General features: G+C 42.3%; 10 protein-coding genes across 27 annotated transcripts; 8 read left to right on the top strand and 2 right to left on the bottom strand.

Moving 5' to 3' along the window:
- Positions 1 to 23,701: 23,701 nt before the first annotated feature.
- Positions 23,702 to 27,527, top strand: tmpob (thymopoietin b). 2 transcript variants are annotated; one of them, XM_053885641.1, is made up of 6 exons: positions 23,702 to 24,279; positions 24,428 to 24,545; positions 24,716 to 24,865; positions 25,105 to 25,211; positions 25,300 to 25,400; positions 25,570 to 27,527. In XM_053885641.1, exons 1-6 carry the CDS (start codon positions 24,046 to 24,048, stop codon positions 25,952 to 25,954), a joined length of 1,095 nt encoding a protein of 364 aa, XP_053741616.1. In that variant the 5' UTR covers positions 23,702 to 24,045; the 3' UTR covers positions 25,955 to 27,527. The 2 variants fall into 2 exon arrangements, with proteins under 2 accessions (XP_053741616.1, XP_053741615.1); XM_053885640.1 differs by having other exon boundaries at positions 25,102 to 25,211.
- Positions 27,528 to 28,180: 653 nt separating this feature from the next.
- On the top strand, positions 28,181 to 33,452 carry ldhbb (lactate dehydrogenase Bb). Of its 3 annotated transcripts, none has more exons than XM_053885645.1 (8): positions 28,181 to 28,305; positions 29,322 to 29,458; positions 30,717 to 30,834; positions 30,940 to 31,113; positions 31,178 to 31,351; positions 31,420 to 31,537; positions 31,602 to 31,725; positions 33,096 to 33,452. In XM_053885645.1, the coding sequence occupies exons 2-8, from the start codon at positions 29,330 to 29,332 to the stop codon at positions 33,261 to 33,263; spliced, it is 1,005 nt and encodes a 334-aa protein (XP_053741620.1). In that variant the 5' UTR covers positions 28,181 to 28,305; positions 29,322 to 29,329; the 3' UTR covers positions 33,264 to 33,452. The 3 variants fall into 3 exon arrangements, with proteins under 3 accessions (XP_053741620.1, XP_053741619.1, XP_053741617.1); XM_053885644.1 differs by lacking the exon at positions 28,181 to 28,305 and adding an exon at positions 28,982 to 29,171; XM_053885642.1 differs by lacking the exon at positions 28,181 to 28,305 and adding an exon at positions 28,987 to 29,206.
- A 2,333-nt stretch (positions 33,453 to 35,785) lies between these two features.
- Positions 35,786 to 37,310, bottom strand: golt1bb (golgi transport 1Bb). 2 transcript variants are annotated; one of them, XM_053886004.1, is made up of 5 exons: positions 37,187 to 37,310; positions 36,648 to 36,739; positions 36,403 to 36,581; positions 36,179 to 36,325; positions 35,786 to 36,072 (listed from the first exon to the last, which is right to left on the bottom strand). In XM_053886004.1, exons 1-5 carry the CDS (start codon positions 37,209 to 37,211, stop codon positions 36,042 to 36,044), a joined length of 474 nt encoding a protein of 157 aa, XP_053741979.1. In that variant the 5' UTR covers positions 37,212 to 37,310; the 3' UTR covers positions 35,786 to 36,041. The 2 variants fall into 2 exon arrangements, with proteins under 2 accessions (XP_053741979.1, XP_053741980.1); XM_053886005.1 differs by having other exon boundaries at positions 36,244 to 36,325.
- Positions 37,311 to 37,755: 445 nt separating this feature from the next.
- Positions 37,756 to 41,899, top strand: slc35b4 (solute carrier family 35 member B4). The gene is made up of 10 exons (XM_053886348.1): positions 37,756 to 37,979; positions 38,483 to 38,596; positions 38,847 to 38,949; positions 39,015 to 39,064; positions 39,131 to 39,212; positions 39,639 to 39,699; positions 39,761 to 39,870; positions 40,280 to 40,355; positions 40,991 to 41,066; positions 41,314 to 41,899. The coding sequence occupies exons 1-10, from the start codon at positions 37,903 to 37,905 to the stop codon at positions 41,561 to 41,563; spliced, it is 999 nt and encodes a 332-aa protein (XP_053742323.1). The 5' UTR covers positions 37,756 to 37,902; the 3' UTR covers positions 41,564 to 41,899.
- A 699-nt stretch (positions 41,900 to 42,598) lies between these two features.
- On the top strand, positions 42,599 to 51,077 carry LOC128771163 (uncharacterized). The gene is made up of 9 exons (XM_053886347.1): positions 42,599 to 42,835; positions 43,526 to 45,068; positions 45,792 to 45,897; positions 46,156 to 46,336; positions 46,429 to 46,443; positions 50,081 to 50,164; positions 50,229 to 50,299; positions 50,542 to 50,676; positions 50,761 to 51,077. Exons 1-9 carry the CDS (start codon positions 42,761 to 42,763, stop codon positions 50,768 to 50,770), a joined length of 2,220 nt encoding a protein of 739 aa, XP_053742322.1. The 5' UTR covers positions 42,599 to 42,760; the 3' UTR covers positions 50,771 to 51,077.
- Positions 51,078 to 62,080: 11,003 nt separating this feature from the next.
- LOC128771283 (neuroepithelial cell-transforming gene 1 protein-like) lies at positions 62,081 to 69,463 on the top strand. 3 transcript variants are annotated; one of them, XM_053886622.1, is made up of 12 exons: positions 62,081 to 63,141; positions 63,908 to 63,974; positions 64,250 to 64,309; positions 65,124 to 65,231; positions 66,788 to 66,955; positions 67,027 to 67,089; positions 67,164 to 67,260; positions 67,346 to 67,422; positions 67,904 to 68,161; positions 68,246 to 68,416; positions 68,495 to 68,681; positions 68,761 to 69,463. In XM_053886622.1, the coding sequence occupies exons 1-12, from the start codon at positions 62,996 to 62,998 to the stop codon at positions 69,084 to 69,086; spliced, it is 1,728 nt and encodes a 575-aa protein (XP_053742597.1). In that variant the 5' UTR covers positions 62,081 to 62,995; the 3' UTR covers positions 69,087 to 69,463. The 3 variants fall into 3 exon arrangements, with proteins under 3 accessions (XP_053742597.1, XP_053742598.1, XP_053742600.1); XM_053886623.1 differs by lacking the exon at positions 62,081 to 63,141 and adding an exon at positions 63,253 to 63,395 and having other exon boundaries at positions 68,761 to 69,462; XM_053886625.1 differs by lacking the exon at positions 62,081 to 63,141 and adding an exon at positions 63,413 to 63,550.
- Positions 69,464 to 69,945: 482 nt separating this feature from the next.
- asb13b (ankyrin repeat and SOCS box containing 13b) lies at positions 69,946 to 73,545 on the bottom strand. The gene is made up of 6 exons (XM_053885728.1): positions 72,841 to 73,545; positions 72,121 to 72,320; positions 71,909 to 72,059; positions 71,544 to 71,678; positions 70,509 to 70,700; positions 69,946 to 70,441 (listed from the first exon to the last, which is right to left on the bottom strand). Exons 1-6 carry the CDS (start codon positions 72,881 to 72,883, stop codon positions 70,293 to 70,295), a joined length of 870 nt encoding a protein of 289 aa, XP_053741703.1. The 5' UTR covers positions 72,884 to 73,545; the 3' UTR covers positions 69,946 to 70,292.
- Positions 73,546 to 75,015: 1,470 nt separating this feature from the next.
- On the top strand, positions 75,016 to 93,097 carry tasor2 (transcription activation suppressor family member 2). Of its 2 annotated transcripts, XM_053885900.1 has the most exons (23): positions 75,016 to 75,734; positions 75,948 to 76,096; positions 76,167 to 76,262; positions 76,345 to 76,417; positions 79,274 to 79,365; positions 79,438 to 79,575; positions 80,221 to 80,354; positions 80,437 to 80,453; positions 80,544 to 80,643; positions 80,720 to 80,814; positions 80,885 to 80,985; positions 81,383 to 81,455; positions 81,530 to 81,601; positions 81,696 to 83,525; positions 84,321 to 84,509; positions 84,720 to 85,017; positions 85,094 to 85,523; positions 86,529 to 88,616; positions 88,688 to 88,810; positions 88,890 to 89,043; positions 89,125 to 89,230; positions 90,858 to 91,039; positions 91,764 to 93,097. In XM_053885900.1, exons 1-23 carry the CDS (start codon positions 75,704 to 75,706, stop codon positions 91,856 to 91,858), a joined length of 6,666 nt encoding a protein of 2,221 aa, XP_053741875.1. In that variant the 5' UTR covers positions 75,016 to 75,703; the 3' UTR covers positions 91,859 to 93,097. The 2 variants fall into 2 exon arrangements, with proteins under 2 accessions (XP_053741875.1, XP_053741874.1); XM_053885899.1 differs by having other exon boundaries at positions 84,321 to 85,017.
- A 3,135-nt stretch (positions 93,098 to 96,232) lies between these two features.
- taf3 (TAF3 RNA polymerase II, TATA box binding protein (TBP)-associated facto) lies at positions 96,233 to 105,238 on the top strand. 6 transcript variants are annotated; one of them, XM_053886235.1, is made up of 9 exons: positions 96,233 to 96,822; positions 97,176 to 97,418; positions 97,996 to 99,824; positions 99,980 to 100,062; positions 100,809 to 100,827; positions 102,096 to 102,366; positions 102,937 to 103,010; positions 103,104 to 103,210; positions 104,333 to 105,238. In XM_053886235.1, the coding sequence occupies exons 1-9, from the start codon at positions 96,657 to 96,659 to the stop codon at positions 104,445 to 104,447; spliced, it is 2,907 nt and encodes a 968-aa protein (XP_053742210.1). In that variant the 5' UTR covers positions 96,233 to 96,656; the 3' UTR covers positions 104,448 to 105,238. The 6 variants fall into 6 exon arrangements, 4 of the variants coding, with proteins under 4 accessions (XP_053742210.1, XP_053742212.1, XP_053742213.1 ...); XR_008416582.1 differs by lacking the exon at positions 102,937 to 103,010 and having other exon boundaries at positions 104,333 to 104,383; XR_008416581.1 differs by lacking the exon at positions 100,809 to 100,827 and having other exon boundaries at positions 104,333 to 104,375.
- A 6,963-nt stretch (positions 105,239 to 112,201) lies between these two features.
- Positions 112,202 to 139,754, top strand: LOC128770341 (CUGBP Elav-like family member 2). 6 transcript variants are annotated; one of them, XM_053884653.1, is made up of 13 exons: positions 112,202 to 112,404; positions 124,893 to 125,083; positions 128,741 to 128,823; positions 131,866 to 131,914; positions 132,760 to 132,894; positions 133,679 to 133,758; positions 134,738 to 134,899; positions 135,154 to 135,214; positions 135,586 to 135,720; positions 135,951 to 136,070; positions 136,209 to 136,385; positions 136,716 to 136,859; positions 137,088 to 139,754. In XM_053884653.1, exons 1-13 carry the CDS (start codon positions 112,292 to 112,294, stop codon positions 137,213 to 137,215), a joined length of 1,578 nt encoding a protein of 525 aa, XP_053740628.1. In that variant the 5' UTR covers positions 112,202 to 112,291; the 3' UTR covers positions 137,216 to 139,754. The 6 variants fall into 6 exon arrangements, with proteins under 6 accessions (XP_053740628.1, XP_053740627.1, XP_053740632.1 ...); XM_053884652.1 differs by having other exon boundaries at positions 112,204 to 112,404; positions 136,713 to 136,859; XM_053884657.1 differs by lacking the exon at positions 112,202 to 112,404 and adding an exon at positions 114,861 to 115,137.
- The last annotated feature ends 200 nt before the right edge of the window (positions 139,755 to 139,954 follow it).

Below are 139,954 nucleotides of genomic sequence, written 5' to 3'. Positions count from 1 at the left end.
CTATGAAATAGCCCAACTTAAAGAAAAATAAATGTAACACCATCTCAGTTAAACATGGCACACGACAAATGACTGGCAATACATGTGTCCGCTGAACTTCAGAGAGTATTTATGATGGACCTTCTTAGGATGAAAAATGATTTGTTGTTGCATGGGAACTCCACGTTTGTTATCTATAATTTGAGTTTCATATTCAAATATTCTTTTTTTTACCACATCACTTGTAGCAATATATAGTATATAGTGTCATAGTGGGCATTTGAGAGAGTTTATGTAAATCATGCACACCTACCATTTGCTTCTTCCATCCTCTTGTGCACTTTATTCCTCCTTATTGTCATCTGTTTCAGCTATTTTCCCCAGCCTCGCAGCAGACACTGGAGTAATAAATAAAATAAAGGAGCACAATATTGAATTCCCTTTTATGTGATTTCTGGCAGTCACTTTTCCTGACTAACCAGATTTCAGCTTTCAAGTCGCCTTTTTAATGTGCTTTGTCGAACGATAATCCATATAACTGGTGCTTGTAGTTTGGTGTATAATATAGGGATGTGTGCTGTAATCTGATCTCAAAGCACAGAACTGTTTCCAGGTCAGAGGGGTCATGATTTCATTAATCTGTGGCCTACTGAACCATTAAATAATTGAGAGAATATTCCAATTATATGACACTGGAGCCTTTCCTACTTCATCTGAACAAATTATAGCATACCTAAACATACTGACGACACCGTAGTGCAGTGATTTAAACTGTTAAACTCAGATAAGTTTGACATAGCATAGCATGATGGATACCCCAACAGTAAATCCAAAGAGTTGGCCAGGACCAGATCATAAAATGTTTCATGTGCGCCAATGAAATGAAACAAAAGACAAAGACAGTTACACCATATTCCTACAGCTCCCACAGACTCTTCTTGTCAAATGACCTTCCAATCCATTAAAACATGTTGACTTCAGCTCCCCTTCAGAATGCTTGCAAAAGCAAGTGGGTAAAAAGTCAACACGGAGCCCCGGGGGCGGCGATTCGGACAACAGCTAAGTGCATTGTACAGTACATCCTTAACAGTCCACCGTAATGGTTTACCTTAGAAGGGAGTGAAGTAGCACTGACATCACAAGTCACTCCTCACCCATCCTCACTTCCATGGCGTTATATATTGACGTTGGAAAAGTGGACTTTTGCGTCCTATACTGAGGACAAAGAGAGTCCTCAGCATTTCATCTAGACACATATGTGTTTCAATGGATAAAAAATATTTTCCTGTCTGTGTGACATTCCAGGTGGGTGGTGTGGATGGCGAACGCCGAAGCTGCACACACAGACGGGAATGCACAAGGGGAGGTTCGGGGAGACTCACGGAAGCGCTCTTGAATTGAATCATGTTGGATGTCAGTTGCTACTTACAGCCCCTTGTGTCAAATGAAAGGAGTGCTATCCCATGGCTTACCTAACCTCCAGCTCCGTCTTTTTTTGTGGGTGTGTGTCACATCAATACATGTAGGTCTCCCACTTCGCCAGGTTGAAAATAGTTGATATTGGACAGACCTTTGCTCCAGTATGAAATGGTCATTTATTTATTCACAATTTTTAATATTTCTTCAATAGCTACTAGGAAATGTGTCCAGACTGGTCCAGTCAACTGTGAAGAGACAGGACAGCAGACACACGGCTCAATTTAACCTCTACATAAAACTGACAGCACAGTATGTCAGACATGACTGGGTTCTACAAGAGATGTGAAACATTGAATTTCTCATCTCTACACTTAGTTAACTATTATATTTAAACATAAACAAATAATGATGTTGGAGACAAACTCCACTAATAATTGTCATAAAACGGTTTCAAGAAAGACTCTAGTGTCCAACATATGTAATAGATTGAAAATGTATTTATTGATAGTTATCGCAGAAATTACATTTATCTTGATATTTTTATTGCCCATATCGCCAATCATTAAAATTCCTAAAATTAGAATTAGCAAGTGAATTAGAACCACAAGGTCCTCACACACTTAAAGAGAAGTTATGAGTATGATAGTTTGTATGATGATTGTGGCTCATTGAAGTTTTATATATTTTAACTTTAACCTTTTACCGTCAAAAGAAAACTAAAAAACAACAAAGAAATAAAACTCCACAATGATAAAAGGGAAAATCCTTAACTTAGCTGAACTCTAGCTAGACATACAGAACTTGGCCATCAAGGCTTAAGATGCTGTGTGTGTCGATTCGCCCACTTCATTACCTGCAGCATGATGTATTGCCACCATTCTCAGGCATCCAGACAAGACTTTTAAATTTACAGCTCAACATTGCTCCACATGTCCAGCTCCTGGAGACAGTCAGTCGGGAAGGTCCTTGCAGGACAAAGGCAGTTTGTCCAGACTTGATGTAGACCACAGAGACACTAAATCTTGCATTTTCAGACAGGAAGTCTGTGCCATTGGTCATTTTGCCTGTAAAATATATTCAAGAAATTGAATGATTTCTACTTGGCAGAGATCAGTGTGAGGCCATGTTAGAAGTTTAAATGAAAGCGCTTACCCCACTTTTTAAAACAGCCAACAAAAGAGGTGGTTGATCATGATTATTAGATCTGCGATTCATAAAACATATTTGTCTTTGCTTTCTGCTGTGCCGGTGCAAAGAGTCGGTGAGTATATCCAGGGTTAAGTGGCTTTTAAAGACTCCACAAAACACCAGTGTCCTGTGGTTTGTGGTGATGCTGTGGCGTTGCCTGTGGAACAGACCTGTTACCCACTTCTTAAGAGAAATGTGTCCGGCGGTGAGGGGGTCTGCGTGTCTTTCTCCCTTCCTGACAAATCTTGCATTGCCTCAGCTTCTGTGAGAAGCGTAGAATCAATAGAGGCCTGATTGAGAAGACCACACACACATGCTGTTATGGTAATGACTGGCTCGCTCTGTTTGTTTTCATAAGTGAAGAGCAGGCTCCAATCGGTAATGAGCGCTTTGCGTCCGGCATGTGACCACAGCTAAGCCAGTGGGTCAACAAGGTTAGCCAGACTAACCACGACATGTCGTGTGTGTAAACTTGTGAAGTGAAGCGGCGTGGAGAAACTTAAAGCAATATTCGAATTCGTCAGACTTCCCTTGTTTTCCTACGTGTCTTCATTAAACACGTCACACATGAAACACGGGTTGTGTTTCTATATTTAACAGCAACCTGTACAGTTCGCTGCTGTGACGCACACAGGGCTGTTGTTTGCTTAAGAAAAAAAACACACAGGATATCTCAGTGAGTGAATATTTCGAAATAGGACCTCACTTGAAATTTCCAAATCGTTTTAATGCGCGTCACGAGCCAAGTGCACTTCACCGACTCAAAACTGATCCATTTAGTTTAAATGAGCTTGTCTCTGTTGGTTTCCTGACCAATTACTGCACAGTGAACTTCGCCGTTGTGTTTATTTACCATACGTTATTTTAAATGGCTTGCAGTCAATACAGAGACCTTGTTTCACGCTCTTATCCTCCCTGCTTTTGCAGAGACATGCTGGCAGTGCTTGGCAGAATAGCCAGGATGCTGAAGGCAGACTCTGGAGAGCTTTGTCCTGCATTAAGCAAGGCCACCCGCTTTGAGCTCACCATGGCACGGCGACTGGCACGGCACTCTGCAGCCTCAGTTTTCACCTTTCAGTTTGTGACTTCACAGAAACGTAACGCTTTCCAAATCTTACCTTCAAGAAATAAAGCAGAGAATGTAGTAACATGAACCAGCCTATAAATGTGAGTAGCTGTGAACATCCTGACAGGATGTGATAGTTACTAGTGTGTTGTAATAATAATAACATCAAATGTAGGTCAAACTCCTCTGAGAAGCTTCTATGATCATTGGTAGAACTGTATTAGTATAGTGGGAGAGGTGGAGGCTGGATCAGTTGGAACAGTTGAAGTGAAATTACAGAAGCCAGTTTAAAGATCCGTAGGTGTATGATGTTAAGAATTTAATCAGGATTGTTTTTTATGAAATTATTTATTGTTGACAATCACAATTATTATTCCAAATATGATTCTATGTTGTGACTCACTACAATACTGAAAAAAAGTATGTAGTATTCTACTACAGTATTTACTGCAAATCCAACTAGCATTACTATAGCATTATTATTTTATACTGGGATAAGGATATTTTATCATATGAACTTGTGTTATACAACCCCGATAGGCTGTGGCATGACAGCAGTTTCCACTTTCGTCACTGCTGACCAAGTGTCCACACATTCACAACATAGTCAGTGAGCACACGAGAATTTTCTTTTGTTTTGGATTCATTATTCACTTCATCGCACCTCAGATGGAGTGAGTGAGGGATGGTATCGAGGGGAGGGGACAGGCAAGTAGCATATCAGTTGGCGGTAACTTTCCGCATTTCCTTGCAGTTTGAAAGCACATGCCGTGTTAAAAATGCTTGGATTTGTAGTCTAACTGTAGTAAAGGTCATGTGATTTCACATATGAAGCATTTTTAATCATTCTTCATCATCAGAGAAGAAATGGCACCTCTAATTTTAGTGTGAACTGCAGCGTTATAAATGACACACAATGAGCGTGAGGAATTCTTTGTTTGGACAGTTGTTTACACACACAATGTCCACTTTTATATTCTAATTCATTTTCTAAACATCTCCATGTAGAAGCGCAATTCCGACTGCTCCTGTGACCTTGTGATGCAGATCGTGTGTGAGCGAGCTGAGGGTGCTTACATCTAACTGCTCTTTTCGTTACACCTCCAAAACTTCCAACTCTGCCCCCCATTTTCAGAACTGGAGAAGCTGTAGTAATGCACAAGAAGACGTGAAATAATTCTAAATAGTTATCCAATTAGTTGCAGAGAGAATAAAGACCATTCAAAACTACTGTTAGTTTAATTGTACGGATGTTCTGTGAATCAATCCAGCATTGTGTTCAGCATGCTTTCTCTGTTATCCCCATGTTCCACACTTCATGTTTTTAGAATGGTTACGGAAACATACCTCCACCCTACGAACATTAAAATAACTTTCAGCCGTACAGTAAATCGAAAGCACATGCTGAGCAGTGATGATGTAAATGTCCATGTGTGTTAATTCATTAATGAACAGTGAGTCCACTCTGCGTTTGATTTCACACGCTGGTTTTTAGATAAATCAACATTGGATGTTATTGAAACAGGCTCCTTGTTTTCTAACCGCCTGTGGTTGTCCAACAGCATAAATTCAAGTGAGTTTGGTTAGAGAGTTTCTCCATTCTGCATCCCCTTGTAAAGTAAAGGAAGGAAGGAAGGTAGACTTCTCAGTGTTGGTTTTGTACAGCCCGTAACATAACGCTGGCTTTTCATTAACAGTCCATGGCAGGAGCAAAGGAATTTGCACTTGAAGCGAATTCGGTAAGAATTGTAAATAGATGTTTAGGATGTGCATTGCCAAAATGGAGTTTAGTGCTGTTGTGCGACTGGACCGCAGTTTGGGAAGGACCAGGCGTAGACATGTAAGTTAGGTGTGGGTTTGAGCCAACATGTTGCATGGTGCCGTCGGTCTCAAACTGATCCACAACTGAGCCACAGTTGGTGCAGTGTTTTGTTCCCGTGAAACAAACACACATTGGTTAACCAATCACGTGTTAGCTGAAACAAGCATCACCTGACTGACAATTAACTGATAACAGTCTTCGGAAAAGGTGTCTTCTTACGTGGTTGCAACAAACACCTGAACCATATATCAAAGACCACCACAACAAAGCTCAACAATAAGCCAGTATCTTTCTGTGAGAGCAGAGGTGGTGAAGTCACAGCCTTTTCAGCAATCTCTCAGTGTCTGTCAAGCTGGACTCAACCTTTTAAGGTAGACTGTTATGGAGGACCAGACAGCGCGCTCTGTTGACTGTAGATCAGCCACCACGAACTATGACACACCATTTCTGTCATCAACCACCTAAGGGGCTGTGACTCATAACCGACGTTTATATATATATATATATATATATATATATATATATATATATATATATATATATGTTTCCTCTTGACAAGATGATAAAAGTTGGATGCAGCAGTTTGTATCAAATTGTCACTCCGGCAAAGAGCTTTCTCTGAGCGTCTCGAAAATTTTTGACATTGAGTGGAAGCATAAAAGTGGCATGTGCCACTGCTATAGCTATATATTGCAAGGCATTGATATTGTGGATTTGACAATATTAATATCTAGAATGTCCATACCTTGATAAAGATACATCAGTAATGTATCCTTCTTCCCTAGTTGTAATGTTGTCCAGATAGGGTTTACTTGCTTTTTTGATGGCTATAAAGGTTTTTCATCATAGAGGTTTGTCTATTTTGAGGGTTGTAAACGCATAGCCATAATCCCAGCAGATGAAGAAGAAACCCCCCTGGAGAGAAGCTGCAAGCTACATTTGGGCATAACTGAGCAACTGTTATCTATGGGCTATAAAGAGCTATTTGAGAACTCATCTCAGCACATCACATAGGCATCTCAAATGTCAAATTGCGATGTCGATGGCCATATATGTAAAGCAACCTTCCAGATGTCATGTGTCTGTGGTGCTAGAGCCTCTGGCTGGGGCTACATGAGGACCGCAGTGCCAGCAGGTGTCTGAGAGTGTTTAACTCTCTGAACTGTTAAAGTGCTTTTGTGTAACTGTAACTCAGAACCCACATTGGCAGAGGCAGTGGCAAAGGTGGGCACTTGTTAAAGAGAGTCAACAGACGCCTTTTAACACCCTCACTGATGTAGGGCTCTGTAACTGCCACCTCTTAAGTGTTAAAGTAAAGCAGCAAGAGCAGGACCGTCCTTTTTGGAAGTGTGTGTACATGCATGAGTGTGTGTGTGTGTGTGTGTGTGTGTGTGTGTGTGTGTGTGTGTGTGTGTGTGTGTGTGTGTGTGTGTGTGTGTGTGTGTGTGTGTGTGTGTGTGTGGGCAGGCATGCCTGAGGTTGCTGAGTCCCAGCCTTCTTAACATTAATAAGAACTTCCTTCCTACCAGACAGTCAAACACCTGATCACTTACCAAAAGGACATGCCCACGCATCCCTCAGAGCTGGCAGCACATGCCGTCTCATAAGGATCTGCCTGTGTTCCTCAGCTGCCCATCAATCAAAGCGTCCACATGCCGGCCATCTATACACCAATCCTGTTTTCTCTCGGCGCTCCACGCCTCAATGGGTGAGTGTGTGTTTGTGTGTTAGAGTAAGATATCTTGGGTGGCAACTACATTCATGGAGACAGACAAGCAGTACACAGACCACTTAAAATGTTTCCCCGTGCCGATATATATCGTTTGGTTTCTTTCTGAAATGTCGAGCCAATATACACATGGCGAATGGCGCATGTTTAAAGTTTGTATAACCTCTTATTTTTCCTATTAAAACATCAAGTTTGGGAAGTCATGCTTCTGAAATTAAATTGAGGTGGTTAGTCACAACTGACTCAACAGGATCTCCATCTCAAAGCCTCTCAAAAGAAGTTTTTGTTTAAGGTAAAGAAGTGACAGAAAGTAAGATTGGGAACATCTAATCTATAATGCATTATTTGTACACCCATAAGATGTTATATCACATTTACAAAAGACTTCATTGAGTATGGTCATAATAATCTAACTTATGGCATTAGTTATAACGACTCATGAACCCCCAGAACCCTAATAATACTTGAGAAACATTATTATAAACATTGTAAAATTGTTTAAAATGCCTTTAAGATTGTTCACCATCGATCCTCATGAACTAGTTGTTGTTACCCTGCTTGCAATAGTGCTATTACATTAGTTTCCCCTCAGCATCCTATTCTGGAGTCAGAAATGTAGGAGGCGGAGTCCGACTCAAGGGGTCATCAATCAATAGCTGAGGGATTACACAGAGAAAAATATAGACCATTGTATTGGCTCCAATTAAACTTCAAGCTTGTTTGTTTTCTATGAAAATTACCCAAAGTACCACGAAGAAGTGAACACACAAGGGTAGCAAGAGCACGCAGACTCGCAACAGAACATGTCCCCAGTGGGATTACAACTGGCAAGGCCCGTTTTGATTCGCTTCACTGCAACACTGCGGCAAATTACGATACTCCAAAAACATGTTATCTTGAATCGTACTCGTGAGGTCATCCTAGGTTACACTTGAACACACAGACAGCCCTCAAGAGCTGCAGTTGTAGCTACTGTAAACTGCTGTTAGGTGAGCGACTCACCAGACTTCAGCACTGTTGAATACATTTTAGGCTACTATTTATTTTATAGTCCTTTTTATTTGTAATGTTCAGCTGCACCGTAAAGCACGGGAGTGCTTTTACTCTTTCGTTTGTTTCGGCTCTCTTTCATCCAGGTCATCATAATAATGGGATTTTGAGTAGCCTTATTTGAGTTGTTTTCTTTAGTTCCACGAAGCAAAAACAAATCAAACATATCAGGTTAGTCAATATACATCTTTTTTTTCTGTCCACATGCACACGTATATACAAATCCAGGCTACAGCACTTAGGTTGAGATGTGTTTGATTTGAGCTCACACAGGCGGTCCACTGCCATGGTGTTTTCTTTACCTGGGCCCATAACTCTTAAAAACACACCAACACTTGGGTTGTAAATGACCTGTTCATCACACAGTGACAGCAGAGGTGATTCTGGACTCTTGGTGGGCCAGGTGTGCAGATCAGGGACAGCCACTCTATGCCAGGACCTGTTGGCATGGCGACACAGGACCATGGAAAGTTCTGGAATCTGTCGCTGCTGGCAGTTCAGGCTGCTAAGCAGGACTGGTGTTGGCTTTGCCTCCAGCTGTTTCTTTGCAGACATGCTGAACGCCAGCAGCTGCCAGATGCCAAAGTCAGCCTCCAGAGCCTGGCCACACGCAGACCACTTACACACACCTTAAGTTACACACATACGCAGTCAAAGCCATGCAAACACTTTCTGTAACCATATTCTGTGAATCATGTTTTTGTTTTCATTCGCGATAACCAAACCCAACCACCTATCTATATTCAGGTGTGTCAAATGTGCAGTCACCGATGTTTTACAAGGTTCCAAGGATTTCCTTTTCTAATATATGCATTAAGGGTTTAGCGGTCTTATTGGTGGTGTACCATTTAACACGTTTACCCTGTGGTTACGATGGTTTCCTCAAGAGACATATAACAACTTAAAGAGTACTTTCAATGGGTTTGTGTTGCTAATGCTATTATTCTGCTCAGCGACAGCTAACTTTGGCTCCAAACCAAAGTTAAGCTCCAAGCTCAAGTTTTTGTAGGCATGTCCTCTTAATCTTTGCCTGGACTTCCCATCCTGGAACTTTTCTGGATCATCACCTGTTGATAAAGGTAAACCCATTTGATTGAAACGATGGAAATGCCAACCTGAGGTGACCTGAGCTTGTAGTTTTTGGAGCTCCAGGATGGGTCCATTGCATGGTGGAATCGTCACTACCAAACTTAATTTTAGGTAACATTGTAAGAAGACTATTCTAGAAGTAAACATGGGGTAATTCCAGTGCAAGGGTTGGATGGACCTTGAACCTCATTGGTTCTCTTCCTCCTCTTTGACCTCCATTTATGGCATTCCTCATCCAAAATGTCCTCCCTCTGTCCTCTCTAGTCATTTATCATTCAGATGAGTGATTTTTCCTGTGAAAGTTAATAAGCGGAAAACCTTTTTTACTTCTTAAAATTCTCAAAATAAATGGCACCAGCTCTTGAAGGATTGAAGTCAGACTGCTCACAAATGGCTACACATCAGTCTGCAGTATCAGCCCTGCTTGATTGAGGAACCTTTGAAGGTGATGTCAGTGAAAAATTGTGCCGTTGAAATGGCTCCACCACAGAAAAATAAACCGTCCATCTTTTGTTTTCCTTGTGTGGTCCACAGTAATTCATTGAGTAAAAGGGAGGGAACTCGTTTGAGGTTTTTGTTTGCTAATTCATTGCCTTCTCAAAATTGGGGAAAGTGGCTGCGGAAATTAAAATTTATTGAAATCTCTTCCAATGGTATATTTGGCTGTGTTTTTTGGAAGAGTGAGACTTCGTTTTCAAGCCTTGCACAGCAGGTTTCAGGTCAACAAAGTGCTGAGCGTCTTTGAGGAATGTGTACATTTGTGGCTGGTGAAATCCAGCAGCCATAGGAGAACCAGTTGTAATGGCTCGCTGGAAACACGGTAAAGGCTCCAAAGCAGTGTTTCAGGTTGGAAACCAAAACAGTGTTATTACTGTAACTGCAGCAACATGGCCAAAACAGCAGTCCGTCAGACCGTCACAGTGCAAGTGTGACAACATAATTGAAGGTGACAGCGCAAGATGTGTCAATCAACAGACTACATGATACATATTTCTCTGGCAGGGCTTTGGGTTTAGGGAGCAAGTGTTTAATTTGATATTCGCCGTTTTGCATCAACTTTAATTATTGTCACAGAGAGAAGTGCTTTGCTTAAAAGAAAAGGCATCAATTTCCCGACTCTCCACCACCTCGGTAGTTTTGGACCTCAGCCACCACACACGTTGGGTTTTCAGAATGGCTTCCCTGTGTTCTCTACCTGCATAGAATCTATTTTATTACTCCATTTATTCCAAAGCCGGAAATTAAACACAAAGGAAAATGCTTTTACTGAATTTTACAAGTAGAAGAGGTAGGATTTATGCCAAACCAGAAGGAATAGATCAACATGATAAATATGGTGAGGGTGTGCATTACACTGTCTGATTGCCCCCTCATAGGATTTTTCTCTATCAAACCGTATTATTTATCCCTATTTAACATAAAGCCTTGCAGTTTATTTGCTGAGTCTGCATCTTATTTATCAGGGCTTTTACTTCTTCCAGCATTTCTCGGCAGGGGTTGGCACAGCAAGTCACCCTCATCCATCTTTACCTTCATCATCCTCCCTTGTCATGCCTATTCTCTTCATGTTCTGATCTATCGCCTCCACGAACTTCATTGGTCACCTTCCTTGACTTATGCCGGGCGCCTCCACTTCTATCGTTCTTCTTCTCTGTGTAGTCATGGACAGAATTGTGTGACCCGATGTGCAGGGAGTGCTGGAGCCTATTACACCAGTCATTGGGACAGGTCTAAGCGGTGGTTTACTGAAGATGCATGTATGTATGTACAGGGGTTGGACAAAATAATGGAAACACCTTAAAGCTTTTTTAGCTTTATTTGAAAATACTGCAATACTTTTTTATTTTTTTTTGTTTTCATTGAAAGCTAAATAGCAATGTTCTGTACAAGTCACTACTAAAAGCATGTTTACCACTGCAGGGTTTCCACGAACATTTCATAATTTACTGAATTGGTGACAAAAAAAAATGCCAGTTTTTAATCATGGGAAGTAAGTCTGTCTCCAATCCGAGCGGTCCATCACTTCATATATCCAGCCGGAATGACTTGAGTTCTCTGGATTTTTCCGCAAGTAGCGGCGAAATCCAACAAGTTCAAGATCACCTCCATGATGTGTTATGCGTTATCCCTTTGCTTCGATGTTTCCACTTCATTTATATCCGTTTGCTCACGTTACATTTCGGTGCTCTACCCTAGTTTGTATGAAGCAGAAACCCTGCACTGCTACATGTGCAATAATGATGGCAGTGAGCACGTGATCCACTGCTGTTTTAATGTAGAAGAGTTACATATGAACGTATTCTTTTAAATTGTTCAAAAGTTGACTGGTGTGCGATATGATGATCGTGAAGGACTCAAACGTGTCTGTCATAGTGATAAGATCACCTCAGTAACATTCTACAAATTGCAGTTATATGCACCACCGATCTGGAGCTGAGTGAAATATTTGTCTGAATATGTCCCCCAAAAACTAAAATGAAATGATGCTCATTAAAACTCATTAAAACGTGTTGAAGAAGGCAAACAATCAAGTCTTTTTATTTATGATTTATATTTCACCAAGTGTCATGGTTATTGGAAGCTACCTTTCAAGTTGCAAGAGATCTCTTTATCAGAGTGTTGTTTACCTTGTATGTTTACGTGCTTTCCATGTGTTGGCAAAACAGCTTTTATTATATTAAAATAGGTTGATAGGTTCTTTGTGTTTTGGTCAGGACTGTTTTACATACAGAAATAGTTTCATAATATACAAAAAAGAATCATGATGTGATATCTTTTGCCTCAAAAAGGAATTGTGGTGAACTCAAATTTAAGCCTAAGCAAAAGGCCGAAGGACTGATGGCCTGTTTTTACGGTCATAATGTCTCTATTGGAAGAAGCCAGTGAAGTCAGGAAGGTAAAAATGATGCAGAATGCATAAGAGACATGATTCTGCTGCACACAGAATAGTTGCCTGTCTGGTTTCACTTTACCCAATCTTTTTTGTCGTTCAATGTCATCCTGAAATTATTCCAAAGCCTCCTGGGTTGGAGCTTGACCTGCCTGACTCAAAGACTTCCTCCTCTCTGTCCCCTCTCACTGGGCACTGTGTTGGTGGACACGGTTAGCAGCAGTCATAACAAGCATTTGTCAAATGAACTTCATCTGATGACAAGTGCAGACACTTTGAATGGCTGACAGTGTTTTCAAATCCAAGTCTCTGATGGTGCTGCCCAACAAATATTGCTTGACTGTTAGGGGAAATGAAATATAAAGGAAATCTCCGAGACAGAGCGATCTTTATTCATGAAAGCAATGTTTTCAGCAGGTCGCACACCGCAGCTTCCTAAAGTCTTTCTCTGAATTCTTAAATCATTATGCTGTCACTTCTATTTCACTCGTTTACACAGTATAATGTATTGTAATGTATGTGGTTGCAAAGACTTATTACTTAACCGAAGTCTGCCCCTTGACTTGCAGTAAACTGATTTCCATTCAGTGTCCACCGCTGGTGGTATAAATACAACACAGCAGAACTCAACCGCCTAGCTGGTGTCATTTTAACACCTTAGATCGACATCTTGGAAAAAAAAGTCGGATTTATGCGAAGGTGACAACAGTTTTCCATGGTAGTTTACCTCACTGCACCACACTGAGACTGACAAGCTGCTGAAAAATAGGATTGGTTCGTGTTTCAGCCTCAAAAAAAACCCTTCACCGCCTGTGGTCTACTTCGGCATGTTTGCTCTGGCACCTTACAATGCCATGGAGTTTGCCATTGAGCACGGAGGGCATGAACACCTAAGTGCATAGGGCGTTCCCTCCTTGGCCCGAAAAGCATCCCCAAAAAAGGAACAGCGCTGTAATCAGTTCAAAGCTAATATTAGCAGCGTGGTGTTCCCCCCCACCAATGAGCCACTGTGCCGTGAGCAGCACTCCGTCTGACCCTATCATTCACTCCTGTGGTTTAATAAAGCACCGCTTGGCTTCAAGAAGGCTCCGAACATCAATAAAAGCAGCGTTTCAATGGGATGTGATGTTTTTACCTGAATCTTTGGCTGAAAATAATAATGCCGTTGATTTGAAAAACATCCTCATTTTAGTGACTAATCCGTCTTGAAACAGAAAGAATTACGGAATTGATCCGTTAGGTTAGTCTTCTTGTCAGATGTATTCGCATTTAAAGCTGTTTTCGCCATATGGTTTTATCATCCAAGTTCACTCGGGAAATCTCACGGTTCGCTTTTCTCTTTTATCAAAACCAGAAGTTCTGTTAGCGCTGCGCTCAGACCAGATTGAGTTTCACCTCCAACTATGTTCCCAGCGGCTCGGACCTGAACTTAAAGATGACTTGGCCCACATAGATCATAGATGGTATTTATCTTCACCCCTACTGGCAACTGTTGCCCCTTTGAATCGGCAATATTGCTTCATGCTTTGGCACCTGTGCTGAATTTGCAGTGGAGACGATCATGTCAATCATACTTAGAGGCAGATTTCTGGTCAAACTACCCATGAACTCTCACAACAAATTAAATTTAAAGTTGATATGCCCCGCAAGCAAAGCTTTTCTTTTTTTTTTTTTTTTTTTTTTGCTGCGCCACTAAATGTCAGCGATTTATCATTTAAACATCCTAGGGTTTTGTGTAGGTACTTTTGGACCTCAGGTTCAGTGGGTTTGATGCCTGGCCAGGGACAATATCGAATTCATGCCAGGAGTCCAAGCTGTGAACGCTTGTCTGAGAGTTACCGTAAATCCTTCTCCTTGAACCACTAAGACGCTCAGAAAGCCACAGCCCTGCTTTTCGCCACCCCTGTGGTCCTTGCCGGTAGCCGCGGAGCCTCTCCAAATTATGATTTCAATATATATAGGCAACACAAGAAGAAGGAGCTGTGAATAAAGACTTACCTGTTGCCGCTTATATTCCATCAGAGGATGACAAGTGTCGGTTTTCCCTCCACGCTGATTAATCTGGCTCTTTATTGGATGTGATCCTGATGATTGATGACATATTATCTTGGAAAGTTTGACCCTCTGATAAAACATGGAGATTTCCGGGTTGAACCTGATCTCGCTTCATGTTATTCCTTAACATGCTTAAGTTTGAATCTTATAAATGTTCCTGTTGAACCATTTACTGACTTGAGGTTGCAGTTTCAATTCCTGTGTACGTGATGCTGTTCTTAATTTAGATTTTTTTTTTTTTTTTCAGCCGTAAAAAACAAGTCCGACAGGTCTCGGCTGGGGTCCCAGCAGGGTACTGAGATCACACATCAAGGTCTGGCCCTCGGCCCCTGCCCAGGCCTCTGCAAGTGCAAAGATTGAGTGGGCCAGGAGAGACAACACACCGAAGCAGTGTGCGACTGCACAGAGAGTCCTTTCGATCAGTGCCATGTTGTAGCTGACCGCAGGATTGCAGTGTTTATTTAAGAGCCGGTGCATAAGAGAAAAGCAGACCACCAGCAGTCACCACCCGCCAGGACTTGGGTCCCAATCTGCAGCTCATCTTTGTTGTGAATAGCTGTGAAACTTGCAACCTCCCACAGGTATTACCTATATTTAGCAACAACCTGAAACTCCTCGTCCTTATAAAAAGGAGCTTTAGGTTTACATGGAGAACGAAGTGATGACCTGTTATGTAAGTGGTCATCGTAACGCCATGCTCACAACTTTCCTTAACAAGCAGGGTAATTATACAAGAATTCCAGGAGACTTTTAACCCCATATGAAAATATAGGTGGACATTTAAAAACTGCCGTTTGCAGAACCTTTTCTCACACATCTGACAGGATAATCAGAAACCATAGTTGAGTTCATTTTATGACATGTCTCCATCATTTACTCCAAAATACATACATATATTACATTTATGTGTTTACCCAAACATGGAAATTGATTTCACTTGAAATCGTCTGAAGTGGGACCAGAAAGTGAAGAAATGCAGAGCTCTGTCAACGCATCGCATCTCAGCTGCAGAACAAGCTGCTCCTTATTGTGTCCTTACTGTCACATACTGCGTCAGTCGCAGTGATGGGGGGTGCAGCCGCGAAGAGCTAATTTACTTATTTGGGCGTCTTTTAAAATGACATTGGACCCTGTTGAACACAACACTGTGTGTCTGTTTGCTCAAAACTCTCTATGATTTGACGCTAGAAAATGTGCATAAGCCGCGCCCATCGGAACCGCTGAGCTGGTCTGGAGGAAACCTTACGCCTGCCTCTGCTCACACCTGATATGAGGATCACATGCAACAGGAGTTTGTCACTGCACTGTTAAACTCCATAGAAGGGCTCTCATAGCCAAAGCCCCACTTCCTCGATGTGATCTAGTGTGTGCATGGATGGCGACCAGATCAGCATAATTTCAATCTGAATGAAATTTCATTCTGAATGAGGTCGTTTCAGAACTCTGCATTTCTTGCTTTCTCTTCCTATTTCACGCGCTTTCAGATTTTTGGTTAATCATTGAATAATAATATACAGTGGTAGAGAAGGTCTTCGGACATGCATTCTACTGTGCTAATGGTCGGACTACTGAATATTCATTTGATGTTCAGTTTCGATGACCTTGAATGAATTTCTTCCAGACAACGTTGAGAACTGAAATATTCAAACTGTTAAGGATTCATTTTTGTTAGTTTATCTTGTAAATGATAAACAAATACAAATTATATATTTTTTGTTTGTGTCTCAATAATACAGTTTTTACAAAATGTTTCGTCGTCAAACCATTTTTCCGCCACTGAATAAATAATGGCCTTTTATCAGTCGTTTTTTGTTTTGCAATCTTTTATCAGCCTAAGACACAAGCTTTTTCCCCTGGTGATTTTGTTTTAACCAATCAGGAATTGGCTTCCATATTAAATCACTTCAAACTAAAAAAGAGAACAAAATACAATCAGGCGTAGCTTCATAACATAAGCATTAACGTCCAAAGTGAGCTATCTTTTTAATACGCGTTTTTCTTTACATTGGGGAAAAGAGGAAGCTGAGACATTGTGAAAACAAAGTCATAAAGATTAAAATAAGAAAATGAAAGAGTGTTTAAATGAGAATTGACAGTAGAATGGTTGGTTGGTGTGATGTGTTGTGACGTGTCTTACTCAATCCTTGAATACTTGAAAACTGTCTTATTTGGCTTGTTTATGTATGTAATGCCTTAATGTTATGCATATCCTTTCCTTTTTCAAAGTCATTTTAGTGCTTACTATTTTAGCACATTCCTGAAGAAATGGAGTTTGCTTGTCTCTATCCTAATGACATTTTGCTGACTCTGTCTTTTTCTGTTTATAAGCTGCTCTCCTCTTCCCACTTCTCTTAAGGCAGAACATGCGTGTAACATGTTTTCATTCGCCCTCATATATGCCTGAATAGTGAAACAATCCCTCTTTTCATGCCCATGGAATCATTCAGTGGGTGGCGAGAGCACCACTGTGATTGGGGATGAAGGAGCTGGGTGATATTTTTTCCAAGGTGAGCACCTCATGGGAGATGACTGTTCGCTGCCATTAGTTTAAGTGCAGGAGTGTCAGTTAACCCGACACTGGCACGGGCAATACTTAATGCCAGATGGAGGGAGCTGTCCTTGAAGTCTTAACAAGCAGGCGAAGAGAAACAAGCCTTTATTCAGCGTGAGAACCAAGAAAAAATTGATAACTTTGCAAGGTTACCACAAAGTGTATGTTAAATCCCACATAAGGCAGGGTAGAGGGAGGTTGAACTGAGGGGCGAAAGTGGATGAGAACACAGTTCACAGATTGTTGCTGACTGTATTTTTGTATTGCGTTCGATATATGCGGGAATGTAAAACAAAGCACCGGTTGTCACGCTAAAGGGTCCAGCTGCTTAAGAGGTGTCAAATTATTGTACCTCAGCTGGATACATTGGTGTTGGAAGCCAGGGGGCGAGAAAAGAGCCAAACCCTGCAGACTTTGGCGCATTTGTCCTTTACCGCTGGCACAGATCAGCTTCAGCGTGAGGCTCGGGGCCATCGATAGCCTCCAGTGTTTTAGCACCCAAGTCTATGCACTGTGCCGTCATGAATGACAGGGCTTTCCCCAATGTAGTATCAACACTTTTGTTTTCCTTGAGTTTCAGGGAAAGCGTTTTAATATACCTTGCTGTGAAAATAAGATAAAATCAGAAATGTTGGGGTTGTTGGAATGTTTCTTGGCTCCAGATGGTACAAGGTAGTAGCACTTACATTTATTTGATGCCTCAAGACTCTAAGTTGAAAGGAAATTACAAGCTAGTTTGATCTGGGAGGAGATGAACCTCACACAGTTGTCCTGAAACTGATATCTTTATGTCATTCTGGTGCAATCTATCATATTTTTATAGACATATTTGATGCTTAATTGTACGTAAAGCTGAAGCAGTGCCAACAATAGCAATAAAAGGCTGAATGCTTTGAGGTGTTGGCGTGCGCCCTTAGATCCTTTGGCACATTTATATAGGTGGGTTTTATGGTCCACACTCGTTGTTCGCCATTCATTTATTTTGTGAAGGTAATGCTGCCTGTCCAGAATAGTGATTTGCCTGACTGAACGTCTTGTGAGCTCAGTCCTCAGGCATCTGGGGGAGACAGGAAGCCGTCTAGGGGCACGCCAGTGTCACCACCAAGACATCACAGGAGGCTTTTGAGAAGCGTTTGGCTCTTCTCAGGCTGGTCCTCCACCAGTGTTCGGCCATGTGAACAGGAAAGCTTCGAGCAGGCAGGTCTACTGAGAACATGGGCCAACCCAAGCACGGAAATATTTCTTTCCTGTTAATTTAAGAATCTGGCAGACGTCGGTGTGAGGTCGCCCTCACTGTTCCCCATCACCATTAGGTTGAGTGTACATTAAGCACTTAAAATAAGTTAAGTCGGGTTAGCGCATGGCCAAACTGATTGGATCTGATTGATGGTGTTTTGAGTGAGGACGATAAACAAACCCATTTTTTTTCCATGGGTGTTTTGCAACGCTCTGCTTTGGTGTAGTAAATTGCAGTGAGCCAGTTGGTGCCCTGAGACGGTGAGTGGAACTGTGCTCACTCTTGCTGTCGTAAGAAAACGTCTGTTGCAAAAGATCTACTCAAAAATACTTTTGCACACCAGTTTCTAACCACTTAGTTGATTCATGTGTTTGTGATGGGAGTTGTATTTAAAGAGGTTTTTGTTTGTTTGTTTTTTGATTTTTTTTTTTTTTATGATATGACAGGTATTTCTGCCTTTTTGCAAAGAAAAATCGTAGAAACTGTGTCACCATAAAAAAACCTGTAGGAAAAAGCTGGCATATTGTTGTTACGTGCTCCAACTTTTATGGGATTAACAAAATACAGAAATTGACAGAAAAAAACAGAAATTGGACAGGAAAGCAGTAACAAAACTACCCTAGTGAAGAAATGCAGAATTCTGGGAAGCCAAGGAAGTCAACATTCAACAAGAAAATGACTGAACAGAAAAAGCATGCAAGACATGGCAACATTGCAGTGACACTAGTGAGACCTGCTATTAGTCACCGATCATGATTGGCCGATCTCAGCGCGACCGGTGAATCCTGCCTGTCATTGGCGGTCACAACAAGTGATCACGTGATCAAGCCCCGCAGGTTGTGATGCATCTGCTCCTCCCTACTCGCTGGGCAGCAGCATGTCTGCTGTGAAGCTACTTTCAGTATGTCATGTAAAGTTTGCATCCTGCACCACATGCACGGGAAAATGATGTGCAGGGAAGTGTTTTAAAATTAAATATGCCATTTAAAGCGCCAGAACTTGACGATGAACAGAGAGTTTTCTGGGCTCATGAAAGTGAGACTGCCGGCACAGCTGACGCTTAGCGATACCCGCCAGTCCGAGGGTGAAGAACTATAGAAATAACTATAACAAGAAATAACTATAAATAGCTAGCTTGATGACCAGCCTTTCTCTGGTGTTGTTTACGCATAAACGGAAACGACCAGATCTGTTGGCGTTTTGGAGTCGGGTGCAGCGTTTGTTAGCCACCTGAATCTGAAACGTTTGAAAACGTCCGGAGTGGAAACTGTCATAAATGTAGTACTCTCTGTCTCGGAGTCCCACTACAACTGCCAGTATGTAAATATTTCTATTAAATAAATATTAAATATTTCTATATTAAAAGCCTCTAAGGATTCACCAAACGTTTCACATCAAACTAAATGTTTTTCAATTGTACTTTTGACAGAATAGTTGCTATTTCTATTTTTTGAATAAAATGATTTAATGGTTAATTTTCTTCCACATCATGTACACGGAAGGTCTCTTACATTTTGATTACAAATTTATTGTCAAGCCATGAGATCTGATCGGTATCACAAGCCTTGTAGCGGCCTCCGCTGCTTACACACTTTTTTATCCAAAGTGAGATGTTTAGAAAACATTGTGTAAGTGAATTTGAATGGGTGACATTTAGGCTTTCATTACCATTATTACAGTGCAAAACCACCAGATCACTGAAAAAATAAAATAAAATAATAAATAAAAAGCTGATATTATTACCACATCTGATTTTGACAATACAACCAGATGACACCGGTGCAGAAGAATTGAAAATTGTCCAAAAAAATGGCTAGTGAGACCTGTCAGTCCTGCAATGCATGAGGGGTCGCCACAAGACTACACTAGACATTTGACTTTTTTAAAGAAGCTTGTTCTTAAGATCTTGAAGGGGCTCACATTGGAATTAACAGGAAAACAAGGATTATTTTGATGCAAATAAATAACATCAACGGAAGCAAAATAGCCAATGACAAGCGGCAAAACCACGAGACAGCTCATTCTGCCGGCCATCAGCCGAGCCTCACCAAGTCTTTGAGACGCCTGCTCTAGCAGGTCTCTGTGAGGCCTTTCATACTGGTGAACCAGCCAGAGGAACTGCAATATATGAAGTGTAACTCAGGTGGAACTAAACAATGGCATTGATATTCAGAAAGCTTTGTTTGTTGCTTTACTGAAGTTATTTTCACCTTACAATCAAGCTTGCAAGGACTTGTGATGATTAGATGACAATCTCTCAATCTCTCAGATCAAGTTGATGAAGAAAGAGTTGTTGTATGCATGTTTAATGTGGGATTGAAATGAATATTCATTCATTCATTTTCCAAATATGATTTTTTTTATTATCTGGCAGAGACCCCACACGTGAAAGCAAAAAGTCTTCTTTTTTTTTTTCAATGGAAAAAAAGTATTGCAACGAAATAACAGGCACTAAAATTCACTGCCTGGACATCTGAAGGAACGAGAGGACGACTGCAGATTGGAGTTAGATTTACTTCTAGAGATTAAAAACAAGCATTTTTATTACAGTCAATTCAATACAGTACATGTCAAAACATCCTCCTTTGCTTCCTTGTTTCTCTGTCAGATCGCTTCTTGCTTGACTACATTCTGTTCCACGTCACGATTCAACAACAATCAGCTCCTCCCTCCATTTTTGGCAGAAAATGTTTTCAGACATGATTATCTGGACGAATTCCCTCTTAACACGCTCCAAACATGAGGATTGTCTCATAACAGTAACAATAAGCTCATGTATATCATGCTTGGTTGGGAAGAAGAAAAATCGGGACCAGAACAGGCTGATTATGTTTGTGGCGCCCGACAGAAGCAGATTACATTGAGAGTGTCTGGTATGTAACTGGTGTGTATCGGCCGATATGTGACTGTCATCTGAGCGCTAGTAGCTGGTTCACACTGGCGCCAACAAAACATTACATTTCCACTACTTCCTCGACTTCCTGCTCATTTTGTAAACGCAGAAAACGACATCCCATTCAAACCACTTTTTTGTTCCATCTGACAAGCCAGTTCAAAATTTCATTGGGGAATTAGTGTGAATGGCCTCACTGTGTCGTGAAGTCTGGGCCTCTTTGGTGAGATTGCTGCCCTCATGACCACATATGAATACCAGAGAGGATAAACAACTCTTGAAGCTCAGATGATTGTTTAATAATGAATTGACCAATACATTTTGCTTACACATTTCCCTCCTCTGGACAATGTCTTACAATATCTTGACTATTTGAAAAACATGAAATTCCCCACTCACCAGACAAAAGTGGAAAATTAAGAGACCATCCATCAAGTCTGAGCAAGGTGTTGCTCCAAGGTCCACTCGGTGACATGTGTCTAATAGAGGTCCAGCTTTGAGAATGAATGCTGCAGGTCAAACCGCAGTCAAAAACATTGTGTTGAGATACTTAACAACCGCAACCGTACAGCTGTAAAGCTCTTTTATTTGAAGCTGCGAAAGCCGGTAACAGCCACTGTGGAAGAGACCGTCGGTTACTCAAACAGATCAAATTTGTGTTTATCTTTCCACGTCAATGCACGACATTCTGACAAGATGAATGACCAGCATTAAGTTTTCCCTTCAATTGATCCAGCATGGCCTCCTGTGGGCTTCTCGATGGAGACTGAATAGAAAATTCTTTACTCGCTTCTTGACAGTCGACAAAAGGTAATATTCGCTTGAAGTGCACTAAGGACACCAGAAGCCAAATGATAGTATTGTGAATACTTGCAGGAGTGCTCATGAATTAACAGGCAGAAAGCCAAAAGGGCATCAAACTAGAAGCAGAGGGAATCTCATTTTTCTTTTAAACAGAAACGTCTACAACTTGGTGTGTGTCCTCCTAATAGAGTTTGGATGATCAACAGATGAAAATGTTCTGTGTGAGTGGGACTGCAAGCCAGAACACACATGCCAACTCCTAACCTACTTTGGTACAGGAAACTCCTCTGGACTTGATCTTAATTGGTTTGGCAGCAAGGCACACACTTCTTTGAACAGTTGAATGGAGATACAGATCAGTGCAGGGACGTATACCTGGAGTCCAATATAAAAGCTATGAATCAAGCCTGCAATGTCTGGTTTAGTTGATCGAAGTTTACAGACTTGTACAGACATGTATGTCAGTGCAATTGGATTGGACACTCTTGGTGCAGGGGCAGTTGGCTTCTCCTGAGCGACTCCTGTGGTTTGCTCAAAAGTTTGAACCTCAACATAAATTGAACCATCACTTTGGTCCAGAACTCAATACTTACAAGCGAGCATGTGTAAACTGATGCTCGCTCTGCAGCTCCCTCACAATGACATCTCATTTAAGTGCGTGCTGTAATTCACTTGTCAATTCTACAGCCTGGCAGACATCAGTTCAGGCACCTCAATTATAAATGAACTCATTCTGAAAACACGAGCGTTGACAATTAAAGAGTGGTCTTTGATCATTTTTCAGAGGCCACGAATGTTATGCTTAAAGAGGCGCGCTGTGTGATTCTTGGCTCAGGCATTATTTTCTGAGTAAATTACGCACAAAGAAAGCTTAAGAGGTGTTTCTCAAGGGCTCTATAGTTTTTTGGGGCTTACGCTATACTGACAAATCCACTGTGGAAAAGCTGAACAGCAGTTCTGAAGCTGGGACCTGGGAGGTGAAGTCGAGCATCAATTGTTCAGTAGCAGAATCAGATTTTGTTTTCTAGAAAATTAGAATAGATTCCGTAGACTCTACTGAATTTTGAGAAGTGATAAATCATTGTATAGAATTTACACAACGTTATCTTTTGGGGTTTTAAATAGGTCTACTATTATGGGTTAAACTGTGTGCTTGATTGGTTGAAAGACAAACCCATTGCGGCCCTTTCTGGAACAGTGTGGTGATCCCTGGTCTATACAGATACACACATTTTTTCCCCCAAATAAATCAAGAACTGATTTGTCACTTGTAGTTTGTTTTGCATTGAGCTTGGCAACTGTTTTCATAAGGTCACATGGACTGAGGGTTCCCAAAACGTTCTCTAGGCTGAATATAAGTGATGTTTATCCAACTTCCGGATGTTGTGAGAAAATAAAAACAAAACATTTTTCACTGAATAGAAACGTCTGGACTTCATTTGAAGAAATCGTTTTCCTGGGGTCAATGATTTTGGTTTTATTTACGTTCTTATGACAGTTATAGCTACAGTAATACTGCCATCTTCTGGTCTAGATACCGGCTTCGTATGGTCCTGTTTTCTCCGTTATGTAATACACATTGAAGTCTGCGAAGTGGATCTCAAATTATTTTTACAAGTCACCAATTGCGCCATAATGATGATCTGCTTACGGAAGCATAAATAAGGCATTTGACTGAGGACCATCTAACACAGTGTTTTCGTGCCTAGGTGCCACCGTGATCAACCTTAGCATGTATTAAATATCCCAGTCGAAGACTAGAGAAGGTGATCATTATGAGGAAACACTGTTCTCGTCGAGCCGTTATCCTGTTTCTTTGTGGCGGCGGTCTGCGAGTGTTTATTCATAACGAGCCAATCAGAGTGGATCTTACTAGTGGTCTCCGACCAATGACGTCCCTGGATCTTTCTCCCCCCTTCGTGACCGCGGACAGACAGAGGCAAGTGGGCCGGTTTGAAGCTAAGCTAATTCGCACATTTCGAGCCAATTTTTAATACCATACAAATTCGTCTTTCCAGTAGTGCATGCGCGTGACCGTTTGGAAAAAATATAATTTCGCTTTTTGCATAAAAGTTGCGCGGCTAAACTCCGAAAACGAGTGCGTATTTTCAAACCCGCTCTCGTGCTAGCGGAGTCGGCAGCGGCTCGGCGCCAGTCTTGTTTGACAACAGCGCTTTCTTTCTGTCACGTTTTCGCTTACAGCGGATCAACGCCTGTTGCCGCGAGCGCCCGGTATCAAAACACTCGCTACCATTGTCCAGTACCAATAAACGATGGCAGAGTTTTTGGAAGATCCGTCTGTTCTCACAAAAGACAAGTTAAAGAATGAGCTAACGGCGAACAACGTGCCGCTTCCGAGCGGGGAGCACAAGAAAGAGGTGTATGTGCAGCTCTATCTGAAGAACCTGACCGTCCTGAACAACAAGAAGAACCCCCCCACTGATACTTTCTCCAGCGACGAAGAGCTTCCTGCGCCGGTGGTGTCCAACAGAAGCAGATCTGGAAGAGTAAGTTGAACTGTTGGGGAGCGCTAATTGCTGAGTAATCATTCTGCCAATGCAACTTCACTCTTGATTTTTTTTTTTTTATCATCTCTAATTCTCGTCTTGGTTTATTGCTACGGTCTAAAATAAGTTGCGTTTTTTATTTTTGCAGAAAGCCACCAGAAAGACTGACAAGCCACGCAGTGAGGAGGTGGACGTGACAGATCTGACCGATGATGATCTAAAGCAGCAGCTGGCCAAACATGGTGTGGAGTCAGGACCCATTGTAGGTACGTGTTGCAACACCAGTGCAGACCAAGGTTCAGCACTTTTTCTTAGACTATTCTGTGTATCATGGTAAATGGTTGATCGGAAAAATACTGTTTGAGTTAAACTGTGATAACAATGTATTATTAATTATACAATAAATATATATACTTTTTTGTTCCTTTAAATCTAGCGTCAACAAGAAAAGTGTATGAGAAGAAGCTGCAGAAGCTCATCGAGCAGACGGCTGCTGAAGCCGCTGCTGAAGTCACCACTCTCCCAAAAGTCGACAGCAACCAGAATGGGAACACAAACTCCGACCAGTACAGTGACAAGGAAGACGGTAAGAATTTCTTCAAATAAACTTGTGACCTTAATGGTACTTAAACAACCATACACTGTGTGTGTGTCTGTGTCTATATATATATGTGTGTGTGTATGTATATATATATATATATATATATATATATATATATATATATATATATATATATATATATATATATATATATAATTATTATTTTTATTTTTTATGTTTTTTTTTTTTTTTTTTACTAAAATGCATTTCACGTGTGTTAGAAGAAATTGTTGCAGCCGATCCAGAGCCAGTTCCTGTGCCTGACAGACCGGTCCGGAGCCGAAGCAAAACCCCTGTGACCCTGAGGACAAGCAGCAAACGGCAAACTAAGGTGAGAGGGTTTTGTCTGTGTTTTTTTGGTTTGTATGTTTTTTCTCTGGAGTGTGGTTTAGTTGAATAAGCTGTCTGTCCTGGCACAGGTGGTTGAAGAAATGATAACTGAAGAGACCCCCAAGAAAAGCAGTGACAGTGTTGTTGAAGATATCCTTGCCAACGAAATCAGCACACCGACAGGCATCAGGTAACATTTATTTAAATGACAATAATTAACATTAACAACTAAACTAAGTGTGACAGAAAACGATGAGTAAGATTCAGGGTCAAATCAGTGATTAGAAAAAAGCACAGGCGCTTGTGACGTTTGGAATGAAACATTTTCATGTGACGCCTGTTTTCTGTGTTGTCTCTAGTGCGACCTGCAGACGTCCCATCCGGGGAGCAGCGGGTCGGCCGCTCAAACCCAGCGAGTACTGGTTGGACGAGTCCCGTCTGCTGCACAGCATCCACACCGAGACTCGCTCATACTCCGAGTCCATCTCCAGAGGAGCCTCATCGGGCCTGTCCAGCAAAGCCCCGGCCAGACGAGGCTTCCTGTCTCTGCTCCTGAAGCTCCTGCTCCTCGTGGCAGTCGCCGTGTCTCTGTACTTCGCCTACCAGAACCTGAACGCAGAGCAGATCAACACTCTTAAAGGCCATGCTGACAGAGTCATCATCCCACTTCAAGATTTGGTGGACAAGGCCGCCGCATACCTGCGCGCTGCTGGTGGGGAAGCCGTGAAGGATGCTGGCAAGTAAAGTCCCTCGCCAGGTCCTGACCCCTGCTCCCTGTCGCCTGCCAAAAGTACCACAACCGCAACAACAACAAACTCTGTCTGGACCGTCTTTTTTCCGTCTCATTCCTGGTTTGACAAAGAACTTGCTTGATTTGGAACTTCTACACTTTTTGAGCAGTCTGTCTATCCTTCTACCACTGGAGGGAGCTCTATTCAAACTGTAGCTTCTGGACTTTCGTCGTCTTGGTCGACAGAAGAGACTTGTTGTCGTTTTTAATCTGTGACTTGTCTTCATGTGTATCTAACCTCGTCAGTAGAGCCAAATGGCGAGGCCAGTGTATCCCTGCATGTTTGTAGTTCTTACTGATGTTTTTAACACCGTGTGCCAGGTGTTTCTGACGTGAAGTGCCTGCACACTTTTAGCTCCAAGTACTTTGAGTTTTGAAGGTTCATTCTGGGTTTTTGTCGGACCTCTGTTACCTCCACTTAACTTTTTGGAGCCTGTCTAGTCTGAGGAGAATTAACTTTGACCCAAAACAGCTGCATTCTGCTGAAGTCCAACTGTTTCAGCGAGAAGGGCTGGTTTGACTTAGAAGGAACGTCCAGGTTGGGTTTTTAAATTCTTCAGCTTTCATCAGGAAAGATTTCTGGAATTATTTGAACAGTCTGATGTGTTTTTTACTCTCCTGCAACAGCTGTACTTATTGGCTTTAGTTAAGTTTTGTAGAGAAATACAACCCATGAAAGGTTCTTAATACATTGAACAAGATTGTGAGGGGTTTTTTTAACTGTACAATGAGGCGAATGTTCCTCACAATCTTTTTTGAAACTAGCGGCAAGTGACATGAGGAGAATTCCTTCAAGACGTCAACAGTTAAAAGCAGAATTTCCTCAGTAGCTTTAGAGGTAGGAGAGATTTTTACGGTGCTCAGGTCGATTGAAGTGGAAGGATCTGTGTCATGTAATCTGGTGACATCACTGATGGAATAAAAACCTTGTCCACCTTTTACTTTTTCATCATGAAGAACATTTACTGTATTTTAACATCCTGTTTCCACATTATTATCCAGGTGAATCATCAGCATTTAGCACTGACTGTCTTTGCTTTCTACGGTTGTTATGATCCGATCATAGATGGTGGGTTTTGCCGGCATCCATGAGTTTTATGTTCTTTGGCTTTCTTTGTGCTCGTCGTTTTTATTAGACTTGTAACCCCCGGTCCGTCTGGCAGGACTGTCTTTTGCAGTGCACCCACATAACTGACCTCACTGAACTACTGTGGGCCCTTTGAGCCAGCATCTAGTGTGAAAATTACCACTTAAAAACATGACCCGTGGCCCACAGGGAGGGAGGATGTTCACTGGAGGTGATGACTTTTTATTTTTTTTAACTCTTGTGTCACACCCCAATCGGAAGGTTCCTAGCAATATGAAATAACACAGCAGTCATATGAGATTTGGCCCTTTAAACATGTGAATGATGAACCGGCAGCTTTTCGTCATTGGACAGAATCGACACCAGTTATGTGGGGGAGGATTTGTACTGTTTATTTATGATGTAAGTGGTGTATCATAAAATAAACTTGGTTGTCAGCAGCTTTTTGTTTGGTTGTGAATCCTTTGTGTGATGGAAGAAAAAAAAACTGCGTTACTCAGTAGCACCATCTAGTGTACAATGCTTGTACAGCGTGGTTCTTTGTCTTTCGACATTTCCGGTCAGACAGGATGTTCATCTTCTCCATGCACACCTGTCGTGCATCACTGCAACATGTTCGTGTATGTGGTAGAATCTAAGATTGATGTTATTCTTTGACGTCTGGTGTCTATCAAGCTATTTCAATACACGGTATATTATGAAGTATGTAGAACACTGAGGGTTTTTTTTTTAAATACACTAGCTAGAGTTTATTAATGTTAAAGCTACATTTGAGTGTGGGAGAAGATATAAATGTGAGGCGGATATGAAAAATATCTTTTACTAGAAAACACTTTTATGATAAGATTATGTTTGTTCTATGACAGCGCAAACATGTTTTTAACTATATTTGGCCAAAAAATAGATTGGATTTGGCAAAAGAAAAACACTAAATGGACATTAACAACAGACAACAAAATAAGTGAATGTGGTGCATGAATGGACCGCTTGAATCGTCCTGTGAGCTCAGATATATAATGAAACTTACTTGCTTTGGTTCCTCTGAGCATCTGCCAGTGTTGTTTTGAAGAAGGGAGCAGCTGAGCATAGTCACCTCTGTGCCAATGTGGTACTTTGTGAGGGTTGGATCTGCTTAGACTATTAAATCCACCGGGCTGCAGACTGCAGTACACAGACAACACACACGAGGAAAACTGACCGCGCAGCAACCTCAGAAAGGTGATGATTTTATTTTCTATTTTTCTTTATGTCAGCACATTTTCTGTGTAGAAAATAGTGTAAACACAACTGACAATGACCACGTGTGTGATGATAATGTTGTAAGTTGGTTTCAGGTTTGCTATATACAGGAATATTTTGCGCCATAAACTTAAATATAAAGTAAGAGAGAAGCAATGGATAGTAGTTGCATGTCATTTTGGGATCTTAAACATGCTTTTCAACCTGCTCTGTATTTATTTTGAGCGATCTAATTAAAGTAGCTATTACTACATATTTTATCAAAATGCAAGAAAGCGTGCTTCATTTAAATATGGATTGAAATATAAAGCATAAATGTTTACTCACAACATGCTTAACCTGTAATCCAATAATAAAATAAACCTATCCATTTGTGTCTATAAACTATTTGTAATTTAAAAAAATACATTAGATAAAAATTTGTTTTGCAATTTAATATAAAATGTGGACAAACTTCAGTGTTATTTATGGTGTTGGAGTAGGTTTAGTGACACACAAAAATTATTTCAGAGATATGATTTGTAGTACCTGAGCTGGATCCAGAGAGAAACAGCAGATGGAGGCGTTAATGGATTAGTGTAACTCCTTCACTAGTCTGCAGCGACTCGGTCAGGTCTGATTATGTTCATCATCTATTTGGGCTGAGGGAGGGAGCAGGGAAGGAGGGAGGGGAGCCGCTTCAGTCATGTGCTCGGCCGGTACCTTCCTCTGCTGGGTTGCATAAGCAGCGACTGCAGGAGAGAGCGTGGATGCTGCAGAGACCCGGTGGTAGACATCAGCTGCGTCTGTCATGCTGGTCACATGGTGGTGGCTGTACCTCACAGCTCGGGACGTTGTGCTACAGTGCAAGTATCTCTCATCCTGTGTATGTCTGCTCAAGGTGAACCCTGCGAGAACGGATGCTGCTGGATGTAGAGGCGACGACTAGTGGGCCGTTGATGTTTGTGCCTCACTTCATGTGTCTGAAATCTCTTTCACCCTCTTCGTCCTCGCAGCCCTGAGAATGGCCTCCGTCCTGCAGAAGCTGATCACTCCTCTGTTGACGGGACCGCCGGAGCCCCCCAGGAACAAAGTGACGGTGGTGGGTGTGGGGCAGGTGGGGATGGCCTGCGCTCTCAGCATCCTGCTCAGGGTAAGAGTCCCACCAGGTCCAAGATTAGAGCATGACCCGCCGGAGTGATGGCGGGGTCACAGACTGGAGGAGGATTACAGGTCTCCTGGTGTCTGATGTCCGCTTATCCCTGCACGGTTTTGCTCTGCTTGTTGTGGTGGCAGTGAGAGGTCGGATCTCGCCTTTCACTCCTGCTGCTGTCTTATTGGTGGTCCACTGACTCTGACAATGCTAGAAACCAAAAGTTGAGCTCTTTCACATCAACTCTTTGTCTGATGCAGACTTAGGCAACGTGCAAACTGGGCACATGAGGCCCTTTGCCTGTATTTATGTGGCCCTCATGAAGTCAGAATGCAACAATGTCATTGATCATCTAAAAATGTTTTTGACAAACAACCATAAGTCTCCCTTTTATTAGTCATTGCTATCTCTATTCTAAATATTAATATATTTTTTTATTTAAAAATTTTTTTTTTCATTTTATGTCTAAATATGGATTAGATTGTCATTTAAAAACCAATGGCTTTTTATACAAATGCATTATCCTTCAAAAACAATAAAAAATAAATATGAAATAATTTTGTAATTATGTGTCTTGCATACACAATTCTACGTTTTGACCAAATAATCTTCAAATATTAATGCGTCATAGTGAGAATCTTTAAATGAAGCGTACATAAAATGAAGTATTAAATAGTCATATAACCAATTTTCCATTGTGTGACCTTCTGTGTTCATTATTATTCTGTTTCATGATTGTTATTATTTATTTAATGTTACATTAATGCCTATTACACTTTTTAATTGCTTTTTCCTTTTGACCTCTCTTGTTTCTACTTTTCATTATTTCTTGTCTTGTGTAAAGATTTCTCTGTGACATGAGCCTTACAGATGCTTGACTTTTCAAGTAACTGATCTTTTAAATTACATTTTAACTTACTAAAACTTTTTTAATTTAATAAAACTGCTACTTTTTTTTATACTCATATTATTAGTACTTATATATTTTTTATTTTTCATATATTATATTATATTATATTATATTATATTATATTATATTATATTATATTATATTATATTATATTATATTATATTATATTATATTATATTATATTATATGAAACTTCTGTTCTTGGTACAGTTTTTTCTGTTTGCAGAAAACATGTACAACTTCTCTCTAACATTTTCTGGCATTTCCTAGCTATCTCTTTTATGGAAGGCAAATTAGATTTTGCTCTGTGGGATTAAACTGGAGCGTCCATGGTCTTTGACGTTGCAGGAACTGGCTGATGAGCTGGCTCTGGTGGACGTGATGGAGGACAAGCTGAAGGGAGAGATGATGGACCTGCAACATGGAAGCCTCTTCCTCAAGACCCCCAAAATCGTGGCGGACAAAGGTCTCAGTGACCATCTTAGAGCACTTGTGGATGCCAAAACTTGTTATATCTTAACAGCTGTTTCAGAGAGACATTTTGACTGTTGCTCTTCGCTGTCCCTCGCAGACTACTCTGTGACGGCAAACTCCCGGATCGTGGTGGTGACGGCCGGCGTCCGTCAGCAGGAGGGAGAGAGTCGGCTCAACCTGGTGCAAAGAAACGTCAACATCTTCAAACACATCATCCCTCAGATAGTCAGATACAGTCCGGACTGCATCATCGTGGTGGTGTCCAACCCTGGTATCTCTCTTTGACCTTTGACCTCCCAGGAGAAGTCATTAATGCTCACACATCGCTCTCGCAGTTGACGTGCTCACCTATGTCACCTGGAAGCTGAGCGGCCTCCCCCAACACAGAGTCATCGGCAGCGGCACCAACTTGGATTCCGCTCGCTTCCGGTTCCTGATCGCAGACAAGCTGGGCATTCATCCCAGCAGCTTCAACGGCTGGATCCTGGGGGAGCACGGAGACACCAGTGGTGAGCGCCACGCCACACCTCAGGTGACACTTGACCCCACACTCTGACAGAGTCTCTCACCCACCCAGTTCCTGTGTGGAGCGGCACCAATGTGGCAGGAGTCAGTCTCCAGACCCTCAACCCAGAGATCGGCACCGACTCTGATGCAGAGAACTGGAAGGAGACCCACAGGATGGTGGTGGACAGGTAGATACACAACTCTTTCTTTCACCACTCGTCGCCTCAATCTTTTGGTGTATGTGTTTCACAGCGCCTACGAGGTGATCAGACTGAAGGGCTACACCAACTGGGCCATCGGTCTCAGTGTCGCTGATCTGACCGAGAGTCTCATGAAGAACATGAACAGGATTCACCCAGTCTCCACCATGGTGCAGGTACACACACACAAACACATGCACACATGCTTGTTTTGCCATTTATGTGTGGACCTCTCATTGCCATCACCCTTCCCCCAGCCTCTCCCCCTAAACCTAACCATCCAAAACAAATGACTAACCTTAACCAGGACTCTGAACCAAAGTTAAACCTAATTATAGTAAACTTCTTCTGCTGTTTTAACCCTTTAAACCTTGTGAGGACAGGCCAAGATGCCCCCTCAAGACTTGGCTCTATCTTAGTGAGGACTGTCATTGACATAACCCTTTCCCCAGCCTCTGGGGTTAACCATCTAAAACAAATGGCTAAACTTAACCTTTACTCTGAACCTAACTAAAACCCAATTATAATAACCCTGCTATTTTGTAGTTTTAACCCGCAAAATGAGAGTGAGGACCGGCCAAAATGTCCCCACTAATCAGAAATGTCCTCGCTCTGTGGATTGAAAAATCTTACAGGTTCAAGTACAAGAATATAATGGTCCAGTTATTTTGATGTCTTCATTCTCAACTTGAGGCTTAGGTTCGAGGCAAATGGTCCCCATGTTGGCATAAGGTCCTCACAAGGACAGTGTTTTCTCAAGAATTGGTCCCCATAAGTGAGGATCAGCCACACACACACACTCACACATGCACATACCTGTACACACACGCGTTGGTATTGCTATCCCTGTGGGGACATTGTGAGGTTTCTCATTGCCATAATGCTTTCCCCAGCCTTAACCTAACCCTCCAAAACACGTGGCTCACCTGAACCAGGACTCTGAACCAAAAGTGAAACTCATTTATAATGACCCAGTTATTTTGAAGTCTTCATCCTCAAAATCATGTCTGGACCTGTGGGGACTGGCAAAAGGTCCCCACAAAGATAGTGTGTTGTCAAGAATTGGCAGTATAAACAAGCCCACACTCACATACACGCACACTTGGACCGTCATGGTCATCACCCTTTCCCCGGCCTTTCACCCTAAACCTAAACGATCTATAACAAATGGTTAAACTTAAAAAAATGATAATAACCTAGGTATTTTGTATTTTAGTTTTAGCCCTCAAAATGAGGCTTCACTTTGCAAAAATGTTCTATGATAGAAGTACAAGAACACATACAAAAATGGTTGTACACAACCAGTCAAATTAAAAAAAACCTATACACTAAAACGCTATGTTACAGAAGGCCTGTTTCACACGAACACAATGATCGCACAAAGAGACACACACAAATATCAACAAGTCTTCATGATTATTTTGCGTGATGCAATACTTCCTTAATGTTTCATGAAGTAACCCTCACCACTAACAGCGCCCCCTGTTGATCATCAGTGGTGCACACTGAAAGAGCAGTAGATTGAGGACTGCTCTCTCACCACCAGGGAATGTACGGCATCAGTGAGCAGGTCTACCTGAGTCTGCCGTGTGTGCTGAACAGCGGAGGTGTGGCCAGTGTGGTCAACATGACGCTGACGGAGGACGAGGTGTCTCAGCTGCAGGCCAGCGCCGGGACACTTTGGGAGATCCAGAAGGACCTGCAGGACGTCTGAGGCAACCACCCACCTCACAGCTGAACCTCACTCTAGAATTAGAGCTCTTGCCACTGAATGTATTATTCAGAGGACGGCAGGCTGAGATGCTGCTGTGACCTTTGACCCTGACCATATAGAAGTGGGAGCCTCCCGTCATGGAGAGCAAGGATGAGTGCAGTCGGACTGTATCAGTGCACAATAAAGAGTCATACATCACACCGGCTGAGTTTTGTTTTGTGATTATGAAGAAAAATCCAAACTTGGTTTCACTTTTTATTTAACTTGTACGTGCTGAAAACATCTTCATCATGTCATGTTGCTCTAGTTCATTCGGCCCAAGTGTTGAGTTCCATCACCTGCAGCGAGAGGTCAATGTGAATGATCTGCAGGTCAGAAGAAGGAGCAGCAGCCATTACCCTCTCGTCCCCGCTGAGGTCTTGTTTGAAAAGATAGTCCGAAAAGTGAACGCAGTTCATCTTCAAACCGGCTAAAGGTCCCCGCTACAACAACAGAGCACAACATATATTGAACATTCAACAACCAACAACACTTGTGTGCGCTTATCTGATGCCTCACTGAGCAGGAACATTACGACCGCCTGCACCAATTATTCGATGAGGAGCAACGATTGCAATGCTCAGTGCCACAGGAGATCCCATCATCTCAATCTAACTCTAGAGTAATGTAGCCATGTATCATTCAACAGTAATAATAACCTGATGGACACTCACAGTTATGTGTCACATCTTCACCCTGGGTTTCCCGCTGCACCAGTGAGTGGTGACGTTCTGCAAACCAACAACACAGTCAACACAATTTCAACTCTCTCCCACGTGTGTGTGTGTGTTTGTGCTCACGTGCTCCTTTTAGATACAAGATGGCCTGAGGAGTCCAGTTCCTGCGCTGAAATAATAAAAAAAATAATAATAATGTTGGTTGGATCATTAACATTGTCACCATCATCAGATGTGTCTCAGACCTGTGGACCAGCGCAGCTCTGACACGCCAGCAGCAGCACCACGAGCAATACCACCAGCTGTGTCATCGTCGGGAGGAAAGTCCTGATAAAAGTACTCGGCATATTAATTTAAAAATGACACTTTTATTGTTCATTGTAATATTAACATAGCTGACACACTGCCTGCACGTTCTGGACCACATTTTTTATACAAACAAAAATGTTTGAAGATATTAAAGCCAGTTTATTAACAATGTTAGCAACAATAGCAGCAGTACGGTAAGTCAATTTTTAATATGGTTGAACATTTTAGAATGTTGTGACAAATTATTAATGTGCATAATCAAGAATACATTTCAAGATTAATCTTGTAATGTAACGTAAATGATGCAAGTCGATGAAGTGTAAATGAAAAGGACTGAAAATACATTTTCGCTCAAAAATGACACAATATGAGTGGAGAGAGTTATACTAAATACATGCAGGTAACATCACAGTAGTGTCAGTGCTGTGGTCATTTAATTAATGTAAAATATCATTCTAAAATTAGTTCTCGCAAACAAAATGCAATGGACTCACTGTCAATGATGGGCCGCTCCTGTGGTATTTGTCGGTCAACAGGTACAGAATCTGCGCTCAGTCGTTTTTATTTGCAATGTTCTGACGTCACTCATCACGTTTTCACTTGAGGAGATGAACTGAATGAAGCCCTCCTCGCTCATCACTGTCACAAACACGAGAACAACTTGAGGTTCTACGCGGGGGTCACCGTTCTAACAAGCGTTTTATGAATGAGAGTGATGACAGTCTGGAGGCGTTGGGCATGTTACACCTGTGTGGTGATACACGCTGCTGATTTACACCTATTGACAAACCAACTAAACAGAATATGCAGCTTGAGTTCCACCAGTTCAAGTTGTCTGCATCTTTATTTCCATGTAAAGCAAGTGTTAGTGGGTGAGGCCAGGCTGCTTCAAGAACCACCCGAAAGTCTTCAAACATTCCAAATATGTTGCCCCTAGAGGCACAAGACCCTTGAGCATGAATGACTTCTGCTCTCACTCGGGCCTTTTTTTCCCTGAATAGCCGACCTGACTGGTGACCAGCATGGCTAGTTTGAGTCGGCTAACTTGACTATTTACCATCATTCAAAACTGTAGCAGCTTTGAGTATTATATTTATGATCATAGGAACTTTATTACTGCACTGCATGAATACAATTTCTAGAGTTGGGGATTTCTTCAATCCTGAATATTTTGTTGAAATTTCAGGTGAGTCTTTGCAAACACTAGTCTTTGTTTACAATAGCTGGAGAGTCATTATCCAAAGGAAGTGGATGGTAAAGGAAAATACGAGGCAGTTCTGAAACATTGCTAAATACGGAACAAGCAACACCGATGCTGGACAACAGCTGGTCTGCTCTGGCGCTAGGATGAAGGATCGCTGTTACCATAACAACCAGAAGAACACATTTCAGTCTTCTGAATGAAATGTACGCCGGATCAGACATATTATTTAAATGCTCAGTAACATGTATCATTAATAGCCACAGCCATACAGACATAAGGAAAACCAGAAGACAGATTAGTATAAAAATGTATTTCAAGAATCCACAGTAACAAATTGCCATCACAAGTAACACAGTCATATAAAATGTCACATACAAGGTCAGGAAACAGTAACTGCTCAGGCACATGACTCAGACAGATCCACCTTTAACACCACAGAGGAAAGCCTCCTTCTGTGCTGACAAAAACTGGTCAGGCAAAACGTTTCCTCCAGTGAAAGAGGAAACATTTGAAGTCTCTTTATAGTGGTCAAGAACCAACGTTATACCATCATGTTGCTCTCGCCAATTTTGTCCACAAGCTGAAAGACAAGAAGAGAACAGAAAAAGTTAGACACAGATCTGATATCGGTGAAATGGAATTATATATTAAATCTTTCATCGGTTGTTTGATGTTGGGTGTAGTACCTAGTAAACAGGGTGATGCTGACAACTAAATAGCACAGTGATCCAGCAGCTCCTTTGGAACTTACAGTTCTGATCCCAGGTAGACTTAGCAATGAGCCAAGCACCGGAACTCGTCGGATGAAGCCTACAGCAACTGGGAAGAATCCTCTGAGGGAGAAGCAGGGAGCGTTAAGCCAAGATAAATATAAGCAAACACCTGGTCATTTATTTTACTCACAACTAACCTGAACAAGAGGAAGAAACCATACATCTCCAAAACAACGCCAATGATCGGCCAGCCGATCAGAACCACCAGCACGCCTCCCAGGAAGAAGCTGGTGGCTTTTACCTTGTGTCTCTGGAAGAAGAACCTGAAAGTGCGTTCCAGACCGATGACGAAGGATAAACCAGACACGAAGAGAATCTGGGCAAAGAACAAGGCACAGTGAGGGCAAAAATTCTGACAATGCCAGTATGTTTACCAACGTACATTCCCGATGGCGAGGAGAGCTTTGTCAAAAAACAGCATCATCCCAAAAAAGAGGAAGAATACGCCGAATCCAGTCAGACCCATCCCGATCTCTGAAGAGGAAATAAAAGAAACGTTTATGATGGTGAAGGTGGAATCCAGGTCATCGACAATATCCCACTGACATTATAATTTCAACAGCAAATTGCTGTTTTATACTGGCTTCAAATTCTGGATCTATAATTATCGTGATCGATTTAAAGGTGGTTGAGAAACAGAACTTTATTTCAATCGCATAGGCGGCTTAAATGTATTCGTACCATATCTTCTGAAAATGGTACATTTGTTGTTTTAAACACTGTCCCCCTCGCACACGTTCTTTACGACACCGGCGAGTTAAAAAAAAAAACACACACACAATATTAAAACTATTCCGCTGGAGAGTGACGTCAGTGTGGACGTAGCCAATGGTGTTTAGCCAATAGCTTCATTCATTCCGCACAGTCCGTGGATTCCACGGAAGCGCCGACGAACATAGACACGACACATTCACAACTTACTCTGTGAGTCTGTGAGGGAGATCATCCTGGCAACAGCTGAGCTCGTTTGTAATTCAACGAGGCTTCGAAGATGAAGATGAAGCCGCTTCTGAGGCGGAGTGCCAGGAGCAGGACAAAGATGCCTACGTCATGTCCTATTATGCAAAGATCGCTTATTGAAAGGATGTCTGAACCGTGAACGAGTACCACATGCACAAACGCAATATATATTTGTTCTTTCTTAAAAAATCAATCTATTTCTAAACAACACCCGCTCAATGTGATGTTAACTATTTTATACCTATTTGAATACTTATAAGCTCTTATCCAAAACGCTTGAAGAGTGAGGGGTCATGTTCGTGGGCTCGTAGTTGCGCATGCGCATATATAAGGTGTTTTCTAAAGCAAATTAATCGATTCATACATGATTATAATTGTACCATGTGATCTCATCATATTGAGCAAATTTATATTGTATATATTTATCTATATTCCGCGTTTTATTGTGCTTTAATGACTCCAAAAGTGCCGTGGTTTCTTTTTCATCAGACTACATATCCCATCATCCTTTAGAATCCGGAAGCGTTCCGTCTCCGGTTCAGACGTGTTCAACTCAGGCAGGAGTTTCTGCTGAGGCTCGTGAATTAGCTCTGGGTGTCTGATCATGGTTCTCTGACAGATTTTCTGCAGTTTTTGACAATAATTTAACTGTAGATTGGACCTCTCAGTGACTCGCCATGGGGACGGCTTTCGCCATTACTCTAGTGTTTGTAGGGTGCTGCAGTAATGTTGTATTTTTGGAGCTGCTGGTCAGGCAAGTTTTGACTTTTCGTCTGCGTATTCACAATAGTTTAATCGATCCCCTTTATTTGCTGTTTCTCATTTGGTAAAACAAACTCCACGTGGTTTTGATTGAGTTCAAAGTTTAACCTCTTACCTCTTAATCTGTTTTCCTAAGTGTTAAAGACGAACAAATCATCTGCCGTTTTGACTAGTTCAATTTTAATGTACAAATCATTCATCATCATCATTCAGCTGCTTAGCGGCGTATTTCAACTCTTAACAGTTCATTTCCCCAGCACAATGTAGTGCTGCAGAGGCGTGTGGCGTATGTTCATTTGAATGGGAAAATCTGTATTGCAAATGTTAATCTGCTTGTATGTTTAAAGAAGTATTATGTTATGAGGGTGGTTTGCTATGCCTGAGAAGTGAAAGTGTAAAAACGAGAACTTTGTTTCTGTCTGTCAACAACCCTGCAGCAACACAAAGTTTATATTGCACTGATAGATCAAATTTGCTGTTATTTTTCCATTCTAGGGAGTTTCCAGGATGTGGAAACATCGTCACCTTTGCTCAGTTTGCTTTCATCGCCTTCGAAGGCTTCATCTTTGAGACAAACTTCGGGAGGAAGAAACCAGCCATCCCTGTCAGGTGAAATATTGGGTTGCTTTGTCACTTTTTGTTTTACTTATCACAGTTACACACAGTCTGTATTTGATGATGACCATGCTGGCTAATGTGTAAACCTGTGTATAAAGCTGTATATGACTCAGTTATCACCTTTTCATGGACTAACTCGGTTGCTAAGAGAGTAGATAATTTAATTCCCATTTCAGATTGCTGTTACCTCATTCATAGTCTTTGGAAGTAACTCATGAATGCACTTGCTCTGTTTTTCCAGAAACTATGTCATCATGGTGACCATGTTCTTCACGGTCAGCGTGATCAACAACTATGCTCTGAACTTCAACATCTCCATGCCTCTTCACATGATCTTCAGATCAGTAAGAATCCAATATGTCGATCATCTTAGATTTCCACTGACCAGGTCTGACCATGGTCTTTGCAGGGCTCTCTCATCGCCAACATGATCCTGGGGATCATCATTCTGAAGAAGAGGTATCTGACCTTCACCGACGATCTTCTGAGATTGCTTTTAACTGAGTTTTCTTATGTTTTCCTCAGATATTCACCGAGCAAGTATTTGTCAATAGCTTTAGTTTCTGCTGGAATCTTCATCTGCACTATCATGTCAGCTAAGCAAGTGGTGAGTATTGCTGTGATGCCAGTTATGTTCATCCGTGGTGGTTTTCCTGCTTCATTAGAAGGAGTTTTTCACCCTTTCATTTTTGTAGATGATCTGTCTGATCTTGCTCCTGACTGCTGCAGACTTCATGACTCAGCCAGACTGTGTAATGTTAAACATATTAATAGAATTCAGCTGTTGCAGAACTGGAACAAGAAAGAGAGCTATGGATTTGGCAACAAGAGGAGACGTTATCCATCATCATGTGCTTTCGCTTTTGCTTTTGCTCAGGATAGATCATAACGTTACAAACATTACATTGACTGTTGTTTGCTACACAAAATGATAAAATAAATATTCTGATTTGTTACTTTCCTTAAAATTAAAATGATGATATTGTCAGTATAACAGCCACACTCACCTCACTTTCACCAACATTCTGTACAGAATGTGGCCAACAAGGACTCAGTTGAGGACGGTTTCTACGCCTTCTTGCACTGGCTCATAGGTGAGTTATTTTTGTTTGGGTCGTAAGTCTCCACGTTTAAACGTCTGTCACCTTCTTTTAGGCATTGCCATGTTGACCTTTGCTCTACTGATGTCTGCAAGAATGGGAATCTTCCAGGAAACGCTGTACAAGCAGTACGGAAAACACTCCAAGGAAGCTCTTTTTTACAATGTAGGTTTTCCTGAATATTTCGGGAGCTTCTGACAAGCTGGAACAGAGGATCGTGAAGCAGTTTAACCCTCAGGCTGCTGCCTGGATCACTGATGTTTAGGGGAATGATAATGTTCTGTATTTTATTGTAGCATTCTCTATAGGTGTAAACGGGTAAAATACTGTTCATTTATGCATTTAAATAATGCACAAACATAAAGTGATGAATTCATTTAAAGTTCATTCCAAGTAATTAATGCATGTTTTAATGTGTACTGTGCATTGATTTTGTCATTATATGCATTTAGTCTTCATTAATTAATGGTTAATGAAACGTGTGGGTTCACTGTGGTACTGATCATAATGCTATAATAACAATTTTCACTTATTTGTGTGGTTGTGACCAAAGATGGTGTGTGTCTCTTTGCAGCACTTCCTGCCTCTGCCAGGCTTCCTGCTTCTGTCCGCAGACATCTACAATCACTATGTCCACTTCAACCTAAGCAGTGAGTCCTCTTCACTCTGACCGGAGATATTTTGAACCTGGGAAGAGGACAGACACATTTAAAAGCGTCTACAGTCCTTGTATATGTTTCAACACACCCATATTGGCGTGTCTGGAACTGACAAGCGTATTTGCATACAAGCAGCAGCGTCGTAGTATGACACAGTTGTAGGAAGCGAGGAACGAATGAAGCGCGTCTTTCAAAAATGGTTGAGAGAAGTATCGAGGCGTCACAGCTCAGTAAGTCTGTGCATCATGGTTGCTTTAAGAGCTCTGGGCCTTTCTATGAATCGTAGAAAGCTCATATCACATCGTTGAATAATCCATAATTCAACGCACAATTTAAGTTAAATTGTCTGCAATATCTCGTTTGCTCACTAGGTGTCCCCATTAAACACGACCATAGCCGTAGTGTTTGTTCATCTTAACCCGTGTATGAGTACCTTTTTTTATATTTTTAAAGTTTATATTTTCATGTCAGATCAGTATTGGGCGAATCCACCCTTCTTTTATTTATTAACTTCGGTGTTTGCCTTGCATCTATGTGTCTCTTTTTTTTTTTTTTTTTTTTTTTTTTTTTTAATCTTGTCAGGTCAAGTGTGACTCTTGCTGTGAATAAATGTTCTGTGTCTGCAGCTCCTGTGGAGGTTCCTGTCATTGGCATGATGGTGCCAGTAATGTGGGTGTACCTGCTGGCCAACATCATCACTCAGTATCCTTCCTTTTCATGTACTGTACAGTAGAGCGATGAACAAATGATGTTGGATTTTATTCACTCGAAACTCTCAGTTATACAGGCACATAAAAGAGTTTCAGATTATATTATCATGTATTTGTACACAGACGCCAATATTTCTTCAGAGTAACCTGAGTAGCAGTCAAATGTTATTTTTATGTTCCATCTTGACATCACCAGTTGAGTCAAAATTGAAGTTCTTGTCTTTAACTCGCTCCCTCAGGTATGTGTGTATCCGCGGCGTGTTCATCCTGACCACAGAGTGCACCTCGCTCACTGTCACCCTGGTGGTGACTCTAAGAAAGTTCCTCAGCCTCATCTTTTCCATCGTGTACTTCCAAAACCCCTTCACCCTCTGGCACTGGGTGGGCACTGCCGTTGTCTTCATTGGTACACTGTTATACACAGAGGTTCTGAGCAACCTGCAGGCGGCGCTGCGTGGACCACCTGTCAAGGAGAAGAAGGTGGAGTGAAGAAGAAGTTATGGACTTGGTTGATGGAGTTGCTCTGATTTACAGGATACGGACTTGAGAGGGCAACTAAGTCAGCTGTGTTCTCATGAAACGGGTTATTTGTGCATCTGCAAACTGAGCTGTCAAATGTGTCACTCAACTTCATTCATTGCCTCAGTCTCGGAGCACGTGCATATTCTGTATGCATTAACTATTAGCTTTAGAAGCCCCAATGTTACTCTATTGATGGTTATTGGAAAACATGAGGTGTAAGTACACATGTTCAGTGGGGGAATAGTGGAGTTATTTTTGAAATGTCATTATAGGTCACATTAGTTGTTTTAGGTGTTGGTCTGGTATATATATATATATATATATATATATATATATATATATATATATATATATATATATATATATATATATATATATATATATATATATATATATATATATATTAGAGTGAGAGGATTGGGGGCTTTGAGAGATGATCTTTTAATGCATCAGTCTTCAGTCAGCTGAATGACTGGAGGTGTCTAGTATTAACAGTACACCAAAAATGACATCATTTTGTGTCAGGGTGGGATTTGATGTACTGCTCATGATTATTGTTTTTGTCTTTTGTCAATTCTCAAATGATGTGAAGTGTACAGAGAAAACATGCGCATGACCACACTCCATTCAGTCAATAAAACTTGTATATTTTTATACTTCTGTGCAAACGTGAAATACACCGCCCCCTTGTCTTTAGTTATTACACAGACTGTCTCCGAACGAATGGAAGTTAGACTGAGTTCCAATGGTAAGATAACATTTACTAGTTAGACATACTGCGCCTGCGCGTTTTAGAATGCCGTGATTTACGCAATGCTAGTTTGATCATTGTCGTTTTTTTCCCCACGTGGTCAGATAGTTGCCGTAAATTACAAAGCGCTATAAACGAGTCGCTTTTTATTTTTCTGATTTTATTAAGCACCGTACTCCTGTGAAACGTCTTCTACTCGCTCGTATCTAGCGTGAGAAGCGTCAGCCAATCCCGACCCCCGATGTTGAAGACCCACCAATGGCGGTGGCTCTTCTTAAGCCAACCGGTGCGTGTGTGTATGCGTGTCAAGGGGGAGGCAGGATTATTGCATCTGTTTGTTTTCGTGTCCTCTTGCACACGTTGTGGTGAATTATATCAAAGTCTGCGGCGTGCACTTGAGAAACCGAGCCAGGATGGGCGGTAACACTTCCAGCCACTTACCACCGGATGATGATGAAGATAAGGTGACGTTTATCAGTGGCATTCGGGTGAGTCGCAACTTCCTGCCGCAAGAAATTATTTTAAGTGAAAATGTTGCATCTGAATCTGGTGTTTAATATGAGGTATTTGTTCTGTCTGACCTTGTATGATCTTACATTGATCATTCCCGACTGAGCCTCCAGGCCTGGAATACTGTTAAAGTTATATTTAGGACCGGTCTGTTGTTGTGGGGTCAACTTTTCTCCCAAAATGTCCGGTATGCTAACCATCCATTATCATTGAGGAAGTGAGTTTGAATTTATTTCAAATGAACTACAATTCAATTGAGTCAATTATCTTATTTATTGACTGTGATTTTTATATTTTTAAAAATGTACGACATCATTTTTATTATTTCCTCAGAGTCAAACAAATGATACCTGTCCAATTGCTACTTTATTGGTTAAACAGACAAGCCTACAAGGTCTGTAGGAGATGGAACAGATTGACAAGTAGCTCCTCATATAATAAGGAAATACATTTGTGTGGTGTTTTATGCATGAAGTCGCCTCGTACCATGCCTGTGTATGTACATATACATACTGTCTCATCAAATTAGAGCAATGAACTGTATTCTTTCAAGAGCCTGTGTAATGTATTCTATTGTAATGCTATGTTTTAGCAGGTCTCGTACTGCCAGTACTTTCTAGTGGCTTCACGTATTCCACACGTTCACGCTTCTGTTTGTCTGACTTCAGCTGTCTGACCGGGTCATCAAACGGATGAAACAAACTCATAAGATAGCGACCCCTTCTTCTCCTCACTCACCTGAAGCTTCTCCTCCGTCATCAGTCAAGCGTCAGATCCCAGCAGAAGAATTCCAAAAGACACCAATAGACCCTCTTCTTCCTCATCCTCCACCTACTAAACTTCCCCCACCAGTCAATTTTTACTCCTTTCCACCTCCTGCTGACCTGAAAACATCAGCTCCACATGACCAGTCACAGACAACTAAGCTCACAGAAGAAGTGGTCTCCTCATCACCTTCTCTGCTACCTTCCCTACCACAAGAGATGACCTCTGTTCCAGCGGTCGAGCCAAAAGCACCACTTGAGGCATCATCTCCCCCTGGACATTCTCCTGAGAAGTCTCCTCCACCTCAGAGTTCCCACCCAACACCACTCATAGATCGTCAATCCCCGCCTCTGAATGTGGAGTTACAAACACTTCCAATACAACCCGTGGTCGCCTCCCCACCTCCTTTAGTAGAGCCTGTTGTCAACGCCCCACTCACCAATCTGGAATCTAAAACTCCTTCTCCTGCTGAACCTGTGCTCTCCTGTCCACCTCCTTCAGTAGAACCTGTTGTCAACACCCCACTTCCCAACGTGGAATCTCAAACTCCTCCTCCTGCTGAACCTGTGCTCTCCTCCCCACCTCCTTCAGTAGATCCTGTTGTCAACACCCCACTTCCCAATGTGGAATCTAAAACTCCTTCTCCTGCTGAACCTCCAGTCACCTCTCCACCTCCTTCAGTAGAACCTGTCGTCAGCGCCCCACTTCCCAACGTGGAATCTCAAACTCCTCCTCCTGCTGAACCTGTGCTCTCCTGCCCACCTCCTTTAAATCCTTCTACACAACCAGAACACCCTCCTCTATTTACAGAATTGGAAACAACACTTTTACCTAATACCTCCACTCCATCTCCACCTCATCCTCCCTCATCACCCGTTCAGGTGGATCCTCCTCTCGATCTTGAAGCCCCGTCTCCACAGTTGGAGCTGCAGCCACCCTCACTAGTTGAGTCTGACAGTTTAACTTTGTCATCGTCTCCCAAATCCCCAGAACTTGACAAGTCTCCACTTGTACCTCACGTTGAACTCCAAGAACTAGAAACTACTCCATCAATCCCGGAAGAGACGCTCACAACTATACCTGATCTCCCAACTGAACCTCTCCAACTTGCTCCTCTTCAACCTTCTGAGCTTGCCAATGCATCTCTTGTACCCCCACCTGCTGCCGATGTTGTCTGTGTTCCACATCCGGCCTCACCTGAACTTTGTGTAGATGAGTTTAAGCCCTCATGTAGGCTAGTGACACCTTCTCCTGAACCACGTGCTGCCCCTCCCACTACTGCTGAGGAGCCTGGTGCACCTTGTCCCTCTCTGGCTGTTTCACCTGTGGTTTCCCCTTCTGTTGACGCAAGTCCTGCAACAGAACCCCCCATCGTGATCCCCACTCCAGCCCCTGTGATTGAGGAAAAGGGACTGGCCCACACCTCAGTACCACCTCCTGCATCAGGTGAGGTTCTTTTTCACCAAGCTGACAGCAGTTCTTCGTTCATTTTAAATTGCGAAACCCCAAACCCTCTCCCCCCCTTTTGATTCAGCTCTCACTGGGGGAATGAAAATATCTCCAGGTCAGAGTGAAGATGTTCCCTCTGTGTATAACCCTGACTCATCCCTCAGTTCCGGTCCAAACCACTGGCACAATGCTCAAACTTCTTATACACTGACTCATATCTGGGAATATATACAGCTGCTTCTCTTTGAGTGTGTGAAGGATGATTCATCTCAAAACCACGAGAGCACCTAACTTCAAGACATGTGCAAGCACTAAACTAAGTGACATTCCTCATCCAACTTCAATGCTTTTAGTCATTGATTCATCAGTTCTTGCTTCTCTCTTAACATGCCTAAGTCATTTAAGGAAAGAAAAATCAAAATTTTATTTCCTTCTTTGCTCTACTCCATGATGTTGATTATAGTGTGACTGTGCTCGCGCTAGCTTACAGAAAGATTGTAGTAAAGTGTGCTGTGAACTGAGCCATTCAGATCTCCAGTTTCTGTTCAAAAGAGAAGGGCAGAAATCAGCACTCCTGAAGCGAGTCAGTCCCTCACAGTCCCTCTTCAAACTGAGAGGTGTCAATGTATTTGCTTTGAACACATGCTTGTTGAGCCAAAATAACATAAACCGCTGTCATGGCAGCATCTCATTTTATTTCTTATTACCTTTGTGTTTCAGTTCCTCCAGACGTGTTTGAGCAAGAGCTGAGGCAACAAATCAGAGAGGAGATGTTGAGAAGCCTGGAGGAGGAAATCAGCCAGAGGAAGCAGGAGCTGCAGAGACAGTGCGTGTCATTCACTGGTGCAAAAATAGAATTCTAATTTATTGTAAAAATAAATGTGTATAGTTGATGATTGTATCTATTGTCCTCTCCTAACTTACTTTCTGTTATCTTACATTTCTTCTGGAAATAATTTAATTCTATATATTTTCAATTATGAAGTCAAAGTCCATCAATCTGTTGCTGATGTCGCTCATTCTTTAACCAGCTTCAAGATTAAAAGCCTCCATCGATGCCAGGCTGTGATGTTTGTGTGTTCAGGCTGGAGGAGATGCGTGTGCAGGCGCAGACGGCGGCCAAGGCAGCTGTGCAGGACCAGGTCGAGCAGCAGGTGAAGAGGAAAGCGGAGGAAGAGAAGTCAATCTTCTCAAAGACTCTCTCCGAGTCCGTTTTTGCCGAGCCAACGGAAACAGTGGTTGCGAAGCTGAAAATTCAACAATATGTGAGTGGAAGAACTCAGTATCGATTTGTGCACTGTAATGAGGCCTCTGCCTGTCTCACTGACTGCCCTGTCTTTCTCTTGTGTTTTGATAGTGGCTGGAGCAGAAGGTGAGTGTATGGAGACGTTTACACTTTCACTCTGTTTGTCATTTCAACCGCTTCAGTGAGGAGAATGGAACGTTTGTCCAAATTATCAGGGAATGATTTAACCCGCGGTCTTTACCAAACACAGAATGATTGCCTGGTGACAAAATGTAGATTTAGCTATGTTTGGTTTACTGCACGACCTCCTGTTCACGTCTCTTATCTGCCTTATTTGTGCTGCTGCCATCTTCTGTTCGTATGCGTTCATTGCACCCATCAAAGTTGAATTTCAAAGCTATAACAGCTGCCTCATTGAAAACACTTAGATTGAATGACTGAGTGAAAAGGATTACAAAGAACTGATCCCCTTCTGGTGTCAACTAACTAAACCAACTAACTTCTTAAGAAAAAAACAACCGACTCATCTGTCATCTTGGAAAGATGTCATTGCTGTTTTTTAGCAGTTAAGTTAGTGTTACAGTGAAACCATGTGATGCCAGACAAACTCCTGACTGTGGAGTGCTGTCATATATATGTGGAGATGTTCCTTTCTTCCCTCAGTTTAAATGTCTATCCTCAGTCTTGTCGTGCACCATACAGTTGACAGTTTTATTCACCCAGTGGTTCTCAACAAAACCTGCAATGCAGCTCCTAGTGTCTGTCAAATGGTCCTGAGTGACCAGGGTTACATGACTGTGTTAGTCCCTCACCAGACTTTTGAAACGCAAATAAACAGCTCAATTCAACAATGGGAGAGAAATTCTAATCTCTCTTAGCCGGACTGCACTTCCTGGTTAATGCGGTTTGTAGCTTGATAAAGCCTGCATTTAGCCAGTCTGGACTAGTCAGGACTGTGACGTGTGGCTGCTCCCGTACTCAGTATATGTGCAGCAAAAGATTTATGGCTCATTGATTCACCGAGCCATCATACTGAGGTTTTTAGGAATGGCAGGTTCATGTTCCTCCTCCTCACAGATTAAAACACACTTTTGCATCTTTCAAGATAATATTTAGCCGCAGTTAAAAAGTTGCTCTGTACAAAATGAAAGTGGCACCGTTTACAGTGTGCAACGCATCATCAATCCCATGATTCTTTCTGGGTCACAAATATTACCATACGTTACCCTACAACATGAAAAATAAAGCATGTCCAGGACAACAGTTTTGGATAAACAAAACACAGTCAAAATGTTAATGTAAGTCAATGTAAATGGAAGTAGGAGGACAAGAAGCCCCAGCAATCCGCTGCTCTTGTTCTGAAGCAAGTCCAAAAATGGAGGTCGGTGTAGGTCGGAGAAGATCCTTTCTCAGGTAGAGTAACGCAAGTGTCTTATTCCCAGGTGGTGAAAGGAAGGGTTGGTGCCGCGGCTTCTATTATGACTATCAGTCTATCACATGCACAAACGGCAAACCAAAAGACAAAGAGTTTTGGTAACAACCTAGGCCATCTAGAGGTGATTCCATAGAGTTGTGATGCTCCTCCACATTTAAGAAAAGTGAGGTTGCTCAGGAACCTTGTCTGCATGTCTCATGGACGCCTCCCTGCTGAGGCTGTAGAGCAGCTCCAGGAAGTTTCTTGGGACATCTAGGCCTCTGTACTTTGACTGCTGCCTTTATGCACATACATACCTGCAGGTACACCCACCAACACAGAGACATGTTTGGCTTTTTTTCTTCTTCCATTTGATCTATTTTTTGTGTTGGTTAATGTTAACTTCAGCACTCTTCATATCTGATGAGCACAGCAGGAAGTGTCTGGCAGAGCATCAGCCGGATGAGAGTTCTGGTTGTAGTGAGAGTGAGGTTTAATTTCAGCACTCAGTGTTGGTACACCCTCACACGGAGAAAGACATGGCTGTGGCTGTAAAGGTCCTGCTGCTGGCTCTGATCTCCAACAACGTTAAAAACTAAATCCTCCAGAGAGCTGGCCGATCTCATCATTTCATCATAGACCAAACAGCTGACTTTTGCTGGATTGCAAGATGGCACGGTGAAGAGAAGAAGCTTCTGTGGAACTTTTCATTGGCTCATGACTCCAGCGCCAAGAGAGAAGCTTCTTATCAGATATCCAGTCTGGATGTTTCCGACTCGGGCCGGTACCAAGAGCAGTGCTGGACCCAGGGCAACGTGACCCAGAGGAACTTCACTCTTGTCATCTGTGACGACCAGAAGATGAGATTTCGGAGTTTCTACCCGGATGTTGGACAAACAATCGAGCTGACTTGTGATGGTGCAGGACCAAACCAGAGTGTCCTGTGGGCCACGGAGTCTCCATACCTGGAAACCAATCACAGGGAACTTGCTCTAATTGATGGTGAAACGTCTTCTTTGTACAAACTCCAGCTGGTGAAGAACAAGTCGTCTCTTCTGGTCACTGTCAACAAACCCCTTGGTTATATCTCTTATCACTGCCTGGAGAAGCGCCATCTGAGCTGCGTCTTGTTGAGCCATGTCACTGTGTATGTGCCACCAGAGGTGATTCTCCGCACAGTGGGAGAGAGTCTGGAGCTGAACTGTTCTGAGGTCGACAGAACCCGGCCACACATGTGGAGCATGTTGAATACCATGAAGGATGATGATTGGAGTCTCAACGACACACTGACGTTCCCCTCGCTGACCTTGAACCACACGGGTTACTACACCTGTGAACACAGCGATCAGGTCCGAGAGTTCCACCTCCTGTATGTGTGTCCTGAGTCCGGCCCGCCTGCTGTGGTGCTCTTCACTGGGGGGGAAAACGTAACTCTACAGTGTGGCCACTGGCCACGGACGGACTACTGGTTTGTGAGGTCCAATAGGACTGAAGGAAGAGTCTCACAGGTGAAGAATTATCAACAACAAGACACAATGTATAGCACCGAGATGAGCTTGGTGATTCTTAATGTGTCTCTGAAAGACAGCGGGGAGTACTGGTGTGTCATTTTCAAGGACAGCCGTTGTGTGTTCACATCTAAGACCCCTGTGATGTTCAGAGAGCCAAAGTCTGATCACCATTTGGCAAGGTCTGTGCTGGTCAGTGTCGTGACCGTGATCATGTGTGTTGTTGTCATCGTGACGATGGTCTGGAGGGCCTGGAGTCGTGAGCAGCTCCCACCTCATGTGGAGGAGCTGGAGATGTCTGATCTGTCGCCGGCGCATTGGTAGATCTGTGTCCATTTCACTCTCCATTCTTCGACATTGTTAACCATGTCTGCTCTTCAATAAAGTGTAAAGTGTAACTTTGATTCTGATAAACAAACTCCAGTTTTCTTGCCAAGCAGCTGACGTTCATTTACAACTGGTGGAAGGAAGGTTGTGAGTCCATCATATATCCTCGTCTTTTTGTCGTTTTCTCTTCTTTCTCCTTTCAGATCCTCAGTCTGGTTCTGTGTAGGTTCCTAAATTGGTGTGTTTTTTTCCATACATTTGCAGATTTTCTCTTTAAATTATTCTTATTAATACTATTCAAGATTTAAGTAACAAAATGAGTACAAAAAATCTTTACAATTTGATTCCATTTTTCTTTCCTCTCAAAAGACTTCACTGTTCTTCTTGTTTCTGTTAGCATCGCATTTAAATCTGAACTTCTGAGCCATGCCAGTTTTAGATATCTAAATAATAACGCTTGCTATATCAGTCTGGAAAATAAGCTGCGGTTCATTGTCAATTCTCTCCCACACAGGCCCGTAAGCTGGAGGAGCGAGAGTTGGAGTTGAAAAAGCGCAACGATCTCTACGCACAACACCTATCGAAACTTGAGGCTAAGGTAATTTTAAAAAATTGTAATGTTGCTTAAGCCGCTGTATTCTCACCAAGTCTTTTCCTGACAGTGCGCGGACTTTTATAAGGTGGCGGCTGAGAATTTCCAAAAAGGCAAAGAGGAGACGCAAAGGCGATTTGCGTAAGAATATTTTGGTACTATTCAAGTTAACTTTGTGTTTTGAGGATTACTGGGGATCAGTCAGTGACTCAGTGACCATCCCAGTCTGGATGGGCGTTGTGTCTAATACCAGAGAAAATTCAATAACAAAAAGGTTGAATGGTCACATCATTTTAATTCATTGGGTGTCTCTGAGTGTTGATTTAAATGTGTTGCTGTCAGTCTTGTAAATGCTGTTTAACATGACTGTGTGTTGTTCTCAGCCGCTACGACTCCCAGCCGGTGTGCGGTGACCTGCAGAACCAGGTCTTGAAGTGTTACCTGGAGAACCCAGGAAAGTCTCTGTCCTGCTCCAGAATTGCTTCAGCATACATGCAGTGTGTTGACAACGCTAAAAAGTAGGACTATTTTTTTTCCCCCTCTTAATTTGCCCAATATTTTTGACATTTTTCCAATTTATCCCCTCTGACTTTTGTTCACAGAATAAACTGAGCATGGGAGATTATTTATTAAAGCACCTGATGGTTCGACACTCGAGAAAAAACAGCAAAATCTTCAAGCAAAGTGTTTATGTGGATGTTTTCCCGGATTATGTACAACACTATTTAGATCTAGGATCGGCAACTGCGCACGCTTGTTTTTGAGCTTTAGGTCGCCAATACTTGGTCAATCTCCAACACAAGTGCGGATGAATTTGTAAGCAATATGAGCTCAGATTTTGTGCCTTAGTCGTTTCTCACATGTGTTTTCCAAAGATTAAGTGTGGCTGTCTCAATAAATATGAACTATAAATCTTGGTCTTGCATTATTTTTATTTTATTACTTGTTTTATTCATTTAAAGTACCAAAGTTGTAGTCTTTTTTTAGTCTTGCAGGTGACTCATGGTTAAGTGAGTCACCTGTACAATGATGCAGGTGATGGTTTATGTTGTCAAGGTTGATCACATTAATGTCGCATCTTCCTTTCTCCAGCTTGTTCTGATCCACCCTACATAGACTGTAAACGCAGTCGCTCTCACTGATGTCATAACTGTGAGTTTCTTGTATTAAGAACATGTGAAATTAAAACAAAGTGCATCAGATTCATTTATTCATGAATTGATTTAGACCACCTTCATATGTGGTTCTTCAGGTTTACAGTAGGTATCAATGCTTTAAGGCGACATTGCACTGGGTTTTCTGTCTGCTTTTCTTTATAGCTCAACTGTTTGCTATCACTCAGAATGAAGTGACCATGACACTTGGAGCCCTAAAGGGGCCATATACATCAGAATTTTCAAAATATTTTTTTAATCCGACAGTGGCCCCACACATGTTTTGTAATATCCTGAAAGATTCCACTCAGAGACGAGTGCAGGATATAGTCCTGCATGCTTGTTTTGGAAGACGTCAACTTTTTAGAAGCACACTCTCACTTCCTCTCTGCTACCTGAGCCACAGCTGCTCCCCCCCTCACTGCGCCTCACTCCTCCCGGCCCACCTCCACACACAGCAGCCATCAACAACACCGGCAGATTAACAGAGAAAACAACACCAACTCAACAACCAGATGTTACAGTATATAACATTTCTCGCGTTGATCGTGATGTGTGCCTCGATAATCTCATCGGCACACACACATTCTGTCCACGGATGGAAATACTTGTAGTCCAAGCCAGGAGACTCACGTGACCATGTGCATCAGATGACAACATGGAAGCGCATTCGATGACGGTGGCTCCATGTGTTTTCTTAAGGAAGAATCCTTAAAGAAAGAATCCTAACTAAATGGCAGGAACATGGCCGCTGCTCGTGGAACTTACGTTCGGAAGACACAGACCAGGTGAGGATGAAGTCGGGATCGATCAGACCTGCCCACTAAATAAATAAAAAGATAAAAGCAGCCAGTCATAAAGATTCTCGTACATTGGTCTAGAAGGAGAAAAAATTCTGAGCAAAATTGGGACAATTATGTGTGTGGGCGTCTGCACCTCTGAAGGATGCTGACATGGGCAACACTTTCCCTGACTGCTTCCTATCCCGAGAAGCAGCTGCAGATTAAGCTGGACCAAACTTCTTTCATCCACCCAAGAGTGTTTACACGTTTCTCAAGTGTTTTGGTTACAAGCAGCTCCCAGTTTTATTTGATTTAAGAACCTTTAAACACACTCTTTTTTTTAAATGCCTCCACCTAGGCTTCGTTCATCACCAATTATCACCTTATATCACAGTAGCTTTGTGATGGAAGGCAGTTTAGTCAGCAAATGGATGATAAGGTGGATGCTTGTGCTTTTATGGCTCAGCAATTCACTCTGTTGAGGGTGTCAGGTGAAGTCTCTCCTCGCAGTGCCATACGGCAAGGTACATCTGTTAAAATGCCTTGGAAAGGTCTCTGGAAGCCCAGACTGGGCTCTTTGGTCCAGTCACAGATATAGTAGCTGCAGTCTCCGGGGGGGCAGTGGGCAAGGTGACGAGCGAAAACACAAATAACAAATGGCGTTACATAACATTCCCACTCCTGGAGCCGTCAGACTTTCCTTGGTTACAATCACTATAGCACCTCCAGAAAAAGAGGCCGATTTCATAACGGCCGACTCTTTCAAAAGCAGTCGGAGAAATGAGCGTTTCGGCTCACCAGTGACACTGAAGGTCGACTCTTTACGTCATCAAACCAGAATGAAAGACACTTTCATGTTTGGGGAACTATGTGAGCAGCTTCGTAGACCTGAGGATCTTTCAGCAAGGACTTGTTCCATCCACCCACGTCAACCCTGGTGTGGTTAATAGTTTCTTTTCAAAGCGACTTTTGAAGCAGGTGGGCATAATTCTGCAGTAATCTACTTTGACTCGTGTAAATGAATCTTGTCACTTGTCACGTTGATCTAACGCAACAATGGACCCACCTGACTATTTCATGTTAAACAGCACTTTTTTACAAACAAATTCTGAGCACTAGTTTTACTTTACTTTAGTTTCACTCTTCGCAGACCTGCAACCTGGCTTTACCTGTTTACTTGTAGTTGATCCAGCTATTACAAGCACATTATAAATATATGTTTTAAATATGTGTTTTAAAAAATGGTTGTTTAATGGTAGCTGTATCTTAAAACCATATAGACAGTGCTTGCATGCTAACACTGACTTAGCCTAGGTTCTTCTGTGCCATTATAACTTCCATCATACATTCTTTTCTTTTCTGAAGATTTACCCCTCTGCTGTGTTTGTGTCTTTACATTTGAGACGCAACCAAGGAGCCTGTGTTTTTCTGGCCCTTGTGAGGTAATCAAAACAAAACAAAAATACTCCATCATTCTGTGGTTCTCTTGTGATGTTTGCTTTTGCTAATTACGTTTTATACATTCATTTTCAATGCATTTTGAAGTCATTTTATTTGTGTGTGTGTGTGTGTGTGTATGTATATATATATATATATATATATATATATATATATATATATATATATATATATATATATATATATATATATATATATATATATATATATATATATATATATATATATATATATATATATATATATATGCATGAGGCCAGAAAGTTTGTCACAAAAGGACCATACCCAGAGTAAAAAAAAAAAAAGGAAAACATAAAGATGATATCAACGAATCATAGCAGCAGAGAGAAGCAACCATGTCAGAACTCAGCCGGAAAAGACCAAGCCTCTTTGTTTATGTTTCAGGCTGTGATTAAGGTGTGTGCACACAATAGACAGGGAAGAGTGTTTAGGGTGCACTCCAGCCAGCTCAGGGCATTCAAGTTCAAGTCAAAATGGTGGCATCCACCAAAGTTATTGTCACGCTTGCTTTGAGTGGATACAAGCAACTTCGGGACCAATGTGCAGTCCCTCATTGTTAGAAGAAGAAAAGATACATTGCTTTGACTTGGTTATTGTCAAATGACACACCAAAAGTACTTCTGTTTACACTCTGGGAATCTTTAAATGTCAACTCGAGGTGGCGAGGTTCCTTCTCTTCACAGCTCATAAATCTGACATCAGACATCATTTCCACAACTGGAACACACAGTTGATTTGCTGCTTTCTCAACCTGTTAACCTGCTATTATATTCATACAATTAATGGATATATTTTGCAGTAACCCTCAGTGTTTTGGAGCTGACCGATTTATCCATGCTTTATCCTTTACAACTTGTATGACACGATTAGGGAATCGAGTGATGGACACTGTGTGTCGGGAGTCAATCCTTGAGCGAGGCCAAACACCGATCTGTTTCAACTGAACCGAACAGTCCGTGGTAGATCCAATCCACTCTGCTCCAACCACTAACCACTAGTTAGAGTGTAATGAGGCGCAGGTAAGAGGATCAGAAGAAGACTAGTTAATGTGCACTGAATGCAGCAATAGATACCATGACGTGTGTTGTAGATACAGTTTACAGTAACCACTAGGAGACGCTGGCGACCTGGCGCACACGCAGTGTGTTCCAGTTCAGAGAAGGATGACAACACGCTAGATTCCAAAAAATGCTGTGCTAAAGAGGGTCACACCAGGGAACCGGTCCTCCACCTTTTGTATTCATCACCCTCAAGATTTTGCAACACCAGAGAGAGAGACTGGTCATATTCTGTTTTAAAAGCTCAGTTACTGTAGCATTTGAGTTTATAGTGTTTTCTCTCCTTTGGTAACCGCTGGTTCGCTGATCTGTTTTCACTCCTCTGGTAACTTGGTGACATAAATGAAGTTCAAGATAAATTTGAATGATTGTGTCATTATTATTTCCTCGTGATAATTATGTTTCATGACAATTTTCCTGAAGAGAAAATCTGACATTGTGAAAGCGATAGTTCAAATATATAGAGCTGCAGTCCGCTCTTCTCCCTCACAAACTAGCGCACTCGGCCGTGCTTGTTTACAGAGTTGGTCCTTCTGGCTGGGCTCAGTTATGACAACCATCTGCATCACTATATAATTCATGGTTATATACAGTATATGGAACAAATAAAGGACATCTAATCTAAAAAATGCAATTTTGTTACACAGAATGAAGACAGTATTTCTTCGTTCTAGTTACTACCTTGGTTGAATTAAAGTCTGCTCTCTTTCCTTTTGGATTAAAATATCCCCCTAACATATCCCCCCATATATGGTTAATATATATCACAATATATTATTTCCTGCACATGTACATTTTTGTTCAGAATTTTGTCCCAGATTTTTTTCTACCTAATTAGGAAATCTTCTTTGAAGTGTACATTTTTTCACAATGTGGTGCACATATAATGTATTTTCCCCACATAGTTGTTCATATATTTTTAAAAATCTAATAATATATAGAGATTCATATTCCTTTTTTGTAGTTTCATTTGTAATATTGGAAAAAAAATCCTCTTTGTTTGATTTAATTTGTGGAGCAGCACAAACACAATTCATTTTGCTGTATGTATTAAAATGAAGTTGTTTAACTGCCTACCGTCACTTCACAATATACGAAAAAAAACTCCCTAAATCCCCCACAGTTATGTTCGACCAGGCAGGAAGTCGCATCATGGAGGAGGAATATCTTCTATCTCTCTTCCCGAAGGGTTGAACCGATGGAAAAGTACGCAAACAAGACCAGGATGTGATTGAAGGGATCGGAATGACTCTCCACTGGGAGAGTTGGCAGCTCCTGGTTCAAGTGCAGCCAGAAAAGTTGAGGTGACTCAGCGCTCACAGCTACTTCCGTTTTTCACCCATTGGATTGAAACATTAAAGGAGAAGCGAGCGACTCATTGTGTGGTCAGCTGACTCACCACGCTGCAGCGAATACTGGAAGGGAGGCACGTGCAGGAAGTTTGGTCAGCAGCTTTTTCAACAGGACGATTATTCTTATTCCTGTCATGACGATGGAATGCAGGATGAAATTCCTGCCTGCCACAGTCATGACCTATCACCTGCCATCGCCGCGTGGATTCTAACCATGCTTTCCTCATGGAATTTCCCCAACAATGTGCGAAAAGACAGAGCATCTTTATGGCTCTAAAAGAAATATATATCTAAAATACATGACATTAGCTGACAGGTATTCTCCCCTCTTGACCTAATGTGTTATGCAGAGTAGAGTAGCTGAGACTGACTGATGGTTCAAACACATCCCAAATCCAGATTGTTTCAGGAAGTCGGAATTTGAAGAGCTTTATCTGTCTAGTTGAATTATTACTGAACAATTGTATTCTTTTTTATGCTTATTTTTGTGCTGTGATTAACATATTTGTTTCTATATGTGTGTGGGTGCGTGTGTGTGTGACTCGGTTACAATGACTCTGCAGCTCTCACTAACAGTAGACAGCAGTGAGGGAGGGAGGAAGGGAGGGAGGCGGAGGACTCTTAGCTCTCCCTGTACCTTCAGCTCAGAACTCCTCTCTCTCTCAGCACGTCCACACACTGATGAAGAAACATCACCAGGCAAGACACTGACCCTTCCGTCGATCATGGGAGTGAACCTGCCGTCATTCGTCCTGACGTTGGAAACAGAACAGGTTTGTTTCCGTTCCCATTTTCTTCAAATCAAATCTTAGACTGCAGCCTTTGCAAAATGCAACTTTTACTTCTCCTCTAAGTGATGCAGCACTTCCACTTTCTATTTTTGAACAGCAGCTATCTCCTTGTAGCCACACTGAAGGATGTTTTAACCAGGGAACTTCACATGATCTGTGAGCTCCGTCAGTGTACGGAGGCATGTTTTGAGAGCCCAGTTGTTTAGATAATGATGGGCACTCATTTATTTACACTACAGGATCAGTGATACTCCCCAAAACGCATCCATATGAAAACTATACAGCTTGAATTAGTGCGCGTTATGGCTGTCCAAAGGTCCGCATGAGTGCCAGGTGACCACACCTGAATCCTGTTCTACATCTGCAAAGATATATTTAACTACACAGCACACTCCCTGTAAACCTCATTCTGTCATTTAAATCTGCTGTTAAGTCCTCCTTTGTGTATACAGTCACTGATCGCAGACGAGGTGATGAAGGTCTGTTCTCATTATGGCTGGCTGTAAACCACCCACTCACATTGAGAGATATACATGTATATGTGTGCTCTGACACAAGGTGATCCACACAACAGACTGGGGTTGTATGTGAGCTATTTATATGACGTTATAACATGTAATGACTAGAAAATATACATCCACAACCACAGTATAATTTCAGAAATTATCCAAGACACTTTTGTGACCAGCACCGGAAATACTGCATGCTATAGGTCGTACACAGCAGAAACATTTTAAAGAGGATTGTGCCAGTGAGTATTTGACATTAAGAACAAAGTTTGACTCTTTGTAAGCGTGAGCAGTATGACCGCACAGGCCACTCCCTCTGTGTGTCACTGTGGATGAGAAATAGAAACAAGCAACATATGAGACAGAGCAGGCCTGGGCAAAGCAAGGCCCCTGGACCACATGAGGCCCTTTGATTGTATTTATGTGGCCCTCATGAGGTCAGAATAAAATGATAAAACTGATCATGTTGAACTGTTTCAGGGCTACAGCATTTTACTTTGCACTTTGTTTTTTTTTTTTTTGTCTAGTTCAATTCTAAATGAGTTTAAGATGGCTGTTTCTGGCTCTTCATGTTCCCTTCTTTGTTGAGGCCCCTCACCACAGTCACAGTATATAATGTGGCCACTGAGGAAATGTAATTTCCCAGCCCTTGAGGCTGTTATTTTGTTCCAATGATTTCTGTGTTTGTGAAACAGTCGAACAAGTTGGGAAGTCAGAAAATTCTCACCACCCTGAAGACACAATCCAAGATGGCGTCTCAGTATGTGAAGTGGAAGAAGAAGTTTTGAATCAATGAGATACGCCAAAAAAAAAACGGATACATTCTGCGAATTTGTGTTTCTTCTGCATCTGACAGGTTTTCAAGGTGCAAACGGAGCATGTGTTTATCAAGATGTTTTCTATATCTGGACAGCGCTTTTGTGGACGTCGTTATCTTGTTTTCCGACTTCACTGTCACTTGCCAGCTGCGACTTACCACTTTGGAGGTCACTGGAACACAGCAACATATACTCCCATACGACAAGAGGTCTGCGTTGTCAAGAGTCTCACATAGAAATGAGGCGAAATCTTTCATTGCCACGCCTGATTAAAGGGTGGGTGTCACTTAAACTTCCATGAAACATGGTGGTCTTGTCACTAAACCTAGTCACGTTCTAAGCTGGTTGTCTGTTCACAAAAGAAAAGTCCAGTTGAAATTGTATTCTTTTAATTCTTCCTGTAATGGGAGCCTTTCCCAGCTATTCTGGGAACAAGGCAGGAGACACCAAGTCTTCTTGAAGGTGACTGAGATTCAGACATATAGGGACACAGACAGACAGACTCAGGGGCCCTTAAATGGTCATTTCTGCACATGAACTCATCACCATCCAGACCTAAGTCGCCTGTGTTTAACTGCTGACACTGACAATGAATTAAAACATGGTCTGAATTGTGACTGTTGAGTGACATTGGCGGATGTAGAGACACATTGAGTCATCTCACAACAGTTTACAGACTATTAAAGTGATCAGCTTTTCTTTCCGCTGGTGTAGTAACAGCCTGACTTATGGTTACAAGTCAGTGGAGATCATTGTGATAACAGGGAAACAATCCTATGGATTTCTGTAGAGTCTTGACCAGGAGCACTGAAGCTGGCAGCAGCAGTGTCTTGTTTTGCTGCCCAACCAATAAATTCAGAGAACACAAATATTGTATGTGATCATGAAGAGTACAGTCGACGACCTTTTCTCTACACAGACCCCTCATGGTTCTCATCCCTCCACCTCATGAGCGCATGATTGCACATATTCATGAGGTCATTTCTTACACCATTAACAATAATTGTTCACCTTGCCCGATGTATGAACTCGCTCACGCTTGCCATGCAGTTTCACATGGATACCAACTTGGAGATGACGCTATAGAGCAGCCATCGTCTGATGATGTGCATCGTATGATTAAATGTTTTATGGCTAACTGCTCTGATTTCCCATCAGTGGATGGTTTTTGGCTCTGAAAAACACACCTCGCTTTTACTGTGATGTCATTGCAATTTGACACTCATCACTCATGTCGGCCACTTTGTCCAGTAAAGTCAGTTTTATGGTCATTAAAAGAAGATTTAGCAGTTGTCTGACCTCTCTCTGAGGCGGGAAGAGTTCTATACTTTGACCAACGTGTTGGGCATGTAATGTTCAGTATGGTTTCACAGAGTGAGAGCTCCATTTAGTAAACATTGACCTAATATTTTGGCTCCGACACACAGCTGGTACTTCACTTTGTGTTCCCTACCAATAGTGCAATTCAGTTCCTGCCTCTACCAACAAGTCCACCTCTCCTCCCTCCGATATTTATCATAGAAACTACCATTAATGTCAGACCTCTCAGTGGAGGGGGTGGATAAAAAGAATGACCACACGAAGGTTGGTTACCAGAACACTACATCTTATATAGCAGTTGAGCGTCAATCCTCTTCTATCAAGGGCAAATCATCCACCCAGGTTAGATGGAGAGGCTGAACCCTGGCTGAGCAAATATGGCAATAAAACAGCTCTCACTACATCTAAAAGCATGTGCTCTCCTTTTGTTGACTTCAGAGATAAGCCTTTTAATAGACTAGTTTTATTGTTGTGTAATGTATCTTTATTGTTCTTTCTCTTTTCTCTGTCACCAAGTGACATTTGAAATGCTTCAGATAATGGCAAAGTGTAGCTGAAAGAGTACACAATAATGGGAATTGACTTTCACCAAATTCATATCAAAACCATGTTTTATAAAATGTGGGGATGCACTTATTCTTTTTTTCTGTAGTGGGAGGTGCAGCACAAACAACATGCTTTTGTATGGAACTCTAGAAATGTATTATATACTTTCGCGTACTCACTATGATCAAGGTCATGCCAGGAAGTGAGAGAGTGAACAGATCTTACGTGGCTAAGGATGTTGGAAACATTAACTATGCTTCAATATGGGCACTCATCCTAGTCAAAAATGTTCAACTTTACCTCACATCTTGCAATCTTTATTTATCCTTATTGATTTTGGTGTTACAGTCTAAGTTTTGTGTCCCCATTTTTTGTGTTTTAGTTGCTTGAAAGAGGAGGATGAGAGTCCCCCAGAGTTGCCTGCAACCAGTTCATTCATCTTCAAAATGACTTCTGATGTCAACTGAGGCCCAACATCCTTCCACCGCCGCATGTCTGACTGCAAATTATGTTCTTCTGTTCCTGATAAATATTATACCGTGTATGTGGCTTGTGTGCTGCATTGAACGTGCGAGGAACTGCGCTCAGAACCTGATTTTGTTTGGTGACATAGATGTTCGTACCCAGTCTCTAGCACCATATGAAATCAGTGTTCTGGGCCGCGGACAATCTCCATGTACGCGCTCCGTACATGAATGCACCAAAATATAGCATGAGCCATGTGAGCCCCAAATGTAGGTCATGTTTGTTGTATATTCTGCTGCTGTGTTCTCTGAGTATTCACAGCTGTGGTCTGTTTTAATGTTTTTTTTCTCTCTTTGAGCCAACAGCACGGGTCATGTCTCTAGTAATTTGGAATCTTATCCCCTTTACACGTACTGAATGGTGGAGCTCATGCAACGAATGGTGGAAATTATAAAACAAAGTTGAATTCCGGATTGGTTGGAAATGGGACATATTAGAAGTTAATCAATGTTGGTCGTGTTCTGCAGTTGCAATCCTCCGTAGCATTGATGCCACCTGCTGTCTGACTGAATCAGAATCAGAATCAGAATCAGAATCAGAATCAGAATCAGAATCAGAATCAGAATAGAATTTATTGCCATGGTCAGTGGGGATTCCACCAACTAGGAAAGTGCTTTGAAATAAAATAAAATAAAATAAAATAAAATAAAATAACAAAGGCTGATCACAAATTTACCAGTCAGTCTGATGGGGGAGGGCAGGGGTGGGGAGGAAGCTGTTCCTGTGACGGGAGGTTCTGGTCTGGATGGACCGTAGCCTCCTGCCAGAGGGAAGAGGAACAAACAGTCCATGTCCAGGATGAGAAGGGTCGGCTCTGATCCGACCTGCACGTCTCTGGGTCCTGGAGACATACATAGGTCCTGAAGAGGTGGCAGGCAGCAACCGATCACCTTCTCAGCTGAATGTGACAGACAGACTGAGCTCCAACGCCAAAAAAGGTATCGAACTATATCAATAGTTCAATACCATTGGGCTTGCAGAGCACACAGATCAACTGAATAGCCTCAATAAGACTAAATTCTGATGCACGGTAATTACCAAAATTTGCCAAAATATCGTCCTGTACCTGGAAGGTGGAATAGCAGACAAGCTACTGAAAAATAAAACATCTGAAAAGGTGAGATACAGCGAGACATTTGTCCTGGATGAAGAACATAATAAAATGAGCTCAGGAAACGTGAAGTTCTTGTGTTTGTCACTCATCTTCTGTCATGGTAAAAATGTTCCATGCTGATGAAAACAACTGTCTCACAAACTTAGTTCTTGGAATAAAATAATAAAAGAGTAACCTAAGCACATGCATTTGTGTCAGATAGTTGTGTATTTAGTCAGCAGCTCGACATGTGTGTGCTGTCTTCATCTCTCTCTCTTTTGCAACGAATCGTGGCAGATATTTTCTTTATGTGAGTGAAGGCTTTGAAGCTATTCTTACAGCACTGCTAGAAGAATGAGGTGAGTGGAGTATCTCCCTTGAAGGTCTTCTATATGAGCCAACAGCACTTCGCTACCACCATCATCATCACATGCACTTTATAGAGACACTACAGCAGTGATGTCACTCTTCATATATCATAATGATGACAGGCTTCTTGATTAAAGTGGAGGCAGCTGCCAGAGGAAAGCGATAATGTGTTCATGAAGGTCGACGCTGAAGGGTCCGAGGAGCTGCTGCTGACTGACTGATGGTTGGCTCTGGCTGCTGATGAGTGAATCTAACCGAGCCTTCTGGAGAGCTTTTACATCAGACAGCACTCCTTTGCTTCTTCAGGAAAGAGCTCTTTACACATACTGTATATGACACCAAGTAGATTCTCAGTATGTCCTTTTAATTTACTCTCACATAGTTATAGGCTGCAAATGATTATTCACTTTGTGAACAGCATTAGAAATGTTAGCATGATTATATCATTATGGCAGTTGCAAATGCAATAATCTGAAATTATGCATATCTTAAGGTGATTCATAATTTATTCATCGTGTCGCAGCTGTACAATTATTTGTATTTCTCGACTATATTATTTATTAATTATAAAATGTGTTGAAAGGGTAAAAAATACAAAAATGGAAAAACGTATGCTTTAGGTGTATAACGTTCAGTCAGGAAAATAAAGCTTTAAGTTTTAACTGTGGTGAGTGACGTCCTTGTATCATAATGCATATTAAAAGGACATCCAAACAGGCGTAATATTTTAACGTTTGAATGTTGAAAGTATGAGGAATAAAGGCAATCTAACAATTGAAAACATTGGAAGGGAATCTGTTATTTATCGACATTGACATAGCCCCGCCTATCTTTGCGTAACCTAGCAGCGCAGCACTGAGCTTTCTCCTGATTGGTCCGTTTGCAATAATCCGCCATATTCAAACTTCCGCAGTGGCGTGTGTTCTGTTGTCATCGAACGACTTTCTTTGTAGCAATTAAGTCGGGTTTACCCTCTTCAACGTTTATAATATTGACTTGGAGATCATTTAACTACCTTCTGGACACGGAGCGCGCTTCGAAATGGAGGAATATGAGGACGTTGGTGGAGAATCGCTGGGAGAAAAACGACCCAAGCTTCGCAGAATGTCATCGAGAATATCGACCAACAGTGTCAGCGCCGCTGCAGAGGCTTCTCCCAAAACACTTCGGAGGACCAACTCTAAAAAGTACGTATGGTGTATGAAAGGACAGTATGTGGCCGTGTATACACGTGATATTTAGGTGTAAAGCGACTGATATTCTCACATTTGACTTTGATGTGGCGGACACGGCTGGTAACTGGCAAACGGTGCATTCAAGTGCAACTCGGAACTAATCGTTCGACAAGACAAACTGCAGTCATGACGCCACAAAGCAATGATTACGGTTAAAGGAACACTGCCACTTCACTTTATTTGTCTCTGCGGTTACGTCTCATACAGTATGTATTTTGTACTTTTCTGATTTCCTTTAACGTATCCCTTTCTTCATAACATTGTTTTGACAAGGATTTATTGCATTTTCCCGAGAAAGGAAAATGATCTATTTGTCTATCATGTAATATGGATGGAGTTGTCAACTGGAAGTAGAACAGTGGTACACAAGTCCTAATAGTGTAACAAGACTGTATCTGTAGACATCTGATCACACACTTCGTTTGCTCCTTTGTTTTAGCATCACAAATGCCCTTCAGTAGCAGAGATTGCTGAAACGCCTCATACAGTTTGAATATAAAAGCCTCCATTCATCAGACGCAGCTACACACTCATTTACAATCCAAATGTGCCTTCAAGCGGCCAATATGACTTAAAATGGTTGTTTTCATTCTTAAACATCTAGTAATACACGATAAACAGAATTACGTCTTGATCGGTAGTGGATTATTTCCATGAAATTTGAATTCACATTTAGTTTTTGTATGAGGTGAAGTGAGTGTAATCCTTTTGTGTTTAGACCTCCACTACAGAGGGGCAGCTCTTTTACCTTTCTCACCCCAGGGACACCGTGGGACTTCAGTCTGGTGAGTTCAAGTTTAATATTGCATCCATTCACTTCTTGGCTAAATGTGATATTAAAATATACACTACCCGCACAGCTATGCCAACATGCAGTGTAATGTTTTTTTTTCATTAACCACAGTCATCTTTAATACAGTGTTGTCATTCACTTCTCCATTATTGTTCTAAGTTGTTATCCTATTTTTTATGCACTTTTGTCTATGGCACAGATTTCATGTCTAAGCATACCTGTATGATTTTCTACGAGAGCTGTAACCAATTTGTTTTTTCCTTTTAGAAAAGAAAACGCAAGGACAAGGATGATGATACAGTCAGCATGTCTAGTTTTGATCTAAAGGTAGGTGACATGACTGCTCGGTGTTTGTGTGCTTAAGAGGCGGCGCACACCTTTCGAATGTCTGTGGACAAGAAATCTTAATCCTGCTCGATGACTCAGGCTTTCCTGTACAATTGTTCTTCTGTGCTGCTTGTTTAAGATCCTCCCACTCGTCCAGACTGACAGACTCTTCAACTGATTAAACCACAATAGTATCAGTCAGAGCCACGTTGTTTATGCAGCTTGTTCTTGCACATTCACACGTCTCAGTTTACTGTTCTTCTTCACCTCAACATCCGTTTGTTGTCGCAGAAAATTAATGAAGGATTTCCAGTTAAACTGGACTGAAACAAAACACACTTTCACACAAATTATAATGGACGTCAGTGAACTCCGTTTCATATCAGAATAACACTCATGTACCTCTTTTAAATTTGTTAGCGTATTCCTGTTGATTGGTTTACACTGAGTGCAACCGAACTCATCATCTGTAATGAAGTGATTCTTAACTTAACTTAGAAATCATTTGGCAATACGCACATTTTATCAATGAAATGTCAACTTTGAAATGTCAAAATTTTGACTTCAGTATTTTTCCTCTTTACTAATGATGGTGCATATCATACTTTTATTATCATTTTATGTGGCTAGCCATTCACAAGTCACGGAAACAGTGAGCGTTAAAAAAAGAACTTTTTTCTTTTTCCAACATTGTGAAAGGGAGAAGAGACGTATTAAAGTTTTAAATAAATTCACAGGAATCTAAAGTATGTTGCGTAAATTATTCCAAATATATGCACACAAACTTGACAGACTTCCTTTTACTTCCCAACAGGAACCAAACAACAAGCGAGTGCGACCTCTGGCCAAGGTTACATCTCTGGTCAACCTGATGTCCCCATCGAAGAACGGAGCAGTTCGACGTTTTGGTCAGACTATCCAGGTACTCATCACGCCACATCACCGTGTTTCACTCCTTTTTCATATGGTCCTAGACACTTTAATGCAGTGATTCTTAATCAAAGGGCTGGGGGCCCTTGGTTGGACCGCGAGTGCCTCCCAGAGGGCCACTAAAAGTTTTTTTGTTTTACACCTTTGGGCCGTGAGACGCTCAGTTTTATTACGTTAGCCATGTATGGTGGCAGTAGTGTGTTTTTATTCGGGTTTTTTTTTTTCGATTATGTCAACAGTTTGCATCAAGTGATTTTTTTTTTTTCTTTAGTAAATTTGATGATTATCACTTGCACCTGCTTCTGCTGCTTGTTGGACTTTTCGATGACAAATAAATATATTTGCGATGATCACATTTCATGCCATTTCACAGGGTTTTGGATTGTGTATGTGTAAGTAGATTAAATATGGTTAGTGATCACAAATGAAATCAAGAGCAATGAATCAGTTCTATCACTTGAATGGGCTCCAGGCTCCATTTGTTCTGGGAAAGGTGGGCCCCGAGATCAAAAAGGTTCAGAACCCCTTTAATGTCTTCCCATAATCCAGTGGAGCCACCATCTTTCAAAGTGCTTTACTATGCACAGGCAGTTAAATGTAACTTTTGTTCAGTCACATCATGCTGTTACAGTCACCTATTTTCATTGATTCTTTCAGACGATAATGAGCATCACTGCACATCATTTATCTGTTCTCATTATATGCAACAATTAGCCCCATGGTACCTGTGGCAGCAAAAAACAACACAGACAATTTGAGAGAAAAAAACAGCAAAGGTTCATTGATTGTCCACTGAGTTGAAACAGATGCTGAGAAAATGGAGTGCATTCAATTAGATTGATTTTTTTCTCTGGACTTAAATGTGGCAATTCTGATTCTATAGAAATGAAGTAACTAGAGACTGGTGATGTATTAGATTTTCTGCTTGTGGGATAGTACAACCAATTGCTCCCTATGTTTATACAGTTTAATTCAGTTTCTGGGGGTTAGAAGTTTTGAACAGCACAGACCATCAATATTCATATGCTTTCATAATACAATGGATCCTTTATTTCCCGTTGTTTTTGTTTCTGAATCAAGTTATTTCTTATTGCACAAAATGAAGAGCCAGTAAAAATAATGATCTTTCTTAGCCGACAGATGGCGCTAAAGACTCACTTGGCAAAGGAAAGTTGTGGTCACTGTTGGCAGACAAATACAGCGCGAATATTCGAAAGTGTTTTGAGAAATTATGATGTAGTCAGAGAAGAGAAAACGTGGTCTAATATTAGAGTTATTGGACGACTGTGGCCTTCCTCTGTCTATTAATAACAAAAATTAATAAGTATTAATAACACAGCAAAAAAGAAGGTCCTAATGTCAAAACTGTGCCGTGTTTATGTGCATTGAATAATTATCAGCTTAGATTGAACACAGTTTTATGAGTAAGATTAGATTAGATGGCCTTTATTAGTCCCACAATGGGGGAATTCAAGATGTTGTGGTTATGCACTGCCCTCTGCCGGCTCCAGCTCAGGTGATGAGAAACTGATGTGTTTTTCTTCCCAGTCAATGTCATTGCGAGGTGACTCCAGGTCACCTGGGATGTCACTGAAGTCCAGCAGCAGAGCAGTAGGACCCACACCCACAAAACGCAGACACAGCACTCTATGGTCTGAGACCCTGGACGTGCATCAGAAGAGCTCCTTCTCCTCAAAAGAGATCAAGAGACAAGAGGTGGTGAAATTTGGTTTGCTAGGTTACCTAAAAAGCAGCTGTAACTTTGTTGTTAATGCTTTGTCGTTCAGGCTATATATGAGCTGTTTCGGGGAGAGCAAGACCTCATTGAGGATCTTCAACTCGCAAGAAAGGTATGAATTGTATCCGTTGTGCGTTTCAGTCACATATTTGCAACCAGGTTCAGTTATATATTGCTGTGATGCAGGCGTATCACGATCCCATGCTCAAGCTTTCTATCATGACTGCGGAGGAACTCGCCCACATTTTCGGTGACCTGGATGCTTACATCCCTTTACATGAGGGTGAGTCACCACGCTCTAAATTCTGAGTTGTTAAAGCACTATGCCGCAGCGTTTCCCCCATCACACTCTACCCTTTGTGTTGTAGATCTTTTGACAAAGTTGACTGATGGAACCGGCTCAGACGGAACAGTGGATCAGATTGGACAGATCGTCATCGACTGGGTACGTGTGTGTGCTTCCTCTGGGTTTTCTTATTAGTCAATTCATTCGACTCTTACATTGTAAATTTTGACTTAATATTGGTAGACACTCAGGCCATGTGGACTGAGAAAACAGATAAGAGATGGAGCGATAGACAGATGGTGTGAATGATATGCCATTTCCTGTTTGCACACTCGGAAAATGAGCGCCTTAAAGATCTGTGCGTTCTGCTGCACTCGCTCGTCATTAAAAAGTTAAATGCTGGCTTATTATAGAGTGAAAAAGCCACCTTACTGCGATGGCTCTCACAGCACCTGAATGCAGCAGTCAAATTCATGCCAATTACAGATTTGAGTCATTCTGAAATTTGCTTGTCAATCAAGATGTACTTTTCTGAAATGGCTCACATGTGCTCACATTACCAGAAAAACACCCTACACTTGGGTCCAGGTTTGTTCTTGTGGTTGAGCCCTCCTGACCTTGTGCGTTATTCCCCCGTCAGCTCCCTGGACTAAACGCCTACAAGAACTACTGCAGCAACCAGCTTGCCGCCAAAGCATTGCTGGACCAGAAAAAGCAGGACCGGCGGGTGCAGGACTTCCTGCAGCGCTGCCTCGAGTCGCCCTTCAGCCGGAAGCTGGACCTCTGGAGCTTTTTGGACATCCCACGCTCACGCCTGGTGAAATACCCGCTGCTGCTGCGAGAGATCCTCAGACACACGCCTCCTGAGCACCCAGATGTGACCAGTCTGGAGAGAGCCGTAAGATTTGAAAAAGATTTTTCTGATCTGTTGGTGCCAATCTGTTGTTAGTTTACTTCAACATGTATTTCAATTCTATTGCAGGTCGCCATCATCCAGGGAATCCTGTCAGATATAAACATCAGAAAGGGAGAGTCCGAGTGTCAGTATTACATCGACAAGCTGGAATACCTTGACGAGAAACAGCGTGACCCGCTCATCGACGATTGCAAGACCCTGCTGTGTCATGGCGAGCTGCGGAACAAGAGTGGCTCGGTGAGGGTCTTGTCCATCCTCCGTGTCTGATGACCAAACTGCGGCTTATGTTGTTGTTTTTTTTCACCCCACCACCAGAGGCTGCACGTGTTTCTCTTCACCGAGCTGCTGGTTCTGACCCGACCAGTCACACGCAACGACAGAAGCTGCTTCCAGGTTTACAGACAGCCCATTCGAGTGACGGACTTGGCGCTCGAAGATCTGCTGGATGGAGAAATTCGACTCGGAGGCTCTTTTAGAGGGGCGTTCACGAATGTAGATAAAGGTATAGTGAGTAAACAAAGCTAATGCAAGATACCACTCTATATAACACTGTCTAAAGGGGCGATGTGCTTTCCCTCTAGCTAAAAATGTCTTCCGTGTGAGCTCTCTGGACCCATCCCACGGTCAGAGCCACACGCTGCAGGGTAACGACGTCTACCACAAGCAGCAGTGGCTCAACTGTCTTCGCAGTGCCATCGCAGACAAGCAGAGGGAACCAAAGCAAGTCCTGCCGGGAGACGTCATGAAACCCAAGCGACGCTCATCCGGCATCGCAGTCACCGTCCACAACGACGATGAAAACTGCCCACCACCTCTGGGTCCTAAACTCAGACCGCAGCCGCGCTCCAAAACCAGGCTAGGTCAGAGGATAGAGGGCAGCCTGAAGAGGAAAGAGACCGGCGTGTAGGGAGTGACCCATCACTCAAAGCTTCAAACCACTATTTCATTTCACTTCCCTCGTTTTTGTAGCAGCAGGCTTTTCAGTCATGTCCGTCCATGTGAGTGTTGTGTTGTTTCTCTACCATCAAATGTCTCGCTTTTCAGTCTAAATGTGTTTACGTGACTGCATGTGGAATTTTGCGTTTACTGAAGCGAAACTAGATGATGGCACTGGTCAATGTTTCAACACACGATGTCATTCTCTTCAGTGTGTTTTCAAGTCAGGAGGAGAACAGACTGTCCACTTGAGTAAAAATCAATTTAGGCGTATTCTCACGGAATGCCCTTTAAAAAAGAATAAACTTTGTACTCTGAGTGACTCTTGACTTTGACTGCCGTTGATAAACATGTCAAGTGCACTTTGACCCCTGACTGCCGCTCTCTTTTGCCTTGAACTCTTCAGACCCAAACGCAACGGTTCTTTAGCAAAACACTTCAAACTAGTTCAAGTTGAAGACAGGCTCTTGCACAATCATGTCAGTTACTCATCGTGAAAGTGATAGGCAACAGACTAGTGAATGATTTGTCACAGCTCAGAAAGAACTTGTGACGTGGTTGTGCAACATCCGTGCCTATAGATGATCATTTAAGGTTATTCACAGCTATCTGGTAGCAGAGGTTATTCATGAAATGGCAGAATTAACCTCTCAGTCATTCGATCATTGGTAATACAGTTCCTGCACATCTCAGAAGCTTTCAAAGCAATGTTGGACCCCGGTGGTCATTTTCGTTAGCTAAGAGACTAAATCTCTGCGTTCACCGCAAAGAAAGTGCCATACTTTGACACACATGTAGAAACCAAGATGTTACAAATGTAAAGTGCTTAAGTTGTGGCTTTAATCATACAACACAGTTGTTCTATATATTGACACAGAGTTGCAAAAGTGCACCAAATGAAAAGCAGAACTGTTTTTCGAGGAAATTAAAAAATACATTACAAAGTCACCTTGCATAAATAAAACTAATTGTTCCGTCACTTCCTGCCTTGATGAATGCGGTCCACCGGAGGTCTGTGCTATTTACATTTTAAATAAATAGGGGTCAAGTCTGCAATGGCTTGCAGCAAGCTGTCATCTCTGTAACTAGCTTCCAGGCTCAAACTCCTACATTTGAAGGTGCTCCGGATGAGAGCACTGACAGAAACACAGAGTTCATTACTGCCATGGCAAAGTCTTTAAAAGTCAATAACAAGAGGAGGTTTGTAAGAAAGAAACCTCACAATCAAATTCGGCAATTCCAACTTGGAAATAACGTGAAGTGCTCTCGTGCCAAGAGTCTGTCTCACCGCCACTCTGCTGATCTGTTGTAAACTGAGGGGCGTACCTGCAGAGAGGACAGCAGAGGTTAAGGTTCCCCACGTCTGAGCAGACAACTGGTGCCAGTGACTTACTTTCATAGAACTGAAAACAGAGATAGGACGGGGATCCTAGACTGGTGTAGTGGATCGGTTTTTTGTTCAGGTTGTCCCTTGCGTACACATTTCCCCCAAATTCCACCAACAGCTCGATCAAGTCGATGTTTTTGGTTTTGGCAGCGTGATGAAGAGCCGTCTCGTGCAGCTTGGCAGCGTTGACGTTTGCTCCTTGATGATGAAATGTACAGCGTGAGTGAAAGGTTCACTTGAGCTACAGGCTGTAACATGCCCTGGAAAACAACAACGCCCAGAACAAGACAAGAGTCGACTCAAGAAGCAGCACAGTTAAGCATTATCTAGTCATGTGACTCGCATAGAATGACTCATTCAAGCCTGATTTCCACAGGACGCTTCTGAGTCACACAGGAACTAGATAGATCTCAGATCAGTCTCTGCTGGCACCCTCCACAGTGGATTCACAGGGCTGCATGTGCAACCACAGTCGGACTCTGCTTAAGCAACGGTTGATCAGGCTAAAGTCACCTGCAGAGTTGGGCTTAGAGCGGCATCAGAAAGTGTCAGCGAGCACGATGAACAGTCCTAGTTTTCATGCGCAAAGAGTCCTTTTATTTACAGGTTAAGACTCACCAAAAACCATGATGGACAAATCAATCATCTGCTCAGCTCCCTGAACACATCCATGGACGTTGGTTTCAAATATTGATTTTAGCTCAAGTTTCAGAGCAAATTTACAATTTTAACGTTTCACTTTGAGGGTTTTTTTTTTTAGTATAAGCACACAATGATAAAAAAAAGTGGTGCCCTTGGAGAGCAGGGCTGTGTTAACAATGGCATAAAAACAGTAAAGTCTTTAGCTTATATGAAGTGTTCTTCTTTTAGTCTGTTCATGCAAAATGTAACTACAATTACTCAAGATTAATTGAAAATAAACCACAGCAACCATGTTATTAATCTGAAGAAACATTTCATTTGAAAGCACTGCTTTTAAGATCAAACAGCACAGAGGACACTTTTATTTATAAACCGTCTTACAACTATATCTGGTCTCACCTGCATTGAGGAGAACTTTGGCGCAGTCCAAATGCTGCCTGGCGCAGGCGACGTGGAGCGGTGTACCGTAGTGACAGTCGTGAGCCTCCATGAAGGCTCCGCTGTCAATCATGAGTTGGACACATCTCGAGTTACCTGCCGCAGGAGAATGGGGTTAGGTCATCATCAGTAGACAAATGGGGACCATTTTATTTAGCATCAAAACTGCAGTGCGATTTTACCAGACTCGCACATCCGTGTTTAACATCTGTAAGATGCTGACTTCAAAATGAACACCTTCCTAGTTTAAATATTGTTCAATATTATTTCCTAAATTCGACCCAACAAGACCACAAGGTCGTCACACTTCTTTCCACTTGACCCACCTCCCATGCAGGCCTCATGTAGCGGCGAGAAGGTGAACAATGGCGGGTTGACTGTCGCTCCGTACTCAAGCAGCAGCTTGACACATTCAAAGCTGCCAGCGGCACACGCGTCACACAGTGGAGTGCTGCCATCAATGTTGCGAGCATCGACCTGCGGGGACCACGGGGAGGTCAGACGGGGCTCAAGGAAGGCGTATTCTATTCAGTTATACTTGAGCTCCAGCAGCCAGCAGCAGTCTTGCACACTGAGTATGTCCCTGAATGCACGCCTCGTGCAGTGGGGTGATGGAGTCCATGGCCAGGATGTTCACCGCTGCACCCCCATCAATCAGCTGCTGCAGCTGAATTGTTCGTCCTTGTGCAGCCGCCTCATGGACCGCCGACCGGTCCGTCCAGAAGCCCAGACCATGAGCTGAGCATTCACAATGAAAATAAATGCATTACATCTTGACTCCTGGAAACAAGCTGCCAGTTATTTCCAGGTTCTGAATGTTAAATCTGGGTGCAATTCACCATGCTCTACAACAGTAAGGCAAAACTCTATATTTTCCTATGCATCTCCAACTATGTTCATGAACTGTTGAGTTGAAATAGTTTGGCATGTGGCTAAAATTCAGCTTTATCTGCCACAGATGAGAATAGGTCGAGCAACACATCTACAGAGAGGAACGAGTCATTTATTAGTTCGAAGTATTACTTTTTCATGTATAAATATCAACGACCCCAGAACACGTCTTAAATTTCACTAACATTTTACATTTCAGCGGTCAAATAACCTGCATAGCATCTTTAAACACCACACCATTATGGACGAATGAACCTCACTTGTACCGTAAACCGATGTCTCGGTAACTATTTGAATAACTAGGTCGTTAAATGTGACACACAAACGCCAAACTGCGGTCCTTAGTCGCAGGCTGTAAGCTTCTTACCGATGTCTCCATACAAGGACGGTCGGGTCCGCGGACTCTCCATTTCATGGCACCGGGCACTCTTTTTGTCCCGTGCGTGGTTTTACCCGAGTCCAGGGTTCGTTTTAAAATAAAAACAAAGACCAAGCTTTCGATCAGAAAATTTGTATTTCCGTAGGAAGGCGCCCTCTCGCCAGGTGGAAACTGTGGTGCTGGTCACAGCGCCTCCATTCCTGATAAACAATAGCAGGGAACGATGGGATATGTAGTGCTGACCGTCACGCCAGTGAGCAAAATTTCGAAGCAGGAAAAACGTAAAAATTATAGTCCGCAGCGTCATAATAAAATAAATAAAACAAAAATAAGTAAATAAATTAAAATAAAATACATAGTCTACCGTGTACGTTTGCAAATAAATAGATTTAGATGCCGACAGTGATGTCACAGTTAGGAACATGCTAACTGAATATTGTAAATATTGTGTTGTTAGCTTGTGGAATATTGATGCTCATCTAAATATCATGAAGGTCAACATCTGATAGCAGTTAAAAGCATATGCCTGTTTAGTTTTTCTTGTTTCAGTAGATGTGAGGAACATGAGACCTTTTTTTCTGTATTGCACTTCTCATTTCTGTACATTTCACCTTGCATGTTATGTTGCATCTCTTGCTGGGCCAGAGTGTATAAGTCAAGAAAACTTCAAATAAAAACCCCTCAACCCCTCACTTTGAGAAAGACTCAGTGCCCCCACTACGTCTTAACGAAACAAATTTGGCCTAACAGATTTTAGATCTAGATCTATGTAGTCACCAGAAGGGGCAGCCATAAAAAATGTAAGTTCACTAAACAGCTACATGACATTATGGTTCCTGCCGTTCTTGCGCCATTGCTTTTTATTTGCTCAAGATAAATGGGACCTTAAACAGGTGCAGGAGGCACTCCTTCAGGCTCTTTATGTCAGTGTACAGTGAAGGGCAGTAACGGCTGATGTCCGTCAGTTATTAAATATAACAACATCGTCATCCAGCTTTAACAACATTGAATCAACTTAGGACATAGAGTAGTTGAGTGATGGACCATCCACGTTCTAAAATTTTAGCCCATTGACTCTCAAGGGAGGACGAGCAGGCCAAAAGCAAAAACGGACTTTATAAAACACTCAAATAAACAATAAAGGCAGACTAATCTGTGGCGACAGAAATAACAAAATGTAGATTTACTGATGTATTGAGGGTTTCCTCAGTCTTCAGAATGGGCTATGTTGTTGCGCGGCCTACTTTTTATATCTCCCGCGTGCATGTTGTTATACAAGTTGTGAACACTATCGCCACCTTCTGACCGATTGAGCTCTCACAAGAGATTTTAAACACTAAATTGATAAAATACAAATATATAGTGTGGATGGAAAAGACCTGCTAGGTGGAAGCATGCACGGTTTCAGTACTTTTCCAGGGTTACTACTGTTCACTTGTTGGGATTGAAGTCATTGTCCAACAGTGGACCAGAACTATCAACATGATGACCGAATGCCCTCCTCCACAATCCTCATACACTCATAGAATAAAGCTAGACATAAAAGTAGAGCCTCCATTGCTTACTCTTTTTTGTAAATGATAATAATAAAAAAAAACAGATGACAACAGATGAGTTGTTTATTTGTTTATGCATAAGTTAAACAAAGAAAGGTTCAAATGCACAAAAGCAGATCTTCGACACCATGGTGAATTCAGGGAGGGTCAATCGATGTCTTCAAATCACAGTGTCCTTGTTGGCTCCATCACAGAACTGAATATCACTGAAAAAATCTTTCACTTTGCCATCGCAGTTCTGTGATAATCACGATCACCTTTATGGCCAATATTTCATAACTGTAAACAGCTGATCGTCCGTCTGGTGCCACTTGTTTCAGCTGACGCCTCATTGGTGGAGCTCTAAGTGCTTGATAGTTTGGAACAATGACCTGCACCCACTGCAGCCCTTTCTAGAACAGTTTGGACACCCTGGTAACTGCTTTGGAAGTCACAGGTTCTCCATAGTTGTAGCCCATGTTTCATAAGTTTCACTGGCCATTTATGCTCTTCTTTTTTTGCCTTTCGGCTCAGCTCTTTCTTTTCCTGCATAGATAAACCCATCAATCTTCAGACCTCCACCTGAAGGTTCTTGCTTTCAACTGAGTCCATCGAGCTCTCACTACCTGTGATGAGCAGCCATTTTGTCCTTAGAAAATTGCATTTTTCAGGTTAAAAAATACCTGGAAATGGGTAAAAATACATGAAAAATAATGATGCGCTGTTTTGCAGTGACGTCGAATATTAATAATGTTTTGAAGCAGTGATGAAGAAATGTCAAGGTACAGGAGTGGAGAAGTACTATATAGAATATGGCGATAATAAGAGCAACTTTAATGGCCAAAAAACGGACGTATTTTAAGTTCTATCCAGTCGAGTAGATATCTAGAGTAGCGAAAAGTAGACAAACAAGTTGGACTTCCTCGTCGTCCAGCACTTCCACTCTGACGCAAAGAGCTGTGACATTTCCAAGATGGACGCTCCCCACTTTTAGGTTTCTGTTTCTTTTTCTGGACGGACTCCTCATACGCCGCTAGTCTAGATAGGCGTCGAAGATTGCGACGGACAAGACTCCTTCTAAACCATCGAGATACTTAAAATAGATACATTTTTTTTCGCTTACGTGGTGTATTTAGCAACTTCCTGGTTTGAGTGTCGCTTCAGTGCGTGTGTGTTGTGAAACCACAGAGAAAGCACAGCGTCAAACTCGGTGTAAAACTACAGATACTGACTTGATACTGTCGTCGAGATGTTTTCAACCAGAGACGACAGTGTTGAAGGACGGACGATGAGACGGATATCTTAGTTTGTCTACGATGGAAAATGGCACAGCCTGCTGCTCTGAAGGTGACGAGTTCTGTCGGTTCCGTTCTGTCTGACTTTCACTTTTAATACAGAGCCGTGTGGACGGCTCCAAACCTCCAAAAGACGACTGTGATTTGGCTTTGCGTACGTTGTCTTTTGAGCTGTTCAGGCTTTAAACATACACACTATGCGTGTGTTTTTTGGGCCGCATTGAATGTCCTAGTCTCACTGGCTCACATACGTCTTCAATTACAGGGACTTTAATACCAGTAGAGAAAACCTCCGAGGCCTTTCGCAGAAGCATACTTGGTCCTCTTCAAAGTTCATTCTTGTATGAAGAGTCCAAAGGCTGCTTTACTTACGAGTCTGCAGTTGTCATAAGGTGTCCTGTCCTGGAAGAAAAGGTTAGTCCCCGAAGTGACGGCTGAACCGTCATGCCTCATGTAAACGGCCAACTTCTCTACCTTCTCTTAGTATCGATTGTTTCGAGCAAAAAGAAGAGATTTGGGATATTCTGAAGAGGACCTGGAGGAAACATATGGCTTTTTACTGTTTGATGACTTCAACACGGTAAAACCTGAAAAGCCAGCTCAACCTGAAGGTAGAGAATCAAAGTCAAGTGGGACTCATGTCGTGTCATTTGCCCCTAAAGGCCACGGAGCTTGGAAAAAGTGGACTGCTCAGCGGAACAAGCGCTTGTACAACACTTGGGGATCCTGCAAAGGGTAGGTCTTATATTCTTCCTCCTGAATTGACTGGTATGATTTCGCAACCCACATGCCACCATTCCAACTTAACCTGTTTTCTTACGTCTGTGCTCAACTCTACTCTATAAGTACCAGGTAAACAGAGAATATTACCTTGAACGCCACCTCCAGAACATTTCCGTCTTTGCTGTGTGCCTCTGTGTGAGGAAACCCGATCAGTAGTCTCTTGTCCTGAGCTTGCTATGATAGTATGAAATTGAAACCTAAAAGAAAAGAAGTAGATGGACCATGGGTGGGAAACAGAAAGTGAAGCGACTCGTTGGCTTTCCTTTTTTTTTTCAGTAGGTTTATTTTTCAAGCTGTGTTCTACATTTCTCAAGAAACCTCAGAGGATTTATCAATGGTTTCAATTGTTTAGCATTTGATTATTTGCTGAGTGTTTTTGTTCATAAGCTTTATTCATATGTACACTATGGCGAGAGCGCCTATAGCTGTAGTGCACGTGTTGTGGCTTTGCCCTTGACAGTTTATGTTATGTTTTCTGGGTGTGCCTGATAAGTGTGTCAGATATGCAGTTGCCCGGGATATTTTTTCTCTTTGTCATTCAAACTTTGCTCAGTTTTAGTCATGTGACCATATAAAGATATAAAGTTTTTTGCTTCTTTGACATTGTTTTATTTTCTTGAATTGTTGAACTATTTGTTTTTTATTTTGGGTTTTGTGTGTGTGTTTGTGTCAGACTTTTACAGTGCTTTAAAGATTCAGAGTGCCACAAACAGACACAATCAGTGTCATAAAATAATACCAGAAAAGCACTGAGAGTCAGGACCTCTAGCCACCTATCTCGATTCCCCATAACACACCACCCCTTGTCTAAGGGGATAATATGACCACTGTATCATCAATTGCATACAAAAACATCAATTACATTGACATATGCCCAGGTGAATTGTGGGTATCAAGGGTCCAGGTCTTTAGATTTAATGGCCTTTTAGTCCAACAGTGGGGAAATTCAACTTGTCACAGGAGCTAATGACAACAAAGACAATGACACATACCAAAGACACTATAGATACACAACAAACAAAACACATGCCCCTCTCTGCGGCATCGACTTGTTCTGCCCCCTGGTTAGGAGTTAATATAAATCCTTTTTGTGACTGTCTTTTGACTCGCATAGAGGAACGAAATGCATTAGATTCATATGATTAAATATCAACACAGTAAGATGTATTGTAATTACATAAAGTTTAGCAATTGCTAAAAGTTGTCAGTCCATTTCCTGGAACTGAACTTTTGCCATGAGCCAGCACTGAAGGGGCTGAAGTGAGCTGTGCTCCTTTACAGTCAACACACCTCTACTATGAGGGGCAGCACAGGAAAACCACTGAGACAGCTTGCACGTCCACTACTCCATATATCTTGGCAAAGTATGTGGTTATATTAAAACAACCCCTTCCTTAAAGTCATATCAACTATTTCCGTGGAATTCAAGTCATCAAGCCCTCGCCACTACTGTGCACCATAAATCTGTAGATACACTGCAGATTTATGGTGCACCTGTAGCTCCAATTAGTGATGTTGAATGAGTAGTACATTTTGTGTCCTCTGCTCCTTTACTCTGATTCAGTTGCATGTTGTGTTTTATCATGTCAAAATGTCTGGTTTCTGCCTCTTTTACCCTGGGCTGGTCACAGGACCGGATATGCCCTTTGTCTCGATGAAAATTAGGGAAGGGACTGTCTATTGATTCAGTATCGCCATTGGACGCCTATAACATTTTTGCTGATCAGATGCAGTCACAGCTTAATGTTGGGAGAACCCTGACACGCAGTGCAGTTGAATCTGTGTCGTAGCATAAAGATTAGGACAAGCGTTGGTCCTCGGTGTGTAAACAAATTCACGCCGCTCGCGGCTGCGGCCCCATGTCACCTGTTCACCTGGTCTGCACTTCTGTTTCAAACAAACGGTAAATTGGAAAAGTATTTACTGAGTGAGCAAGTGTATGTCATTTTACAGATGAATTGACTTCCTGTATTTTATTTACCTTCTGTATGTACATCTTGGTCTTCCTGCAAACCATCACCTTAACATGGTGTAGAAGTTGGTGCTCCTCAGTGAACATGAGAGTTGGGTTGTTGGGTGCTTGGCGCTCCTGGTCGGGTCTTTCTTGACAAAGTGGTCCTCAGGTGAGACAACAGAGAAGCATCAGGCGGGGCAGCCGGCTCAAAACCAACCCTACTGTAAGCCAGGATTCAGAAACCGCTTGAGTTTTCAAAGTCTGGCACTGGTTTTGTTGGCCAGGAGGACACCAGTGGAAATTGTGCTACTGTTGGCCAAGAACAAGGATAGAACAGGTTGAAGCAAGAGCAGAATTATTGATGTTAGTGTAGGAACACTGAATGTGGAGAACATGACTGGAAAGGGTTGATAGCCAATACGATGTTGAGAAGAAAGGAAGGCAACGCTCAAGAGTGGAGGGAGGAGTTCACCAGTAGATTACATTGTGTGCTCAACAGTGAATCAGTGAAAGAGGTCGGTGACAGAGATACCTCACAATAAGGTGGTGTCAGGTGGGAATGCTGCCAGGCAGCGTCGGGCAGTGATCCGTAGATCCGATCCGGTTTGTGACTCGAAAAAGGAAGATGGTGAAGGTAGAACCCAAGTTTAATGGTGGAAGGATGTTGGTCAGAGTTCAGGGAGAAATGAACACAGGCACTGGGTCATGCTTTTAGCTATGGGGGCTTAAATTGAGAAAATTTGGAATTTTGACGCCCTGTTTTTTCAGTAACCAAAATTTCTGTGCCATCATTCTATTTTCCATGAAAAGGGTGTTTGTCGCAGACTCTCATGGCTTTGCTTTTTTTTCCTCAGGTGTTTATGTGTCCAAGTACTCGGACTGTGTGGATGAAAATCGATGGTATCATGGGAAATCGGGGTTCATCGCCATCATCAGGTTGACTAAGGTTTGGAAAAATAACATTTAGAATCATCAGTCAGATGATTTAAATGATTGAAATAATTGTCATTCATATCAGGGGCGAGTTAAGGAGGTCACTGAAAACTACACTCAGGACTTCACTGCACCCACACTGGGTTATGACTGCCATGTGTCCAACCAGTTCCATCTCGTGTCTGCACGTACAAGTTCTTTTCTTGCTTTTGAAAGAACCCAGGTAAGAGCATTGAAGCGTGACAGAATTGTAGACTATATGAATTAATTTGTTGCAAAATATTGTTGTTAAATTGACAAAATATGGGTTTACATTGTTTCCTTTTGTGATTTTGTGATCATTTCAGATGTAACAGCCATAGATTAATCCAGTTTTACTAAAAACAGTTGATCAACATGAAATTCAGATTCATAGAATCAATAATAGTTGATTTTGCAGTCCATAATCTATAAGTAGCTGATTATGGACCCCTTTTGATGTCAGTGTAAGAATCTTGTCATTCAAGTATGCCCCCATTTCTAGCTACCTTGATGTGACCAGTTCTATGACCACATGAAAGCCATATAATTCACTGTTGGCTTTATCAACCTGAGGTTGAGGAAAACCAGTTGCAAAGCCTGTTAGTGGGGGACAGTGGGAGAACAGAGAGATGACGCTCATTGATTTTACATTATTGGACAGATCAGATTAACATGAAACACTTCTCCCAAGTACTGCACTTCTCTACTGCATCATACTTAGGTAAATGATCAATTGAGACAGGATTATTCATGGTGCTTGACAAAAGTATAAACTATTACAAAGTAAATGTGTTTTCGGGAGGTGCATTAGGTAAAGTCACATCAAAACCATGTTTTTTTTCCTCAGTGGTACTTATACGAGCTAGTTGATGATGGAAGCGGTGGAACAACGCAATCTCCAAGCCATGCGTGTCCCGTAGCGGTTGTCTCTTTTTCCTATACAGACAGCAAAACTGAGCTTCATGCTCAGCTAGGGAAAAGGTACAGGCTCCTCTTTTCAAGTCTGTCTAATGTTACAGAAATGTCTGAGGCATAATGAAAGTTTCTTTGTCTTCTCACTCAGCTCCGAGACGAAAATGGGTAAGTTGAATTGTTGCGCACACAACATTCTTTCTTTTTTTTCTTGTTTGTATTGATGGAGGGAATTTTGACACTTTCATTTTGTCGTAGTTCAACATTACATGCTCTGGAGGGGGCGTCTTCAAATTGGCCCCCATTCCTATAATGTGTGTCTGAGGTCTGTTCCAGGTGTCGCACTTCCGTCTAAGTTGTAAGTTTCACATCTGCTGTGGTCTGTTTCCTCTGAAGATCTAATTTCTCAGTTAAGGCACTTCTTTTTTTTCTAGGCCGCCAGTGGTGACTGTCGACAAAGCCATTTCCATGCAGCATCTGCGTCAGATACTGCCAGAGTCTGTCTTTGAATCCAGTGCTTCAGTTGAAGGTATGTTTTTCAGATCTATGTCAGAGATATTATATAGCAAATAATGGGGCTAATCATTCCTCTTTTTTAGTGTGTGAAGAAGGCCTGTACTGCACTTTGCATGAGATTGTCACAGCCGAGGAAACGGTCCCTCTTTCTTTGCTTCTGCGGGAGATGAAGGAGAAAGATGTGGTGAGATTTGTTTTTGGCTAACAGTGTATAACTCCCACTATAGTACTGATAAAGTTGCATTGACAGAGCATTGGAGCAGGTTGGGTTTTTATGAATTTATAATAATGGGCTGGTACTATTTGATGAGCTAGCATTTCAGTGGCTAACAATTGGACTCCAATGAATAATGAATTTACTCCGAATGAAGAAACTAAATTGGATCTGCACACACGAGTTTAGACATCTAGGTGGAAGTGCTGCATTTATGAGGGAGCTTTTTTTTGCTGCTTGAAGCACACACAGCCATATTTTTGTGCTTCAATTCAGATTTTTTTTCTCCTCCTTTAATCTGATTAGCTGTGCCACCTGTGTGCAGTTAATGTATTTGCCTCAATTTTGTATTCTAATCCTCAAACAGGCGTTTGCTGTTCCTCTGGTTGACTTAGGCTTTCTTTTCCTCCTACACTCAAACCATTTCCTCTCATTCAATGGTACGTATTTATTGTCTCCCATTAGCGTTTTATGTTCACTTCTCTGTGACATATCTATTGTGTGTTCTTTGTAGACACTGAGTCCAATTCAAATGAAACACTACAAGGCCTGTTTGTGTTTCCGAGCTCCCGCGTTATACACAAAGGTACATTTCTTGTCTTTTGACAAACCTTGTGGATGGTTTCTCTTGTAACATTTAGTTTAGAAAGGAAAGTTACATTTCCATTTCTTGTTCACAGAACTGAGGACTGAAGGACAAGTTTCAGCGTCGGATGAGATCCTTGAAATTCTGCCGGTACTTTGTCAGGCTGAAGCTGAAGTGGAGAGATTAGATATGCAGCCAGAAGAGGAGATGTGCAAAGTGTTGGCGCACCATATTCAGGAATACGGCGAACGGACTAATCCAGGACTCGCATTGACTCCAGAGCAAACCAGCAACTTCATTGACCAGTTTGATGTACCCAGTTGTCACAAACACTTGTACTTGTCACCGAAGTGGACACAGAAGAAGTGGCAAAACTTCAACTCGTACATCAGCAAGCCAGAATCTTTTCAGCTTTGTGTGTCCAAGGCCAGAGAGCTTCTCGCTGCTGGTAAAGAAGAGGCTGAAGACATTGAAGATGATGTCAATGATTGTCTTTCATCCTGGGAACATCCTTTAAGTCCTGCACAAGATTTAAAGTCAGCAAAGTCACCTGAGAAAGATCTGACTTCTGTTGACGAACATTCAACAAGTGCTCTCATACCAGTTTGCGCTGCTGAAATGAATGATTGTCAGCCTTCAAAGACCAAGTGTGACGCACACACTCTCCTCTCTGATGCTAAAGATAATCCGTCATTGCTTGATGAGCCCCCAACAGAGCTGATTTTCCGCATCACCTCCGAGAAGACTGTGAATGAAGACAATCATTTCTTCTCTGTATCATCTGAGCAGGACAAATTGCCTTCCACAAGCTCATCAGCCAAACTGGAAGTGGCAGCGAGCTCACTGAATGATGAGGTTGACATCTGTGAACGAGACTTGGAAGTCATGGAACATGGGATTTATCACAGAATTTCGAGGAAGAACCAGCCAGGCTTGTATCTGGACAGTCAAGAGCTTCATCAGAAAGTGGTGTCCCCCCCCCATTCACCCATGTGTGAACCTGTAGATTTGAGTTTTAAAACGCTAATGTTGTCGACATCATCTCCTCACAAAAGTGAGCAAAAAGATGAAAAAGCCTTGGAAAGTGTTGTTCTGAGGCAACTTACGGCTTGTTTTCTGAAAAGGAAGTTGGAACGATGGGAGTTAATGCCAGTCATCAGCACTTGTGGAAGATTCTTGGTTCCTTTTGGGTCCTTGGAAGAGAAGGATAGGAAGAGAATTGTAACGGACAATCCGCAGCTGAAAAGAGGCGAGTGTGTTGAACCACCTGTCCCACTTAGTGCAGATGACATGGAGAAAGAGGCGGAAGGGTTGAACTCCCTTTCTGACGCTGTGGTCAAGGAAAAAGAGACGACCTCTTGGGAGGAAGGCAGCAATGCTGCCACTCATGATAGTCCAGAATGCAGCACTTTAAGACCACCGGAAGAAATTCCTACTGAAACCAAATCAAATTTGGAAAAAGATGGAGTAGGAACTGTCTCTCATGGGAGGGACTTAAGATGGTCGGCTGTGACAAGGGAGAGTCTGTTAAACAAGCTGAAGCACAGAATTGTTTGGAGTAAAGGACATAAAAAAGGAGACAAAGCAGTGGATTCAGTTGAAGAATCCTGTTCAAAGAAGAACGATGTCGATCCTACAATGTCTAAAAGTGACTCTGATTCACATGTTACTGTTCCAGTTACCAGTGATGCATCCCAGAATGCATCAGTTGATCCACTGTTTGCCTTTGCTCTTGGCTTGACACCGAAGGAATCGACACAAAAGATGGAGACAAGTAAAGGTGGGGAAACTCAACCCTGTGAAGACTCGTCCAGCACTCGACTTCAAATCAAGAAAAGACCGCCTCCGATTTTTCTCAAAAGAAGCAAAATGAAAACACTCAGAAAGCACCTGGAGGTCCCCATGGAGCATTTTGAGGGAAAATGTAAGTTGCATTTTCACAGTTCCCTCTGCTAAGGAGGTTATGATTATGAGGTTTTGTGTTCAAAATAACTTGAAACGCTATGGGCAGATTAGGATGAAATTTTCAGGAAAGATATGAAACAGAAGAAGGAACAAAGTATTTACATTTGGGAGCGATCACTATCACTGTCTAAATCCTCAAGGGGCCGGGGTGGTGCAGGTTCCTTTCCTGATCGACAGGCGTTAATGGCTGCGAGTGACATGTTTCTTCCATTTGATAAGGCGTCGAAAACCTGAGTGAGCAGTTTTGAGTGATACGAGAAGTTTTGCTCCTACAAACAATGAATTCATTTGAACAAACTTTGATGCTCAATAAATGTCACTTAGCACACGCTGCTGTGTCAGTGCTGCACCTCGTCTCCTTATTCACGCTCAGGTTGAGCCAGCGTAGATAGAAAAGCTGAGCGCCAACAGCAAGACAAGGTAGAGTGCTCACACAACACACATTTTAGAAATGCTCTCAAATACACTCAAAACATCTTCTGCTTTTGTATTGCATATGAATACATGGGTGTTGTGGATCTCAGAAAATGCATTTCAAATTCATAAAGGTGATCAAGTAAATAATAATAATATTCTAGTTTCTTATTGACAGTATACTGTAGGCTAAATGAGATTTAGAATGACGCTTTTGGTATTGACTTGACCAGTTTTTTTCTACCTGTGAAACCCTTCCAATGATATATTGTTACTCACAATGCAGAAGTTCCCCTTCATTTATTCAAATGTGGTGTCTTGCTTTCTTCTGTCTTCATAGGGTGGATGCATTTTAAACCCTCGTCTTGCAATGACAGCACTGAGAGTGACAAGGCGTGCTCCGTGGGTCACTCTGTCAGCAATACTCTTATTCCTGATAAGGCGGACCCCAGCTCATCGTCCGATGCCTTGACATTACTTGCTGACTTGGCACTCAGTGCGACCTGCAACGTCCCTTCACTAGACACAAGTAGGAGTTTGAAAGAAATTGACGTCAGTGCTGAAGACAAATCGCTTCTTCATCTTCTGCTCAAAAAGCCTGTTGATAAACCTCAACCTCAGCCTCTTGTGCCTCACATGTCAAAACCTCCTGTAGACACACAAGAATTAGTCGAATTGGTGGGGAGAGAACATTCATATTCAACACCGCCACAATCCCTTCATCTGTTGTGTTTACCAGGCATGGCTTTCCAAGTTCCACTTGTAACTGGTGAGTCCAGCCAGCCGCAACAACAGGGCATCATGCCTGAGAATGGAACGGAAACGCAACCTGTCGATGAATGTCAGGAAAAGCGCCAAGTCAAAGAGGACTACCAGAGCACAGACTTGAGTAGAAGGTCCGCTCTTGACAGGCACTTTGTCAAAAATGGTGCCTCAATCAAGATTACAAGGCAGTGGGATGAAAAGTATGACTTCAACTACGACAGCAGATTTTCATGTGATTCTAAAGACAGGACGATCATCAGGGCCTTACATGGGTATGTACAGTAACGTGATGGCTTCATGTAGCCTCAGCCGTGACACTCATTCGTTGTTGGTTGGTTTCTTTCATAGGCCTTGGGATATCTCTGTTCAAGATACTAATGAAGAGATGCGGCTGGTGGTCCACATGTGGATTGCACTCTTCTACAGCCGATCAACTGACAGGTTTTTCCAGGTTGATCCTCATTTGCTGCGCCCATCTTCAGGAGACGATGAAGCTCTGGAAAACTATTGTGGAGCGTTGAACTCTATTCAGAGCGAGGCTGAAGCAAGACCGTTTGCTTCAGTGCTGGGTTTGGACACGACACACGTGTCTGTGATGAAGTCATTGGACCCGAGAGACCAAGATCTGTCTCTTATGGACACCAGACCTGACATGGTGTCCAGTGAGTCCATTGGAACCTCACTTTCCCCGGTCAAACCAAAGGAAATGGATGTGTCTGAAAAAGAAGAAGCTGGTGACACACTGGCAGTTGGGCAAGAGTCTGCCAGCCCATTACAGGTTTGTTTCAACCATTTTACTACTACAATTATCCACTGCCTGGGCTTATTTTGACCATAAGTCTGGTGAGCTTTGTGTATAAAGGAAAAAAAGTGGAATGACACGAATAAGCAAACCATGATGAGAAATGTGATATGTTTTACATATTTACAATAGCCACTCCTTATTTTTTTTTTTCTGCCAATCATAAGTGCAGTGTTCGGCTTTTCTTTGTCTGGTGTGGTATAACTGAGCAGACTGCTTTGGAGACAAATTTAAGGAAGCCAGACCTGGGTGGTTTGCGTACATAGAGAGGAAAGATTTTGGACCAAGAATGATAGAAATGGAAATACCAGGTTAACCGAGAGGAAGACAGCCATTGTGGTTCATGGGTGTGATAAGGGAGAACATGAAGATGACAGGTGTGACTAGGGAGGATGCCAGAGGCAGGATAACTGGTGTAAGTGAGCAGCCTCTGTGGTCTTCTCACACTCATTTAGAAAAATGTTGTCGTCATCATGCACTTGCATGTCACACTTCACTTGAACACTCAGTTTCTGCTCCTAGAAAATGTGTCCATCATTTAGGACATATTGTGGTGAGACGCTCCATGAAGCTCCATGAGAAGAGAATCTGTTTTGTGTTTGGACGACCCTTCTACAGAATTGCTATGGGATACAATTATAATAGGAGAAATTGAGGTACACATGTCAAATCGTGAGGAATCAATAAATGTCTGAAAGGTTTTCCATTGTTTATTGGTGGCTGCAGTCTGAACTTAGTTGCAACACACATCTGTGGATTTTGCTAGTGATTCAAGTGGACCTGTTCGACGACGCACGCCTTTAGAAATCCCGTGGGTAAATGCCTGTCACACTGCACCCGCAGTCTGCAACCACTTTTTCAGTATAAATGTTGGATTTACTTCTGCTTTTGATGCCTGTCAAAAGTTAAGCACTACAACTGGAAAGGAATGGGTGCTCATCTTGTGTATTGAATGTCTGAAATTTATCTTTGTTTTTTTAGTCTTCATCCAAGGCTCACGATGAGTCAGTTGATGGCAAGGAATCAGATGCAAGGACTGCACAAGTAAAGCAACGCTTCAGAGACGTTGGTAGTCAAGTAAGCAGAAATGATGGAAGGTTAATTCTGAAAGTAGAACCACCAGAGATGACTCCACAGCACGACATTGTTTCAGTTCGTGGCTTAAACAATGACAGCACAAAATCCTCTGAGCCTCTGCATGAGCCCGATATATTGCTTCACAAAATTCTAACGGAAGGACCAAGGTTGGGGATTGACGTAGACATGGAGGCTGTAACTGTGAAAGCAACACCTTCCCTATCTTCCCCTGATGTGAATAAGACTTGCCAGCAAGTCAGTTTGGGGTTTGATATGGACACCGGTTGTGTGAGTCAAAATTCAGTGGAGGATAAGAAGTTGGGGATAAGACCAGAGACAACAGAAATGTCACAGCCTGTCCTAGATATGTGTGAAACTAGCCAAGTGGTCCCTTCCGAAAGTGAGTCCGACACCAGATGTCCAGAACCTAAGGAGGAATCAGACAAGCTCTTGTCTTCAGGTAGTAGTCCCTCTCCTCTCCCTCCTTCTGTGGTGGGTGTACTTCCGCCAAAGCAAGTACCCACTGACAGGTCGGTTGTTAAAAATCAGTCCAACTTGTGGCCTACTTTTCATCCTGATGCAAGGACTCATAGAGTCCTTCAAAGTTTAGAAGCGATTTTGCTTCACTCTCAACTCAACAATGTATGTGAAGGACCTGTGATAGCTAAAAGGATTCACATATCTAATGCCAACCACAAACACACCTTGCTGTCCTCAGCTGCTGCTGAGAAGCACTCAGACCACCAAAAGCAAGCAGCTGACTCCAAAGACTCACATGAGATGAAGAACGGATCATTTGACCAATCGCTTTTGACTAGCGCAATGGATGAAGCGCCTGATCTCCATATCCAGGTGAATGAGGTTAATCGACCAGTGCTGCACGCCAGTTTGGGAGGTTTTGAAATGCAGGAAACATCTGCTGGTGGGTGTCTGAAAACCAGTGAACAAAACCTTGTAGAGGATAATGAAGTCAAGAATGAGAGAAGGTGTGTATGGCAAGAGGAACCCAAGGGGAACTCATCAACTGTGTGTAAAGGTGAAAAGCCCAACATTCCTGCTTTCAAAAACTTCAACTCCTCCATCACACTTGAGACTACTGAAGGAAGTTCTGAGCTTGGGAAACCTAGCTTTATCCGTGAGCGGTCCATTGAAGAGGGAGAGACTTGTTCATCCGACGATTCCTTTTCTGCAAACGTGACAGTTGCTGAATCTGCTGTCATGAACGGGGAAGTAGCAGAAAACGTTGAATCGCCTCAAGACAAAGCAGGAAGTCCAGTGGACCAATCCCAGGACTCGCTAATGTGTACAGTCTTCAACACCAATCCCAAACCACGTCCTTCGTTTTTGGAGCGCCTGTCCAACAGGTGTCAACAAACTGACCCTACTCAAGCATCTGTTGAGCAGGAGTGTCTTATCTTCTCTGAGAAAATGAAACTGCTTTTAAAAAGCAGTTCCAATAGATTTGCTAAGCAAATGAAGGCACATGAAAACATCAAGTGGCCATTTGTGAGCTTTGCAGCCACAAAACCGTTCAGTCCTATGAAACAGGAGTCTGCAGAGGAGGTAGTGGATGCCCCAGCACCCAACGGAGGGAATGGTGCATCGGACGTCCCTATTGGGAAAATAGAGGACAATAAACGAAATATCCCAAAAGAAGAAGACAGACCGTCTAAAAAGCAAAAAGTGGCTCTGGATCAAAATCTCGATGTGGGCGTTTCTGCCGTGACCACAGAATGTGCCATGTTGTACACAGCAATAATGGACCATGTCTGTAGTGGCAAAACGGTTGGTCCTGGGCACAAGGAGCTCCAGACCAACAAGAGGGGCCCAAAAGAAATTGAGGAGAACTGCTATGACCCCAGCCACTTCAAGAGACAGCTGGACGAGTCCTACAAGAATAAGTTGAATTCTCTGGTAAAGAAGTCGTGCAGATCTAAGTTCAGGTTCTACATATTGGTTACATCTGAAGACTCCTTCTTTGAGAAAACCAAGGTAAGTTTGAACCAGTCTGTTAAAGGCTCGCAAGTGTGTGTAGGTTTTACCTTTGTTCTTCTTTTTTCAAGTCACTGTTAGAAGAAGAGGGCCATTCTCCTGACCATCCGTCACATTTCTTGCAAGACAAAGAAAGTTTGCCGTCACTCTTCGTCATCCTCAGAAATGAAGATATTGCGGAACACATTCGCGAGGTACAGAATGCAAATCAAAGTAGCGTTACCAAGCCGGACCTCCAACTGCAAACATGATTTTTTTTCTCTCTTGCATCAGATTCCACATTTGCTGGAGCTGAAAAAATCTCCCAACGTGCGGTTTGCTGGGATCGACGAACCTGACGACGTCGTCAATCTCACATATCGGGAACTTTTCCTGAGGGGTGGATTCATAATGGTTGACCGGGCTGCGATGGATTCTTTATCTCCATGTATGTACACAAAGGGAGCGACGTCTTCACAGTTCTCCATGACTGCTTGCTAAGTAGCTACTTCATTGTCTTAACTTGTAGGTCAAATCAAGCGAGTGAGCGAGACCTTGACAGAGCTGAGCAAAAGTGGGAAGTGGAAATGGATTTTACACTACCGAATCAGACATCGATTGAATGTTAATGCAAGGTAAGCTTTCAACCTAGAGAACACTGAGCTACACAAGCTCAGAGCTTCCAGCAAGCCAGACTATTCTTGGGTCAACGTAGTGTTATTTCATAATACTTCATCATGTTATAACGTGATATTTAGCACCTCGACAACAAGCAAGAGCTTGCACTACCAGGCGACTGTTCATGACGTTGAAGGCAGACACTCTGCAAGTTCTCATGCACTGCTCCGAGGGCAGCTATGAGCCTTTATTTGCACGACAAGTGACGACCTCTGCACTCATGTCTTGCCAAACAATAAAAGCGAGACATGCCTGTTTTTTTCTTCAGTTGTTAATATGTCAGTATGAAGTACACTGACACTGTTGCATTAAACATCACTGTCAAATTGCTCATTTGAAGGGGCTGGTTACCAGTGAACCTGAAGCAACTTCAATAAACATGACAATCTTTCTCAAACTGATCGGTAAAGCTCATGAAGCTTGTGTTTCCTCCTTGAGATGAGGAATAACTATCCTTAGCACGCAACACTCTCATCATTGTCTTCACAGTTCCTCACCTGACCAGTTGTGTTTTTTTTCTCCCCTTTGGTCATATGCGTCAGGCAGCCCTCCCTCCCACTTCTACTCACTGTAGACGCGCATTTTGATCAATCATGCATGACTTTCACATTAAAAAGAGAGAAAAAAACTTGAGCCAGCTCCCATCATTCATTAGCCTGTACTTGCTGTATGTTTGAGAAACAGCCAGTCTTGTGTCCATCATTGTGAAATGGTAAAATGTATGTGGCACACATGTGTGAGACATGAGAGCGCTGAGTGTTGCGCTGAGAGATCACTCTGCGGTTAGTGCAGGTGAGTAGCCGGCTGCGATGCAGCGTCTCGCCTGTTCTCATATCACAATATGACTGACTGGTCAATAAGTGCAGCTTTGTAGTGATTACTAATAACTTTGGTTTTATCAAGGCATCATGTCACATCATCATGTCATCCAGAGTGGATTTAAAATGAAAAATTCCATTCGAGAGTCTGCGACCTGCCTCCGTTTCTCTGTTGCTGCCAGTGTTTGTTCATCTTCCATCGCTTGTTTTGACTTCTCCTTCTTAGACCCGCCCCATGTGCTGTCATCGGTTAAGGAGCACAATGACATGCCTTTTAACACACTTCCCTCCATTTTTGAAAACTGTGTTACTGAACTGCCAAAGTTTTTTCAATGTTAAGACACTAATGTATTAATAGCACATTCATTTACCCTGCGCTAAAAACCAAGCAAATATGTTATTGATGATGGAAACTTTTCAGAAAACTGCCTTGTACGTGTTAAAATGTTCCCATGCATTCCTTGTGAGAAGCCCGATTTCAGAATTCACCACTCTAATAAGTCACTTCATACAATGTCCTCTTCCTTAAATACTTGCTACTTCACAACTGCCAGTCGAGGATTTGACCTTATAAATTACCATTATAGAAAATCTTCACCTCTTTGCTGGTCAGTTAGAGAGACACTCTCACTTGAACCGATGACAGTACTTGTTCTGTTGCCAGGAGCAGAATTCTACAAGCGAGAATTTGGTTTGTGCTTGCAGTGGACATTTTAGAAACTTTAGAATCAGTCTTCTTAATGGAGGCATGTGTCCTTTTTCCCAGATTAAGTGAAGAGTCAAGAGAGAAGAAGCACTTGTTGGACGGGTGTGAAGAAGCTGGACTGCTGGAGGTGTTGCCTTACCATGAGTGTGATCAGAAATCACGAGATGGACCCGATTATGCCGCATGTCTGGCCAAGTTGCAGATTCAAAATATATCTGCCCGCTTCTCTGTGTTTTTATCAGGTAAAAGACAAAAATATACACACAAAAGATATGTTAATAGATAATTGCCACGTCCTACAAGTTGAGTCAACAAGCTAACATCAAGCACGAGCTATATTTGCTTCACTCAGGAAACAAAATGACAGCAGCCATTAATACTCAACAGATTGCTAGTTTTTCTGATCATTTATGCAAATCTGCCAAACCAGTTAGAGGCCTGCTGCACAAACAAGGATATAAAACCGCATATTGCATACAGAAAACAACAAATTAATAACAATGTAATCATTATTATACTAGCTCTGACCCCCCCACAAGATTTGTATAAATACTGTAACACTTTCATGGTCCGGGGAGCATTTTAACAACTGTAAGACTGGAGACAGTACTTTGTATATTCTGGTCTTTAGAAATCAGACGAGCATTTAGTGGTGTAAACTGTTTGAGTAATTTGAACAGAAGGAATTCGATTCTGTTGATTTTGTTGCGGTCCCATGGTGCACATAAATTTGGCCTGTCTTGTGAGATTCTTGTCACCAAAAATGAGGATGATGGATGCATAAGGTTTGGAAACTATAGAGAACTTCAATATAAATTGAGACGTACTTGTGGGAGTATAAGAAATTTTTGTAGAAAATCACAACGCACGCCACCGATATATACACCGAGAACTATACCTGGTCAATTCATTCGTGGATGTTAAAAAATACGTTGTCAATTCAAACACCATTTTTTTCTTTTACAGATGCTCCAGATGGAGAACTAGGGAGAAGTGGAATTTTGACGATGACTGTGGAGTCTTTTTTGCGAGTTTCATCCACCAAGATGTTAACAGGTTGACCTGGGACAGAAACTGGATACAACTTCTGTTGTCCTTACAAAGTAAAAGGAGTTCTGAATATTACCAAAAACTCAAATTAACAGTATTTAAGAAAGGGTAAAAGGTTACTGCTTACCATTTCCCAGTTCCGTTAAGTTCGCTTTACAAGTCATGACACTCTTTAGCCAAGTCTCATGCGCCGCTTTTGTGAATAGTGTACAACATTGTTTTGAAGACAGGTGTTCATTTTTATGAATATAAGTTAAGAGAAGAACAATTTCTTTAAAATGTTCAGTATGTACAGTGAACAAAGGTGTCTGTAATACAGTATGTTTCAGTGTTTTCAGTGAACACTGCTAGCGAGTCCCGTCAACATGATGCCACCTACAGATCGCCCAGCAGTGAAATGACTCACAGATTTGTTGGCACTTGAAATGGTCCTTCTGCTACACTACGTTCAAGTTGGCCTCGTTGACCATCATCAGCCTATGGTCGCCTCTACAAATATTGTTGACTTGACCAAATATTCATTTTGAATATTTGTGTCATGGATGTTGTTGTGAAATAAAAGTTAAAATGCCGCAGATTTTATGGAAACATGTTCTCAGTTTAATAATGCTTCTAGTCAAGACACTTCTCCCAGCGGTTTAACAAATAGGAAAAAGTGTAAATGTGCCTTATGAGGTCTAAATCAAAATCTTATTACTTGAACTGCTGCTGACACAACAGCTTGCCGTTAACATTTTGTTTACATCTTTATTCTAGGGTTTTAGCTTTGTTCTATACCTTAGACTGGAATGCCTGGTCACAGGTGACTAGTTTGGGAGACATCTTACCATTGCACACACCTACACAGACAGCCCTGGAATGGTCAAGTGGCCTGTCCAGGGTGAACCCTGCCTCTTGCCCTATGTCGCTGGGATTGGCTCCAGCCATTCGTGTTGTGTAGCCATGCGTCATTGGAACCCATACAAGCAAATGAAACTAAGTCATTCAGAACTGTATTCAATTCGATGAGTAAAATTGGCAGCATATCAATTGAAATGTCATTTATGATTGTTTAGTGTGTTGATGCCACGTGGGAGACGCTAATCATATGTCCTCTTCCATTTGAAATGTCTCTGGATCTCCTTGGGAGCGCCTTAACACTTCATTGTCACCCAGCAACGTAGTAAATTTAAAAATTATTGCTTTGGAATGTGTGATGTATGTTACTCTACCTCGTTCATTAAATAAAGCATGGACAATTTTTCTTCCTATTCTCTGTCCTGGTGTATTTTCTTTTTTTTTTTCCCTGTTGTCAGAATCCGTGGCTGATTTAGTAGGGTCTGAATAAATGGGTCAAAAATGAGCAGACGTTTTGTTGATACTCGGACAAGACAAGTATATTTCGCTAGCAAGGCAAAGACGAGCAAAACATCACAATGGATCAAAATTGATACGCTCAAAATGTATAGTACTTCTAGCACAATCGTTCCTGGTCACGTCTTGTGAACGAAACCTGAAGTTTTAAAACTCAAAGCGTTTATTTTATGTGGAATAACTGTGTGGTTGTCAGTGGTTGTCGCGATGGAGAAGAAAGTGAGTCACTTGAATTTAGTCAGATACTAAAATCAAAAAATAAACCATTGACTGTTAAGAATACGATACGAATTCACTCAAAATAAAAAATATTGTATCTGGTACCATGTGTAAATGACGCTTGGTTACGAATTAATTGTTACAAGAACAGAAGTTCGAAATTGCGCGACTCGGAAAAAGAAACCACGTGACAGCAGCAGAGCGGAAATGTACAGCTAAGCATGACTCAGCAAAACGGATATTGTATTGTTTTTGGATACAGGTATATAACGATCTCTTTTATTATGTTTCAGTAGCCAACCAAACACCACCCGCTTTACGGCAGGCGTAAACGTCATTATTCACCCCGTCTACCTGAACAACAACTACTGTTATGAGTATATCTTCCCACTCCAATGAGATAAGCATGTACAACAGAGCTTAAAAAAAAACAATATAAGCTTTTAGAAGCAACCATCCTTTAAATATCTGCAGGTAATTTATGAACAGTCCCCATACCCCAAAGTTCATCTCCAGGTCCAGTTTAACCACCAGTTTTCTGGTCCGCTCTGACCTGCATAACTGTACAGAATGTTGCATTGTCTTAACTGTGTCCTTTATCATCACCGGTTATCTGACCAGGACATCTGTTAGACTGTCACTACTATGTTCTTCCTCCTGTTCCCTGCTCACTTAGCCTGTTCTCCAACTTGGGATCCTCCTCTGCGACCACCTGCGGCTGCCTTGACTCCAGAGTTTTCAGTAGATGCCTCCTGTTTCTTCTGAATACATCTCCATTCTCTGTCATAACATTGTAAGATTTGCGCCCCTTTTTCTGCTTTTCCCTTGGCCTGTGGATCGAGTGGACTGGAGGTGACCTGACTGAACTCGTATTCTGAAGCAAACAACTGACAGTCATGACTAGCATAGGCAGGTCCATTGTCCGAAACCAATGTCAGTGAGTCTCACTTTGATTTTGTACATCACCTCAGTTCATTAGATTTGCTTTGGCCCCGTGTCGAGTTTGAAAGCAACTATGGTGTTATTTACCAGCAAAGCAGCCATCCAAACATCACTCTGTAGTTCTACTGCATGGACCTCATTAGTTCCTCACACAGTCTGTTGTAAATCGTTTTGCACCGCCCCATACAAACAATGCGTCTTCTGTTTCAATTGTTTGGCCTGTCTTTTTCTCCCAGAGGCACATTTTCGCAAGATGCTTCCTGCCTCCACACTTAGCGCAGGTGTTACCGCACGCTGGACACAGTCGGGCTGCACGTCTGTTCCCGCACCGTCTGCGATCATATAGCATCGCATGACTTGGCTCCGTACGCACCCTTGTGTTCATTTTGCTCACTACATCGGGGCGAGCGCTTGCAAAACTTTTGTGTGCATTGCAGAAATTTCACTTGCGTGACAGTTTGACGGCGCTGTCCACAGTAAGGTTACTGTTACTCAGCATTTTTTCCTCTCACCCGCTTGTGCCAAACACTACTGGATCACGAATCATTCAGTTCTCCAAGTTCTCCAAAGTTGCAAGTTTGTGCTTTGCTCTTCAAAACAGTCAAAAAGTCAACGAAGGACTGTTTTTGCATGCGGGAGCGAAAAACAAACTTTTATATATATATATATATATATATATATATATATATATATATATATATATATATATATATATATATATATATATATATATATATATATATATATATATATATAACTCTTATATACTGAATTTTTTCGAGGTGTGCAGTAGTCATCAAACGGAATACGTGTGAATGAGAGGGAGCCAATTGGACAAGTGAAGTTACAGGATGTAGAGATAAAGAAGGTGGAGGATTTTAAGCTCTAGGCTCCTCTGTCCGGGGCGATGGAGAGTGTGAGAGAGAGGTGAAGAAGCGGGTGCAGGCAGGATGGAATAATTGGAGCAAAGTTAGGTGTGATGTGTGTCAAAAGGGTGTCGGCAAGGATGAAAGGGAGTGTATACAAAAGGGTGGTGAGGCCAGCAATGTTTTATGGTTTGGAAACAGTGGCACTGAGGAAAATACATGAGGCAGAGCTGGAGGTAGCAGAGATGAAGAGGGACAGCACATGTCAGGTGTTTAGGAGACCAAGTCAGAGAGGCTAGATGGAGATTGTTTGGACATGGACAGAGGAGAGCGAGCCAGTACATTGGTAGGAAGATGTTGAGGTTGGAACTGCCAGGCAGAAGGTGGAGAGGAAGGCCAAAGAGGAGATTTATGGAGGTGGTGAAGGAGGACATGAGGTCTGTAGGTTTGAGAGAAGAGGAAGCAGAGGACAGGGTGAGATGGAGGAAGATGATGGCGACCCCTGAAGGGAGAAGCCGAAAGGAAAAGAAAAAGGCAGTCAGTAGTCATCAAAAATTCAGCACCTTGTCCAGGTCGCTTCTATCCTCAGCATCTATAAACGTAAATGTGTTAAACACCTCAATAGCCTGCAGCCCACATCAGGCCCACGGTCAGTAGCAAAGAGTCGGGAGAGGCCCACATTCCCATCCAGCTGCAGATTACCAGCCGGTTATATGCCATCCATTGTCGTAGTATATCCTTATCGAGTGTATGTAATTCCTGGTACCATGTATATATTGTACATCGCCTTTATTGTGTTTCAGTCTCCAACCAAACACTCCCCACTTTATGGCAGTCACACTTGACCCGGCCCACCTGAACAACAACAGATACAAGCATATGATCATAGGCAATCGACATGAAGATCAGAGGAAACACCGAAATATCGAACTTGCTTTCATCCCACTTAAAGCCAATCGCCGATTTTACAGGCACAATTCTTGATAAAATAAAAGACACAGTAAACATAGGCCATGCTCTACGCGCACGAAACGAATCATTATTGACAGTATTTTCTAACCGGTCAAAAACAGCGCGCGTGTTCTCGTTTCCTTCAGAAAAATGACGGCTAAAAACAAGGCGTCAAAAAGTACACGAGAACCAAAGTTTGAGGCGGAAGTACAACACTGACCTCCTCTCGACCATCCCAGCTGAGGGGGCGGTCGCTGTCTTTGCGCATGTGCAGTAAGCAGACGGGGCTGGGTCTATCGACGGAATCAAGATGGCGACTCTGGCAAAAGCGCCAATATAGTTACTGAAATAGATGACCAAAACTAACCGCGGAAGCGGGTTTTCTCCAGCCCCCATTGGGGTTTGTGAAACATGATCAACGGAGACATGTTCTGGACGAGGAATTGACCTGCATTTGGACTGTAAAGAAGTCTACGAGATGTGCGAGAACTATGCCCGCTCGCTGCTGCGTGTGTCGGTGGCGCAGATCTGCCAGGCTCTGGGATGGGATGCGGTTCAGCTGACTGCCTGTGATCTGCTTTCCGATGTCCTGCATCGATATATCCAGCAGTTGGCCAGGGGATGCCATCGATACTCCGAACTCTGTGAGTGTTATTTATTCTCCCTTGCGACTTTAACTCGTCTACTTTGATCGTGTTGTTTTTGTTGACTGTTTCTGTGAGTGGCGCCCCCTATAGCACACAGTGAAGTGTCAAAAGTACAGTAGTGAAATAAATGCGCATTCATCTCTAGTATTGGTTTTATTGTTTCTATTCTTGCCTCCTGGGAAAATTTAGATGAAGAACTAAAGTTGTGGCTGTTTGATCATTATGTGTTTTTATAATTTCAGCCTTTCATAATGCCTATATAACCAACTTTGTATGTCCTTTTTTTTTTAGCATGGAGCTTTGATCAGCTGAATATGCATGGCGTAGTAATTCTATGTCTATGTCTACAGATGGGAGGACAGACCCAGTGTTGGATGATGTCAGCCAGGCCTTTCGACTGCTGGGGGTCAGTCTGAGTGAACTGGAGGACTATGTCCACAACTTGGAGCCGGTGGCCTTCACGCATCAAACTCCGCTCTTTCCTGTTAGCAAAAACAATGTCCTGCAGTTTCCTCAGTCCGGAGTTCAAGATGCTGAGGAAAGAAAGGAATATATTCCAGATTACTTCCCACCGTTGGTTTCTTTACAAGAAGGTCAGTTGGTATTTAATCACCTTTTCAACAACTTTTTTTTCCTTAGAACTGAACATCCTTTAACATCTCAATATAAGCACTCACACCAAATTCACCTCAGAGTCATATATTCCTACAGGGTTCCCGTTATCTGATGACATCAGTTATCATCATCTAGATTGGATTACATTAGATGTTCTTTATTTGACCCACAGTGGAAAAAGAGATTTCACTTGAATTTTTTTTCCAAGAATCCATAATCTCACATTCCACAATAGCTTCCACTGTGGGACAAAGAAAGGATTTGGTAATGAAAATAATGATGCCTTCCAAATTTCATGTAATGAAAATATCTGGTGCAAATTCACAATGACTGCTTTTTTTCAATCTTTGGTTGTGAAAGAAACCTATCAACAGTTAAACCTTTGAGCTACATGTTTAAAAAAAGATATGCTATCATAATGGGGCTTCAGTTGACATCTTAACTTTTGATAAAATGTTTTCAAGCTACCGGTATTCCAACCATAATTGACTTTACATAGCTCCTCAACAGTTCCCAAACAAGCACAGCTAATGTTTTTCTTCTTGTCATTTTCAGAAGAGGAGGAGGAAGAGGTCCCACTCGACATTGGCACCTCAGCAGAAGCCATGCAAGTGGCACTGGAGGAAGATGAGGAGGACATGGATGACGATGAAACTGTCAACGATGAGAATCACCCGCTGAAAAGACCTTTGGACAGCCCGGAAGCTGTTATGGGAATAATGCCCACATCGAAAAGGCCACGCATGTATCCCGGTCTTAGCCCAGAGTGGGGTGCGGAGACCCGGGAGCCTCTCACTTCCCTGAATTCTCAGCGTGTTCCTCCCGGGATTTTGCCTTCTCATGATAGCCTTGACCCGCTGTCGCCTGAAACACCCTCTGGTGCTCTCCCTTCTTTCCGACCTCAGTGTTCGGCACCAAAATACTCTGACCAGAAGGCTCTGACCACGCCTGCAAAGAAATCTAAGGTGTCCTCCCCTGGCAGACAAAGGACTAAATCCCCAAAAGGGGGCGTTTCTGCCGCCATGGGTAGTAGTCCTATACACTCTCCCAAGTCATCGAAAGAAAGGAAGAAATCCCCTGGCAGGACCAAAAGTCCTAAGAGCCCTAAAAGTCCCAAGACTGTTTCTACCAAAGCACCTCAACCACAGAGCAAGACTGACAGCGCTGTTAAACTGCCACTGTCCACACTGAGTGAGCGGATGGGGAAGGAGAACATCCTCATGCGCCAGAATATGGACGACAACAGAGACTTAATGGATGGCTCTTTTGCAAAGCTGGAGCATGGAACTGCAGCTATCGACGACTCTATAGATGCGGTGATCGCCAAGGCTTGTGCTGAGCGTGAGCCGGATCCTTTTGCTTTCTCCTCAGGCTCTGATTCAGACAGCAATGGATTCTCCAGCCCGAGGAGGCTGACCATAATGGAACCATCCACACCTAAAGCCCCAACCGGGGCCAACATCTCTGCCAAGGACACATCAACTCCGATTCACGCTCAGCTACATCCAGGTCTTGGGAAGTGGACGATGGATGATTCAATAAATGAGGTGATCAGAAAGGTCAACCAGGGCGGTCCTTCTTCTCAGTCGGTTAAGCAACCGGACTACATATCCTCTGGATCAGCATCACCACCTACTCCAGAACCTCTTATGAAAGTTTTTGAGGAGAAAAATAAGTTTGCAACGCCAGTTGATGTCAAGAAAAAGCTAAAAAAGGAGCTTAAAACTAAACTAAAGAAGAAGGAGAAAGACAAGCCAAAAGATAAAGACCGTGAGAAAGACAAGGGTAAGATGAAAGAAAAGAATAAAGACAAGAACAAGGATAAGAATAAGGACAACTCCAAGGATGGAAAGATGCCGTGGAAAGAGCTGGGAGTAAAAGATGTGGAACCGTTCGCTCTTCGCGACTTCCCACTGCCGGAAGGCTCCTTGAAAATAAAATCCAGAGATGGTGACGCACCGAAAAAAGAAAAGGAGAAACACAAAGACAAAAAGAAGGATAAAGAGAAAAGCAAAAAAGAAAAAGAGAAGAAAGAAAAGAATAAAGACAGAACCAAGGAAGAGAAGAAGCAATCTGCTCTGGCGCCGTTCGCTTTGGGTGAAGTCCCACCTCTTTTCAGTCAAGCCTCGTGCCTCCGCATGCCCTCCATGCTTCCTCAACTCCCTCCGATCCTCCATGACAAGGAGGTGAAAAGTAAGGAGAAGGATAAGAAAAAGGACAAGAAGGAGAAGAAGAAAAAGAAAGACAAGGAGAAGGACAAGGATCGTGAGAAAGCAAAGGAAAAGGAGAGGGAGAAGGAAGAGAAGAGGAAGGAGAAGGAGAGGGAAAAGGAGAAACGGGAAAAGGAAAAAGAGAAGGAAAAGGAGAGAATTCGGCTAGAGAAGGTAGATTTCCTTCTTGGTGTACTTGTACTGATGCTGCAGAGAGCTCGTCAAATCTCAACATTTACAATCTGTCTTTGTGTTGACATTGTATTTCGGCAGTTTTAGTAGTAGGGGGTCAGATTCAGCATTGTTGAATGATGTCTCTCTTCTTGCAGGTGAAAGCGGAACCTCCTCCTGCTCTTCCCTCACCGGTCATCCCAAGACTGACTCTGCGTGTGGGAGCTGGACAAGACAAGATGTAAGCTTCACTTTTGTCATGTATTAGTCTGTACCATTTCTTATTTCACAGTGAACCACAGAGAGAAGTAGAACTCCAGTAGGTCAATTTGCAGATGAAGTTTGTTGTTTTGTCTCTTCAAGACTACGCACATAATAACCGCGTCAATGTCTGTCAAGTCTCTGGTTAGGACAGAAAATACAACCATGGTGTGATGACCATAAAACACTGCCCAAATCATGGTGCCCTCACAGTTTTTTGAGGGGTCCTATTGTGTTTTTATTTTTGTTTTTTGTGTAGGCGAGGGGTGTGATTCAAGTCTTATAGAGTAGCTTTGCAACAAAAGAACGTACCTTTCAAACCGCATTTTGAACAATTGAAATGGCAAGTTTCGAAACATTTAACACTGGACAAGTGTTAACAATAATTTAAATCTATTTTTCACACTATAAGAATGAAGGTTAATGGAGTCTAATTAGATATATCTGAGTGTTCGTCTCGTACATATCATATGCTGACGAGTCGACATATGATATGTTAGGCCTTATTGTCAAAATAGTCATTATTTGCTGCCCTTAATCGGAACACATTGAGCAGCTTTGTAAAAACAAAACTGACTCCAACTGATCCTTCATCTTGCTAACACAGTCGATGACTTGTCTGAACACTTGGAAGAGCATAATAGGGCCCCTTTAAAACAAGACAGTGGATTAATATGCTGTTGACTGTGCTGCGTTTTCTCTTAACACTCTACCTTTTTATTCTAGGAGCAGCATAGTGTGCAGGGTGAGTGAGAGTGCTGCTGAGGGAGCAGAGACAGAGAGATGGAGCAGCAGAGCTGGTAGTTAAGTTGTCTAGTGTTAGTGAATGTTCAGTTCAAGTTCGAGACTTTTCCGTCGCCTGGAATCTGAGGATTTTGAAGAGGTCAGGGAAGACAGTTTTATGATTTAGGTTCAGAAAGCACGTGTAGGACATTTGCTTCTCCAGGGAAGAGCACATTCTGAGAGGAATGTTTACGCATGATTTCTTTTTTTTTCTCTTTCATTTGACCATTTTCAAACACTTAATCGTCAAGACCTCCATATCAGCGCACTAGTTTGTCAACAATTGTCTGCTGAAGCACAGACTGTGGCTGATTTTCTGAGGTCGCGTGTACAACTTCAAACAGGGCCTGTGTCTGTACAATGCTTAAGCATAGTGATGAGGTCGGCGGGAGACATTCTCTTGAAGCCAACTTGATGGATCTAAATTTAAGAATAAGTTTGGTTGCACTTCTGAAAAAATGTAATTGTTCAGGAGTACTTGACAACAATGGATACTTTGCTGAGTCATATACATTAAATAGCCAACGTGCTTGAATTCATATGAATTTCGAAGTCATCACTGGCCGCTCTATTCTGAATTTTATGGGGCTCCTGGTCACTTGCGTGACATTTACAGACCCATAGACACCAAGTGTATCAGTATGCACACTTGGGGTTAATGCGCCCCATATCCATTTTGTGTCAACAAAAAATATTATTTTGATGTGGGGAAGAAAATGCACTTCTGGTCACTTAATTGATGCGATGTCTCCTCACAACATCCACTGCATCCTTGTGGGTCAAAACTCTGCAGACATACTGTTCACGGTATCAGTCTACCTGCAATGTTGCAAGAAAATAAATATTTGTCCAACCTTACTTTTAGAGTATCAAGTATCTTTCAAGTAGCTTTGACAGGCATTTTTGTACACACCAACCTGTAATGAATCAGTCCCAAAGTTTTCTGTTTCAATTGTGTCTAATTTTGAATTCGGACCGTGCCTTTCTATTGTGCTTAACATCCCTTGGGTGCTGCAATTTAAAAGACATTTTTTAACCATCACATTATAATAACAACTGGTGGCAAAAAAGATTCTGGAGAAAACTGAAAATAAGAGGAAACAATGAACAGGAATGAACTACTCTACTTCAACTGCCATCTCTTCAACAAACTTTGAGAATGTGGGGCACCAGCACTTTTGTCTCACTTCAGTTATGATGAACCGCCGTCACATGTCTCTCACTCCTCAGTGTGATCAGCAAGGTGGTGTCCAATTCCGAGTCCAAGACTCCAGCGCCGAAGATCCCGCCTCCCAAGTCCGGTCCAGGAAATCGTCCCCGGACGCCTCCCCCGCTTCCAATCCTCTCCCCAGTCGCTCCTATTCCGACTCCTCCTCCTGTCCCGATGCCACAGGCCCCGCCCCCTTCGTCCCTGCTCGGCGCGGCCCCCATGCTGTCCCCTGCTGCAGCCCTCAAAACACCGGTCCGCAGCGTGGTGACAGAGACAGTCAGTACATATGTGGTGAGTGTGCCATTCTGTAGTTGGGCTTCAGAGATGTATTCTATGTTGGCTGATGGACATGGGTATAAGTGTTACTTTGGAAGTCAGAGGGTGTGGACAAGTTTAAAAAAACCCACTGTCCTCACTTCAGCTGTGAATATGTATGCTAATCTATTAGAAGGCCTTGATGGCAAGTCCAAACACAGACACGGTGTGAGGTATTTTTCTGCTGCTTGTTTCAAATTTGCCAAATTTCCTGTAGACACAGAGCACCCATTATTATCCAAATAGCAGCGGTGTGTCCATGTCAGCCTGTGCTGCTGTGGAGTGGGGTCTCCTGCTTTCTTGACATTTTCTGAGTGTTTAGCTCTACTTTCAGTCTAAATGTTGTCTTTTCAGTGTAAATGTTGTGTTTTTATTAACATGTGACGGACCTCCATCTGTTTCTGGTCCATGAGTTGCATCATTTGCTTCACTTCTTGACAAGCCCTTTGACGTAAAAGCTACTTCAGTGTCAACACTCAAATGTTTTGTTTTTTTATTATCTCCAAGATAACAGGGACAAGAGTTCAGTGTTAGTTTCTGTTTCAGGAGAGTCAGAACATCAGTACCTCACACAGCACAGGGAAGAGTCTGAAAAGGAAAAAGAAGAGGCACAACTGAGTGTAGGGAGGCAGTAAAGTAAAAAGAGAGTGTTGGAGTCCCGTCTTTTTGCCGGGTGCTGCGCTTTAACAACAGTGTTTCTTTGCTTGTTCCAGATTCGTGACGAGTGGGGAAACCAGATTTGGATCTGTCCTGGATGCAACAAAGCCGACGATGGAAGTCCAATGATCGGATGTGACGATTGTGACGACTGGTATCACTGGTAAGAGATGTTTGTGTGTGCTGCGTCGCATCACTCAGGACGTCGGCTGATGCCTCCCCCAGACTCCCGTCATGCCCCTCTTTAATCCCGCTCTGGTTCACCTCACACAGCCCCGCTCAGTATTCAAGGAGTCGGCCCAGCTAATGCCTGTGATGATGTAACCTGCTGTCAAAGTCGGGTTTCTCTCAGAACACTACTTCTGTAGTTGTTTTGCATCAACTTTAAATACACAGCCGCTCCTCTTTGTAGTTCAGTTGAAAGTTTAGCATTGGATATGGCGATGAATTGAATGAGAGAGAGAGCAAGAGGAATAACAGACCAACTGACTGACAGATGATGGAACAAAAGAAAGCAAGAGGAAAGCAGATAGGGAGGCAGACAGATTACAATGGCAACATCTAGAGGGATCAAGAACAATACTTATGGTGGCAGGTGTGAAAAGAGACTGATGGAGAGACAGGCTTTGACATAGTCTGACAGAGAGAGAGAGTGAGTGAGAGAGACACCCAAACTGAGAGAGAGGGATCTAGACAAACATGCGTGAGAGAGAGAGACGGCAGATGAATTGCCGAGGAGAGAACTTGACAGACACACGGACGGATGAAGGGAAAGAAAGAGGGGCTGCGTCAAACAAAAAAATCTGAGACCAATGCAAGTAGAGACTGACAAGAAAGAACATAAAACAGAGGCATATAGGTTGAAGCAGAGAAAGTGAAAGACAGCTGGAGAGAGAGAAATTATGAAGACAGGTGACTGAGGGAAACAGACGGAAGGAGTCGAAGAAGAAGACGGACAGGAGTAAAAGGAGACGGCAGAAATGGTAAAATGAAGGAACTGTAGAAACAGAAAAGACAGAGAAAGTAAAGCTTGCTGAAGTGAAATGTGCAAGTGGCTGGACAGTGGACCAGAGGTGACATGAGAGACAGAGACATGGTGCCAGATAAAACTGAACTATTAAGTCTTTCCTGCTTACTGTTTGTGCCAGATATTTTCCCTTCTGAGTTCCACTAAACAACAAGCAGGCAACGCTCAATATTTTAATGATCATTAAGAAACTGAATACAAAAGAAAACACTGGGAGTTTCTGTGTATTAACCACTGCCATCTCCTGTCCGCTCTCAGGCCGTGTGTTGGGATCATGACAGCGCCCCCCGAGGACCAGTCTTGGTACTGCGTGAAATGCGCCAGCAAGAAAAAGGACAAGAAACACAAGAAGAGGAAACACAAACCGCATTGAGACTATGCAAAAAGCACATTTTCGGTCTGAAGCCATCCGAGGAAAACACTTGCGGCACTGCTGTTATTTAAAAGAAACATGGCCGACGGCAGCTGCTCCTTCATGGAAGATGTCGACAGGCTCTGTCAGCGGGTGAGAGAGGAAAAGGCTTCCGCCAGCGGCACGCCTCCTGCCTTAGCTCTCTTTCGGGTTCTCCTCTCTGGCGAAGGAGCGCTAGCTCGTTCCTGCAGACAGTCTCTGCCGGCGCTCAGCGTCCCCCGACCACCGCTATTGTTATCGGTTGTTCTGCTTCCACCAGTTCCAAACCACTCTGCTGCAGTATCATTTCAAGTGTTGTGTGTGTGTATATATAGTGATGGTCTGTATAAATGTGTAAATACCAGTGTGTTTAGGAGAAAATCATGTCCAAAATATTGCTTTTAACTCTGAGCTTGTGTAATTTCTGTACATTTTTAAATTTGTATTCCCCTTCTCCCCCACCCCCTTCATTCGGACTCGCCCTGGAGTTGTACTGTAGCTGTGTTTGTAATGTGATTCTTTTGGCTTCAACATTAAAGATGAGCGGTCTGTGCACGCGCAGACTTTCACACGAAGAAGTCATTACCGTCACATGTGCTGGGGGAGCAGCTGTCCCACACGCCTGGACCTCTATTAACAGCACACACACACACACACACAGACATGCACGAGTGGGTCTCTTCTACATGTCTCCTTTCCCTCCACTAGCTGACTGTTTGCCTTTGCTTTACAAAAAGAAATACTTTTATCAAACCTGAGTTTCAGATGTTTTCATTTCTGAATTTCACTCACAACCAAGGAGGGTGGCGGTCAGAGCTTCTTGGTGGTGTTATTATTATTATTATCACTCTCTCTCTGTCCAGGATGCGTGGAAGTCCTTGACTGATCCGTATACTGAACAACAGGCTTTTGAAAAGAGCTTAACTAGACTTGATAATGCCTTCCTATGAATCCAAGGTTTTGTCCTCGTCTTTCATCTTCCACATGCAGTAGGCTGTGACCTTGTCCCCTGAAATGCCATAGAAAAATCTTGGTTCATATGATAGACAAGTGCACTTCTGGAGGCACTTGGCAGCCTGCTCTTCACATCCTTTCAATTGAAGTGAAGGTCACAGCCTTGCAGCGGTCGGGTCAGTTGAGCTAACACCAGGAGCGCATCAGTGGCATGTGACTGAGCATGAACCCTAAAATGGCTGTGTTGCGGAGTAAAACACAAGTCGACTCCCATCTGTTTGCAGACACTCGAGGCTCTTCACACATGGGGTCCTCAGCTGCTGCACCAACCCGATGGTGATTTCTTCTTGAAGTAACTTGACCAGAAGATAGAGAACTAGTCTCTGGTCCACCCGTCACACTCACTCATTTTTTCATTATCTACATCACATAGCAACCACTGAAGCCCTTTCTATTTCCAGCCTTCCATTTTCTGTCGTCAACTCTGAAACCAACAAGAGAGAACAAGTGACAGGACATTGGATTTATCGCCTGTCAGATGCTGGTGAAATTTTCACAGAGAATAGCGGGAGGAAGTAGAAACAAGTCTGGTCCTGTTCACTGAGCAGATATGAGGCATTTACAGCTGGATTCCTGAGTTTATTTAGTAGGAACAGAACAGGATGAAACTGAAACATCAGATCAGATTGGTTTCAAGATTAAAAACACAGTCCGAAAGTAATTCAGTTAACGTTTTAATCAAAATGGACAAAATTCGAAAATAACAAATGATATTTCCCCCTATGGTATTTACAATTTATTTATCAATTGCCTGGAAATGTGTTTGCACCTTCACCACTGGGTGCCGCTATATTGAACACACGCTTGAAGATTTGACGCTCAACTTGATACCAATAAGTGAATGAAATTGCAGAAGGTAAATACTTTTGATCAGTTTTGAATCTGTGATTTTTTTTCAGACTTGTGTGTTTTAATCATAATTACGCATGATAAAAACACATTTACTCAAATGTGATGAGCTGATTCCTTTTCTTTCTTTTCCATTCTTTAAATAGGGAGTGACAACACAGGATCATCCAAGTGTTATTTGAGTCCATCTGACGACAGTCACAGATAAAAATCTGATTATTTACTGAAAGCGCTTCTTCTTTTTCTGGCTGACGACGCACAATGGAAATTTACTCAACTGTTCAGATAAAAGTCACAGAAACAGGAAGTGGAAAATGTGACAATAGGGAAGAGGAAGTGAAAGAAGATATTTTCTTCACCCTTGTCTGCACTGTTCCGTGTGTTCAGTCGCTTTAATCAAACACAGCTGTCACACAAAAGGAAAATAATTGACTCCACATATCTATGCTTTTCTTTTTAGCTTCTCAAAAGTTGACTTAGTAGCTAAGTTCCTGTCCACCTCTCTGGCACCATACGCCGTTTTGTGTAATGTTTTCTGTGACTGAACTAGTGGAAGAGCATGAGCAGCATTACAAATAACAGCCGTTATGTAGTACTTCTCCTGTATTAAAGACGGTGAACTTGTCTTTTTCTGTTCTGTTTATACAATTATATTTTTGATTTTTAAATATTTTTTTTCAGGCGAGAAAATTCTCTATTTACTGCGATATGGTTCAGAGTTTACTGGTAACAACTGGCTCTCAATATTGTGTCCAGTGTTCCTTTATAAAGAGGCGATGTGATCTGCACTCACAGTGGTCAAAGTACACTTGTCTGATGAGGGAAAACCTGAGGCATTGGAGCCCTCATCCTTAAATTCTTTCAGCCACACAAGTTAACTGCTACGTGAAGAAAAAGCGGCCTGAGAAAATAAAACTTCCAGGAAACAGAATTTAAAAGCAGTTTCCATTCTAAACATGTTATTAAATAAATACTAAACTTTTTCAAATCACAGTTTGTCAGAAGTTTCAACAATAATTGTTTGCTTCTTCATGGGACAGGCAGAACTGGGGTTTTGGTGTTTACAGTGACACACTTAGCGGAGCAAAATTATTACTCAAATGTAAATATGATAGATGGAAATTTTAAGCTTAAAACAGGGGTCTAACCCCTAATTACATTTCCTGAATCAGACAGTGTTTAAATCAATGGTAAGAGCTTTAACAGTTGCTGAAGGACTACTTGTTGAACGTTTTTTTCTGGTTTTATTTTTATTAATAAAATAATGTTGACAGTCTACCTTACTTGGTGGAGAGAAAATTTCTAATAAAATATACTTAAATTACAAGTGTGAAAAGTAGGGGTACACAAAAGTCCAGTGTAAGTACAGTGACATGAATGCAGTAAATGTTACGTTTGTAATGACATTTAAATGTCAACACTTCATGGTCAACAGTGAATCCCTTGTGTTGAGAGGTTCCATGGGCTGATGGATACCTTGTGTGTTCAGGTATGAATGGCATTACCTGTTACCTGGAAACACTTGAGACAGTAATGGCAGGTTTGTCAGAAAATAAGAAGCATTGGGCTCCTCACTGCAGCCACAGGGTCCTCATCTGAATGATTTCCCCCGCAGGAACTGCCGTCTCTAGAAATAAACTAGTCGTGCCCACTCTTGCCTGCTCTATCTAACAGCTCCCTAAAAGCTACTCGCTGCAGCTTGAAGTGAAAATAGAATAAAACTGTGTCAAACACGCGGCGTTGAGTGGATTTCACACAGATGATTAGGATTTCTAAATGAGTGAACAGCCGCTATGATCTCAGTCTGACGCGCTCCTTGCTCACACATGCTAGTGTCGGGTCTCAGTCCAGACTTGTCTCCAGCATCTGCTGGATCATAAATAAAACTGAGCCGCCCTGGTAAAGATAGAACAAGGACATGATGCACCCTTTACTTCTGTCTGTTTGATGTCATCATTCCACAGTAATGCTGCGGCGGTTTCAGATGCTTGGTGTGTTTTGTTGCAACAGAGTAACAGATGATGATGATATCCTCTGTGTTCAAACACCTCTCCTGCTGTCACTGCTTTGGTCCATATTTAATCTTTGGGCCATTGACCTTTGGCCTCCTCTGGATGGCATGTGAACTAAGTCTGAAGTCAGAGGCCATGATGCTCAACAGGACATCATCATGATGGATAGAGAGAGTGAGAGGACGACAGCAAAGTAGGTTCATGGATGTGTTGATGAATGTTCATGGATGAAGGTGATGAAGATGATAGATGTGACCTGGAGGATGACCAAGAGAGGTAGAGGTGGGGGAGGCTGACTCACTTGCTTTGCTCACGAGAAGAGGAAGAAAGGAGAGTGATCTGACATGTGGAGTTCATTTGGAGTTTGAATTGGCTCCAATACACATGATGGCCGCCATCAACATGTGCTTAAAATGAAATGATCGGTGTCATAGACAATGGTTTTATTCTTAATTGTCGATTCGCTGTTATTAGAGTACGATGTGTCCACAAAGTTCATAGTAATAATGTTTGTGAGGAATATGCAGTCACATATGGAACACATCAAAATGATCCTGTTTGTGACCTCTGTTGAAATTCAATTCAGATTGTCATTCAGTTGGAATTTGGGAAACTGAAATTCAGTTCACAGGCCTGGATGAGATGCTCCTGATATCCACACTGACTTATGCGTGATTTTTTTTTCCCTCAATCGTCCGACCTCTCCTGTTAAATAACATCATTTTCAAGAACTCCTCGCTCCACTGATCAATGTGAACGGATGTTCCTTTTTCAGTTTGAAGCCGCAGTAGTTTTGGGGTGAAACGTGTCCTGAGGGAGCTGAATTTCTGTAAACAATGAAAGCTGCGGGCAACTTTCCCTCACGAGGAGGCCACCTGCTCGGATGTGCTGACATTTATGTCGAACCAGCGGCGTGACTCGCTCGGCGTGCTGCTCTGCCCGAGGACAGATGATGGCGGATGTGCAGGGAGTGTCTGCGTGTGCGCTGGAAAACATGTTTACAGTAGTCTGGGCAAAAATAAAGCCAACCTCCCTGAAGAGGTTGTGATTTCTACCTGAGTCCATGCATGACCTCGATCACAGAATGACTATTTCCCCGTGCTCACTTCAGTAGATGTGACCTCCGAGTGCAAACCAGCCCTTGCCAACAGAAAATACAGCGGCACAGATTAGTGTTTGGAGACTACTCTAAAATGAATTTTGCCTATCTTGACTAACTTTTTTGCTCTCATGAGACCAATAACATCAGCCTCCTGCTCTAAAGAGGATCACAGCACCTCGACTGTCAAGCTTTTTTTTTTTTTTTTTAACTCAGGTTAGTTGTCACGCACAAGTGAAAAAGCCTGCCTGGTTATTTGAGGTTTATTTTGGTTTATGCTAATGTTTTAATGCACTCACTGTAAGTAGCTTTGAGTAAAGGGATATGCTCGCTGAAATGTTTGATGAGATGAGTAGGTATTGGAGCAAAAGGGCCCACAAGCTTGAGCTACAGAGATGTGTCATGAAAGCATGTTGTGCAGGATGTTTCTTTGACGATAACTCATTGACTTCATTCAATATTTCCATTACCTAGCAGCTATGGGGAAACACAGACACACACACACTGGTCTCTACTGTGGTAATGTAGACTCTCAATCTAGAATTTTCAGACTGTCTGTCCATATGTGGTGTAAAGGGTGTTCTTCATGTTCTGTTGCGAGTTTGCGGAGGAGCAAGCGCAAAATGGGAAAGAACTGATGCGTTACAGTGTTGCTACATTCATCCAGATAAATAAAGCTGTAATGTAAAGCTGCCATACGTAAGAAAGTAAACACATTCATTACGTTGATGCCGGTCAAGCGAGGGTAGCTCAAAAGATGTTGCCAGTCAAACATTCTCACTTAAAGGGTGTCATGGTCCCTATTTTTTGGTGTTTTTATTTTATTTATCAATCTAGAATTACACAGTTAACATCAATAACTGACCTTAAAACGGGTTTGCAGTCATGCATGTGCACATAAAATGGCTTTATTAAGAAGGATACATACACACAAACATAGAAATACATAGAAATGCCTCATAAATGCAGATGAGAACATTATTCTATATTCTATCTCTATAATGCCACCATCAACACACAGACACAGATGCTTCTACGGCTTTATTGACACCACAGTGCGAGGGTCCAGATGCATCTGCAGTGCTGGCGACTTCGGTGTGTGACTTGGACCAGCACACGCCGAACACCAGTCCAGGAATTCCACACAACCCCTCAGGCACTCGGTTGACATTCAAGACAAGCAGGCATGACCAAGCGAGGGGTGGGAAGAAGAATCGAATTAGGTTTTATGATAGGCAAATCAGGAATAGCCACATTTTCATTTTTCACACCAAAGTGATTTGTGTGAATCCACAAACAGAAGCTTACACCTCAGGCTGGATGAGTTTTAGTGATGAATGAACTCTGCACTGAACATATTTTGAACTTCAACCCTGTAGTTTATTTTAAATGTAAATTCTCCATCCATCACAACATTTTCCTTAACTGGCATTCATCATGGATGTTTTGGTCTTGACATCATGTTTTGCACCGGTTATTGGTGTGATGAGAAATGTTTGTATTTGATGAATAATTTCTTGGATCAATTGATTGTTTTTGTCTGTAATCACTATGAATGAAGTGAAAGAAGTTAAAGTCACAGTCGCAGCCATAGACAGAAACACAAGCATCTGTCCACCGCCCACAACTTGCGTACTTATCGCCCAATCAAAATCATAATTAAGTTCTCTGTTTGGAGACAATTAAAAATGCACTGTCGGCATCTTCTTTCACTCGTGCGACTGACGGAACTCAGTCCAACCATACACTTCTGCCAACAGACTACACCGACATTTGAGACGTGCTAAAATAAGTGAGAAATGTACTTTGCATTTCCACCACTGGGTAAATCCCCCCGGTTGCTTGTCCTCTCAGTGCAGAGGAAGCTCAGCAGTCTCCACACCAAATGACTCCTCCAACAAGATATTCCAGCCAGAGCTGAAAGTCTGTGCTTCAAATGATTTCACAGATTTATGATTTATTAATTACAGTGTGGGGGAACATTCTTCTGCTCTCACGTCAAACTTTGAAGCACAGCAGGTTTTTCATCTCCAGTCAAAGCACTTGGTTTTCTCAATATCAGCTTCACATTTTAATAAACATCAAGTTTTACACTTGATGTTTATTAAAAACTTCAACTCACGAGTTGCTAGGGGATTATCCGTCATTTAATAAATCAATTCCAGTGAGACGTTCTAAAATAGAGAGCCACATGTTCTCACTGCAGTAAAGTATGAAAATGCATATGAAGAATCCCGGGATCTACTGTTTGAGGATGTGTTTCACGGTTCTTTCCATATTGAGTGCATCCAGCTGTGGTTCAATAAGAGACCAAATGTGTTGTCAGGATTATTTCTAGATAGACACGATGGCAGTTGAGGTGAGCAGACTGCAGGCTGGGTAACATGCTTCAGCTGAGTGAGTGTAGAAATCAATGGTAATCAATTTGTAAGTACAACAGGAGATGTTTTTGACACCAAAGGTGTGACCAAGTCGACTTTTCTACCTCCGCTACACCCATTCAGGCCTCCTGAAGTGATGCAACGGCAGGACACGTGAGTGGCATCTTGAAAATGCTGCAACAATTCTTGCAACACGGGTGTCGGAGTGTGCTAGAGCGCCATTGTAGGAGCAGCCCTACATCCTAGGAACTGAGTTGCCCAGGGCAGCGCGATGCATTAGCACACGATGAGCTGTCAGAGAGGATTATTTCAGCCACGCCAGTAAAGCGAAGGGGGTGGGAGACGCTCTGCTGCACTGAAACGAGGAGCAAGAGTGGGCGGGAGGCAGAGGAACTGAGAGAACCACATAAGAGGAGCAGGAGCAGAGAAAGAAAGTGTCCATTGCACCGGGTGGATACAAGAAGAGCACCGATGTTGGAGCACTCCTCTGAGCTGGCCCTGGTGCAGAGTCTGTATGCCAACAGCATGCGCTGCCCCCCCTCTGCCGCCGGGATCTCTGTGAGGAATGAGGACTTGCCTTTGAGGTACGTTGGGTTGGGTTTGGCCCCCTCATTCTGGAGCAGCCCTTATTGGGACTGCCTCGATTGTCTGGGCGGGATGTTGTCTTTGGGTGAGAGTGTTTCCAGGTCAGGAATTCTTCCATGCCGCTACTATTATCACTGCACCCAGATCAATTGATGTATAATTCATAGATCATTTACAGTATTTACATCCCCGTGCTACTGCATTGGAGGGTATAATCGGCTCATAAAAGTTTCAAGGGAAGGGAACAGTCGGGACACTGCTGGTTTTCTAATTATTTCCTCAAATGCTCCAAAGTTCCACACTAGATGAGAGGATAACAGATGAATGCAAAACTCAGGCAACAGCCATGTCTTTACAGAGACCACTGAAAACCCCAGGCCTTGTTCTTGAGCCGCAGCAGCATTAAAAAAACCCAATGTATCTTTAAAGGAATAAAATATTTCCAAGTTTGCCAGCAAGCAAAAAGCCTGCTGCTGCTTTATCTCCACAATGCAGGGCATCTAGTCCACAGATTTCCTTGTAGCAAACATGATAAGACCCAGCTCTCTCCATCCATTTTGAGGGCCGTTTCAGTCACCAAGGGCCTGCTGCTTATATACAAGTCAGATCTTAGGGGACAAATGAAAACCGCCTTCAAGTTAAGAGAATGTGGTCAAAAGACATGGCGCTAGCTGTTGGGGTCCAAGGCTGGCCTACTTTTACACGGTCAAATTTGTCACCAGTGGGAATCCACATGCAGGACACTTCAGGACATCAGATCGTAAACAACAAAAGCAGAGGGCATGTGAGGGATTATGATTGGATTATAGTTGTAATAATGTGAGATTAAGGATAGGCGGCTGCTATAAATGCCTGGAATACACAGCATCGAGAAGAAGCATGACGGACACTTAAGACTGGCCAGGGTTTGCTGTTGTTCACGCCACTGTATCATCTGAATGACCAGACCCTTCCTTCCATTTACAGCAGCCCTCTCAATGAAGCCCCTCGGGATCTCGTCGAGTCAAAGAAAAGATGTTGAATCTGTAGACGGGAATGGCATTATTGTTTCGTTTTTTTTGACTCTCCATCGTAATGAAAGCTGATTCTCCAGGGAGATTTATTCTACATTTAGCACCCCCTCAAGCCTAATGGCTATGTGTGTTCCAAAGTGGGCTTGTCTGCACGTTGGAGAAAATAGGTTGCATTTCTAATGATGTTCACGAACCAGTTTCTGCACTGCTTAATAAAGCCCCCTCCACCGCCATGGCAGGTTGCCTTGAAATTGCCATGAATACCGGGATTAAGTGGGATTTCATAAATGGGATGTTTCTTAACACTCACTATGAATAATATTTTTGGATTGTGCAGCTGCTTGGGGAATACTAAATGGTTCCAGTAATTAGGCTCTCCACTGTGCCAAACAGTACTTGACAATGCCCCCGTCCCCCCTCCCCGCGTAGAGAGGCCTCGCCCCGCCTGTCCGGCTCAACAAAAGAAGATAGGCTCCCCCTCCCCCAGGGGAAGAGCCGCCCAAAACAAAGGGGGATGTAACCTATGACACCACGGAGGAACCAGAGTGAGAACAGCCAAAAACGCTTGTTTTAATGATCTCGCATTTGATAGATGGAGCTATCAGCGGAGATGTACAGACCCCTGATCTTGTAGCCCACCACGCACCAGTGACTTTCTCAGAAGCATTCATCTCATTCACACCAATAAACAGTTGCCATAATTTAACAACACAAGTTTGGATATTCAGCAGTTTACCAAATAAATGTGAAAAAAATATACCCAAATGTTTATTGGTGTGGTTACCTCTCTATTTGAATATTCAAAGAATCAAACTGCCAGAACAGAGAGCAAAGGCCATGGATTGAGTTTCATTATTAGTATTCTTTTGAGCATGGAAAGAATAAATATATATCCATTGAGCCACAGTTTTATTGTTATTTTATTGCTTTTTTTTATTGCAGTCTACTTATTGCAAATTCATGATAATACGAATGAATGCATTTAAACCGTTTGTGAACCGAAAAAAAAGACACACTATTAAATGATAATACGTGATGTTTGGTAAGAGGCAAAATGTTGATTAAAAAGATAGTGAGGCGGCGAAAAGCTCGAGTTCAAATATACACATTTTAACACAAGTTACGTTTTTACTCTGATCCAATGTGGGGCACAGAGGAAAGGGAAGTTAATTAATTTAACTCTCCCAGTAAAAAAATTGAAACATGCAAATTCATCAACTTTCAATTTAGATTTTAGATCCAGGAAATGAGAAGGACAGAAACTGATTGTGATTTAAATGGCTACACGGAGCGTGGTTTTAAATATTAACCGATGAATCGCAATAGAAATGAGAGCAGCGCACTTGAATGAAAGCCACATGCGGGGTCGTCCATTATGAGCAGCAGCGGCACTGTGCGCTGATCTGGGTGAAGAAGCCACGCCCCTGTTTCTCTGCGGCTCAGTGTGACAGCGGCTTGTTCGCTGTTATTCAGTCTGAGAGCGAGAGAGAGAGAGAAGGCAGCAGGAACAAGACGGACACCAGTTCCGTCTCTCATGCGCGACTAATCTGAGAAAGACTCCCCCTTCTCCCCGCACCTGTTCGGATTCGTCTGCTCGCTGGAGTCTCCCTTTCCCTTCATTGTTCGACCCGAAACCTTGTTTGCGAATATGACTTCGGCATATAACCTGGACTTCCACTCTCTCACCGAAAGTCGCTTAATGGCCTCAAGCGACTCAATGTGAGTACCAATGGACACGTAACTGTCTTTGATATACCGGTCGAATTCGAACGTTTTAGATGAGGAGACGGGTATGTTTAGGAGGCGACTAGCATCGTTAGCTCCAGCTGGAGTTAGCTCCCATGCTAACGAAACAAACAGTTACCTACCGGCGCCGCCCGCCCGCCTGGCGCTCGATCACTTCTCCCCACTTGGGTTATGAATGACCATAAACCTGCATAGAGTGACTGGAACACACCCCGTATTCGTTGTCTCCGTATTGTGTAAACCGTTTCTAATGTACCGAGGCGGACTCTTAATAGTCAAGTGACATGTGCTTCCTGGCATCACACGTTTCGTATCGATGACTTGCTTTATTTGGGTTCAAACACGAGGTGTGGAGTCTATCTGCTCCATTATAAGACGTCTACTGAACTGCGTACATGAATATACGAGTTTGTGAAGTAGTTGGCGTTTGCATTTTAGCAGAAACGGTTCAACTGATAACGGAATACTGTACCCTCTGGTTATGTGCTAACATTGTAGCTATGTGGCTACCTCCGGTGGACTGTAAACTCCCAGCCTACCAGACTGTAACAACACTATTACATAACAAATGATCCCCCCCCCCAAATTGTTTGCTCTGTTCATTTGAATTGGTAGCTGAGTCGCTTGTGTTGTTTGTACGTGCCGTCCGTGGTAAAGCGCTGAACGACTTGGGGAAACACGTGGTTTGCAACTTTTATTGCATTAACATGGGTCTTGTGACATTTCGAGTCAACAACAAGTGCGCTGCCGAACTCACAGATATATCTTCACAGCTATACAGTATCCTGATGTAAACCAGCCAATTTTGTTTGCCAATAACTTGGGATTGTTGACGTGTAGTTATACTGTTCTAAGGCCACACAACTTCCAAGTTTCACGTATGCTTTAAACAATAATTGCATTTGAAAGACTTAAATTTTCTTTTAATGCGCCAATTATGTAAATATAAATATTTGTCATTGTACTAAATAACTAACACTGTTGCACTAAAAAGTGTATTATATGGTCTTGTCTTATTGTCAAGCCTCATTGGGTACAATCAACGTCTTAAAAGAGTTGTTTATGAGCCAGAATAGCCGTGTGGTTGAAACAGTTTCCTTGATGTCAAAATGATGTTGCACTGACACGGAACAATGTGACCCCCCTGTTAATGTTATGATCTGAATTGATAAAGTGCCTCACCAAGTCTTTTCACTTATTGTCAATTTAGCAAATAAACAATGCATTTACAGTGCATTTTAGTCGCGTGCCGGAAGGCCTCATATTCTGGATTGCCCAGAGATCCGACACTGTCTTAAGTTAATTGAATTATCCCCGTTTGATTGGTGGCGAGGAGACTATCAGGGATTAAGAGTGATCCTTTGGCAGCCAACACCGGCTCTGCTATGTCGCTAAGTTAATCGACACAGTGATCCTTGTTGTTGTGCCGGGATATCGCCTCATCAGTATGGAGTTCATCATCTCGCCTTTGACTCTGAAGACATGGCGCCCCACGACTGCATCCTGTCCTAATGAAAGGAATGATGATTGCAATAAGAAGCGCCAGTGTGCTCGACTTACTTTCACGGCCTTGAGGCTGCCTCTCTAGTGAGGTTTGGTGTAGTGTTGCACAAGTGGTATTATGCCAGTTGCTCACAATATTTTTTTTATTGTGATGGTGTTGCATAAGGACGACTGCACCGCAGTACCTTGAATATTATCAGAAATATGCTGCTGACTACGTACCATGTACTTTCGCACAATTGAACACCTTTGAACAATATCCAGACAACGTGTTTCAGAAGGCAGTATAGGTAAAAAAAGATTTGTATTTCAGTGGTCCCTGCTGTTGGCTCGCCACAGAGACCTGTCATGGTTGAGGTTTTGCCAAAGCATTGGACATTTTTGGCCACTTTAGAATCATTTAAGTGCTTTAACAAATGGGAAAGATTTTGGCTGGATTATTGGAAGGCCCCACATGAAGCACCTGTACAAGCGGATAGGTTAGAGCACTCTCACTGAAATGTGTAGCTGTAAAGCCCTCTTGCCATGTAATTACAAAGACAGATCATCAATGACCACTGTTCCGTGACGGTACAGAGAAGATAATTATTGTCTTAATCTTGTCTAAAACGGTTCGTTTTAAATGCATGTTAACAGATTTGTCCGACTATGGGAGAGTAAGGCAAATTTCTATGAATCAGACTCAACTACCGCCATATAAGATCCAGTGCTGTCTCCCCAGTGCCATAGCCGCATAGCGCGCTACGCTGGGATTTCCTAAGTTTTCAGCTGTTTGTCTTCATCTACGGGAAGTTGTGGTGGCCGGTACGATTATATATGTTAATATTTGATAGAAAAGTGTTTATTATTCCTGTCTCTTCTATCGTTTTAATCACCATTTCATCAGTTCGAGTGTATCAGTAATGTAGTTTATGCTATTTTCCCAGCAAAGAAGATACCGTTCTGTGGACCCTCCATTTCTGGTTTACCTATACTACTTTGTGTTGCTGTTTTGCAATTCACGAAGCAAACTGATCAGTCCATGATGGCGACAACTGCCAACAAGATGGAGCAGTGAGGGGTCTCTGGAAGACCTCGGCCCACAATTGTAGATTAGAACATTTTTTAATACAGGAAACTCTCAGTGTTGTTTATAGTTACTGAGATTCCGAGCCAGGGTTGTTTTTTTTTTTTTAGATTGAGCTGTCCTTTGCATCAGCACTCAACACTTGCATTGTCCCCCTCGGTGCCGCCACCTCTGCAAAAGACGCTCAGTGCTTTGACCACATTCTGCCAAAAAAAATATCATCACGTCAACAGCAACAGATGTTGATCTCAGTGATCTTAGTGGTGTTAACACGATGTATCCACCGCGGTTTTCTCTAGCAGCCACGAAGCTAACAGTATATTTGCACACTCGCCATCACAGTCAAAATATTACCCAAAAATAAAAGTGGTATGAAATATTCATTTGTCAATCCCTATGCTACTTTACTATATTTATTGAATTATATTACTAATTAAACACAGTCTTTGTTGGAGACAATTTCCAGTAATTTGCAGAACAGTTTTCATCACATAAAATTCCATCACAATACAATAAAACTCAATTTTGATCCCGGTTATTTAAAATATGCTACCTGTGTGTGTGTGTGTATAAAAATGTGGAGGCTACATTTGACCTCTCCGCCTTTTCTGTTGATTTGATCCTGTTGCACTCCTGTGCAGCCATCTCATGACTGTCATGTGTAACGTCACTTCCAGGTCAAGTGAGAGAAAATGTCTGCAGTTTTGGTCATATTTGTACGGTAGCTTTTCAAGTTATTCAATAGGACAAGATGGTGGTATATTTTTATTGTGATAGAAAAGGGTTCATATTGTGACTGAAGGTTTTTTCATGTCGCCCATCCCTAAAGTAAAGTGTGACTCACAACGTCTGTACTTCCTCAGCACCAGTCATGCAGGACTCTGCCTTTTAAGGAGGACTGTGAGAAATGTACAATCCACACTGTTGTCATCCCCCTCCTCACCCTGGTGTGAAACTCCAGACGAGTATAATCAACCATATGGCTCTATTTATACCAGACTGGGTGATGTGCACTTATAAGAAAATCTCAATATTTCGTGTCACTCTACATCGCTTGTAAATTGGGACACGCTGCAGCAATCGGACTCAGCGGGTTAACTGAGTTCTTGCCTTAGTCCGATCATTACTTAATTTTGGCTCGATGTGTGGAAGTGATGTGCGTAGGATGTTGTGGGATGCTTCCTGTAGCTGCACTCCTGTAGCTCAGAAGTGTTAAACTGAGTCACAGGGGCTGTTGTAACAAAATGTACAGTTTGTCGTGATAACTAAGGAATTTGATATGTTGCATTAAAAGTGCTGACTGCGCTGAGATTTAACCACTATTGTAGGAATATTATGTTTGTGATCCACTTTCATCCACAAGTTGTTTCTCCTGCAAATCAAATTATCATTTGAACCTTCAGCACTTGGGCTCACACCATATCTTGATTTCAGTCTCTGCATGTTGGTTTAGTCCTCACTCTTTAATGAATCTTTCATCACCTTGCTATTCTCAGCACAGAAGCCATGGCATTGAGACAGATTTTTCAATAGAACAACAGGCTTGAGTGCATGAGATGAAGTAAAAAAAAAGTTCTAATTAAAATGTTTTGTTGCCCAGCACGGGCTACAATAACAAATGTGTGATCAAGGCATCGCAGTAGGGACAAGCCATCAAACTAATCAGCCGTAATTGCTGCTTTCAAAGCTCTTCATCATGCGGCTGTGACGAGGAGGCGCCCCATACGTCCAGTCCCACTTGCAGATTTGATCCTTGCTGCACCTGACACCGACGGGCCGGCGATATTTAAAAGGGTTGGCTCTGACCAGCTTTACTTGAGCATGGTCATCTGTAACCACCAGGGAGACGTTGCAATTATGAAGCTAATGGCCCAGGCCTTGTCATCAGATGCTGGCCGTCTGTTAACATGCAGCCTGTTAAGAGGAAGATTGAACATGTCAGTCTTCATCACGGGAAATGTAGCAAGGAAGTTGGGCTACAGTAGGAAAGTAACTCGCAGCACTTTGTCGATAACATAATCTCCATGAAAAGGATATTACCATAGGATTCCTATCGGTTTTGACAGTTTGTTTCTAAGCTGCATTTCATATTCAAGCTGGTTGGTTTTGTCCTCTTGAAAATAACGGCTTTATTTGTGCACAAGAAGAGCTTATTAAACTTGGTTCACAGTTGGGAGATAAAGCCATCCGAGGAAAAGAGCGTTTATATGTTACTTGACAGCTGTCACTGATCTTAGTGAGGCATTATGGCACTCTGGGTCTTGTTGAATCAGCTTATATGGTTTCCTGAAAGGAAAAAAAAACTTTTTTTTTAAGGAATTACTCTCACAAACATCTGTTTCATTTCATTTCCTCTTTCTGCGAAGCTTTAGCAGGGCCTGTCAACTTGGACTCGGTTGATAATCCTAACATGACATGGTTTTATTTCAAAACAGGCACTGGTGAATAAGTGTGCCTTCACCAATGACTCAAATCCATTCACTGTATACACTGTAATGAAGTTAAAAAACAATTAATACAATGGCAAAAAAAGAAAACCGATATTTACTGCATGGTCAAGTCCAGTGTGATCTGATTAAGAATGAAATATTTTAACACCCTACATTTACCTACTTAATTGACAGTTTGCAACGTAGAAATCATTATCGTTGTTTTTTTCCGCCATGTGTTGCTGAGCTGATTTTGCAGTGAACTCACAATGCAGTGATTTTTTTTTTTTTTTCTTTGGGAAAGTGAGTCATCTGGCAAATAGGAATGCGCTATCACTAAGACAGTGTATCTGAATTATTCTCACTTAACTGCAGCACATACTTTTTTTGTTTTTTAATTATATCTGACAAATTATTGGGCTGTAAATATCATTTTAACAGTAAACTCACAGGTGAATTGCTGGTTATATGAATGTAACCAGAAACCTGGCACATAGTTATGCTTGTGTGAAATCGATGCAGGAATTAAAGGAATACATGCACGTAGTCTCAAGAAAGATATGGCATCACTCATCATGCTACTATCTTTTCGCCTTTGTTTTCCATCATGTGTTCACTCCAAAAGATGAGCCACCGCGTGTTGTGATGCACAGCAGTCTTAAAAGTATATATATTGTCTGCTATCTTAATAATGAGTTTATGAATGTAAGGTCATTCGACATAATTGAAATTTAGCAGCTGATGTAAAGGACGAAGGGTATATAGGGAATATTTGATTCAAGTAACCAAAGATATTCTGGCACAAGTCGTAAGAAGAATACGATATCACACGGCATGTGTTACTGCAGACCCCCGAATGGTCTGTAAATGATTGACATCGAGTCTTGTAACCAAGCCTTAAAAATCCTGTTCCTGATTCTGCAATTTGGCCGGCTTTCTATTAAGGTTCTCGCAAAGGTGTTGCTGGCATACTTGCGCGGTCAGAGCTCAGCGAAAGGACCGACACATGCTCCTGATAAATCACCTGTTTTTATGACCGCTGCAACACTTGACATGCAACTGCCAAGTCTCCTGTGCTGAACTCGTCAGCTGCTGCAGGGCGTCTAAGATGAGCTGCCACTTGTCTGGCTGTTTGTGAAAGCTCAGCAGATGACTTCATTACGATGAGGCTTTTCTCTTCTTTAATGTCATGCATGCTGCATTGAAGTCTTTGATCACTTTGACACCAGTGTCACAGTCACATTGGTGTTTTTTGTATCACAATAAATTAATGTGATATTGTTGACATAAATTTAGATGGATGGACCTGCCTCCTTTGAACAAATGCCATCTCTGGTAATAGGAATGTAGGTATGAGTATGCAGTCTGTGCGTGATTATCTTGGGATCCTTTAGAGAGCATTACAGTACTTCCCCCACAATGCTATGGAGGGGGCGCTGCCTCCTTCTAGTACCACGGCAGAGGACTGAATTTAACATTGTGCAACATTACAGCAACATATGTGGTTGTATGCTCTTATTTAGGTCAACTCTGAATATTTATTTGAGTGTTTGTGTGCGAGTGCCTGGAGTTAAGTGAATTTGGTCAGACAATAGATTAGATCAGATGGCCTTTATCAGTCCAACTGTGTCGAAATTCAACTATATACTAATATGCAAATACTAATACTATACATTAATAAGAACAGGAAGCAAAATGCAAGTTTGAAAGGGGAAAAATGCTTGTGGTTTGGACATATACATCAGGAAATCAAAATAACACCCATCAGCGAGCCACTCTTAGTAGGCTTGTTGATGCAGGATGTCACAGTAGTGCTGTCAGAAAAAAAGGTGGAAGTTACTCCTGTAACCAGGAGAAAAAGGGCCATTAACGTCATTTGCAGACTATAAGCTGCTCCTTTTTTCCACATAGTCTCTGAACCCTGTGGCTTAAACAACACTGAGGCTAATAAGATTTTTATGGACAACCGTGCTTCTTGTTTTCAAGATATTAAGTCTCTTCACATCAGACCAATGAAATTATAGGCGCTGAATTTACATCAAAGTGCTCAACGTATGGTTTTTCTCCCATGAGCATTCCTGGTTGGCATTGCCACCACTGCTGTGGTGTTCTGCCTGCACTGCTGATCTCAACTGCTGCGCTGAGCTCTGGGAACAACAGGGGAAAGTGCCAGGACTCGAGTCATCAGAGCATCATTGAGTTTTTCATTGTCAGCATCAATGCTGGAGCCCGTTCTTTACTTGTTGATAAGTGATGTTATGTATCCTCGTGTTTTTAAACCAATAAACAGGAATTACTGACCTTTCTGCGATATTGACTGCATCGCTGCACCTGTGGTTCATCGATCAGCGAGGCTTATGCATGTACAGAAATGCAGCTATCACATTTTTTTTGTTTCGTGTGCTGCCAAGACGACATTCGGCACCTAGATGAGATGCATGTTTATCGATCCTCTTGGAGGGAACAACAGAAAGATCAATATCAGCAATTATCAACTGTACGAGTATTTATACTGTATTTTCCTCCATTATTTAGACATTTTTTCTGTTTATTCTTCAAGTGAATTGAAGAAAAAAAACAGTGCGATTTCATTTAAATTCCGCTATATGTAATTAAAAGTGTGACATGAACGCATCGAGAGTAAGCGAGAGACAAGTGATGCCATCAAAGTACCCTCCGTAAAATGGCGTCAGAACAGTGAGCCACATGGGCGGCTTCAGCCGTTGATGTGATTCGAGGCATGCATCTGACTCGGCCCATTGTGCTGGCGGTGGATCGGTGAATAGTGTTCTCCAGCATGCAGGAACAATATGTGATTGTTCCCCTGCTGTGGCGGAGAAGCAGGAGGTTACCCTCTGTACCATCACCGGAGAGCCCAGGGCTATTTACCGCTAGGGTTCTTGTCCACTAAACCACTGAGATAGGAAACTCTGAGGTGACTTTAATGTGGAGTTACTGAAGCTGGCTAAAGTGGAGGTCAGCAACCTTACTTCTTTGGAGGACTTACTTTTTAGTGAAGAATTTGCCCTTTACAGTCTGCTGTCGGAGTGTTTGCGCAGGTCGTTTTTATACCGGGCTGTTGGGACCTTGTTTTCAAATATGTCATTTAAATCCCTAAAGGAGTTTGGAGTTTCTGCTGAAAGACTCGGCTCAATATACAAGCGATGGATGACTCGTGTTCAAAGGTCTGTGCGCATTTTCATGCTTTTAAAGGTTGTGTTGGTGTACAGTGGGACTTTATGATTGTAACGTAAATGATTGAATGCTTTATCTGCGTTTCCCTGTTGTCAGGGCCTCCCATGTCATGTCTGGTACTTAGTAGTTTGAAGGCCCGGGAAGTTCACTTCTCAATATTGACCATCTGTCCCAATTGTGCCTGAAGGTAAATTGGAACATGGTTTAATCTCTCTTCAGTTTGTGTTGACCTCTTCGGTGTCCAGTGAAATTCCTTACTCCGCCCTCCACAGCAGTCGGTTTGTTTTAATCTGAATTGGCCGGGAGAAATTACTGAGCATGTGATCGTTCCAGTGCTAGAAGTGGCTGCGTGGTGTTTTTCCAGTCCTGCTGTAAAAGCACATTAGCGCATTAATCCTCCAAACAGAAAAAAAGGCAGATGTTGACAGCAAACATTAGAAAATGAACTCAGATTTGGTGCCAAAAGAAAACAGAGCCTGGAAGTTTGCTTTTGCTACTTGAAGTCTACTCATGTGATGTTCCCATACAAAAACAGGGCTAAGCTCTTAAGATGACAATGAAGATGACAATACAAAATACCATTTGAACTACGACAATGTTTTTTTTTTTTTGGATGGTTAGGCCCCATTCTGTCACTTACCACACTTGAGAATAACAGTGACTCTCTGTAAACTTAAACATTTTTCCCTCATAAAAATGTGCAAATGTGTGAGCATGTTTCCATCAAAGTTTTGGAGTAAATGGTTTGTCCTTTTTAATGTGGACATCCTGTGGGAAGTTTAAAGCAACCCATTCTGTCATGACTCTTTACATGAAGGACAAATGGGCTTTGATAATATAGTGACATGAACACTGATGGTCAGCCTGATTTAATAAAATGCGTGACCTTCTTTTACTTCTTTTCTAGTTGACAGAGTTTGAAGCCGTGCATTATTTAAAAAAAGTTTCCCTTTCCTTTGCAAAGGAAGTAGAAGATATGTATGTATATGTGTGAAATGTGGACCAATGTAGACAATACTTGGATTTTTGCAGAGAAGAAGCCATTTCATTGCATGCTAGTTCATTTTAAATTTAAGAAACCAAGGAACAAGACGAACTACAATGAAAGTCTTTTCATGTTCTTCACTCTCAACGGGTTGTGTGTGTTAAACAAGCCTGGGGCTCGCCTCTGTCACTGGTGCACCTACCCGTTTGCTGATTTTATGTAGCTTCTAGATCAACCTGTTACTGCACTCCTGAGACTTTCGTTTGAAAGACTTTTGCTACTGAGACATTCTTGAAAATCAGGGTGGACTTGTATGTGCGAGTTTTGGTCTCAGCAGTATCTGTTGAAGGGTTGACTGAAAGGTCTTCATAACGGATAAGACAGCTTGTTTGAATACCGCTATCTGTTAAAACCTTATGTACATTTGCTGAGCTCAAAACTAACACAGTTTATGACTACGTGGTGAAAAATTATTGTGAATGAAATGCTGTTCAGTGGTCAAAAATTTTAACAAATTTAATGAATTTTTTTTGTTTAATTTTCTTTTTAGCAACGGCAACAAGATGAATGGTTCGTTGGAGCACTTGGACCAGCCAGACCCTGACTCCATCAAGATGTTTGTTGGACAGATCCCACGCTCCTGGTCAGAAACAGAACTTAAAGAGCTCTTCGAACCTTTTGGAGCTGTTCATCAAATCAACATCCTCCGTGACCGCACCCAAAACCCCCCTCAGAGCAAAGGTAATGGTGATGACGGGGGAAAAAAAAACCATGCATACGCTTCACTCTGTAGGATGAATGCTAAACAGTGCTAATCTGCAAGGAGCCTTTCATTTCTCTCTGATGACTCTTTGTTTAGCACCTCATTAATGCTGGGTCTGACTTAGAAAATGACCAGGCCTTAAAATGGAGGCCGGTGTGAGATAAAAGCATCACACTGCTCTTCCCACTTTATACTTGTATATCTGTCAACTCATTATTTGATCCATGCACTTACCTTGATGAATGCCACTGACATTTGTTTTTTTGTTTTTTAATAATTTCTGTTAAAACGCCCTAGATATAGCAATCGGCTAGATATGTTGGTCTCTCTATTTTTTTTTGTCATTGCTTTACTTTACAGAGGTGAGGAACGTTTTCTCGGCACATTTTATTGTTTTAGCTTCATAGTTTGAAAGCTGCATAGTACGTGTTGCTCGACTACAATCTTCCATTGCGCCATCCGTGGATGCACTCGGCTTGGTAGGAAATGGTGCTTCAGCTCGTGTTGCAATTAGAGGAGACAGTGAAGTGGAAGTCAGCCGTCTACGGAGGACTGCAAAGTGCCACTGGAAGTGTTCAGTCTCCTGTAACTAACTGCTGTTGGATAAACTAAACAGCAGTGTTCGTGTTGGAACTATTTTTGGTGCACAGCGTCACTTCAATCTCCTGTTTGATGTCTTGAGTCCGTTTCTGTGTTATAAACACCTACCCTTCATTGAGGAATGTGGTATTTATGTTAACTCATTTTATGTAGTTGTTGCTGCTGACAAGACTAATGTGTGATAATGTCATTTTAAATGATCAATGTGCCCATCATAGGCGACAGATTTTTCTTCTGTTTTGGATTACGGAAGTTCAATGTAGGTTCATGTATGACGGGTGCCAACTTTGCTTTGTGAGTGGAGTTTGGGGAGTCCAAGGGGTGTTTTGTTTGGGGTTAGATAAGGTTAAAGCCAGCGTGCCACAGCGTTGTTATATCAGGCACTCAGCAAGTATTTAGATGAGCAATTGTTTGATCGCCAACCACAATTTAAAATGGCTTATTTTGCCAACAGCAAGTCTGGTTTTAGAGATATACTTTATTCCCTGGAAATGTCGAATAAAAACTTTCATTGGAATCAATGCAAATTTAGGATCTGTGGTGTCATAGAAGCTGAATTTTAGTTTTACAGTAGCATAAAATACTATCACTGTTTGGAGTGAGTTTTTCTTCAGGGCACAATTTCAGTTTTGAGACTTGATAGATTTGTCCTGTGACTCTGCCCCACAACATTTTCAAGGAACTACGTCCTAGACAGGATGTGTTGCTATTTCACATGTAATACTCTGTTAATAATCTGCATGAACACAATGTGTCTGCTATATCAGACAGCCTAGTTCATGTCGTTTTTCTTCCACAACCTGAGAAATAATGTTCGTCTTGGGAAGTTTGTCCTGTATTGCTGTTTCCTGTGGAGAATGCAATCAAAATCTTTGTACCCTCCATTCATTTATCAGCTTTTTTGTCAGCATCATGCTTTCCAGTGCAGCTACAGTGCTTCTAAAAAAGATGTTTCTTACATATGAAATGTGTTGCCAATGCTGTCACAGTGACCTCTCATATAGGTAGGTACATTGTTGAGGTGATGCTTTGAGATGTACTATATGGGCCCTACTATGTTTTACCATCTAGCAATAGTTATCTCTGTGTTGACAAGATGAACTGCCCCCTTAACATTCTGGAATATAAGGGAACAATGTTCATCCATTTACAAGTGATGTAGATTTCTACTCTTATAGTGTAAAATTTAAAAGAGGTTGCATCTGGCAGTGTTTTCTGCAAGGGGGCAATGGCTGGCTGGTGGGTACCAGTGACCTTAGTAAGCGACAAAAACTTCCTTCTGGGCCTGGCTACTGAGCAGACATGACTAGCAGAGCTAATATAACCTACGTGCCCATGTGCCCATTTTTGTGTGGTATCATTTTATTGAGTGATTGCATGAGAACAGACCAAGAAATACATTTTCTCTGCGTCCTGGACGCGTTATGAAGTGCCATTTTAAAACATGATTGTAATGGCTTTTGAAAGGTTGAACACTCATACACGTGGCCAAATTTTACCCAGCATCCACATGATCTTAGCAGTTATTGCAACATTATGTATTTGCCTGATATGCTGCTGACTTTGTCAAAGAAAAACTGTAGCCCAGTGGTGTAAACCAAACCGAACGATGTGAAGTTTTTATACATCTGTGTCGATCTGCCAACTAGTCAGTGGGTTTCTGCTGATCGTGTTGTTTAACAAAAGTCCCTCTGACAACACCCAAGTAGATTTGGGGAACAGAAGAGCGCTGCAGGATGGAAGGAAGAGGCTTCCGGCTAGGTCTGTTGTATAAATACACCCTGACACTGCGCTGTTCATTTGGACAGAGAGGAAATCAAAGACCCCTTTTTTTGGAACGCCCCGCCCTCTTCTATCTGGAGTGTCAGCTGTGATGGCCCATTGACATGTTAATGCGATGTTAATGAATTCTGATAGATAATCTGGCTTGATCGCAGCCGTCTCTCGCCCCGTGTGAGGTGAATTCTCAGCTGCTCCCCCCACTTTCACACCCCTCCATTCCTCAGCCGTGCTACTTTTCCAATGAGTCCTTCCACAGTGGGAGACTTTTATCCAGGCAGGCTGTCTGATGCTGACAGGCTGCATTCATTTACATTTTGGTTTATCAGGTCTTTACCTGAGAGTGCATCCCACCCTGCTATTGTTTGGTTTGTACCCACAAATTGCTGTAATCCGACTCTCATTTTTAGGTGTTTGCTTTTCGATGACTCCATTGATGTGCAAACAGATTTGCAATAGTTTTTAGGTCATATCTACTGCAGGTCATGAAAAAATCATCTGATAACCATCACGCCTCTCTAGATAGTTTATTTAGCTCCAGTAAATGGGTGGGAGGGCAAAGCAGCAGCGAAAGAAAGAGCAGCTCGATGCATATTAGAGTTCGTCAGCCCTCCCCGCGGCCTGGGAGCTCCAGTAACGGCATAATACACACTATGTAGGTCAGAGACGCTGCAGTGCTCCACTTCCCTAGCCCAGCAAAACTGACAGGCTGGAACGCCACTGGCGGTCTTTTGGGACGGAAGGATGAGAGGGTTTTTTTTTTCCTCCCCCGCTTTTCTGTTCCTATTACCCCTCCCCCACCATCTCATATCGCCTACTCTTGGCTTTGTGCAGTTTTAATGCTTCTTGTTTCAATGTAGATGTGTATGATTTAATTTAGAACGGCCGCATCACTCGCTGTGATGCTAGATCTATACGCTCTTCGACAAGTTGGCCACACCGGTGCTCTGTGACTGAGAACTAAACCCAATGCTCATCTCAATGTTCATGTCACATAGCAGTCGCCAATGATCTCATAACCCCGGTGTCCTCACTTCAAGCCGCTTCATGAGTTTGCTGCTACAGTCACCGCTAAGAATATCCTGTCACATGTCAGCAACATGTGATATGAAAATATGTGTTCCTTTCCCTGGCTTGTTTTCTGTTCTGCTGCGGTTGAGGTTTTCTATTAAGTGCCTGCATGCGCCATGATTTTAATTCTCTTTTTGTCTCTGTCTCCAAACCCCCTCTTTGTTCCTGTTTCTCTGTCTCTGCAGGATGCTGTTTTGTAACTTTTTATACCAGAAAAGCTGCACTGGATGCCCAGAATGCGCTGCACAACATAAAGACCTTAAGTGGGGTGAGTAATCACTGTATGGGCTGACCGAACCCCTCAACAACCCGTCTGCGCGCTCTGAGCTGTGTGCTAGCAGATAATGAGCCCTGGGCTTGCTGAACTCCTGTCTGGCCTGCAAAATATCTTGGCCCCGGTAGCACTAACACACCGAGGACTGTCCTGGATCTGGAGCATATGGAACTGATAAGCCAGATGACCCTATAAAAATGTCAGAATCTGCTACATTGTTCTTGGCCTGCTAAATCTTCATGGAAGGTGGTGCAATGAATACACAATCGCCACAGGGAAACAAATTATTAATGCTCGTGTCTATGAATTATTGATGCACTTCTACGTCTTTATATTCCAAAGATAGAAGCCTAAATGGAGGGTAGTTCAGGTCATTACAGTAGTTGGCTGCTTCCGTGATAATTTCACATAGGGTGTGTTTTTACTGAATAAAGATTCCATCTTCAAAATAAACAGGAAGTGCTGTTTACTCAATAATTACTTCAATAGCATCAATTTTCAAAGAAATTTATATCAATTTGGGGTGAAAACTTCTCATAATGCTGTAGGGAGACCAGCAAAAATAGACCTGTACGCCATGTTCACTGTTATAAATTACTCTCCTACCAATCAATGCAATCCTTAGAAAACAACTGCGGCGGTCGATGAAATCAATAGACCAGTCTATTGGGAAGGGAGCTACCGTCTGTGAGGTTAGAGGTAAATATTGACTCGGTTGATGAATGATGGTTGTGGGGTGATGACCATCAATCATCTTGACATTTGAAGCAGTGCTGATTAACAGCACAAGAACTTTTAGGCATCCTTGTTAATGCAATGGCACGGTGTGTTCGGCGTTTGAAAAAGTGTAGTCAGTATTGTCACAAAGCGGTTATGAACAGTTTAATTCTGTGTTTTCATTGTATTTGCTCATCTGCTTTACCTGATTATCAGGAGAATATGTTAGTTTATTACACATTTAAGGGTTAAAATGAAAGGAGAGATTTTGTACAGCGAATCGTGTCAATATGGACTCAAATTAAAGTGGAGAATAAAGCTTCTCTGGCATTTAAATGTTGACTATAGCTTCGGTAATGGCGAGAAAAGTATGTTTTAATTTTTTCTCTCCATCTGTGCCTTGCGCTCCTCACTTGGTGATGCCAGCCAGTTCACACTGAGCCTGCCATCTGTCTGCTCCTCTTTAGAGCTTGTCAAAAACAAACCCACAAAGAGCAAACTGCTCCCCGTCTCATGGGTCTTTTCTCTATCTTCTTTCATGCCACATGGCAGGTAAATGTGCTAAAAATATTGATTCCGCTCATTTTTATGTCAACATAAAAGTGTGTGTTACAGATCCCCTAGCAGTTGTTCTGCAGTCATTCAAAATGATGTTTGGGGATACTAAATTAAATCATGTCAATGCAAGTTATTTATTTTTCGATTGGGTTCGTTTTAAGCTCCATAACCTTCATTTAGTTCTTAAATTTGCAATTTGTCACCCACTTTGCAGCATGTGTATTTCTTTTTGTACGATAATCGTGTTGGCCAGCAGCAACACACAGAACCTCCAAAACTTAAGAGCATCGTCCTTCAACTTTTATAGTTGAATGATAAGTTTTTTATTAGTTGTAATGTTATGCATCAAGTTTGACTTGCATGATCCAAAAAATGATTTCTGCTTAAATGCTGATCTCTGAAACGGATTACCAATTCAAACGTGTAAACTTGGCCTCTAGGTTACTTCTAGGTTTTCAGCCACAGCTCGATAGCCAGGTTGCTACGTTGGGGGCACAGTTGCAAATTCTGAGATCAAGGCCCCAAGCCACCAAAGCTTTCTGCAGCTGAAAAAGCTGACATTCTGCCATGAGGTCAGTCACACTTTGAACGCCTCATGATGACTTATTGACGAGCATTGGCTCTGCTCTGATGCATCACTGATTCGTCAGCCAATATCAAAGAGAGATTTTTGGAAGCACACTTTTTTTCTGCTACTACACCCCAGTTTATGACCAATTTTGTCCCAAGATTGGGACTTGGCATCTGGCTCAGCTCTCTTTTGAGCACCACTCTGAAACATCACCACACTAGGCTGTCTGATTCTGTAACTTATGTGCACCATTTTGCTGCCTCATACGGAGACGTGATCCAGTGAACCCAAGAGGTCACTGATGCCTGATGAATGTTGAAGCTGCACAGTCCTGGCGAAAGGCGATACTTGTGACCTCCAACACTCCAAACCCACACATGCTTGTTGATCAAATGTCAAACCCTATAACCTCTTTAGAGATTTTACCAACTTATGTTCGTTGTATTTACGGAAAGAAAGTCAAAGAATGAAATAAGAAATGTGCAAAATCCCAGTGGTAAGCAATGACAGATTCATCAGTAATTATTTGCATTGAAATATACTGAATTGTCCTGACAGAAGTACAGTGCAGAAAATATTCTGTTAATGGTTTCATTTCTGTATTTAGTTGATACTATTTTGTGTGACCTCAGCGATTGTTTGTTGATTGTTTTATTTTATTTCCTCGTAAAACTGTTTTACCATAAATGGTGTGAAAGTTAACTATAGGTGGCTACTACAACTGCTTCAAATTTTAAATTTAGTGACAGACACAGACACACGGTCTTGTTTCGCTGTTTTTGTGAGGACATCTCATTGACGTAAGGCTTCTGCCAGCCTCTCACCATTCACTTAACCATCCAAAACAAATGGCTAACCTTAACCAGGATTCTGAACTGTCAATATATTGACGTTTTTAAACGTCGTTTAACGTTTTTAAAATTTCTGTTAAAACTTTTTCTGTCAAATTTTAAAAACGTTTTAAAAATTTGACGTTTCCTCAAATTTAGGCATAAGCTTGTTAGGGCTAACAAAATGGTCCTCAGCCAAATGTCACTCTGCGGTTGAACATTAAGTCCAATCACCAATTCAAATGTTACACTTTGAGCAATTGAGGAACACGTGAAGCGAACGACAAGATCTTTGCGGTTTTGCCTTGTCATGTAACCAGACAGAAATGGTAACCACTTCACGAACTTTTGTCTCCTCAGATGCATCATCCTATTCAGATGAAGCCCGCTGACAGCGAGAAAACAAGCGGTAAGAGGATTTATTTTGGCAATCTCTGTGACTTCTACTGTGTCCCTTCCTTTTGAAGTCCCTGGAGTCTCTTTGATTTTGCCACACAATGGCATGCTCGGTGGGGTTCTGTTTTTTATTAAAAAAAAAAAAAAAAAAAAAAAAAAGCTGAACCTGGGGATGGATGTGTGGTGACTGACAATTTCTCATGTTCTGTCAGGGCTTGGTCTGATTTTTATACATTCGACTGAGGTTTATATATATTGAGATACTCGTTGAACATGAAGGATTTATATTTCCCTCAGTATCACATATCTGCTCCATTAAGAACCCACCATGCCCTGATAATTTTATCAGTGTCTTACGCACGTGTATGTCTGCTTATATAGCTCACTGGGATGAGGACTCTGCCCAGGTAAATGTCTGAAGATATAGCGGTGAATACGGCACAGTCTCAGTAGTGACAGTTCAAGGTCAACACGCTTTACCATTAGAAATGATCGCACTTGATTAGCCATAGAGATTAAGAGGATCAGGTCTGCTCTCCTTCATGACACTGACACTCCTGAAATGGTTCAGTGTTCACCCTCGCTATGTACAAATAATTGTATATGGAACTCTTAAGTGTAGAGTCAACAAATATTTGCATTTCCGTCATTAATGTGGCCATGTGATGGATTTATTAGTAATATGTAGCAGTTAGAGGGTTTAAACTCTTAATATTTCAGAGGTTATTTTAGGGGAAGTGACATTGCCCTGGATTTGATGTATTTTTGCTTGCAAGAATGTCCCCTTCATCTGGTTGTACTTGTACTTTTGTTGTTCGACAGTAACCGACTTGCTACCCTTTCTTTCACTGTCTGCAGCGGTAGAAGACAGAAAACTGTTCATTGGAATGGTTTCAAAGAAATATGGCGAGAATGAGGTCAGAATGATGTTCTCCTCTTTCGGCCAGATAGAGGAATGTCGAATTCTCCGTGGGCCTGACGGTCAGAGCCGAGGTAGGTGTACTTTGAGCTAGAGCGCAGTGGTTTGCCTCTCTAAGCTGCCATCTTACTTACCACTTTAAGTATTTAATACATTCCTCATTTTTACCTTTCAATTTCCAACTCCAGTCCCATTACCTTCAAGTCGCACCATTACATTTTCACGGCCTTTCCACCCTTCACGTTGACACCCAGCCTTCGACTTGCACTTGTCCGTGGTACAATAGATGGTTGCCTTGGTAACCGCTGGCTGCTGGTGTTCGTGGGCTCAGCTGGCAGGCAGCAGAGCTGGGATCAGCTCCTCCTTCACCGCCTCCTTCATCACACTCTACAAAGACTAGAATTAGCCTGTCGTCACATCGCCGCAGCGCTCTGCTGCATAGAAGCCGAGATGTTGGCTCATCTCTAAATTTTCACTTGCGAACTTTGAATCACGCCGACTACAGAAAGTATTAAACCTTGTTCGCAGCTCTTCATTTCTCACAAGCGTCAAATGTGGTTTATTGTGCATATATGTGTAATTACTAGGCTTCCTCCTGATCCCACGTAGTGTAGCCTCTCTGGGTGGTAATGAATTTGTGGAATCACTGTGCTCACATGTTACTGTTCTCCTCGTCGTGTTTTCTTTCTGTGTGTGCTAACCAGTAAGGGTGGTTCTGTGTGCTTGGGAGTTGCCATTCTCTGTACTGTAATGTGTTTTTGGGGGTTCATAACGAGTTGTCCAAACCTTTTGTCTTTTTGTTTTGTTTCTTCTTGTCCCTCCCTCCCCCCTCCCTCTCCTATTGTTCCCCCCCTACAGGCTGTGCGTTTGTCACATTTGCTACCAGATCAATGGCACAGAATGCAATCAAAACCATGCATCATTCTCAGACTATGGAGGTACTGTACCGCTCAGCACCTATTTCTCACTCCCCTATAGAATCTGCCGCCCCCTCGTGCTAGAAAGATAAAAAAAAAAGAAAAAAAACTGTCGAAGCAAACGAGGTTCATTATTTACTAAATGCCAAATCAGACACTTCATCTTAATCATATTGCCTCGCGTTACTAATGCATTCACAACAGATACGACGTTGAAATATGTCTTAGCAAGAATTCGGGTTAGTATATTTCAGCATGTGTCATGAAAGTGGGTCGTTGTGGAGTCAAAGAAATCTCTGTGGAAGTGGAGCAGCAGTAATGTGACAGCTAGTAGGTCAGAGATACCCACTGAACCATCGCACCAAGTCTAATTAGCAGCCAAGTGTTTCGCTTGTATAAAAAAAGAAAAGCAGGCCGCTGTGCTTGTGCCATCTATATTACCCATCATCACAACCTACCTGCTTCTCAGCGGCCATAGGAGGCGCTGCTGGTTCAGAAGTCGTTTTCCCTGTCCGACCCAGTCCCCGTCTTTGGCTCGACTCTCGAAATACTTTGCACCGCATGCCTTTCGTTCACGAGTATGTCTGAACAGTATGTGACTGTCTGTCTGGGAGATTATGTGTAATGTAATGCACCTTTTTCTTCTTGATGTCTGCTGACATATTCCTGTTAGATTGTGTTTATTTAACTTTTGTCTCCATCTGTTGTCTGCTTGTCAAAATAGTATCACAAAAGGCTCCAAAAAGTTGTTGTCTGCGGCATTGTCCTGTACCCCTGATATGGAATGTGGTCCAGCTAAGCTATGCATGGCAGATGACCTCTGTGTTAGTTTTGATATGACTGCAACAGGCACAAAACTGTCTCCAGGCATAGACAATACCCCCTCCTGTCCCGTTTGAGGAGAATTCTTCGCACTGAGTGTTTCAGCGTGACAAAGTCAAGTGGTTTTTCTTCAGGCTTCCAGACCGGCTTAACATGCCTCCCCTGTCCATCGCTTTAGGGCTGCTCCTCACCTTTGGTGGTGAAGTTCGCAGACACGCAGAGGGATAAGGAGCAGCGGCGCCTGCAGCAGCAGTTGGTTCAGCAGATTCAGCAGCTAAACAGCGCCTCTACCTGGGGAAACCTGACTGGCTTGGGAACCCTCTCGCCTCAGTATCTGGCAGTAAGTCCACAAAAATGCATGCTCCTGACAAGTGTGAAAATCAACATGAAAGGCTTGGGGAGTCAAATGTATCATGCTGTTAAATGTCTGGAAAGCTCCTCCTGGACAACAGAAGAATGAATGCTTCTGCCAATCAACCATTTGTTGATTGTTGCACGTTTTAGAAATGGTTTTGTCTAATGTTCAGTAAAATATGTTTACAACTCAGAAGTGGAACAAACCTGATGATTTTTTTCCCCCTCCTGCTGCCACAGCTGCTCCAGCAGGCCACGTCCACCCCCAACCAGGGAAGCTTCAACATGCAGAGGGTGGGAGGTAGGATCCTTCTTGAATTTGCGTTGTCCTCATCCAGTCATATAAAGGAAAAGTACAATTCTGCCTATTTTGTTCGGCCATCAAAAATGTTAAATCTCAATCAGTGACTTTTCAGATGTGTCCAGATGAAACACTTAGTGAGCTATTAATTACATGAGGGCACATCAGAACACATGACATGTAGATGGTCATTAACCGGATTAAGCTGTGTGACATGATAACAGGATTACAAATGTAAGAATTAATAAACCATGCAAACACCTTACCTGACATTCGTGAAGTGACATTCTGAACTGTTTTACTGAAGCAGAACAAGATTTCCAGAATGTCTGAAGCATTGTTCAAGTGTGGCGTCTTGTTTGTCTCCAAAGGTATGAATACCCTTCAGCTGCAAAACATGGCCACACTAGTAGCAGCTGCTGCGGCAGCCCAGAGTTCTGGCAGCCCCACATCCACCAGTACCCTGTCTGCAGGCAGCGGAGCCCTGGGTGCTCTGGCCAGTCAAGGTGATTTCCTCCTTCTATTCTCATGCACCTGATGCGGTCATTGTGATGACCCTGTTAAATTGTGTGACTCAAGTAAAGGTCGTATAGGAAAACAATAGTTGAGTTGATTTCGTCACCAAAAGTGTCATCAGTGGTTTTTATTGTATTATGAATGTATACTGGATCAGTGGTATGGCATTGGCTTTCAGCGACTGTGACATGTGCTCATGCTCCAATGTTTCTCTCAACAGCTGGTTCAACTGCAGGTTCTGGTGCTGGTGCAGCAATGAACACTTTGGCCTCCCTAGGTACCCTGCAAGGTCTCACCGGAGCCTCCATGGGCCTCAACAACCTTAATGCTCTCACCAGTGGTAAGAATGTGATGGATAAAAAAAAAAAAAAAAAAAAAAAAAGATCAACTCATTAGCCTAGTGGTTATTTGCTGCCCACTAATGGCGAAGAGGTGGTGGGACGGACATCCACTTAGGTTTGATTCTTTGTTTTGGTAGGGATGGGGGCCTTGAATGGAGGCCTCGGGGCCTCGATGGCAAACGGGTCGGCAGCCAGCTCCATGGATGCGCTAACCCAGGCTTACTCAGGAATGCAGCAGTACACCGCCTCCGCCCTGCCCTCACTCTATGGTCAGAATCTCCTGCAGCAGAGTATCGCTGGCAGCCAGAAGGAAGGTGAACATATGACACAACCTGCATCAGGTTTTCCCATTGTAATCCTCATTATTGCACAAACCACAAGCTCTATGTTGACAATCGTTAAGACTGACCAGGGGACCAGTGAAACAGGGAGTGTGTGTCTTGCAAAACCTTTCATTTTCACTTTTGAAGTATGACTAATGAACAGCTGTCTCTTATTTGTTAATGGCATCTAATCATTTACTTTAAATAGCATGAGACTTAGAATGTGTTTTTCCAATGGTTCTCTATTTGTTTTGTTGGTCCTGTTTCATACTCGAATGGAGAAATTAATGTGATGCTATGTGTTTTTACGAATACGAGTAGGGCCAGAGGGCGCCAACCTGTTCATCTACCACCTGCCCCAGGAGTTTGGGGACCAGGATCTTCTGCAGATGTTCATGCCTTTTGGAAACGTGGTTTCAGCCAAAGTCTTCATTGACAAACAGACCAATCTGAGCAAGTGCTTCGGTGAGTGCAGAGTTTGTCCCTGTTTGTTCATAGCATTTCTGAAATTGGAGAGTCCACATTTGGCTCATCTACTCCTCGAACCAATGAGCTAGTTTGTGCTCCACTTTATCTTAATTCAGACAGCTGAAATGATGCTCAGACGTTTTGGGGCCAGGTTTTAGGACTGTGTGTGTCTGGGATCAAGATTGAATGTGTGTGTATTGATGGCCTGCTCCGTGTCTGTCTTAGGCTTCGTCAGCTATGATAATCCTGTGTCTGCACAAGCTGCCATCCAGGCCATGAATGGTTTCCAAATCGGCATGAAACGGCTGAAGGTTCAACTGAAGCGCTCCAAAAACGACAGCAAGCCCTACTGATTCTGCCCTCTCCCCAGCTCTAATGCTAGCAAAGCTAGGGTAAGTTTGCCCTCCAGCCAAAGTCACCACAGCAGAGACTCAGTGGGGGCGCAGGGAAGGAGGGTGGCTCCCCTCCTTTCAAAAAAAAAAAAAAGAAAAATTAGTTGCAATGATCTTACCATGTTTTATTGTATTTCATTCCTGCGGTTTTTAACATGTCGTTGAATTGGATGAGATATTATAATGTATATGATTATTTATGACTATCACTGGAGTCGATGTTCGCTGGAGGTGTGTCGTATCGTGGAGCATCGAGTTTGTTTCGAAGCCTTTTCATTGACTGCAAGTCGACAGGTTGACTAAGGATCAGATGTTGTTAAAGGGCTGAAGCCGGGCCACGTCTCAGAGTCTGCGTGTTTGTCTCCCATTCTCAGTGTGAAGCTCTGTTGCACTCCTCAGTCTCCCCTCCTTGTGTCTCCCGGTCCTCCTCCCTCCGGTTGTCTCTCTGATCTAAGCCATGTTGCGCTGGGCTACCTCTCTTTCTATTAACAACTCTTCCAGTCATTCCATCCATCCTCCAGCCTCTCACCGGGGACTGGCTCTCGATGGATCTCTATGGGTGCCAAGTAAACAGTCAGTGCATGTGGGAGTCTCTGCCATCCATCTTGGTGGTGTCACTTTCTCCAGTATGTGTATCGTTTGTGTGGGGAGGAGGGGCGGTGTTCCAGTCCTCTCCTAACTACATGGTTGTTTTTGTTGTTGTTTTGTGCCTCATGGCTAAAAGATTCTTGTGCCGTGCCCCTAACTTTCTCTTTGTCCCCTCTCACTCTCTCTCTTTCTGTCTCTCTCTCTCTCCTTTGTGTTTTTGTCCCTTTTTTAGAACAAATCTCCATGCCTGTTTGCCCATCATTAGCCTAGCATGTCTTCATGATGTTGAAAGCCAAGCCAAACTCCTGGCCTCATCATCCCACCATTGTCTGTGATGTCTCTCTAAGCTCGCCTGACCAATACCTGGCCACCCACTGACTCTTGACCTTAGATCAACCTGATTATTTTGTTTCTGCATGTGTTTTATTTTCTGTATAGAAATGTGACAGGCGGGAGAGAGGTCAAACAAATTAATGTGAAAGTTTGTGTTCCTGTGATTTCTTCTTTTGAATGTTTTAAAAAAAAACCTGTGGGATTTCTTATTTTAAGCTTTGTTTTTTTTATGTTTTCTTTTACCTCTCTCAGTAAAGTTAACTTGAACGTTGGAATACAGGGATTGGCACATCGCCGTTCTACTTTGTGCCATTAGCAATATGTTGGCTTGTTTAAAAAAACCTGCTTATTTACAGACCACTCTCCAACACTTTTGAACGTCTGACCAGTAAAACTCTGCAGACGTTCATCAGAGCTATTTAAAGTACTTTTTTTTTTTTCATTTGCAGAAATATCCAGTGTATTTACCTTTTTGAACTATTGATGGCACAAGTCAAGGTACATTTGCTCTGTTTAGAGAAATGACTACCTACATGAGTCAACTTTTTTAGAACTGATTCACAACTAGACAATCTGTGGTTTAAATGCACACTTAGATTACCTATATTTTATACCATTGAATCTATAGAGGTTTAACTAACAGAACCCAGAAACGTTGGGTTGTTTTGTAGATTATATTGTTTGTCATCTGTGTAGGTGGGGGTGGGCCCAACAGTCCACAGCATTTCTTAAAAAAAAAAAGAAAAAAAAAACATTTGAATCGAGTCAAAAACACACTTGATGTTTAAAAATAGTTTCTTCTGCGTCAATTAAAATGCCAGCTTCTTTGTGAGATGTTGGAGTTTCTTTTCTTTTTTTTTTTTTGGGCAATTTATTTGTTCTTTGTGTCAAATTAATAGAATTTCAGTGTTTAACTTCCATGGTACGTCTTGATGACTTTCTGTGAATTTCTCATGAATAATATAATGGATGTTTTCACTTTGGTTCAATTTGGATGCCTCAATGTTGAAAGATGATTATTTATGTCTGTCAAACATACCGATGTCAGACAATGTCTTTGTTTTCTTGTCCAAGTGCCCGTGCGTTGATCTCCGTGTTTTAAGATTTTCACTTCTTTCTCGTAAAAGTTGCCCGGCTTTCTTACACCACCACACACACAGCTGTGCACGTGGGAGCCCCTGAAGAGGTCACATGGACACACGATCTGTGGCTCTCTGCACATGGAATAGAAACATGCATGCTTTTCTCTGCTATTTTTGAAGTTACTCTCGCGGCCATGCTATTACGGTGAAGTCCACCACTAAGGTGTCGGTTTACAAATACATTCCATTTCCTTTGAGCACAAAGTTTACACTTTTGGTATCTGTCTGTTGGACTGCATGAGACGACCTTAGTAAAATATATATCCCCTTGTTTGCTTACCTAAATGCACGAATGAGTTGTCCACTCAGGGTTTTCTGTCTTATACTAGATCACAAAGAATTACTAATTAAGTAAAATGCACAATTGTCGCCATTTTTTTTACCCCTATTGTCTCTAAAGCCTCGCCCTGCTCCCCCACCCCAAAAAAAGAACCAAATTAGATGCTGAAATGTTTTGTAAATGAATCATCAAGCACAATAGTGGGGAGCTTATCACTTTATCCAAATGTGTGTGTGTGTGAGATTCTATCCTCGGATTTCAATTCACTTTGTACTCTAATATGGGCATGTGCTTTGTACAGGTGTGTTTTTTCTATCCAAATGCAATACAATATTCAAAAGTGCCATATACGTCTAT

This window comes from Synchiropus splendidus, chromosome 14 (assembly GCF_027744825.2).
Source record: "Synchiropus splendidus isolate RoL2022-P1 chromosome 14, RoL_Sspl_1.0, whole genome shotgun sequence".
In the NCBI taxonomy this organism is placed as follows: Eukaryota; Metazoa; Chordata; class Actinopteri; order Syngnathiformes; family Callionymidae; genus Synchiropus; species Synchiropus splendidus.
The sequence above is the reverse complement of the archived record's forward strand: the minus strand, read 5'-3'. Positions and strand labels throughout refer to the sequence as shown.

Bases quoted from the DNA above. Each gene is read 5' to 3' on its own strand.
- tmpob (XM_053885640.1), top strand. From the start codon at position 24,046: ATGGCAGAGTTTTTGGAAGATCCGTCTGTTCTCACAAAAGACAAGTTA. The intron at 24,546-24,715 runs GTACGTGTTGCA...CTTTAAATCTAG, and splicing joins GGAGTCAGGACCCATTGTAG to CGTCAACAAGAAAAGTGTAT. The intron at 24,866-25,101 runs GTAAGAATTTCT...CACGTGTGTTAG, and splicing joins GTACAGTGACAAGGAAGACG to AAGAAATTGTTGCAGCCGAT.
- ldhbb (XM_053885642.1), top strand. From the start codon at position 29,128: ATGGTGGTGGCTGTACCTCACAGCTCGGGACGTTGTGCTACAGTGCAA. The intron at 29,207-29,321 runs GTGAACCCTGCG...TCGTCCTCGCAG, and splicing joins CCTGTGTATGTCTGCTCAAG to CCCTGAGAATGGCCTCCGTC. The intron at 31,352-31,419 runs GTGAGCGCCACG...TCACCCACCCAG, and splicing joins GGAGCACGGAGACACCAGTG to TTCCTGTGTGGAGCGGCACC.
- golt1bb (XM_053886004.1), bottom strand. From the start codon at position 37,211: ATGATCTCCCTCACAGACTCACAGA. The intron at 36,740-37,186 runs GTAAGTTGTGAA...TTTCCTCTTCAG, and splicing joins CTCCCTCACAGACTCACAGA to AGATCGGGATGGGTCTGACT. The intron at 36,073-36,178 runs GTACTACACCCA...CTTGTCTTTCAG, and splicing joins AGCATCACCCTGTTTACTAG to CTTGTGGACAAAATTGGCGA.
- slc35b4 (XM_053886348.1), top strand. From the start codon at position 37,903: ATGGGGACGGCTTTCGCCATTACTCTAGTGTTTGTAGGGTGCTGCAGT. The intron at 38,950-39,014 runs GTAAGAATCCAA...TGGTCTTTGCAG, and splicing joins TTCACATGATCTTCAGATCA to GGCTCTCTCATCGCCAACAT. The intron at 41,067-41,313 runs GTATCCTTCCTT...TCGCTCCCTCAG, and splicing joins CTGGCCAACATCATCACTCA to GTATGTGTGTATCCGCGGCG.
- LOC128771163 (XM_053886347.1), top strand. From the start codon at position 42,761: ATGGGCGGTAACACTTCCAGCCACTTACCACCGGATGATGATGAAGAT. The intron at 42,836-43,525 runs GTGAGTCGCAAC...GTCTGACTTCAG, and splicing joins CGTTTATCAGTGGCATTCGG to CTGTCTGACCGGGTCATCAA. The intron at 45,898-46,155 runs GTGCGTGTCATT...TTGTGTGTTCAG, and splicing joins AAGCAGGAGCTGCAGAGACA to GCTGGAGGAGATGCGTGTGC.
- LOC128771283 (XM_053886622.1), top strand. From the start codon at position 62,996: ATGGAGGAATATGAGGACGTTGGTGGAGAATCGCTGGGAGAAAAACGA. The intron at 66,956-67,026 runs GTGGTGAAATTT...TTTGTCGTTCAG, and splicing joins AAGAGATCAAGAGACAAGAG to GCTATATATGAGCTGTTTCG. The intron at 68,417-68,494 runs GTGAGGGTCTTG...CCCCACCACCAG, and splicing joins TGCGGAACAAGAGTGGCTCG to AGGCTGCACGTGTTTCTCTT.
- asb13b (XM_053885728.1), bottom strand. From the start codon at position 72,883: ATGGAGAGTCCGCGGACCCGACCGTCCTTGTATGGAGACATCG. The intron at 71,679-71,908 runs GTGGGTCAAGTG...CTCCTGCGGCAG, and splicing joins ACATGAGGCCTGCATGGGAG to GTAACTCGAGATGTGTCCAA. The intron at 70,442-70,508 runs GTAAGTCACTGG...TCCTCTCTGCAG, and splicing joins CTGTTTTCAGTTCTATGAAA to GTACGCCCCTCAGTTTACAA.
- tasor2 (XM_053885899.1), top strand. From the start codon at position 75,704: ATGGAAAATGGCACAGCCTGCTGCTCTGAAG. The intron at 79,366-79,437 runs GTTTGGAAAAAT...CATTCATATCAG, and splicing joins CCATCATCAGGTTGACTAAG to GGGCGAGTTAAGGAGGTCAC. The intron at 88,617-88,687 runs GTAAGTTTGAAC...TCTTTTTTCAAG, and splicing joins CCTTCTTTGAGAAAACCAAG to TCACTGTTAGAAGAAGAGGG.
- taf3 (XM_053886235.1), top strand. From the start codon at position 96,657: ATGTGCGAGAACTATGCCCGCTCGCTGCTGCGTGTGTCGGTGGCGCAG. The intron at 97,419-97,995 runs GTCAGTTGGTAT...TGTCATTTTCAG, and splicing joins GTTGGTTTCTTTACAAGAAG to AAGAGGAGGAGGAAGAGGTC. The intron at 103,011-103,103 runs GTAGGGAGGCAG...TGCTTGTTCCAG, and splicing joins AAGAAGAGGCACAACTGAGT to ATTCGTGACGAGTGGGGAAA.
- LOC128770341 (XM_053884652.1), top strand. From the start codon at position 112,292: ATGTTGGAGCACTCCTCTGAGCTGGCCCTGGTGCAGAGTCTGTATGCC. The intron at 133,759-134,737 runs GTACTGTACCGC...CCATCGCTTTAG, and splicing joins ATCATTCTCAGACTATGGAG to GGCTGCTCCTCACCTTTGGT. The intron at 136,071-136,208 runs GTAAGAATGTGA...TTGTTTTGGTAG, and splicing joins CCTTAATGCTCTCACCAGTG to GGATGGGGGCCTTGAATGGA.